The 121,896-nt window shown below is 43.5% G+C and overlaps 2 protein-coding genes across 2 annotated transcripts; both read left to right on the top strand.

The window, feature by feature from the left end:
- Positions 1-2,385: 2,385 nt before the first annotated feature.
- On the top strand, positions 2,386-108,714 carry Poc1b (POC1 centriolar protein B). Its single transcript, XM_059245649.1, has 12 exons — positions 2,386-2,439; positions 3,058-3,142; positions 22,516-22,687; positions 27,134-27,313; positions 53,677-53,784; positions 53,912-54,027; positions 62,425-62,558; positions 65,630-65,698; positions 66,570-66,722; positions 74,740-74,820; positions 104,735-104,950; positions 108,563-108,714. Exons 1-12 carry the CDS (start codon positions 2,425-2,427, stop codon positions 108,665-108,667), a joined length of 1,434 nt encoding a protein of 477 aa, XP_059101632.1. The 5' UTR covers positions 2,386-2,424; the 3' UTR covers positions 108,668-108,714.
- Galnt4 (polypeptide N-acetylgalactosaminyltransferase 4) lies at positions 3,575-7,352 on the top strand. Its single transcript, XM_059245648.1, has one exon. It carries the CDS (start codon positions 3,758-3,760, stop codon positions 5,492-5,494), a length of 1,737 nt encoding a protein of 578 aa, XP_059101631.1. The 5' UTR covers positions 3,575-3,757; the 3' UTR covers positions 5,495-7,352.
- Positions 108,715-121,896: the final 13,182 nt, after the last annotated feature.

Genomic DNA, 121,896 nt, shown 5'->3' with positions numbered 1-121,896 from the left:
CCCAAATTAGACATAGCTATGTGAGTTCCTGAAGCCTTAATTTCTCCTGTTTCTGACATTATTTCACTATGATCAAATATATCAGAAATAAGCATCTGCTTATTCTGCTATTTAATGCAAATTTAATCACACAACATGATTTTATTTATGTCTGGCTTATTCACTTGCTTGCATCTAGAAGCATGTATCAAATTTCATTTGTTTTTATGGCCACATAATATTCCTTTTATGTATAAATATTTACCTATTAATCTGTTGGATACTTAGTTGTTTCTAGGTTGAGGCTACTTTGTATAATTCTGCTATAAATGCTGGTGAATATAGATGTTTGGTCCATGCTTTGCTGGATCATAAGTAAATTGTTTAATTTCTGAGTAATTGCCAGACTATTTTTCACAATGCTATGTACCATTTTTACATTTTCATCAGCATCCAACATTAAACATTTTAAAAAGGTGAACCATAGAATGGCAAAGTAGCAGGTTGCCAGTACCAGTTCTCATACAATTCTTATCTTATTCTTTCTCTCTCTCTCTCTCTCTCTCTCTCTCTCTCTCTCTCTCTCTCTCTCCCCTCCCTCCATCCATCCCTTCTTCACCTCTCCCTCCCTCCTCTCCCTCTGTTACACACATGGGGTAGGGTAGGAACTGATTCTGTGTGTTTAAGTGTTGAGGATCAAATCCATGTCCTTATGCCTGTTAGCCAGATGAACTGCACCACTGCCTTCCATCACAGCAAAACTCTGAACACATCATTTCCTCTATTAGAGCAACATTTTTCATGTACACAGTCAAGACTCCCATAGCAATCTCCCAAGGAGTTTGTTATATAGGTAGGGCTCTAGGTCCTGCCCCATAAATGTTGGATCAGCATCTCTGGCAACAGATCTCCTCCCCCCAACCAGCATTAAAATATTAAAATATGAGACTCCTGGAGTTAGAATACTGAGGCCTCCTTGTTGCTGTTTGCTTTTAGTATTGGTTAACAGAGTCAATGTATCCCAGGTTGGCACAAAACTCACATTGTAGCCAAGGATGACCCTGGACTTCTGATCCTCCTGCCTCTAACTCACCAATGCCTGGTTGGGTTGGTGTGGTGCTGGGGGTAGGTAGATACAAGAGACACAAGGGTTTAGTTCATGCTAGGCAAGCACTCTCCAACTGAGCTACAGCCCAGCCCAAGAATGGCAAGTTCTTGAGGGCAGGGAAAATATTGGCCCCCCACCCATGTGTTGTTTTTTTTGTTTGTTTGTTTTAGCCCTTGGGGTCAAACATACAAAAGACATTTAACAACCACCCACCAGTATGTCAAACTAATATTGTATTGCAGTCATTCTGGACCTACTTAATTGCTACATAGTGGTTAAGACTAAATGTAATCACAATACAGCCAGTTGGAGAACCTGTAATTAAGACATCTTTCATTTACATGGAACATGTTTCTTACCAGTTATCATGACATTTTGTTGCCAAGAATTTTTGTTTCATATATAATTTTCAGATGAGTCCTTTACGCCTCAGGGCAGGGTTTGTTATCGTTTGGTGTCAAGGGCTTTGAAGAACCATCTAGATGTGGCCTCTCTTTTATAAATGGCCATCGACATTTTGTAGCTTTACCAACCTCATGCTGCCCAAGCACAAGTGATAGACACTATGTGTAAGAAAGCCGAGAGTGGAAACCGTTATAGTAACCATGTGGTCTAGTAACTTTAAAGCATATGTCTCCAAACCTTCTGACGACTTCAAAATATGTGTGAGTTTCACAAAGCGTATGTAAACACGCAGATGAGAACACAACATACAGCAAATAACGGGGTGAACATTTAAATACAATGTTCATCCATCCTGTGCTGCCAGCATTTGTATCTCTACCACGTGCAAAAACTGTCACTAAACAAAACCAAGTCTTCCGCCAGGAACCTAAGCTCCTCTGAATTCACTGTTACACGTAACTAACTAGCTTGCCTGAACATCAAAGTTCCCTCTCCGGTGTCCCGGCATCAGCTGGAGCGCTTTGGGCGGCGGTCTCTTTAAGGTGTAACAGAACTCTGATCTCATCGATCACCGGCTCACCTCCGCCCCGCCCCGCCGCCGCATCCCATTGCTCCCCGGGTTTACTCCCCGCTTCCCCGCAGCAACCCCCGGGGGGGTCCGCTACCTCGGCTGCACGCGGGCTTGGCTGTGTGCGAGCGCGGGAGCCCCCGCGGCGCGCTCCCGCCGGGCCGTCGGCCGTCAGCCGTCTGCAAGCGCGAGCGGGCGGGCGGCGTCTCGGGGCTCGTCTGGCCACGCCTGGAGCGCGGGCTTTGATTGGCCCGCCGTTGTTGTAGTGACCGGGAGGCGCCGGCGCTCGGGGCGGACGGTTCCGGGCGCCGTACGGTCCCCCCTCCCTGGCTCCCGCCGGCCCCGGGAGCTGCCCGCTCCCCGCATGGCCTCCGCCCCGGTAAGGTCCCCGCCGCTGTCTGAGCCGATCTCACGGCGGCGGGGCCAGGTTAGGGGACCACAGCGGCTGTGGGCAGCCCCGGCCCGGGAGCTCGGCCGAACGAACGAATAATTCGTTCGCTCGGCGCCTTTGCCTGGCAGCGAGCGGGAGCGCCGTGCCCCAAGCGGGGCGGTGAGCTCTGCTCCGGGGATCCCGGGGATCCCGGCTCTCGGATCCTCCCCTGCGCCTCCCCGGCCGGTCTCCGCGCCACGCCTGCGTCAGAATCACCTGGGAGGTTTAAAGGGCGCGGGAGTCAGCGGCGTGCACCGGCGGCTCCCCGGCGCGGTGGGCGGGCCGGGGCGGCACCCCCGGCTGCGAGCCTGGGGCTGATGTCGGGGGGCCGGGGAGGGGGGTCCTCCGGTTGGAAGGGGGTGGCAGGGGCAGTTCCTGAGCCTGTCACCCCGGAGGTGATGCCCTCGCCTCCCTCGCTGCCCACCGATGAGCCGGGGGTCCTCTCCGGTCTCGGGGGCGGAGGGGGAGGAGGGGGGCGAGGAAATGACAAGCAACGTTGACCTCTGATGCCCGAAGAGAGTTCCGAATTCTGCACCTGCTTTCAGACTTGACAACTTTCCATCCTAGGAGGACCCGATTCTGGAACGTTATTTTAAAGGTCACAAAGCTGCGATCACCTCCGTGGGCTTCAGCCCCAACTGCAAACAACTTGGTAAGTTTTTGTTGGTTTTTTTTTTTTTTTTTTTTTTTGTTGTTGTTGTTGTTCTGGGTTTTTTTTTTTTGTCTTGTTTGGTTCTTTTCTTTTTGTGACGGTAACCAAAGCTCACTTGGTTGAAAGAAAACCTTTCTTTCCTTCTCCTTCGTCCCTGTCCGAGGGAGCCAGGCGCGATGGGGCGCCCCGGGCCCCACTCTTGGTCCCTCTGCTCAGTACCGACGTCGCCGGTCTGGGCCTGACAGACAACTTTCGTGAACTAACCACCAGGAGGAGTGAGTGGGAAGGGGAGGGGTTTGCGATCGGCCCGGGGAGGGTGGAGTATTGGCCGGAGAGTTTGTGAAAAGTTCTGAGGCGAGCAGGAGGAAGTGGGGACCGAGCAGTTGAGCTGCACCAGAGGGAGGCCGAGGAGCGAGGTGTGTGTGTGGGGGGGGTCTCAAGTGACCCCTGGGAAACTCCGGTGTCCGGGACGGAGCCGAGCGCCTACATGAAAGGAGGGACCTGGGTGGAAGTCCGCCCCTACCTGAGCCGGGAACTCCAGCTGCAGGCTCCGCAGCCCTTCCCCAGCGTGCTGGCTGGCTTGGCCGCGTCTACGCACGACCCGCGAGGATCCGGATGGCCGTGAGGTGGACCTGGGCAGGCAAGAGCTGCCTGCTGCTGGCGCTTTTAACACTGGCTTACATCCTGGTGGAGCTCTCAGTCTCCACTTTGTATGCCTCCCCAGGAGCCGGCCAGGCCAGGGAGCTGGGGCCAAGGCGGCTCTCAGACCTTGAGACCAGGGAAGAGGATTTGTCTCAGCCTCTTTACTTAAAGCCCCCTGCAGATTCCCATGCTCTTGGGGAATGGGGGAGAGCAAGCAAACTCCAGCTCAGCGAGGGTGAACTGAAGCAGCAAGAGGAACTCATTGAGAGATATGCCATCAATATTTACGTCAGTGACAAGATCTCCCTGCACCGCCACATAGAGGATAAAAGAATGCCTGAGTGTAAAGCCAAGAAGTTCCACTACAGGTCGCTTCCCACCACCTCCGTTGTCATCGCCTTCTATAATGAAGCCTGGTCCACTCTGCTTCGAACCATTCACAGCGTTTTAGAAACGTCTCCTGCGGTGCTTTTGAAGGAGATCATCTTGGTCGATGACTTGAGTGATAGAGTTTATTTGAAGGGACAGCTTGAAACTTACATCAGCAATCTCGAGAGAGTTCGCTTGATTAGAACCAATAAGAGAGAGGGGCTGGTCCGAGCCCGCCTCATTGGGGCCACTTTCGCTACCGGGGATGTCCTCACGTTCCTGGACTGCCACTGTGAGTGTAACACTGGCTGGTTGGAACCCCTTTTAGAAAGGATTAGTACAGATGAAACGGCAATTGTATGCCCTGTTATTGATACAATCGATTGGAATACTTTCGAATTCTACATGCAGACTGGGGAGCCCATGATTGGTGGGTTTGATTGGCGGTTAACATTCCAGTGGCATTCTGTCCCCAAACATGAAAGGGACAGGCGGACATCAAGAATTGACCCCATCCGGTCACCCACCATGGCAGGGGGACTGTTTGCTGTCAGCAAGAAGTATTTTCAGTACCTGGGAACATACGACACCGGGATGGAAGTCTGGGGAGGGGAAAACCTTGAGCTGTCTTTCAGGGTTTGGCAATGTGGTGGCAAACTGGAGATCCACCCATGTTCTCACGTGGGCCATGTGTTCCCCAAGCGGGCGCCATACGCGCGCCCCAATTTCCTACAGAATACTGCCAGGGCAGCCGAAGTCTGGATGGATGAATACAAAGAACACTTCTATAACCGGAACCCTCCAGCTCGGAAAGAGGCCTACGGTGATATTTCTGAAAGAAAGTTACTGAGGGAGCGGTTGAAATGCAAGAGCTTCGACTGGTATTTGAAAAACGTGTTTTCTAACTTACACGTCCCTGAGGATAGACCTGGCTGGCACGGGGCTATTCGCAGTATGGGCATCTCTTCCGAGTGCTTAGATTATAATGCGCCTGACAACAACCCCACGGGTGCTAACCTTTCCTTGTTTGGCTGCCACGGTCAAGGAGGCAATCAGTTTTTTGAGTACACTTCCAACAAAGAAATCAGATTTAATTCTGTGACCGAGTTATGTGCGGAGGTCCCCGAACAAAAGAATCACGTAGGGATGCAGAACTGTCCCAAAGATGGTCTCCCCACTCCAGTAAACATCATCTGGCATTTTAAAGAAGACGGAACTATTTTTCACCCTCACACAGGACTGTGTCTTAGTGCTTTCCGGACAGCTGAAGGCCGACCCAGTGTACAGATGAAAACTTGTAATGCCCTTGATAAAAATCAGCTCTGGAGTTTTGAGAGATAGATGAGCAGGACGGCATCTTCTTTGGGGGAGCTGACAGTAGCTTCTGGAAAGTCAAAAGTGCCCAGTGATGATTGCATTTTTCCCAGAAGTCACCCAGCAGCTTGGCCGAGAGAACACTGGAAAGCCACGGTTCTTCTGGGGATATCACTCTGAAACTGGTGCACTGCTCAGTATCTTAAAGTGCCTTCTTTCTTCGCGGGCTGTTTTATTTAAAAGCTTTGTCCATGTGGTCCCCTCCTTCTTTTTAAAGAAGCTGCTGTGAATTGAGATGCACAAAACCCTTAAGTGTGGGCTGTGGGTGTAGCTCAGCAGCATAGGCAAGACCCTGTGTCTGATCCACAGCACCACGAAATACACACTTAAGTTCAAGACTTAATACTAAAGAATGTAAAAGTCCAAGCAAAATGGGGTATGATCATGCTAATTGGTAAATTCACTGCCTGTCCTTTTCTTTTTATCAAAACTTGTGAATGTGTAACTAGAACTATTACTATTTTGATTTTGTAGGATTTGAATTTCTTTTAGGCAGCACATTAAATTTGAGGTTTTTAAAAACTAATTTGTCTTTGATCAAGTAGAAGTTGGGCGAATTTGATCTTGAGGAAAAGGCCTGGTGTCGATATATGTTTTTCATTGGCAGAGGGTATTAGTCTGCATGCAAGTTTGGAATGCAAGTCTGCTCAGAAACCTTGACTCAGGCCAAAATGAAATGGTGAGACATTGACATTCCGTTCTTTGTACACGTGAGCTATTGGACTGAACTGACCTATATATCAATACCTCACATCACTCTGACTCTGTAAGCTGTCCTCTCCGTGAACTTGTTTGTGAGTATAGGGCATTTTCTGATTGCACTTCCTTAAGGTTTGAATGTACTAGAACGGGACTCAGAATACTGCGCCTCCCTTTGTTAAATGCCTAATCATTTCAAGTAAACACCATTGAGACCTCTGAAGCTAACCCCCAGTGTGTTTACTGAAATGTGTGAACCTGAAAGTGGGCCCAGTTCTGCAAAGAGTGTTCAGCTCCTCATGAGTTCTTGCCCACCTGGAAATTTGGACGATGTATCTTAAGACTGCGAGGGGGGAAAGCCTGCACTGGTAGGTGGTGATGGCTGCCTTCAAGCTCATTGCCAACACCTGGCAGCCTGGGAGCTCTCACGGTGGGTGAACAACTGGCTCAGCGGAAGGATGACCTCGGCTGAGTGCCTTATCTTGCTTGGGCCTCAGTTTCCCCATGGATTGGTTCTTGAGGATCCCTTTCGATCTGAAAGATCAGTTGTACATCCTCCTGTCCCCTGCGCATCCACTGTCACTTCTAGGGACTCTTTTGTGTCCTTACTTTGAACATAGGTAGTGCTGAGCAGCTGAGGAATGTTCAGTGCTGAAGACAGAGAAGCCAGTTTTAAACTTCCGGGAGCTGAACTCACCTGAAGTGGTGTGTCTCTCCGTGGATGTTATTATAGTCAGTTGTATAGTCATTTTATTTTGACAGTTGTTGAACTGATTGTGTCTTTTAAAAGTTTTAAACTTTCAAAGTAATTCTTTGACTAAGCGTATAAATATTTCCCAAACTAAATTATTTCAGAAGTAAAAACATTTTAAGACATTTACTGGTTCCCTACTAACATTTTATTCAGAAATCACAGGGTAAATTTGGGAGTGAGTCTCAGCTTCTTGACTGTGGTATGAAAAATGTGTTGCTCTGCAGAGAACCAGTCCTCAGGAATTCACAAGAAAATTGTTTTCACTGTTCACTTGACAGCTTGGATGGAGAGAGGGAACTTTGTAAACCCTGAATTTAAGTAACTTGTTTCGGGTGACCATTTCAAAACATTAAAGCTTGTGTGTACGTGTGACCGTTTCGTTCTCATTGACTCTTGGAATGAAAATCTGTTACTGCTGTTCTATAAGTTATCCGGCAACCTTTAAAGTTTGTGGAAGATTTGTCTAGATTCTGTGGGCAGTACCTGACCCTGGGTTTTATTAGAGGAAAATATATAAAAGTATCCATTCAGAGAGAAGTTCTCCTAAATGCACTCTGGCCTTGCCCATGTCCTCTTGAGAACAATTTTTTTTTTTTTTTACTTTTTTGCAGAATTTTTCTTTTTGCCTTTTTGTTCTTGTCAGCCCCCTATCATATGAGAGAATGAAAATGGATATATTCCGGAAGTGACTATTGAAATTACTTTTATTTAGTACCTTGATACCCCTATCAAAAAAGGAAAAAGCCTTTAAGACTAGAGTGTTTAATTCTGAGTGTTTTCTTTTTTCTCTATATTGGTGGTTATGACTTGTTAGGCTGGTGGCTTATTTATATCCATAATTCATAACAAAGGAAACTAGAGTTGTGTTTTTATATGTGGGCGTATTCCAATTTCATTACAAAAGTACACCATAATGAAACATGCAAAATATTCTTTCACTTCTTATTTTCAATTTATTGTTACCTGCCCAAGTTCTCTATTTTGCTGTAGATAGTTGGGGGTTGATCTTTTAAGCGAATTTACATGCTTAAATTAAATGTTATGAAAGTATTTGATAGGCAAGGAGTTTCCATTTTGTCATTTACTGGCCAGTCCTGTGAATAGATTATCTACATAAGCAGCTTAGCAGTTGTTTTCTTATTAAAAAATGATAATATGAAGGTCATTAGAAGGCTTTCTATAACTTTAAATATTTCGTTTGTAAGGGAAAATGTGTTTACTCAGCCAATAGTAGGCACTTTCGTGTACGTTGATGTTAGCAGATTAAAACATTCTAGGCAAGAGTTTAAGTTGTTTACTCTTAGTTGTTTTAGTATCTTGGTTTTAATGAGTAAAATTTAGATTTGACTTGTCTTTTTGAATTGCTATTTTAATAATATTTTTTGAATGAGCACAAAGCTGAGGTTCAGATTTATGTATTTTGAGCAGTGACTCTTTTTGTTGGTGGTATTTGTACTGTTGATTAAGACATGCAATAAAATGTATGCCTAATTATTTTTGCAAACGGATTCTGATGATTTTAGTCCATAGAATTAATATTCCTATGTGCACATTCCTATGTGATAGTTACATAAACATGATTCTTTTCCTTACTGGACAGTTCAGATAGGGTATTTAGAAAGTCAGGTTTCCTGCTTGACTGTGTAAGATGTGTTAACCAGAAAGGATTCAGAAGTGGTGTCAGCACTATTGTGCATTAACTGCATATGAACAAACTGGAAAAGATAAGGCTCCCGGGGACCCATCCTGTCTGCTGTACAAGGACACAAGCGGTTCCCTGGACACATGGACACTCCTCCTTTTAAAATCTTGAGCTGAAAAGAAAACGCTTGTCTCCTAAATTGCAGCCTCACACTTTTCCCTGTCCATAAGTCCTGTTCCTTTACACCAGAAGCATGAGTGATTTTTTTTTTTTTTCCTTTTGAGACAGGGTCCCATGAATCCCAGACTCTCCTCAGACTTGCTATGTAGCCAAGGATGACCTTGAACTTCTGATCCTCCTGCCTTGCCTCTTTCCGGTGAGCTGATGTATTGGCCACATTTAAGGGCACATACTAGATACATTAAGCGTTTTTTCTTTGTTTTGTTTTTTTTATTTTTCAAGACAGGGTTTCTCTGTAACAGTCCTGGCTGGCCTGAAACTCACTGTGTAGACCAGGCTGGCCTTCAACTCATAGAGACACCTGCCTCTGCCTTCTCTGAGGGCTGGAATTAAAGGCATGCGCCACCTCCCCACCACGGCCACCTCCCCACCCCCACCCTCCACCCTCCACCCCCACCCCCGGCTCTTTTTGCTTTTACATACAAAAAGTTTCTATAAATGCAGGTGCTTGTTCCCTAAGCAACTCTTTGTAAATCATGTTGTATCTCTGTGTTTCAGTTTTATGAATGTAAAAACAACTGGACAACTATGTGCAGTATATTCGTGGCTACCAGGGCTCTGGAGAGGGAGGAGTTGTTCATGGAGGGAAGGGTAATGTGATGAGAATATTCTGGGATGGGTGACAGTGATTCCACTTGGTGAGAACCACTGAATCCTGTAGCAAAGGGTGGGGTTTGTGGTTTGCGAATTATATTTCAATTGAAAAATGACTTATGGAGAAGAAGAGAGGCTGGGAAACTCCAGGCGTCCCAAGGAAGAGATTTTTCATAATACTTACATTAATCTTCCAGTTCAGTATTAGGTCGAAGGTGAAAGTCTTCATCAGTTTCTCCTAGCAATTCTGAGAAACTACAGGCCGTCCTTTGGCTAGGAGGTGGAGAGTACAAAATGGGGAATGAATACCTTCCTCATCCAGCTGTGCCCGTGGCAGAATGGATGGCCATTATAATTTGCTAATAATAATCAGATATGCTTTTTTTCCGTTTGCTTCCCTGGCTAGGCGGGGCTCAGTAAGTCTTCAGTAGGTGAGAGGTGTTCTGTGCTGTCTGCTCCGGATTCTGAGCCCTTTATTTGCAGTTCTCTGACCTGTTCAAAAGGGGGAAGGGAGGGACTGTTGACTTAATACTCCTTTAGTTCATGCTATCATGCGCTCTAAATATACATGCACAGGAACAAAGCCGATGCGTTTCCTAAAATGATATAAAGGTTCATAGTCCAGTGGGAAAGACAAACAGGCACAAGGAAACCCACAGATCCTGTGTAACTAACTAATTAACTCTGCCTGATAGAACAAAGGAACAGTCAGAGCTGAGGAAAAGCAACCGCGTGTTTGGGGGTGACCATCGAAATGGAGTAAGAGGTAAAGGAATAATTGTGCGCAGAATATTTAACTGAAGCACTGAAGAGTCAGCTAGGTAGACAGCAGAGAAGGAGCCGTGTAGGAAAAGGCTAAGGGTGGGAATGACCTTGTCTTAGAGAAGCAGGAAAATACCATAAGGGTAGAGTCTGGGACTCAGGGAGACAGGGAGAGGTGAGCTTGAGGATGGGCAACCAGAGCTTAGGTGGGACTTGGACTGTAATGCCAGGCAAATGGCGGCTGGTGGGCCTAGAGAGGATCTGCCTCAGTTTTTAGTCCCTGGAACCTATGATGTGTCTTTATTTGGGCAAAAAGATTTTTACAATCATAATTTATGGTCTTGAGGTGAGATCATCTGAGTGGTAAGTTCTGTGACAAACGCCCTTAGAAGAAAAACACACAGTAGCCCATACCTGTCCTGCAGCCCTGGAAAGGCAGAGGAAGGACTACTTTGTGAGTGAGGCTGGTCTGGGATACAGAGGGAGACACAGGCTCAAACGGAAAACACAGAGCAGTCAGGCAGGCGTGGTGGCACACGCCTGGAAGCCCGAGCATTAGCAAAGCCGAGGCAGGATTATTGAGAGTTTAGATTAGCCTGGGCTACATAGAGAGACCCAATCCCCCAAACCAAACAAACCAGTAGAAAACAGATAAGGGGCGGCCATAGGAAGCCAGAGGCCAGACGGCAGACGGCAGTGAGGGAGGCAGAGAGGGAAAGGGAATGGAACTCCCAGGGCCTCTGGAGGGACTGTTTTTCTGGCAGCACCTCCAGACCTGTGACAATAAACCTGTGTTGTTTTAACTTTCTAAGTTGACGGTGATTTTGTTACGGCTGCCACAGGAAACAGAAGCATATTCAGGGACCCAGTCTACGGGTTTAGGATCTGATTTATGCTTTGACCTTATCATCATGGCTACTGTGTGGAAACAAAGTAAACCAGATAGTATAGTAAAGAAGTCCTCAAGAGCTGTTCCAGAAGTTCCACCAGAAAAGCATTGGGGCGTGTGAGGGCGGTAATCCTCAAGCTAGAGTGAGGCTTTGCTGGGAGACGTTAGGGAGTGTAAGAGATAAAGGACATCTAAGGTCACAGGAAGGGATCTGGTCACAGGGAAGAAGCTGAAGAATGAGCAAATGGCCTGTGCCTGAGCCCATCCTAGCTCTGAGCTTTAGATTCGAAGAGATAGGCAACGGATCGGAAAGGCTGGACGAGTGCCATTGTATGGGATAACAGAAGGCCAGGTCTGTGGTGGAGTAAAATACTGAAGGAGGGGTCAGCAGGGCGAACAGGCGGTGACAGAGAGTGAAAAAGGGGAGCCTTTTCAGATGTCTCCACGCCTCTCCAGCAGCTCCATCTGTGGTCACACGCTGGACCTTGTCAGTAGCAGACCCTGATCGTCTGCCTCCTAAATCCATGTTCTAAACCTAACAGGAGGTTTTCCGTCCCGTGACTTTCTCAGCAGCTTCAGCTCGAGACTCCTTTGCCTGCCCATGTGTTTCACCGAGGCCCCTCACAAATGCGTCTCACCATGCAGCTTCCAACACACCATTCCCACCTTTACATGCTCCAGGCAAAAATCCAATCAGTCTGGAATGTCTGAGATAGTATTGGAGCCAGTGGCAATTCCCAGACACACCCCCACACTGTAAACCCGAGATCACCCACTTCACACACACCTTCTCTGTAGTTGTTAGCCACCCGCCTCGACACACTGGCAGTGATTTTACAAATGTCCTTAAAGGGACTGGATCCAGAGGGTGATGAGAGGGGGAAGACCTGGAAGGAACAGCAAGAGGGGAAACTAATCAGGATATAGCGTATGAGAAAGGAATCTTCTATTTATTTATTTATTTTGGTTTTTTGAGACCGGGTTTCTCTGTGTAGCCCTGGCTGTCCTGGAGCTCTTCTCTGTAGACCAGGCTAGCCTCGACAGAGATCTGCCTGCCTCTGCCTGCTGAGTGCTGGAATTAAATGTGTACCTAGCCAAGATTCTATATTCTTTCTTTCTTTCTCTTTCTTCCTTCCTTCCTTCTTTCCTTCCTTTCTTTCTTTTTTTAATTTTTCGAGACATGGTTTCTCTGTGTAACAGTCCTAGCTGTCCTGGAATGCACTTTGTAGACCAGGCTGGCCTTGAACTCACGCAGATCTGTCTGCCTCTGCCTGCCGAGTGCTGGAATTAAAGGTGTACCTAGTAGCCAAGATTCTATTTTCAATAAAAGGGAAAAAATATTTTTTAAAATTACATTTTGCCTACGTGCATGCGATGTCTTTGCCCGATTCTCCACTTGGACGCCTCACTTAGAGATCTGCCCTGTTTTAACACCGGCACAGCCCCGCCCCCTCCCACTCCACCTCACCTGTTTAGGTCAGATACTATTCGGGTGGGCGGGGGCACGCATATGCACACCAGAGGCCAGCCTCAGGTATCATTCCTCAGGTACCACTTGTGCCTTGTATGGTTTTGTCCATGTGGTGTGCATTGTGTGTGTGTGGTGTATGCACTTCCTAGTTCCGTTGTGTGTAGGTGCATGTGTGCGCGTGATTGCGGGAGACCAGAGGTTGATGTCAGGCATCTTTTCTTTTTCCACCTTTAATGTTTTGACACAGGCTCTTTCACTGAACCTGAAGTTTATTGATTGGCCTGGCTGGCTTATTGATTGGCCTGGCTGGCTAATACCTGTCCCCAGCCCAGGGATTACAGGCGTGTGTCATTATGCCTGGTTTTTTTATATGGCTTCTGGGGGTTGAACTTAGGCTCTCCTGTTTGCGAGGTAAGCACACTTTCCCAACCATGCCAACTCACCAGCCCGAGGCAGTGCTCCTGAGTAAACTAATTATGACAGGAGTCGGGGAGGCAGCCATGACCTGAAGGGGGTGAACTGTGAGAGACAAAGGATTTAAAGGATTTCAGAGGACTTGGTGTCCCCAAACAGTCAGCTCAAGACTGAAGTGGTGGAGGAGGTTTCTGCCTCTAAGAGAGATCATGTAGCCATGCTTCTCAGGCCCACCCAGCACATTTGGGAAGAAGATCAAGCATAGTACTGGGCTTTTAGCTAAGGGATATGCAAAGCTCTATGAAAATGTAAGTTTACATCATAACTGACGAACTTAGAGATTTAAGGCGTAACTTCCGGTCATACCTGGAGGAAGGCCAGCATGGAGCGTGGTGGAATACATACATTCATACCCCCCTTTCTCCCATACTTGCCCCCCCCCACACATTATCTTTAGGGGAAGCTTATTTTTAAGGCACCCAGGTTATCTTTAGTGGAACTTTATTTTTTAAAGCACCCATGGTTCTGTTAGAAGATTTTTTTTTTTTCTCATCCAGGGCAGAGAAATTTTAAACTAGGGCCATCACTTAACTAAACTGTGGTTCAGTGTTTGGATAGTAAAAACAGATTCTGAGACTCTTAAGCTGTTTACATTTTGTAGTTCCAGTTAGAATACTGTGAGTTTATTGTGCAACCCTCTTCCATTTGGGTTTATAAATGTGTATACTTAAGGATTACATCTTAATTTTTTTAATGATTGCTAGAGAATGCCTTATTATTAATTTCTCTAGATTTCCTTGTTTATTCTTCCCTAAGGAAAGCAGTCCATTGCTTTCTTTTACGGTGAGGCTGGAAATGCAGGAGCAGGTACGGAGTGTGGACCTGCAAACTGGTAGTAGACAGGAGCGGAGAGCATAGGACTTCCCCAGGAACTGCAAAAGTCAAGGAAGGCTTCAGCTAGGAAGGTGATTTGAATCCCAGGCTCCTCTTGATATACAATGAAAAGACCTGAGAGAACATGTAATTCAACTGTCTAAAAACAGATGTGGGGCTGGCGAGATGACTTGGCAAGCAGAGGTGCTTCTCCTGTAAGCTTGGCAACCCGAGTTCGAGTCCCATGACCCACATAAAGGTAGAAGGAGCTAACTGACTCCACAACGTTGTTCTCTGACCTCCATACTTGCACTGTGACACATGCCCACACATATACATCGTACACACACACACACACACACACACAATTTTTTTTTTTTTTTTGAGACAGGGTTTCTCTGTGTAGTTTTGGTGCCTGTCCTGGATCTCGCTCTGTAGACCAGGCTGGCCTCGAACTCACAGAGATCAGCCTGGCTCTGCCTCCCAAGTACTGGGATTAAAGGCGTGCACCACTTCTGCCCAGAGACACACAGATGTTTTTAAAGATAAATATAGATGTGGACCTTTTTAGCAGATTCTAGTATTTGTCTTCTGACTTAGACCGAGCAGTAGTTGTTCTACAGACTTATCAGAATGATATGTTTATATGATAGTCATGCCATTTACATAGCAGTGTCGTATAAAAAAGCAACAAGATTACAACCAACCTAAATAGGGTAGTTTCATTAAATAATTTGAAAGATAGCTTACACAATAGGATGGTATATAGATTTCCCCCTTCAGTTATAACAGTAACTGGAATCTGAAAATAACCGTAAAACAAGATTCAATACGCAATGTACCTTTTTCAGGCACTGAGCCAGAGTGCCAACCCTGGCCTTTGTAGGAGAACAGCACACAATGTGAACCCTACATCTTGCCTTCTTCCTAGCCACACTCACCCTAGAGGATAACAGAAAAGTAGAACAGAACCAGCATGTCCCATGGCCAAGCTGTTCCGCAGATGGACTGGAGAGGCTGGGTTCTTGAGACATTTTTCTGCACAGCCTCAGAAGCATGTCTGTCTATGGGCTCTTGTCCTAAAGCTTTGGTTGAAGGCCAAGAAACACATGGACAGAGCAGGTTACTCCATTTGGAGGGCAGGATCCACAGGACTCCTTCTCAAAGCCCCGCCACCTGTGAACACTGTCACCTTGGGACCAAACTGCAACATGAGTTTCCGTAGGGACAAAGCACTTAGTAGTATGTTGTGGTGATATATTGTGAACCCCCAATATACTGTGTACCGTGATAAACTTATCTGGGGATCAGAGGACAGAGCCAGCCACTAGATTAGACATAGAAGCAAGACAGTGGTGGCACATACCCTTAATCATATCACTCGGGAGACAGAGATCCTCTGGATCTCTGTGAGTTCAAGGCCACACCAGGTGTGGTGGCACACACCTTTAATCCCAGCACTAGGAAGGAAGATGGCAGGGCACAGAAAGGTATATAGGTATGAGTAAACAGGAAGTCTGGCTGTGGAGGCTGAGGAGTTGGTGAGGCAAGGTTGGCTGTGGCTTGTTCTGTTTCTCTAATCTTTCAGATTTCATCCCAATATCTGGCTCCGGGTTTTTTATTAATGAGACCTTTTAAGATTCGTGTTACATCAAGTGACTTTAAGTTCTAGCTTTATTACAAGTGATTAAGAAACAATACATATTTAAAGGTATTTCTATATATAGAGAAAAATGATAGGGTCAACAGATTACATGTAGATATGATAAAATCTCCAGTAGGAAGAAGGCAAGGGGGGGGGGTCTCTCGTACTGTCTTGTAATTTTTCTTTAGGCTTGGAATTATGAAAATTAAAGTGTACCAAGACCAGAAAAGGGAACACAGGGTAAGATAGTTGTGTGTATTAACAAAACATAAGCTCCAGCATACACTGAGTAGAAGGGGAAGGGAAAGGTAGGGTACAGAGGAGGAGATGACTACTGTCCCCTCATATACAGAATACGTGGGAATGGACACCCCAATGTCTGTGAGCACATAGGATTCCCAGTGGTCATGCTGCAGGAAAGGAACCCTGTGGCCAAGGAGCAGAAGGAAGTCCGTTACGTACCCTTTCATAGTATTCGAGTTCTGGAACAGTATTGATTTTACCCACTGAAAGGAGACGTGGGATGATGTTTAAACCCCACAAAACTGAAGCAAATGTCACTTAGTTTTAGAAAATAGCATTTTGTTTTGTTTCAGTTTTGGCTTTCTGAGACAGGATCTCATGGTGTAGCTCTGGCTGGCCTTGAATTCATGACCCCCCTGCCTCGGCCCCCATGTACTTAAAGATGTACGCCACCACACCCAGCTCTAGAAAACTGTACTCTGACAGATGAACCTGTAAGTAACCTCAAGCAAGCTTTTGTCACATTAGTGAGGAAGAGTACTAGGTTGTCTACAGAATGACGCTGTTCCTTAAAGTGACAGACACCAAAAGTGCATGCTGACCCTCCAGTCAGTGTGAAGAAAAGCACTTGAAGTTAGTGTTCTGTGAGCTCGCCTCAAGGGACAGAGCAGAGCTGGGGGACAGCAGAGTGTGCTTGTTTTTTGTCAGCTGGGCACACACCAGAGTCGCCTGGCAAGAGAGAACCTCAGATGAAGAATTGCCTCCATCAGGCTGGCACCTCTGTGGGGCGTTTTCGTGATGATTGTTGACTGATATGGAGGATGAGCAGTCAGTGCCGCTCGTGGGCAGGTGGTCCTGGGCACAGTAAGAAATCAGGCTGAGCAGCCAGTGAGCAGCGTTCCTCCACGGTTCGGCCTCCAGGGTCCTGCTTGAGCTCCTCCTGACTTCCCGCAGTGATGGGCTGGAACCTGGGAGATGTGAGAGGAAATAAACCCTTCCTCCCCTAAGCTGGTTTTGGTTAGTGTTTTAGATTGCAGCCACAGAGAAACTGAACCACGACAGCAGACTTTGTTCTTCTATGGCCTAACAAGGATGTCCTCAGACAATGGATTGCGATTTTGATCATGTATTTTATAGATATGTGAATATGAGTAACATATATAATATATACTCATACATATAATATATGCTCACTGGTAGATTTACTAGCTAATATTTTTCTTAACATCCTCCCTTTGGGATTTTATCTTAAAATAGAGCAGTAGAATGATGAATACTGTAAGCGTTGACATTTTAAGTGGTGTGGTAATGTTTACGTAGGGTGTGGTTCCATAGAAATGTGTGAAAGCAAATTCTACATCCACACATCCGTAATCTCAATACTTTAGAGCAGCAGGGATGCAGGAGGATCTGGAACTCAAGGTCATCATTGGCTCATGGCAAGTTTGTGTCCAGTTTGGGCTACTTGAGACCATGCCTCAAAAAAAAAAAGAGAGAGAGAATAAAAATAACAAAGGAGGAAGGGAATGTGGGTGACAGATCCGATGCTGGTTTACATATTAGTATGAATATTTTTACTTTGTTGTTGTTGTTCTTTTTTGTTTCTTCAAGACAAGATTTCTCTGTGTAACAGCCCTGACTGACCTGGAACTTGTTATGTAGACCAGGCTGGCCTCGAACTCACAGAGATCTGCCTACCTCTGCCTCCCGGGTGCTGGAGAAAAGGCTGCACCACCATGCCCTGTTTGCTTGCTTGCTTTTTTTATGGTTTATTATTTATTTTTATTTTATGTGCGGTGGTGTTTTGCCTGCATGTATGTATGTGTGAAGGCATCAGATTCTCTGAAGCTGGAGTTACAGACAGTTGTGAGCTGCCATGTGGGTGCTGGGAATTGAACCCAGGTCCTCATTAAGAGCAGTCAGTGCTCTTGATGGCTGAACCATCTCTCCAGCCCCATTTAAAAATAATACATTAGTAGTTTTTCTGTTTTCCTGAAATGTAAGGGAAAAGATAAAGTATACCAAGCTACACCTGTAACTGGGGCATCTCTATTTCTGGTGTGTTATATATAATTGGTAGACCTCACTTAATTCTGATTCCACAGCTTGCAGTTTTTTAGCCATCATACTGAAGTTAAACATCTCTCTGGGCTCCAGGCAGGTATATACTCCCTACCTGATGTTCACACAGGTCTCATTAGCATCTCTGAACAAACACTTGATTTTCACCTTATCCTGCCTCTAGACCAGTGGTTCTCAACCTGTGGGTCGAGACCCCTTTGGCAAACCTCTGTGTCCAAAAATATTTACCTTATGATTTATAATGGTAGCAAAGTTACAGTTATAAAGAAGCAATGAAAGGAACTGTGTTAAAGGGTCGCAGCATCAACAAGGTTGAGAACCACTGCTCTAGAGCTCCTTTTATACCGGTCTTTCCCATCTCATTAAATGACCTTTGGATTTTCCTGGGTGCCTGGCAGTCAGGACCCTTCTGCTTCTCTTCATTAAATCCATCAATAGACCCCACAGTTTCTACCCCTCCAATTCCCACAGCCTCAGGCTGAGTAAGATCACCATCCCCTCCAAAGTGCATTATTGTAATACTGGAGTTGATTTCTTTCTTCTGCTTCCTCTCTCTGTTTTCTGTGTGATGTGCTTGTTAAATCAACCCCAGAGCAAAATGCGCCACCCACCACCAGTAAGCCCTTAGTCAGCTCAAAATACTATGACAAATACTTAAGATTAGCAGTTCACGGCTTCCAGTTGGAGGTTTCAGTTGGCAGCCAAGTTACTTCTGTCACTTTTGGGCCTATGGTAAGGAAGTATGTCACAGCAGAAGCACGTGATAGGGGAAGCCGCTCCCCTCTTGGTGACTGGGACCAGACAGAAAGGCCTGGTGTCCTAATACCCTTTCAAGGTCCTTCCCCATAAACTCACCTCTCCCACTAGGCCCCACCTCTTAAAATCCACCACCTCCTAATAATACCATGAAGGGGTGACCAAGCCTCAACCACATGGGCCTGGCTGAAGTCCCTTACAATGTCATTCAAGTCGTTCTCTTTATGATGGGTAATTCTAATGTCTTATTTAAGCAGATTTTGCCGTGTTCTCTTTTAAAAGCTCCCTGTCCTCTGTATAATGTTTTCATTAGTTCACAATTCATTTGCTCCAGTCAGACAGGAGGACTACAACATGGCTAGCTCAGTCAGTAGAGCATGAGACTCTTAATCTAAGGGTCATGGGTTCGTGCCCCACATTGGGCGCCAGATAATGGGATAATTCCGCAGAGTCTATTTGATGGTCAAAGGAATTTATTCGGGGTTTAACTCACAACATAAAGGAGTTGGTCGAGGAATCCTGGAGGGGTGGGGCACGGTCCAACACGGTTCTCAAGAGAGCTCTGCCTTGATCCACAGCACCAGCATTCAAGACCACGAGGTAGCGAGGAGAGAGGAGGGCATGTACGTGCATCCCAGGTCTTAGGAGTCGCCGTCCTGGCCATGCCCAAGGGGCCGGTATCTAGCAGCTACCTGCTGCCTCACTAGGGGCGGTACTTCAGGGCCTGGCACAGACAACCCCCCACTACAGTAGCTTTGAACAGTACTGCTACAAATGCTGACATGCCTTCTGTGAAATGTCTGTTTGGTTATATAGGTTGGAGTGTAGCTGCTGACTCAGATGATAAGTGTGTGTTCCACTTCAGATAGATACAGTCAGACACTTTCCAAAGTGATGATACCAACCAGCATGAGGGAAGAGTCCTGGTCAGTCCATGCCCTCTGAGATTCAGTCTGTTTCATTGTAAACATTTGGAGGAGGGTGTGGTGACACTGTGGTTTCCAGATGACTAACAGAATTGAGCACTTTTTCTTATTTACTGGCTTGTGGTTTATAAAAGAGCCATCTGTTTAACTTTTGCCTATTTTTTTTTACTGATTGATATGATACGTGTAAGTTCTAAGCACACTTTATTAACTATTGGAGTGTTCATTCATACATGCATACATGCAATCTTCTCCCAGTATGTTTTTTCACTTGGTTAGTTCTCTCTCTCTCTCTCTCTCTCTCTCTCTCTCTCTCTCTCTCTCTCTCTCTGTGTGTGTGTGTGTGTGTGTGTGTGTGTGTGTGTATGTATGTGTGTGTGCGCGCGCTCTAAGATAGGATATCTCCATGTAGCTCAGTCTGACCTGGAATTTACTGTAGGAATTTACTAGGCTGACTTCTAACTCGTACATACACTTTCTGCTTCTATCTCCTGAGCTCAACAAAGTGGTAATTATAGGTGTATTCCACCATGCTCAACAAAGTGGTGTTCTTTTTTTTCTTCTTTCTTTCTTTCTTTCTTTCTTTCTTTCTTTCTTTCTTTCTTTCTTTCTTTCTTTCTTCATTTCTTCCTTCCTTCCTTCCTTCCTTCCTTCCTTCCTTTCTTTCTTTCTTTCTTTCTTTCCTTTTTTTATGTTTTTTAAGACACAGGTCTCATTATGCAGCCCTGGCTGGCCTGAAACTCACTTTGTAGGCCACACTGGCCTTGAACTCACAGAGACCTGCCTGCTTCTTCCTCCATGCACTGGGATTAAAGGCGTGTGCTGCCACACTCTGCTTACAATGATTTTTTTTTCAAGGAAGGAAAATGTTTTCATTTTACTATAACACCAAATGTCATTCTTTCTTTATGATTAGCACTTTATGTGTCTTGTTCAAGCAGACTTGGCTTACCTCAAGCTCATAAAGCTATTCTATATTCTCTAAAAGCTTAATGTTTAATGACATTTTAATCCATAGCACATACAGAATCTACTCATTTGAAAACAAATTCTCTTCTCCAGTGACAGCGACTGTTTTCCCACCCAGAGCATGGAATAACCTCTTTTCAAAACCCAGTGACTTCCTACTGCCCTTGGAGTAAACTCTGCCTCTCCCCATGCCTCCTTGACCTAAGTCTGTGCCTTGGGATGCCACTTACCTTCTTGCCTGTCCTCTGTTTTCCTAGTACAGTTTCGGGCTTTGCACATGAGTTTCCTTCTGCTGGGCACAGTGGAGCATGCCTGTATTCCCAGTCCTTTGAAAGCCGAGGTGGGAAGATGGCGTGTTTGAGGCCAGTCTGGGTTATAAAATAAAACCCTTCTGAAAATGACAACAAAAGTTGCTCCTAGGCCTTTTGGCTAAGATGAAGGGGCGTTCCTTCTACTCAGAGTGCTCTTCCTACCATCTTAGTGAGATCATTTCATCCACCTTCCCCAGAACAGACCCCCTCATCACAGTGTCTAGCATGAGTAAATGACATACATGTTAAGATGCTCCCGCCATGTGTGATGGTGCTAATGATGTCTCACTACCGTATGTGACCTTTCTTAGAGGGAACAGGTTATGTCTTTCTTGCTGTTGTACATTGTGTTTGTAGCATAAGACACAGAACAAAAATAGGGTCCTAAGTGTAGTGCTTGTGTAACCAATTGTATTCCCTAGTTGTCAACACTGATCCCCAGTAAACAGACCCCAATGCAGATGGTTTAGAGTTTGGATGAACTGTAGCAGAGTATCAGCTTCTTGCACTCTTCCTTTCCTCCTTTTTTTTTTTTTTTTAAAGGAAAGACATTGAACAAAATTATGGCTTGAAACCTAGAAACCCACTAGCCTGTAAGTGTGGAGCTAACGCATAAGCTAGAGAACTTAGGAGAGACTGCCATAGTTTTGTAAAGCCGGGCCCCGTTTCTGCCTGTCAGTGATGCTCACTGTACTTCGGGTTTACAGAGTTGCTGTTTTCCCCTCTCATTCTCTAGAGACATAGTGATTCCCAGTGACCTGATTCCTGTTGTTGGGGCTCCTCTGGGATGTGTGTATAATAGAACTTGTTCTGTGGGCATGAGTTAAATCCACTTTCCTAAGGGTTACTAGTTCATTCTTTGTCAAGGAATTGATTTTCCACCGTTGATCACATTCATTTTTCCTTCACTTAAAGATTTTTAAGCTAATGTCTGACTTGCAGTTCTTTTTATTAATCAGGACATGTCATAAACTTACAGAGCAGAAACAGATTTTTTAAGGTCATCTCACCCAGCTTTAAAAGCATTTCTGGATGAGTTGATGAGGTTAGAATGCCTTTGGTGGGTGGGTGATTAATTTCTCAAGCTTACCTGCACTGTGGGTATGTGAGAGAATAACCATATTCCTAGGGAAAGCACATGGAAATGTTTAGCAATAAAGATATGTGATTTATACAGTGCATTTCACATGGTTCAGGAGAGTGTATCTGCATACACACGTGTTCGTATACAAAGTGAAGCACCAAGGACATACAGACAATATTAACAGGTAGGATTAGGCAAAGAGTGTGTTAGCGCTATTTATGCTATTATGACCTCTGTGTGAACTCACTTCAACATAGTTTTTGAAAGTAGCTCTCACCTGTCCCTCTGAAGAGATTGATTACCCCAACACTGAGGTTGAGTAACTTCCAGTCACCCAGGCAGACAGAATGACTCAGCCTAATGTACTCTTCTCCAGCCCGCTTCCTTCTTGTAGCGAGTAGTTCCTGCATTCTCCTTGCATCTTGGGCCTAGTCCCCCTGCTGGGAAGCATACCAAATTTTAATATTCGTAATAAAATAAGAATAGTTTTCAATAGTAAAATACTTTTGCCAGTGCCTGGTCAGCCCTACAACCCCCAGCTTCTCTGTTACTCACAGGCTGTTGTTATTGGTGGTGCACGCATGTGACCCTGTCTTAACCCTGGCTTGTTTGTTCTTCCCTTTTTTCCTGACAGCCACTGCCTCTTGGGACACCTTCCTCATGCTATGGAGTTTGAAGCCACACACCAGAGCTTACAGATACGTCGGCCACAAGGACGTCGTGACCAGCGTACAGTTTTCTCCACAAGGAAACTTACTGGCATCGGCTTCACGAGACAGAACTGTTAGACTCTGGGTTCCTGATAGGTAAGAGGAGCAAACACTCGAATAAGCTTCCGACCGGGACTGTGAGAGGCTCCTGAGGCCTGGCTGCTCCTAATGTGCTTCCTGGGGATGCCTCAGCTCATTAATGGCCTGTGCTCATTGGGGTCACGGAAATACCGCCCTGGTTTTAAACTCAAACTGTTTCATTCAACTCAAAATTAAGTCCTCCTTTTGAAAAACCATTTCTAACCTGGAGATCCATACAATATGTCTGAATTTTTGGGGGGACATGGCTTGCCATCTCTGTAAATCTGAAAGAAACACAGTGGCATATATCAGGAGTTTAATTTATTAGGCTCCTTGTGCCCATTCATCAGTTTTTCGGGGCCCTGGGAACCTTGTCAACACCCCTGTGCTTAGACTGTCCTTTGATTGTTATTCATTTTGGAGCTCTAGAATTTTCTTGTTTAAAAACTTTCTGACACTGGGCGGTGGTAGGGCACGCCTTTAATCCCAGCACTCGGGAGGCAGAGCCAGGCGGATCTCTGTGAGTTCAAGACCCATCTGGGCTACAGAGTGAGTTCCAGGAAAGGCGCAAAGCTACACAGAGAAACCCTGTCTCGAAAAACCAAAAAGAAAGAAAGAAAGAAATACTTTTTGACAAAAATGTAAATCATTGCCTGGCAGTGGTAGCACATGCCTTTAATCCCAAGCACTCGGGTGGCAGAGGCAGGCGGATCTCTGAATTTGAGGCCAGCATGGTGTACAGAGCAAAGACCAGGACAGCCAGGGCTACACAGAGAAACCCTGTCTTGAAAAGCCAATATATATCATTGCATTTGCTGAAGTCACATTCTCTGATTACAGATCTTCTGTGAGGCACTGTTGAGACGTGAACTGACACCCTGTCTATTATAAAAGGCTTTATAGTTAGGATACTTTTTTAAGTTTTCAATTTTAAGTATATAAAATTTCGAACACCCATAAAAAAACGCATCGCACAATTTCCCCCACCATACCCGCCAACATCCAGCCTTCCTTGTATCATGTATCTACCCCTCCTCTTCCTAGAAGACTTTTGGAACGACTCGTGTATGTACTGTCATTTCCCTCTGTGTGTGGCAGAGGATGGACTGTCAGCATTTCCCTCGACTCTGTGGTGGCAGGATCTGATTTCCAGTCTGTACACTAAATGGGCTCCGGAGTGATTGCCTGCCACTAAGTGCTGTATTCTGCCACCACCCAAGGGGAGTTCTGTTCTGAAAAATCCGAATACTATGCTGACAGAAACAAAAGCTCTTAAAGAGAATTGACATGAAAATGTACATGGACTGTAGGGAAACTCGGAGGTGAAAGCGGTAAGTTTGGGGTTCAGGAGGAAGCGTGCTCTTTAAAAGCCTTAGCTTTGGACATTTAGGACTCGTCCATTGTTGAAGGAGTTGCAGCCTGTTTTCTATTGCTGATTTGAGAACAAAGCATTCGGGGTGGGTGCACTAAAACCGCACTGACCCATTAGCTTGGTGTAGAAATCTCCATGGTGATTGTATTTCTGTATGCCGGTTTCTCTTTCTAAATACTGTCGCAGTGGGGCCAGGGCAATGGTGAATCGTGGCAATGGGGAATTTATATGTCAGTGATTAGTTATTCATCACTGCTTAAAATCCCCGAGACTGAGTAGCTTAACTCAAGTTACTCATCACTGCTTAAAATCCCCCATACTGAGTAGCTTAATTCGAAAACTACCTCCTCTCTTCATGTTGTGGGTGGCGGGGATGTTTTTCTCCCAGTTTGGTGTTGGCTAAGGTTACCACACAGCCTCATGAGCTGGTGGCTGAGCTGACGGTGTGTGCCTCAGTCACAAGTCCGGGGCCTTGGTGAGCCTTCTCATCCAGCAGAATAGCCTAGGCTTTCCCACAGCGTGACAGCTGAGCTCCAGGATTGTAAATCAAAAGCTTTTACAATCTTAAGGACCAGGCCCTCACCTGCACAGTGTCTTATGTGCTGGACAGAATAAGTCACAAAATCAGACCAGATTTGAAAGAAGAGGTCAGTGAGGCCGTAGCCCAGTAAACAGCACATGAACTCTGTTGCCTTGCTGTCTGCTGAGCTTCCTGTGTGTGGGGCCCAGGGCAGGCCAGCCCAGCTCGCCCAGCTTAGAGGAGGCCCAGAAAGATACCCGAGTAGTAGCACAAACTGCTGGGTGGGGTGCAGACTGAAGTTCAGGGACTATTTTAATGATATTGACTGACTGACTGACTGACTGACTGACTGACTGTGGCTTCCTGGTCACTGGAGATCCCAAGTCTTTCCTTTCTTGTCTCGTGATTTGTTTTCACAAGAGTTCCCCTTGAAAACTGAAGTCAGTAGTCCCCGAGGACTGTCTCCTGGATGTTTACTACTAATATCAATTATTACATATGTAGTATTCTATGCCTGCTGATGGAAATTAATGATAAAGTCACATTTGCCCCCGTAGGCCACTGGCTGGGCAAGCCAGACTAAGTCTAGGAAGCTTTAAAGTATTGGTTCTTCCCAGTGAAATTCAGTGGGGAGTCATTGAACTCTTTCTATGTACCTGACATATGTCAACTGGTGATCTTACAAAGGCGAGTAAGGTCATTCCTCTCCTCAGAACACTTACGGATTAATAGGCAAGAAACGAGTTTAGTTCTCAAAAGTCAGGAACACTGCAGTGATTCAAATCCTTGTAGCAGATCGGGGCAGTGTGGTTGGGTCGGGGGTCTGCAGATGGACAGCAGTCTTCCTAAGAGCACCAATGCAGAGGCACAGGTGTGTGTGAAGCACCCTGACTGCTCCGGGTACAGAGTTCAGCTCGGTGGCAGGATATCCTGCCAGTGAGCTTAGGGCGTTGTATTTTAGGTTGCGAGAGCCAGGAATATGTTTACACTGGGATTTATGTGCTTGCCATTACCTTTTCAACAAGTGATAAGCACAGTGTGTAGGTGGCGGGGATGGGAGGTAGGGTGGGGGTGGGGAATAAAGGATTAGAACAGGGAGACTACTAAGAGGCTTTTGCACTAATCTAGGTGAAGGGTGCTAGGGATTTAAGTGTCTGAAGGCAAGCAGCGCTGGGGTAGGAAGAAGAGGATATTCAGAGGACACGTAGGAAGTGGTAGCCATGGGGTTAGGAGTGTTGTGCGTGGAGGAGAAGTTGCATATGACTTCTCTGCTCTTCCCTCATAGAGACACACTGCTGTTGCTCCACTCCCATGGGAGCAAATACGGGGTGAGTTACAGTCATGTGAGCATCTAAGATTTGAGAATCTAAGATAGATGTCCCTGGCTGAATTCTGGTGCGTTATTTTCTTCAAGCATTGTGGCCATCTTTACTATAGGAAACGATTTTCTTTTTGGTTTTTTCGAGACAAGGTTTCTCTGTGTTGTTTTGGTGCCTGTCCTGGATCTCGCTCTGTAGACCAGGCTGGCCTCAAACTCACAGAGATCCGCCTGCCTCTGCCTCCTGAGTACTGGGATTAAAGGCATGAGCCACCAATGCCCGGCCAGGAAATGATTTTCTAAGAGCAAAAAATGACTAAGTCCTGGTTATAGTGCAAAGTGACCATGCCTTGCGGACTTAACACTGGCACAGAATTTCCCAGCATTCACCTTGGCACTCAGCACCACTTGACCTACTGATTCTTCTTCTTCTTTTAAATGAAGAGGAGCTGAGTTTTTAGCAAGTTTTTAACTTAGCACGTGTTCATAGGAGAGCTACTTGGGAAAAGAATAGTGTCCACTCAGTTGGGTGAGGGCTTCTCCAGAGAGTTACCCGTCCTCATCTATTTTTCAAAGGTTTTCCTCACCTCCAACACCTCACACTGTATTCTCCATTGCTCTATTATCTTTTCTCCTTCCCTCAGTTAAGAAAAGATGTATATGTGAAATTTCAAAGCACTTTGGTTGTTAATGAGCATAAGATGGAGGCCGTGAGGTCAGCAAGGCAGTTGATACACACTGGAGCCTTGGTAGTTGATTCTGGTTGGTCTAGACCCAGGGAGTAGGGGAAAGGAGGCGTGTAGCACAGAAGACACCTTCCTCTCCTGGGCCACACTATTAGCTCACAGAACTCCATGTGGCATGGGTTCAAAACTTTGCCTGGGGGCTATCAGCTTTAGTCAGCCTTAGCTCTTCAAGGCTGAAACTTCTTTAAACTACAGATGGCTGTTTCTACAGTAATGGAAAGTGTCGTGTGGAGACAGGTTCAAACAGTAGTCCCAGTTTCCCATTAAGACAGAAGCAGCAGCGCGTTTCAGGGGCGGGGATAAGCAGCCTCCCTCCTGTCAAGTGTGAGCTGTGGCTTCCATGAGCCGAGCCAGTGCCCAACAGGACCAGAGAAGGACACAGCACATGGCCTGCACACAGTTCTGTAAGGTTGCGTGAATACTGAGCTACTCATAAGTTTCCAACTCTGTGTGGTGGGTAGATAGTAAAATTAAGTCATTTATCATTATTGAACTTTGTTTACAGGACAGGAAAGTCCTCTGAATTTAAAGCGCACACGGCGCCGGTTCGAAGTGTGGACTTTTCAGCCGATGGCCAGCTTCTGGTTACAGCTTCGGAAGACAAATCTATTAAAATATGGAACATGTACCGCCAGCGCTTCCTCTACTCTCTGTACCGACACACGCACTGGGTACGCTGTGCCAAGTAAGTGCAGATGCTTCTTCCGACAGGACGTTTCCTGCTCTAGACGGTATTGGATCCCCCAACCTCCAGGAAAGGGATTGGGGTCATATTCAGTCATTCACTCAAATATTCTGTGACTGCTGTAGTGCTGGGCTCACTTATTAACAAAGCAGTCAAAATCCTTTGTTTTCATGGAGCTTACAGTCTAGAATCAGGCAATTTAAAAATAGATAGATAGATAGATAGATAGATAGATAGATAGATAGATATACATAGATACATAGATAGATACATAGATACATAGATATATAGATAGATGTATAGATACATAGATAGGTAGATACATAGACATATATATTATAGATAGATAGATAGATAGATAGACAGACAGACAGACAGACATATATACATTATATAGATATGACAGTAAGTCTGTATGTGCAGTTATGAATGGTGTTCAGGTGCTGCCTTACAGAGAAGTCTGTCTTTAAGTAGAGACCTAAGGGAGGAAAAGGAGGAAAGAGCATGGCTTGAGGAGATTGGTCAAAGGAGGTGAGAGCCTGTGGTTGTTTGAGAAAAGCAAGGAGCAGATAGTAGAAGTAAAAGAAGTCAGAAAGAAAACACCAGTAGAGCATGCCCCTTCCTCCAGCTCACTTAGTACTGGGGTAGCCGTGTGCTGTGTGGTGCAAAATAGAGCACGCCCCTTCCTCCAGCTCACTTAGTACTGGGGTAGCTGTGGGCTGTGTGGTGCACAGTAGAGCATGCTCCTTCCTGCAGCTCACTTAGTACTGGGGTAGCCGTGTGCTGTGTGGTGCAAAGTAGAACATGCTCCTTCCTGCAGCTCACTTAGTACTGGGGTAGCTGTGTGTGTGAGGATAGCCATTATCGGCTTGAAAGGTCTAGAATCATCTAAGAAACAGACCTCTGGGACTCACTATGAAAGCGTTTCTAGATCATGTTTACTGAGGTGAGAAAACTTGCTCTAACCATAGGCATCACCGTTCTGTGGGCACTTGATAGAAAGGGGGGATGCTAGCTGAGCACCAGCATTCATATCTCTCAGCTTCTTAAATATGGATGCCGTGTGACCTGCTGTTTCCTGCTCCTACACTGTGACCTTCCTGCCGTGATGGACTGTGTCCTTTAACTGTGGGCCTAAAGAAACCCTTCCTTCCCTAACTTGCTTGTCAAAGTGATGAAGAAAAGCAACATAGAAACTGGTAGCCAGAAGTGGGTGGTTGCTGTGATCATTCTGACCATGTGGTTCTTAAGCCTTTGTAACTGATTTGTGCAGGAATGTGGAAGAGTTTGAAACTTTGTCCTAGAACAGCCCTATAAGCAGATCTTAATGGGCCCTTCTTGTGGGAGAGACCAGGATGAATGTGAGGGGTTCAGAGGTGGGACAGGTATCTATTGAAGAGAACAGTGCTACAGACCATTTGAATTACAGACAAATCTGGCAGCATTCTGCCCATGTCCTGAGAACTTGAATGAAAGTGAACTCGAAAGTAATAGGCTAGTTTGTTTGTGACAGAAATGTCAAGACAGTATAGAATTCAGGGTGTGATGGCCACTGCTCTCTGCTCTTACTCAGATCTACAGTAAGAGAGAGCCACAAGGTAGGGAAAGTGTGAAGGTTGATGAGGAAAGGCACGTGTAGGCAGAGTTTTCCTGTCCCATCCAAATAACTGATTCAGAGACTTAATATAAATTATAAATGCTCGGTCAATAGCTCAGACTTGTTACTACCTAACTCTTACATTTAAATTAACCCATATTTCTTATCTATGCTTTACCATGTGGCTCATGGCTTGTTACCTCATTTTCTACACTTCCTGCTTCCTCAGCTGCTGGCTCGTGTCTCCCTGACTCCACCCTTCTTCCCATCATTCTCCTAGTTTGGTTTTCCCAACTAACTTTATCCTGTTTAGCTATAGGCCAGTCAGCTTGTTTATTAAACCAATCATAGCAACATATATTCACACAGTGTGTAGAAGGATTATTCCACAGCATTTCCCTAATAAATTTTTTTGTTTAATAAAAAAGGAAGGTTTTAACTTTAACATAGTAAAATTATATACAACAAAAACAGTTATTATAGTTAGAATATCCAGTCTATTTGTATTTGGCAAAATTAGAGAAAATACTCTATTATTTATTTTATCTTGGTGAGTCTCAAGTTATATACTTAATTTGCTTTCTATCATAACTAAGGAAAACTATTATTTAGTCTATAATTCCATCAAAGATCCCAAAAGGATGAAATGTTGCCTAATGACAGGTACATCAGGCTACCTGGACAGTCACCCAAAGTTCCTCTGCAACGTTGGGGCATCCAACTCTGGCCTACAGACCTAGCATATCTGACAGACTTTCCTGTGAAGCAGAGAATTTTGAAGGACTGTCCTATCTTGTCTTGGCAAAGTTTGGCACTCTCCTTTCTTGTGCCCTGCTGGTCCAGTTTGAACATTAACTGTCCCCAATTGAGGAAGGGCAGTTTCTTTGCCCACGTGGCTAGCTTTTTCATAAAGAACACAAACTCCATACAGAGTTTCTTCAGTGCCCATCATCTTCTCTGAAGTAGATTGGTGCTGCCAGGAGCAGACATGTCTCACTGTCATGAAAAGCCTTGGGTTATTAAATGTATTAAATGCCATATTCTGTAAGTCTTCGAGTGTTTGAAGACTATCTATTTATCCAATGTTCTGAAGGTCTTTGAGTGTTTGAAGACCATCTATTTATCTAAATGTATCTGTTTATGACCTTGAAAACATAGCTAACAAGACTAAGTTTGACTATTATAGATGCCTAATAATCTGTATTTTTTAATTATACACTAAATTTTTAAATGAGTTGCATAAGCACAATAACCCACACAGAGCAGAAACATGCATACAGTATAACAAAATTAACTTTAAATTTGTATCAATATACAAAAATCCATACCAATGTAAAATATTTAAGACTAGTAGTTGCTTGTTTGGTTTAAAAGTAGATTCAATAATCTACCCTTTTATCCTATCATTTTTATATCCACCCCCCCTTTTTCTTTGCAGAAAGAGATCCTTGAATCTAATCTCCTTTGTTCAGCTTTTTTTCCTGACCATGACCAATAACAACTTGTAACCAATCCCTCCTTAAATGATAACAAATATCCATAACCAATATTTTGGGTATGTGGATATTGTTTTCTCTAGACTGCTTCCTTTTGTCTGGGTGCACTGGTAATCTTTGAGAGAACCTTGAGAAAATCAGGATAATTGTTAAGTCTTGGCTGGAGTATTCTGTGAGGCTGTATCATCTCAGTCAGCAGCCTTGAAGCTGTTTTGGATCCTGGATCACTTGGTCCATCTGTTTTTATTAGTGTTTGGTCCCCTTGTACTGAGAATATATAAACTTTTAAAGGTAACATACATATCTGTACCAAATATAGACTGTGCATTGTATACAAGTTAGCCAAAGATGATTTTTTTGTTAATGTGTTTGAGCAGGTAAAATATACATCATGTGTCTTGTAGTTCTTTTTTTTTTTTTTTTTTTTCTTTTTTTTTTTTTTTTGGTTTTTCGAGACAGGGTTTCTCTGTGTAGCTTTGCGCCTTTCCTGGGACTCACTTGGTAGCCCAGGCTGGCCTCGAACTCACAGAGATCCGCCTGGCTCTGTCTCCCGAGTGCTGGGATTAAAGGCGTGCGCCACCACCGCCCGGCTTGTCTTGTAGTTCTTTTAGGATTATTTCTTTACGTCTGTAGTCAGGAATTCAAGGTGTTTTCCTCACTCAAACCTGGTTTTCTTTAACCCAGAATGAATCCACAACCTTTCATTTCCTGTGGAAATAAAAGCATCTTTCTCCCCCAAAGTAACACATCTTTTAGCTTAAAGTTTGAATTCAAGATATTTTTAAAATATATAGATTGGTTGAATCTAGCAGTTTTTATAATCCAGTGTCTCTTAGCAGCCAAAAAATTCAAAGATAATACAGTAACATACAGGATCCAGACTCTGTGTATTTTCCATTTTTACATGGCTTATTATATTTTTTTATTGCTCTATTCCTTTTTTAAGGACTTTCTCTACCCTTTTTCTTTTCTCTCCCAAGCCTGTGTATATTTTTAAACACACTGTAACCCATTTAGAGGGTTTTTTTTCCATCTGAATCTGTCTTTACTGCATACCTGTAACCTTTTCTGTCTGCATGAGCAAAAACCCCAAACCCACCATGCAGTGTACTGGTGGAGCTTTCTCTGCTAGTTTAAGCCCACAGGTAGCAGCTGGGAGACACCTCTCTGTACCACAGCCTGTGTGTATGCCATGGTGTGCTGGCGGTTGCTGGGAGATGCAGCAACTCTGTACAAAAGCAGGTGTGAGAGACACAAGACTAGGAAGTTGAGTCTAGCTCCCTTTCTATGTGTTTAGAACCTTTTTTTTTTTTAAAGCTTTCTCAGGCTTTATGTGGATGTATGTAGCTCTGGACATTAGGTGCCATTTTTAGGCAGAGTTTTCCTGTCCCATCTGCCTGCTCGCAAATAACTGGCAGCCACTTCATAAATAACTGACTTAATATAAATTATAAAAGTTTGGCTGATAGCTCAGGCTTGTTACTACCTAACTCTTATAAGTATCGGAGCAAGTTTAAAGTTGCAGATGAGAACAGCATAGAGAGATCATCTATAATTGAGAGAAGGATGCACACCATTAAAGAGAAAACTCATTCTTGTCCAGGGGAAAATATGGAAGGTGCCCTAAAGGCACAAGTCTACCCATTGAAGGCTGCAGCTTGTAAAAATGAACATTCATTTGAGTAGAGAACCTGAACTGAGAAAGTTGGTTGAAGAGGTTCCCTGCTGGAAAGCAACCACCTCAACAAACCGGCCACTACAGCTTTGGCTCAGGGGGCCACACTACATCTCCAGCTGGCAACCACATTGCCAGTGTTGTCAGCTTGCTACCAAAATGAAAGATGCCAGAGTGAAGGGCTCGTGGAGGCTTTCCCGAGGTTCCAGAATTCTGCTGAGGCCAAGCAATGTGAGGCAGAATTGGATTTGCGGCCTAGACAGGAAGGCGTGTTTGCTTTCCCATTAGGCAGATGAGGAAAATAAATTCCAGAGAGTTGAAGCTCAGACTCACTTACTAGACAATGTCAGAAACCCAGCTCCATTGGCTTTTCTTCCCTACAGGGGTTAATTACCTGGTGTGCTTAATAACCTTACACAACCAGATAGGCACAACCAGAACCAGGAATGATTCTGGGCCTCTGCATGCTTGCTTTGCTTTTTCAAACACACTGGTACTGAGGCTCCAGGCTTAAATCCTCACAGCTTTGAGGGTGCCCAGGAAAAGCCTCTTCCCTCTATTTCTGTTAGAAAAAGGCTAGAAATGACTTAGACCCGAGTAGAGTCCTATGGCCATCCCTCATCTAGTGGTGAGAAATGGTGGTTCCCTCAGGCCAAGTCAAGTACCTGGTAGAAATGGCTGCTTTGGCCAGGAGTACCCCATATTCTAGCGCGGGGACAGAGGAGCCATGTCACAGGAATGATGTGGCATAGGTATGTTCACTGGCAAACTGTGGCCCCTGTGGTCCCGGGCAGGTTAGAGTGGAGTGGGAGTTTGAGTCTAGACAGCTCTGTGACCTAACAGCTCACCTCTTCATGGTTGCTATGGTCTCAATGGGTGCTATTACTCAGGAGGTGCTGATTATGATCTATGGTAACGAGCCCAGCAGGAATCGACAGAGCTGAAGTTACACTTTTAGTGAATCGTGTTTTCTTCCAAAGAGCTCGGTTACTTCTTGGCTGCAGGCATTTCAGTGTCGTTTCTCTCTACACACATGTATGGTTAAGAACACACAGTCTGGACCCAAACAATGCATGGGTTGAAACTGCACACCTGCCATTCTTCAACCGTGTGGTCTTTAGGGAGTTGCTTTGCTTCTCACTCTCTCTATTTTCTTACTTGTAATGTGTAGCTGGAAGTTTTCCTGTGTCCCGGCCTGCCGGCGGTCAGGACAACTCTCTTTCACTCGTGTCCCCCAAGTAAACACACAGAGGCTTATATTATGTTATGACTGCTCGGCCATTAGCTCAGGCTTATTATTAACTAGCTCTTACACTTAAATTAACCCATAATTCTTACCTATGTTTAACCACGTGGCTTGGTACCTTTTCTCAGTTCTGCCTTCACATTTTGCTTCCTCAGTGTCTGGCTGGCGACTCCTGACTCTCCCTTCCTCTTCCTAGCCTTCTTCTCATCTGCTTGCCCCACCTATACTTCCTGTCTGGCTACTGGCCAATCAGCATTTTATTTATCAACCAGTCAGAGCAACACATATTCACAGCGTACAGAAAGACACCCCACAGCAGTAATGGGATGATGGTAAGAGTGGGCTAGGATATTTCAATACATAAATATGGGGGTAGCATTTGGAATAGTGCTGCCTGCACAGGAGTCACTACATAAGTCTTTGCCTTCATCCTCACCATCACTCAACATGGTGCGAATTGATTTCTATGTAAAGCAATGTGTGTGACATTCAAATCCCTCCCCTCATAGCTCAGGGAACCCCACAGAAGAGGAGGCAAGGGAGACAGAGAGGATGGAGGACCCCAGGAGAACAAGGCCCTCTGAAACAGCTGGGCAGAGCTCCTGTGAACTTACACACTGAAGCAGTGTTCACAGGGCCTACACAGGTCTGCACCAGGCCCTCTGCATGTAGCCCATAGCTTTCAGTTTCGTACTTTTATGGGACTAATGCATGAAAAAGTGGGTCTCTGACTCTTGTGCCTCCCCTTGGGTTCTTTTAGTTTTCTGTTGGCTTGGTTGTCCAACTTTGATATGATGGTTTTTGTTTTGTCTTACTATATTTTATTTTGTCGTGTTTGGTTGTTATCTCTTAGAAGCCTGTTCTTTTCTAAGGAGAGACAGAAAGGGAGTGGGATGAGGATGGGAGAAGATGTGGGAAGGAACTGAAGGAGTAGAGGGAGGGGGAAATGGATTCAGATTATATTGTATGAGAAAGGAGCCTATATTTAATAAAAGGAACAAAATTAAAATATATATAAAATATATACATATATAAACACACACATAAATATATACATGTATGTGTGTGTGTATATATATATACACATTTGTTGTTTTTTGGGGGGGTTTTCAAGACAGGGTTTCACTGTGTAGCCCTGGCTGGTCTGGACTTCACTGTAGACCAGACTGGCCTTGAACTTACAGAGATTTTCCTGCCTCCACCTCCCCTTCCAAGTGCTGAGATTAAATGCTGGAGTCACCACTGCCCAACTGAAGTTATGTTTTATTTTATGTCTGTGAGTGTTTTGTTTACACGTGTATAAGTGCATCTCTTATAGGCGGTGCCTGTGGAGGCTGAAGAGGGCGTTGGATCCCCTGGAGCTGGAGTTACATGAGCTGCCATGTGGGTGCTCGGACAATAGATTCTGATCACAGTTTCCCCTCCCTCATCTCCTCCCAGATCCTCCCTATCTCCCCACCCATCCAATTCCGAGCCTTCTTTCTCTTCCTTAAGAAAACAAGCAGGCAAGTAAAACGAACAAACAAGAATTAAACAGGGGTTGGGGATTTAGCTCAGTGGTAGAGCACTTGCCTAGCAAGCGCAAGGCCCTGTGTTCGGTCCTCAGCTCCAAATAAATAAATAAATAAAACAAAACAAGCCAAGTGTGGTGGCACACACCTTTAATCCCAGCACTCAGAGGCAGTGGCAAGTGGCTCTCTGTGAGTTTGAGGCCAGCCTGGAGAGAGTTCCAGGACAGTCAGGACTACACAGAGAAACCCTGTCTCAAAATTCTGAAAACAAAAAAAAAAAAAAAAAAAAGGGAAGGGGGGAATAAAACAAAACAAAGAAAAAGCATAAGAAACATACCCCAAACCTATCAAAACACAAAACCAAAACTATGCAAGCAAAAGACCAGTAAGGTTTAAAAAATGTCCAAACAAAGCAATATAAGACAAAAAAAAATCTTCAAAAATACCTTTGAGTTCAAGAAACTGAGTTATTATGAAATGTTGCGACTGACAGGAAAATGATAAATGAAAGAATGAGGGAGTGTGTGACTGAGGTAATGAACTAGGCTTATGTGATGAAAAGTCAAGAGAAAGTCAGGAGAGACAGTCTGGGTCCAGAGCTGAGGGACAGGAAGGGGAAGAGGGCAGAGGAAACCAGGAGAAAAGCATTCTGGCCTGAGGGACCTAGTGTACCTGCAGGAGCATTATTACCCGATGTGGTTAGAACAGCGGTAGTGTGGTGCGACAAGACGTCCAAATTTATATGCCTCCTTGTACCACGCTGTTGCCCTGCTCTCTGCCACACCAATGACACTCCTTTATAGACTATTGTAAGCATGAGAAATGGACGTTCATGGCGTTTGGGATTGAGCTTTGCCACTGGACCGGCTTTCTCCAGCTGGGCACTGTCACTTATGGAAAGACTCAGCAGAGGCCTGTGAAAGTGCTGTCCCCCTTTTGAGTGGGAAGAAGACCGTGGTGAAAGGCCAAGCTTCCCCCTGTCTGTGTGGCAGTGCTGAGCCTCCCTCACCTCTCTGTGTGCTGTGGGGACACAGCATCTCCTGTCATGCCGCATTGGCCTGCCCTCCGCCTTTTTAGGTTAAAGTATGTAGTTTCTGAGAGATACTGCTGTTTTAAAAAATGAGAAGCCGCGCTGGTTACTGGGCGGAAAGGTCATGAGGCACGAGCCACGCACGACAAAACCCAGTATCAGAGCTTTATTGGGGGGTGGGACAAAAGAACCAGGCCTGGAGAAGAAGCATATGCAGAGAGAGAGAGAGAGAGAGAGAGAGAGAGAGAGAGAGAGAGAGAGAGAGAGAGAGAGAGAGGAGAGAGAGAGAGAAAGAGGAGAGAGAGGGAGGGAGGGAGGGAGAGGGAGGGAGAGGGAGGGAGGGAGGGAGGGAGGGAGGAGAGAATAGAGAAGAAAAGGAGGAGTCTGTGTCCGGCTTTTTAAGGGTTCCCATGAACATGCACAAGTGGGTTTACGGAGCTACACCACGCATACACTGATTGTGTGACCATGCCACGCACACGTAATCGCCAGCATGCACTGATGATGTAAGACGCAAGACCCCTTGCTTAGCTGCTGAACTGCGCATGTGTGGCCATGCAGCTGGAGTGGCAGCGGAATCCTAACAGATACCGTGGACAGAGAACTGACTTAAAAATAATACTGATTTGGAGGAGAGCAGACCGTGAGGTGCAGAAAGGTGACATGCTCTCTAATCATGTGCTCGGCTCTCTGCATACAGCCATTGCTGAAAGAAAGGGAGAGAAGGAGAAAAAGGGAGAGGAGAGTCCCTGGGATGCTCCCTTTGCTTTTCTTCTTGTGCAGCCGAGATGCTTCTGTACAAGACAACACTGAAACAGAACCAGTTTCTAGTCAGAGTACCTGTTCTGCCTCTGTACCCAATCTAGCTGCCTTAGTTGAGTATCATTGGTCCTTGTGGAAACTTTCAAGGTCATCTTTTTTTTCTTTTTTCGAGACAGGGTTTCTCTGTGTAGCCTTGATTGTTCTGGAACTCACTCAGTAGACCAGGCTGCCTCTGCCTCCCCAGTGCTGGGATTAAAGGTGTGCACCACCACACTGGGCTTTTAAGTATAGGCGGAAGTTTTCCTGTATCCCGCAGCCTCTTGGTCGCAAGTAAACCCACAGAGGCTTATATTAATTACGAACTGTTTGGCCTACGGCTGAGGCTTATCATTAACTAACTCTTACAACTTAACACTCAACCTATTTCTATTAATCTGTGTTTTGCCACGTGGCTTCATGGTGTTACCTGTGTTCCATTACATCATCTCCCCCCACCCCCAGCCCCCAGGGAGTGCTCAGCGCCTCGTCTTTATTAACCAATGGTAGCACCACATATTCACAATGTACAGGAAGACCATCCCACAGCATTTAAGGTCATCTTGTAAAAGGTCTCCTTGCTACAGAGTCTTCTGTATCACATACACACACACACACACACACACACACACACACACACACACACACACACACACACGCTCTACACCTGTTACTGCTTTCTGTAAAAGGCAGATTTGACCATGCTGTTTTCCCCCCTTGGACCTCTGAGTGACTCTTTCCTGAGGCACGGGTACTTTTCCTTCTGTGACAACCTGTCCCTCTTTGTCCCTTTCACTGTTCACTTGCCTTCCCACAGCTGTGCACGGCCCTTCCGGAGCACAGCTGCGCACGGCCCTTCCGGAGCACAGCTGTGTGTCCTGAGTTTCTGCACCGTCTGCTTTTCAGGCAAGGCTTGAAGCTTTGCTCTCGGACCCTGCTCTGCGTCACTTCCTCCAACAGGGTTCCTCACTGTCCCAGCCCGAGCCTAGGGATGTCACAGTGTCTAGGAGGTCTGTTAGTATGGGCTCCTTCCCAGGTAGACTTTGAATTATTAGATGCCATTCATGCTCTGCTCTCTCCCCGGGCCCTGCTCTGAATTCTGTGGATATGAGAGAAACAGAAACAAGCAAGTCCCCCCTGTGCTGGTAGAGCCCCTTCTGCCAAGGGGAGACAAGACAAACAACAACTATATTAATATTCATACACACACAGGTTGGAGAAGTCACATTTGCTAGTGTGGCATTGGAGCTAAGACCCGACAGAGCAGAGGGAGCTAGTGATGCAGGTACCTAGAAAGTGGACATTTGAGACAGTCCCGTGCATTATGAGAACCTCTGTCTCTAGGGGCTAAGGAGAGCTCCGAATAATTACCCAGAGATGAGATAGGATGGATCAGATAACTTTGATGGAGTATCCAGGGGTTTCTCTGGGGCTGAGTCATTTTTGTGAGCCTTTAATGCCAACTCGGGAATATTATATATGCATGCTAATCATGCATTTACGCAGCCCCACCTGTTCCTTGTACCTTTGGTTGAGTCTTGTTCACACTGACAGGGTGTTCACTCACATACCCGACTGTGATGGAATACCTTTGTCTTGCTGGGACCTGCGGTTCTGGGGGACTGTTTAAAGATCGCTTGCTTCTGTGCTATTACAGTGACTCATCAAATTGCAGAGCCCTCCCCGCCCCCAGGAGTATTCCTTGATAAATACTTTGGTGACAGTTAATGCATTTCACTTCTTGGCAACTTTCCACATATATGCTCTCCAGCACTCTTAGAGATTCTTTTCATATCTGTATTTTAATCTTGGCTCATCTTCTGCAGTTAGGACAAAAAGGGTACGAGGAATGTCTAGGTGGCCACTCAGTTGCAGACTGCTCAGTACGTCTTCGAGAGGTTGTCCTGAAGCAGGACTGAGAAGGTCTGCAGCGTGTAAAGTCCTCTTTTCGGTTTCAGCCAAGGGGTGAGAGCGCATCGGGAACTGAGTCATGCTTAAACAGTTAGCAGAATCTGGAACAGAAGCCAGCGTTCCGATGTATGATGATACCGCCAGCTGCCAGAAGGCCTAGACCTCTCGTGCCTCAGTGAGAGCCTTCTTAACTTGGACAACGAAGTCCAAATACTGTACAGAAGGATGCTTATAAAACCTGGGCTAGCCGGGCGGTGGTGGTACACGCCTTTAATCCCAGCACTCGGGAGGCAGAGCCAGGCCGATCTCTGTAAGTTTGAGGCCAGCCTGGTCTACAGAGTGAGTTCCAGGAAAGGCACAAAGCTACACAGAGAAACCCTGTCTCGAAAAACCATAAAATTAAAAAAAACAAAAACAAACAAACAAAAAAAACCTAGGCTAAAACAAGAGGGTTCATTGGGACCTCCAGGAGTAGTTGTCTCATTCTGACAGTGAGTCTCATACCCATCCACGCCGAGGACACAGCTGCTGCTCAGGTAGCCCTGTAGCCAAGGTGCAGACATGCTGGCTGCTGTGGCTCTTGGCCTCTTGCTGGGCACCTTCTGTCTGTTGAAGTAGAATCCCGCCCACCCTCAGTGGCTGGTCGGACAGAGAAACAACACAGAGGAATTACAAGAACGGGCTCACTAGTAAGCATGTGATCCTGGGCACATCGCTTAACCTTTCTGGGCCTCAATCACTGTCCCATAAAATGAGTACAATTGAGGTACTTTCCTCATATAGTGGGGTGTCAATAAATATCAACCATCAGATGCTCTTGTGTTCCATCTCTTCATCCTGGGGTTGTGCTGGGGTCACATTTATGTGAGGCTCAAAAGTCATTATGCATATTTACATATAATTTGGGAGAATGCTCTTAAGGTAGTGAGTATCATCTATTTAATGTACTTAATGTATTTGAGCATCACAGGTAATTTTATTTCTCAGTAGTTATACCTGTGATTTTTATGTTGTTTTTGTTTGTCTGTTTTATTTTGTTTGGTTTTGAGACAGGCTCTCACTATCTAGCTAGACTGGCCTTAAATGCGCGCTCGTCCTGCCTCAGCCTACTGGAATCCCTACTCTTTAGCTGCAGTTCACAGTCCAGATCCGTCGGTGTGGGCGGTCTTGTGACTGACCCAGTGTCTTGCTGTGTTGTTATCCCACTTATTTCCTGCTGGCCTTTTCAGTTGTACATTGGTCCCATTTTTTCCTCCTTTACTGACTTTTTCAGTCTACTCTTTGTCATTTCTCTGCTCACTGGTAACATCTGGAAGGTGATTATGCATCCTTAACACAATCTATAACGTTTTAGACAAAATGTCAGAACTTACAGAAGTATATCCCTATTACCCACTTCTACACGTGATAAAAGCCCAGATTGTTAAGCCACCAGTTTTATCTGAAACAAAATGAAAAAAGTTACTTTTGCATTTTGTGTCCATGTTTTCCAGTTTCAGCATAATTTACTCATTGTACAGATCCAGGTTTCCATTTGCTGTCGTTTCTCGAGCTTGAAAAAAGTCATCACATCCTAGGTTGCCATTTTCCTGGCCATACCTCCCCTAGCTTTTTGTTTCACATTTGTAAAGGATGTTTTTGCAGAGATATATAATCACAGTTTATGAAGCGTCAGTTGCTATGGTCTTTATATTAAGGTTCTCTAGACAAACAAAACCAATGGAATATGTATTGATACATGAAAGGAGATCTATTAGGAAGGTGGCTTATGTGAGTGTAGCAGCTGAGACGCCCCACAACCAGTAGTCTGAAGGCTGAAGCCGCTGAGATGCTGGTAACATGACTCAGTCCAAGTGCAATCAGGAAAGACAATGATGTAACTTTTTGTTCCGGGACCGACACTTGCGAACCTTGAGGCGGCCTCTGGAATAGGTCCCGAAAGCCAACATCTGCAGAGCCTGGACTTCTCCTGTCTAAGACAAGAAATGAGTGTGTTCCCATTCTTCGGAGTGGGTGGTGACTGCTGATTTTAGTTGTCAGCTTGGGTGGACTTTATAACAAATGTCTAGGCCATTTGTGACACGTGCCTTGGAGTATGTATGTATCCGAGGGCTTTTGCAGAGAGAACTAGTTAAGGGAGAAGATCCATCCTGACCATGGTGTCATCCTATGGTCTGTGGTCTTGAGCTGAATAAAAAAGGGAAAGGGATGAGTAAAAGGGGGGAAAGGAAAAAGCCAGCTGAGTGAAACCCTGACTTTGAAAAAAAAAATTTGTAATAATTATTTTACAGACCTTGTCCACTAATTTCAACATTTGTATAATACCTTGGTGAAATTTTCTTTATTGTATGTTCTTTGATTTTTTTATACTCTCAAAGATAGCTTAAAGTTTCATCTTATGGATTATGCTATCACATAGAGCAGTGGTTGTTTAATTTAAAATACTAATGTTTCTTAATTTTAAAAATATTAGTGTTTCTTAATTTAAAATATTAATGAAGATATAATTTGAAACATAGGTAAGAAATACTAACTCTTGAAAGGGAATATTTTCAAGGCTTAATTATAGCCTTCTATTTTCTTACTTGATACATATTCCAAAATAACCTAGAATTCCTTATGGTATCCACAGGAAAAGAAAAAGAAAACAGAGGTTAAGAGTGAGAAAAGTTTCCAGCATTAGTTTTAGCAGTGAAAGAATCTGCCTTTAATTTTTAGTTGTTCTTGCAATTCTGAGTACTCTTTTGAGCTCATGGGTTACAAAAAAAGGTATGTCTCTGTGTGTATGGTGTGTACATGTATTCGTGTTCCTGTGTGTAGTCAGATTTTTTTTTTTCTGTCCCTCCTACCAGCTCCCAAATAACCACATGAGACATTATTAATTATGAAAAGCTCGGCCTATAGCTTAAGCTTGTTTCTAACCAGCTCTTATAACTAAAATTAACCCATTTCTGTTCATTTACTTCCTGCCTTGTGGCTTTATTACCTTCACTCTGTTACCGCCCACGCGTCATTCCTGCTCCCTCCGTATCTGGCCGGCAGCTCACCTTCTTCTTCCCAGCATCCTCTCTGCCCCCAAAATTCTGCCTACGTATAGGCTGTTGTGCTTTTTCTTAAATCAATCCGAGTGACAAGTCTTCACAGTGCACAAAAAGATTATTCCACAACACCTGTGTGCACGTATATGCGCCTGTGTGCCTGTGTACATGTTCCTGTGTGCCTGTGTCCGTGTGCCTGTGTCTGTGTGTCCTGTGTATGTGTGCCTATGTCCATGCGCCTGTGTTCCTGTGTGTGCCTGAGGTTGATGTCAGCTCTCTTCCTCTATTGCACTCTACTTACTTTTTCTGAGACAGCGTCTCTCACTGAGCCTGGAACTTCCTGAGTCAGCAAGACGAGCTGGCCAGTGAGCTCTTGGGACCTTCCATCTCTGCTTCTCCATCTCCAGGATTATAGGCGTGTGCCACCACACTGGGCCTTTTTACATGGGTGCTGGGATGAGCAGTCCTCAATGCTTAGGCAGCGAGCAGACACTTTATCAAATGAGCCATCTCCCCAGTCCCAGATTTTGTGTGTGTATGTGTACAGTAAACTATTTAGATGCTTCTTAACTTTTGATAGGGTTGTATCATTATAATCCCACCATAAGTTGGAAGTATTAAGTTGAAAGAACATGCAGTATATATAGTCTGCTGGACACCTGATTGGGCAGCACACTATGTTAGGGTGTCACTTGTCTCCTCTAGTGGTCGCCTGGCTGGCTGGAGCTGCTGCTCCTGGCTCTGCCCAGCACCAACATGGATTGTGTCTTGTGCCACAAGCCTGGGATGAGGTGGGAAATTTTACCAACCACATAACGCTTCTCCAGTCTTTAGTTGGAAAAATCACTGAGTCCAACCATCTTTATAAAATTTATCATTTCCACTATTTTTCATGTATACAGTTGCATAGCATTGAGTACATGTAACATTTTTGTGCAATGAATTGAGAATATTTTAAACAGGTATATAATGTTGAATTTGTCTCAATTCTTTCTATTTTGTTTTCCTAGGTACTCCCTGGGGAGTATACAGTGAAGCATTGTGTGGGGTTAGAAGAATAAGTGGGTAGATTTCTCTCTTATGTCTTATTTTATGTTAAGCAGACATAAAACTCTCACTGGGAGGTGCAGTGTGATTGTGAATATGTGCCATTGTAAGATTATGTCTGGGAAGTTAAACAGTCTGGGTGCAGTGTGATTGTGAATATGTGCCATTGTAAGATTGTGTCTGGGAAGTTAAACAGTCTGGGTGCAGTGTGATTGTGAATATGTGCCATTGTAAGATTGTGTCTGGGAAGTTAAACAGTCTGGGGAGTGTTGAGGAGGTAGCAAGTAAGTAGGTAGTCTGAAGGATATTTAAGGTCCGTCTTTGCATGTCTTTTTTTCTTTTAATAGATTTTTTTCTTCATACAATACATGCTAATGATGTTTCCCCTCCCTCTACTCCTCCCAGTTCCTTCCCATCAGATCCACACCCTATCTCTGTTAGAAAACACACAAACAGGCATCTAAGGAATTACAATAAAATAAATAAAAACAAATTGGAATACGACCAAACAACCAAACAAGAAAATGAGCCAAAGAAAATGCAGAGACACACTCAGGAATCCCCTAAAAAAACAAAACTGGAAGCCATAATGAGTGTGCGAAGGACCTGTGAAGGTGGGAGAGGGGAAAAAGAGAAAAAGAACAGTCTGACTTAACATTGTGATTGAAGACTCTCTAACAGTGCCGTTGAGTTCACTTTGTGTTGACCACCTACCGCTGGGCATGCAGTTTACCCTTAAGGGTGGTTTGTTTCCCCAGTGAGACTCCATTGGAGAAAGCTTAAGTTCTCATTTGCAAGTGGCTATCAATTGGAAATAGCTTTTGGGTTAGGGCTTGGGGCATGTGTCCACTTCTTTCAGCTCCAGGACCCCATCTGATGCAGACCCTTACAGGCCCTGTGCATGCCGCCTCAGTCTCTGTGAGTTCAAGTTCATATATTTGCTAGCCTTGTTGTGTCCAAAAGGCCTTGATTCCTGGTGTCCTCCATCCCCTCTAGTTCTTACACTCTCTCTACCTCCTTTTCCTCAGAGTGCTCTGCACTCTGGGCTGGGGGGACAGTTGATGAAGACATCCCTTCCAGGGCTGAGTGTTCCAAGGTCTCTCACTCTCTCCTTGTTGTCTGGCTGTGGGTCTCTGCATTTGTTCCCCTCTGCTACAGGCTGACATTTCTCTGGTAATGGATGAATAAGTCACATAGAACAGATCCATGAATATAATAGAATGTCCTTAGGAGTTAATCTCTGGCTGTGTTCCTGTAGCAGAACAGTAGTATTTGGCTTTCCCGTAGGGCCCTGGCCTGTCTAATCTCAGGTTCTTGGCTGCCCAAGCAACATTGGGTGTGGGTTCTATCTTACGGAGTAGGTGTTAACTCACATCGAATATTGTTTGGTCACTCCCACAAGCTGTGTGCCACTGTTACACTAGCATACTTTGCAGACAGGTCACTCTTGTAGACTGAAGGGTTTGTAGCTGGGTTGGTGTTTACCAACACCAACTTTCTCCTATGGTACCATGCAGAGTACCTAACAGTGTCATGAATACTAGTCCATAGGGGAAGGCTCTAGGTGTTGAGTTGTGTAGGTGTTGTCTTCAGCGATTTGGGGCCTTACAGTCAGTTTGTGGAGAGCCAACAATAGCCTTGGCAATAGCCTGGGGTGTTTGTGGGTTCTGATGGGTATCATTTTGTACTTAGAATTTGCCTTGGGCCGCCAACCAGCTCCTAAATAGAGACACTGAGGCTTATTACTAATTATGAATGCTCAGCCTTAGCTTAGGCTTATCCCACTAGCTCTTTTAACTTAATTTAACCTGTTTCTGTTCATCTACGTTTTGCCTTGGCTTTTTACCTCTCTTTCATTCTGTATGTCCTACTTTCCTGCTTCCTTTGTGTCTGGCTGGCTGGCCCCCTGGTGTTTCTCTGGCATCTCTTTTTCTGCCCCAACTCCAGCCTAAATTCCTCCTCCTACTTACTCTTCCTGCCCGAAGTCCCACCTGTACCTCTTCCCCCACTATTGGACATTCAGCTTTTTATTAGACCAATCAAGTGCCTTAGGCAGGCAAGGTAAAACAGCAACACATCTTTACATAATTAAACAAATGCAACACATCTTTACCTAGTTAAACAAATATTCCACAACATAAACAAGTGCAACACATCTTTATATCGTTAAATAAATGCAACACATCTTTGCATAGTTAAGCAAATGTTCTGCAACTCCATTTGGCCAAGAACTCAATTAGATGTAACTCATTCCGGGTACTGGAAGCTTCATTTGATGACAAGAGACAGCCAGTGTGGGTCTGTCTCCTCCATTATTTGGTGATTTCATTTAGACTAACTTCATATATGTATATATTATAGGAAGCTTCTACTGTAGTAAGTTTCCATATAACCCCCAATGGCCCCTAGTTTTAGCTGTCCCTCCCTGTATTCCCTCTCTCTTCTCTCCCCCTCTCTGATCCTGCCATTGCAATCCTACCTTGCCTTGTCCATCCATAACTCTCTATTCTCTTTTCTCTTCCTAGGGAGATCCAGCCCTTCGCCTTAGTCCCTTATCTCTACCTAACCTCTGTGGTTATACAGATTGTAGCTTGCTTATCAACGACTTAACAGCTAACATCTACATATAAGCAAGTGCATACCTTATTGGTCTTTTTGGATCTTAGTTACCTCATTTTTCCAGTGCCATCTATTTACCTACAGATTTCATAACTTCATTTTTTTTAACAGCTGAATAATAATCCATTGTGTAAATGTCCCACATCTTCTCTATCCATTCAGCCATTTATGGACATCCAGGTTGTTTCCTATTTCTGGCTGTTACGAACATGGTGGAGCAAGTGTCTCTGTAGTTGATGAAGTGTCCTTTAGGTATATGCCCAAGAGTGGTACAGCTGGATCTTGAAGTCAATTAATTCCCATCTTTCTGAGGAACCACCACACTGGTTTCCATACTGGCTGTACAAGTTTGCTAGGAATAGTAGTCTGGGTCAGCATCTGTGATCCTTAGAGTTTGTAGAACATCATCTGTCCAGGCCCTTCTGGCTTTTAGAATCTCCACTGGAAAGTCAGGTGTTATTCTAATAGGTCTGCCTTTATATGTAAGTTAGCCTTTTCCCCTTACATCTTTTAATATTCTTTTTTTTCTATACATTTAATGTTTTGTTATTATGTGCTGAGGGGACTTCATTTTCTGGTCCAGCCTATTTGGTATTCTGTATGCTTCTTTTACCTTGATAGGCCTCTTCTCTAGAGAAATTTTCTTCTATGATTTTGTTGAAAATCTTTTCTGGGCCTTTGACCTGGATTTCTTCTTCTTCCTTTATTCCTATTATTTGTAGATTTGGTCCTTTCATAGTGTCCCAGATTTCCTGAATATTTTGTTAGTGAGGCTTATCTCTGAGCTTCCTGTTCAAGTTTCTAAATTTTTCATTTCCTGTTTTCCCTCAGTTTGAGTTTTCTTTAGTGATTCTATTTCCACTTGCAAGTCTTCAATTGTTTTTATTTCACTCTTTGTTTGTATTCTCATAGATTTCTTTAATGGATTTATTCATTTCCTGTTCATGACCTCTAACATATTCATAATGGCTATTTTAAGGTCTTTTTTTTTTTATGCCTCAGCTATATTGCATATTTTAGTAGTAGACTTGCTGGGGTTAGTGGAGACATTTTCCTGCCTATTATTGTGTTTTTACATTGGTTTCTAGGTGTCTGGGTTTGGGATGATTGTAATTCTAGGTGCTGGTATCTGGTCTTCTCTTTATTGGGTACGTGTTCAGTCCCTTGGTTTCTGTTGTTCTTCCTGGTTCTTAGGAGAGGGTGGTGGCTGTGGGTTGCCTGGAATGGAATGCTTCTGAGATCCTGTCAGGTGTGGTCATTGGTGGTGCTGAGTAGAATGTATTTCCTGGTGGTGGGAGCTGACACTTAGGGATGGACATGGGCTAGAAGGGAGGGTCTGGGGGAGTTCCACTGGAGGGAGAAAAGCAAGGGGTGCCACCAGGATCTGCTTAGTCCCCTGGGAATGGGGGCTGAGAGGGAGGTGAGGCCACAGCCAGTAGTCTGCTACAGAGCTGGGGTTGAGACTGAGGGATTGGATTTGGAGGAGAGGAAGGAGAGTGAAGATCTGAAGCTTGCCTACCTGCTTTGTTGACCTACCTGCTCTTCTGGTTGGGATGGTGGCCAGCTGTCCCATGGGTTCTCGTGGAGAGTCTGCAGAAGTTGGAGAGGGCATGGCGAGGGAGCCATAAGAGATCTGAGTGATCTGCTGGAGATGGAGGCAGAGAGGAGGGGGAGGTCACAGCAAGTGTTCTGCTCCATATCTGGGGATGAAACTGGGGCATTAGATGAGGAGGAGCAGAGGGAGAGTGGGGGTCTGAAGACCACCTCCCTGGTTCCCTGGCTCCATTTGCTGTTTTCTTTTTTTTTTTTTTTTGGTTTTTCGAGACAGGGTTTCTCTGTGTAGTTTTGGTGCCTGTCCTGGATCTCGCTCTGTAGACCAGGCTGGCCTCGAACTCACAGAGATCCGCCTGGCTCTGCCTCCCAAGTGCTGGGATTAAAGGCGTGCGCCACCACCGCCCGGCCATTTGCTGTTTTCAGTGAGGTAAAAAGTTAGGAGTAGCATCAGGGCAGCTTGTGAGGAAGAGCAAGGCCCTGAGAAGAGATGGGTACAGTGCCAAGAAGAGCCCAGGATGCAGATGAGGAGATAGGCTGGTCCTGGAGGGCCTCCCGTCAGCAGGCTTGACTCAGACTTTTGTCCACAGCTGGTGTAAAGCCACACAGCATTTGATTGAAGATTTCGAGTTCACTTCTGTTGCTGTGGACTACGAGCGAGCAAAGTGCCAGTTGCAGATGGAGGAGACCATGGTGATGGAGGGAAAGTTGAAGATGTGGAAGAGAACTAGAAATCAGCCATGAGTGTGTAGTTTCTGGATAGAGAAACTATTTCCTGAGAAGAAGACAGATAACTAGGAGAGGAAATGATGCACAGAGATGGGTCCAGTGTTGGAGGCATCTTCAGGGTGCTCTAGAGGGGACGCCCTGAAGGCAACTGTATTTTTATAAGTAAAGGTCCCAAGAGAGACATCAGGCACGTAAGTGGTAAATGACCTAAAAATTAATGACTGTTCGGTGCCACACTCACTCCTCTTTTACCATTTCCACTTGACTTTCATTTCTCAATAGTTGCAGGGATGAATTCTACAAATATAGTCAACATGGCTTCTCTTCTTACCATTTAAATAGATACAAATGTTTTCTTCATTGCCTTACCTTCACCCTCAGGATGGAAGCACAGATCCGATCAGAGAAGAGTCTGCTAGTTTACAAGGCATGTATGAGAGTTTGAAATCTGCCTGTAGTCTAGACTCTCACTACACCAAGAGAAAACCACATCCGTGTGGTAGTGAATTTCACAGGGTTACATGGCCGGGGGAGGAAGGGTGAGAGTGGAATGGCCCTGGACCCAGGCCTGTACTGGGCATTTCATTATTTTGAGTGGCTTCCTCCTCCTCTTCCTGCTAAGGGCATAGTGCTTACCAAACAAGACACGGTACACCCACACGGTTTGATCTTAGAGCTCTGAATGCTGAGAATGTGTTTTTGTAGAAAATACATTGACTGATCAGAAACCATCGAAGGAGGGTTATGGCTGTAAGCAGGGGATCAAGCACCTGCCTAGCACTGATTCTCCATCCCCGCGTAAATAAGGAAAGAAAAGAGTCCAGGAGGAACAGTTCCTCAAGTATGAGTGTGGACACACAACTTTCTATAGTTTCCAAGTTAAAGAGTTCCTGCTGTTTAATTTGGGCTACTCTTAAAGACCTGGAAACCAGTTTTTCTTGAAAAAAAGTTGGAAAATGTCTTCATTCTTTTGGTGTGCCAATGATCATTAAGGGATTCACAGTCATTTTGGGTGGACTTGTCAAGTGCTCTTCAGAGAACCCATTAGTCACCACTGACTAATTCCTGGAGTCTTAAAAGGTGCCTGAGTGGAACTGAATTGAGATTGAAAATCTATTCATTGTCAGTATAAACCTTAGGTCCTTCTAACATTTTAAAAACTAACAGTCCTGCTAGATGGCGTTGGAACCTTGACAATTAAAGTCTAACTTGTGCTCATGAAAGGCAGGACAAATAGAAACCTGTCTTTTGGATGTTAACTTATTTGTGAAGTCTCTAATTAAAAATCAAAGGAGGAGGAGGAGGAGGAGGAGGAGGAGGAGGAGGAGGAGGAGGAGGAGGAGGAGGAGGAGGAGAAACAACACGCCCACTTTGGACCTCTCAGAGGAGAAGCATGTAGGAATTAAAGTGACTGGGGAGAGAAAGGCCTGACCTCTTAGGCTTTGCACTGCCTCGCCCCGCCCCACCCCCAGCACCTGCTCCCCAGCCTCCTCCTGCCCTTTCTGCTGACCTGGGGTGCACAGCCCCTTCCATACCTTTGGTCCCAGGAAGTTATTCCCAGCCCTGAATCTCCTGCTGAGGGAGAGTTTTCCATACTGAAGAGAACCTGCTTTTTCTCACTGACACATTTCAGTGTCTTCCCTGGAGCTTCTGGAGGACAGGTTTTTGTTGTTGTTGTTGTTGTTGTTGTTGTTGTTTGTTTTGTTAAAAATATCCCGATACCAACATCTCTAATTATATCGTTTGTGAAAACACCATGAGAGAGAAATCTTACCTCACTTCTAACTACCTTCCTCCTGTCCAGGGCAGCCCTGTGCTGGGAGCTGGCAGGTACTCTGTTCATCTTTGAGTGACTGCCCTCCTCAGGAACCGTCACAAGGAGAGAGACCATGCTTGTTTTACTTAATCGCTAATAGCAACCAATAGCAGTGTGTGTACTTTTTCTCTTATTCGTTTTTATTGTTTGAGGTTTCCTATGGGCATATAACGTGTTTTGATCAAGTCTAAACTGAATCCCCTCCCTTCCACTTCGCCTCCTACCCACCCCCAACCCCCTCCCTTCCACTTCGCCTCCTACCCACCCCCAACAGACATTTAGAAGAAGGGTCATCTGTGTCTCAGCATTGCCTCGTGCTTTCCTTCCATTGGAAAACTTCCGGGCGGGGCTGGGAAGATTGCTCACTGTGGGAAATGCTTGATGTACAAGCATCGGGACCTGAATTTGATTCCCAGCACCGTGCAAAAGCCGCATGCGCATTTGTAATCGTCCTTGGACAGGAAGAGCCGGGGATCCCTGGGGCTCATTAGCAGCTAGCCTGCCTAGTCAGGGAGCCCCATCCCAGTAGGAGACCTTTCTGGAGTAAACCTATGGTGCATGTGTACATGCGCTGGCTGTCTCTCTCTCTCTCTCTCTCTCTCTCTCTCTCTCTCTCTCTCTCTCTCTCTCTCTCTCTCCTTCCTTTTCTCTCTCTCCTATTTCTCTTTCTGTAATACTAACACACACACACACACACACACACACACACACACACACACACACACACACGATAGGGATCACATAGAAGCTATCCAAAACTTTCAGTGCTTTTGCCGTTAGAAAACACTTCCCTTTTGTCCGAGAGTTGCACGCCGGGAAACCAACAGCCTGATTCACTTCTGGACCCTTTCCTTACTCCTGTATTAGTTATTCCTCTGTTGCTGTGAAAAAACAATGAGACCAAGGCAACTCACGGGTTTACAGATGCAGAACATCTGAGTCTGTTGTAGCAGAGACAGCAAGGTATCTGGAGCAGCAAGCCGAGAGCTCACATCCTGAAGAAGCACAAAGTAGAGAGAACCAACTGGAAATAGCACAAGCCTTGAAACTCTGAAAGCTTGCCTCCAACAAGGCCCCAGCTCCTAAACATCCCCTAAACAGCACTACCAACTAGGGACCCATTCAAATACATAAGCCCACTGGGAAATTCACATTTCAGCCGCCACATTCTACTCCCTGGTGCCTGTAGGCTGGGGGCCATATCATAATGCAAAATGCAATTTCTTGATTGTAACCTCTTGTAAAATCAAAAAGCAAATTGTATATTTCCAACATATGCTGGCACAGAATATATATTGCCGTTCCAAAAAGGAGAAATGGGACACAGTGAGGAAATACTGGGTGGGGTCTTGCCCTGAGGTCAGCCTTCCCTTTATTAAAATGCAGATCAGGCCCCTACTTCCTGGTGCCTATCTCCTTATCTCTTTCAGAACAAGTCTTAACTGTAACTATAGTTCCCTGGTGCTCTTTTTCTCTTTACATTGTACATTTTGTATTTCTTTCTCCCCTGCTTGCTATTTTTCATTGTAGACCTGCAAAACAGTCATTAATAATAGCCATGCCACAGAGAGCAATATTATGCTGCTTCCACCAAAGAAAGCAGTCCATTTCTTTCTGATTTAGCCTCAGACAAATTCTTAGGACAACAGCAGGAAGAAGCCACATTCTCTGACAAAATATTGCAGGAACAGTCTCTGGGCCCGTTGTTAATATTGTTCTTCTCTGAAACCTCTTGAGCTGGGCCCCTACACTCTGCATTGGTGTCAGTACTACTGTCGTCAAAGCTCCCACTAGGATGGCCCATTAAGCTCTGCTTACCAATTCCAACACATTTCTAGTCCGAAGTTCCGGAATCTTTTAGTATTCCTCCAAAAAACAATATGGTCAAGTTGTGAACGATGACACCCCACTCCTGGTACCAAATTCTCTATTAGTTACTTTTCTGTTGCTGTGATAAAACACTGTGACCAAGGCCACTTACAGAAGGAAGAGTTTGTTTGGTCTTACAGAGTGTGAAGAGTACATGATGTCAGGGAGGTCATGGTAGCACGCAGTAGGTACAGCAAGCTGAAAGCTCACATCTTGAACAAGCCAAAGCAGAGAGATCCAATGGGAAAGGGCATGAGTCTTTAAAGCCAGTCTCAAAACCTACCTCCATTGATATACTTCCTCCAACAAGGCCACACCTACTAAACACCCCTAACCAGCATAACCAGCCGGGGACCAAGTGATAAAATACATGAGGCTGTGTATCTGATTTTTGAAATTTGAAAGACGGAAATTCTCATTCAAAACATCAGTAATGCCATCGAGATATAGCTCAGTGGAAGAGTGCCTGCTTACTATACACAAGACTCAGATTTTGATGCCCAGCACCACAATTAAAACAATAACAACAGCAACAATAATAATTGTAATAGGATGATTTGTGTTGCATCATTCCAGTTGATTAAATCTTTTAGCATTACTTCCTCATCTTCGTCTCTTTTCTTACTATTTTCACATTAAGTAATTTTTCTAAAAGAAGGCTGATTAAGAAATACGATTGCTGGGTGTGGTGGCATACACCATTAATCCCAGCATTCTGGACACAGAGATAGGTGGATCCCTGTGAGTTCAAGGCCAGCCTGATTTACATAGAGTTCCAGGACAGCCAGGATACAGTGAGATCTTGTCTCACAGGAGGAGGAGAAAAAGGCAATTTGAATTGATTCCTGCATAGTTTATATTTACTGTGAAAAATAGTTTATATTTAAAAATTATATGAAAAATTTAGTTCCATGAAGGTAATGAGTCAGTTGTTTTTTCTACGTCCATGTCAGATAAGGTTTTCTATTTGAAATATTTCTATAATATTGTTTCCCATATTTGCGTATTTCTCGTGTATTTTCTGGAGGAAAAGATTAGTAAAATATTACTTGTCGTTTTAAAGTCATAGAAAACTACTAAGAGTGGAAGATTTTCTTCCTTGGAGGATTATTTTCATACATTTCAAGAGCTTGCTTCACATAGAGCTTAATAATATGTCTGTATGATTTTCTTTTTTACATGATGAGTTCAGAAGTGTGGGGTTCAAAGTTTCAGTTGTGAAGAATTATTTCTAGCTCTCTGTTAAGAATAAGTTAGGGGGCTGGAGAGATGGCTCAGTGGTTAAGAGCACTGGCCTCTCCCGGGTTCAATTCCCAGCACCCACAAGGCAGCTCACACCTGTCTGTAACTCCAGTGCCAGCGCTTCTGAAACCCTCACACAGACATACATGTAGGCAAAACACCAATGAACATTCAATAAAAATAAATTACATATAAATTTTATGTATATGTAAGAGAGAGTGTGTGTGTATGTGTGTGTTAGGAGTGCAGAGAAATAAACATAAAGCCTTTAATTATATTCCACACCTAAACTGAAAATTCAACAGAAATCTGGACTTTGGGCTGGAGTTAAACTACACATAAATGTGCTCATCATCACTGGTCTGTGAGCTGATTTTGTCCTTCCTGAGCTTTGCAGCTGCGGAAATTCGGCTGGTCAAGAAGCTGCTTGTAGTTCTCCTTCTAAACTTCTCTTTGTTTTCTGTTTGGTTTCTGATCGTTCTGACTTTAAAAGGCAATTGTTGTTACAAATAAGGAATAAATATGGAAAATAGTGTAGGAGCAGTAGACAGGGTGTCTGCAATCAATCTCTCTCTCTCTCTCTCTCTCTCTCTCTCTCTCTCTCTCTCTGGCACTCGGGTGTAAGCTGGAGCAGGACAGAGCTGCTCACTGAGTGACTTGTCAGGAAGCCACTGACCTTAGGAATCAGGTTGATGTCATTTCACTTTGATTCTCAATCCAACAGCCAACAAAAGCTTCACTACCAGCTTGATGGGATGAGTAGGAAAAAAAAAACTCTTGAATAGATAATGGTAGAAAATAAAAAATTGAAAACTAAAAACAAACAGGAAATGAAGGACTTTTAAACACACAAGGTATTTGGCTTGAAAGGAGTGCCGAGTTGAATCACAAACCTCCAGGAGAGCCACAAAACTGAATTAATTAATTATTTAATAGAAACAGAAACAGAAAAAAAAAGGAACATGGTTAGTCTATGTGACATGTTTGGTATTTCAAGGGTCTCCAGTGTTTGTCATGGTGATACGTTGTTGCAAAGATATCAGTTACAAAATGTAACTTTGCTGTGTGGTCAGTGTAGTGTGGTGACGGTGGCCTCTGCTGTCTGTCTAGCTTGACTTGTGTGTGGTATGGAGCTATGTGGTGGTAATTCGCCAGAATTGCTCACGTGTAAAACCTTCTGCTTTCTAGATTCTCGCCCGATGGAAGATTAATCGTGTCGTGTAGTGAGGATAAAACTATCAAAATTTGGGATACTTCAAGTAAGCAGTGTGTGAATAACTTCTCAGATTCCGTAGGGTAAGTTCATTCTCTGTACATGTATTTGGATCTGCTTGCTAAGGAGATCGTGTATTATAAGCAGCTCAGACTTTAAAATGAAGGTAAAGAAACTGAAATGTCAAGCCCTCATATTCTTTCTTCCTAGATTTGCAAATTTTGTGGACTTTAACCCTAATGGTACATGCATAGCCTCAGCAGGTTCTGATCACACTGTGAAAATCTGGGATATCAGAGTGAATAAATTACTCCAGCACTATCAAGGTAACAGTTCCCCCAACCAGAGAGAAGTTTCACTGCCAAATGACTGGGAAAAGGAAAGGCTGGGAAAGGCTTGTGGCTGGGTTTAGATCTCTTCCTGGGGTCAGAGGCTGGTCTTAGCTGGCTAGAGAACACAGTAGTAGACTCCCACCACCAGAAGAAACGAGAGGAGAAAGAAAGATACAAAAGATGTTCATTTTATGTTTTAGTGAAAAGCAGAGACAGAAAATGTATTCAGTGTGGCCGTGTTGGGGGGTGAAACACATAAAGGGCCCCTTGATCAGCACGTCAGTCTTGAGGAGCTTAGGAAGAACGGAGGCAGGATGCAAGGAGGTATTCGTATTGAAGCAGTCCTGGCCAAGGCTTCCTTGTCTGAGTCTGTAAAGGAGGCAGGGACAGTCCCTTTAATTCCTCTGCTGAGGGGATGACTCTCCTTCCTACACTCATTTCGTTTCTGTCCCATGATGAGGCTCACCTTCGTGGATCATTATCTTCCTCTGGGAGATTGGTCTGTTCTGAGAGGTTTTGTTTTTCCAGGGGTCCAAGGTGACTACAGGTTTAGGACATGCATGTGTTTATGTGCGTATTTTTAGCCATAGCTAAGGAGACAGAGAGACACAAAATGAGGGCAAAGATCCCAGGCTGTCAGTTTCTTGTGGCCCAAAGAAAGAGCCGACATTTTAGCAAAAGCACCTTCTAAGCGCCCATTTCCGTTTTTCCCTGTGTTTAGATATTGCTCAATAATAAATGAGTGCTTGAGAAGAGAACAGGCAGTGATAACCGGGCATCCATGTGAAATGAGCCAGATGTTTAAGTCTAAAAGTGGAAATCCCAATACAAAATTGGATACTAGCATCCAAAGCAAAAAAAAAAAAAAAAAAAAAAAATCCAATGAAATAAAATCTATAGGGAGTCATCTTCCTGGCTAATTGCTCTGAGTATGGACTACTAGGAATGAATGGACGCTGGAGGAAGGAGGTGTCAGGCAGCCATACTGCCATACTGAAGAACCATTTCTCTATAATCCCTTGGCTGCAGTTACATTTGGAAGGGCTCACATAAGTAACTGTTTTAGTTGTTCACTTTGAGAGAGGGTCTTCCTATATAGACTAGGCTGGTCCCAGTCATGACCCTCCTAAGTGATGGGACTGTAGGTATGTACCACCATGTCTAGCATGACTTTATTTTGACTCTGAAGACATCCCCCATTCGCTAGGAACAGTTTTCTCTGAAGGCATGGCCGATTAATCATCTAGTGATTATCATAACTGTCCTTAGTCACTAGGCTGAGAGCTGTCCCCGTTGGTCTGATCTGGTCCTGTGTCAGGTAGGGGAGGGGAGATGAGCTATGACAAGGAGCCAGTGTCACGAAGGCTCCCTAAATGCCATCCTTCCCCTTTGGAGCCAAATTCAAGTAAATAAGAAGTATAGAAGGCCCTTAGGCTGGAATTCATTCTTAACTTAATTCTATCTGTCCTATGGGTGATAACCTGGCATCTTGATAATCCTTAGGTCATTTTGTTAGAAGATGTATTTATACAGAGTATTAGCAGACAACAGAAAAAACTTTATAAAGAAAATAGAAATCACTACCAACACGAGCAAATATTTAAAGACATATGGGATTGAAAAATAAATATGTAGTAGGGTCATTTTTTGCTGAGTTTGATTCTAAGTGCTTTAGACAAGAATCAAAACTGTGGGAACCAAAAGTCTTAGAACACTCATATTTAGAATTCTGCAGGAAGTTGAAAAACTGAGACTGGGGCCATGGGTCAGTGGTTAAGAGCGCTTGCTGATCTTGTAGAAGACCTGGGTTCAGTTCCCAACACCCCCATGGCAGCTCACAGCTGTCCACAACTCCAGTTGCAGGGGATCTGGTGACCTCTTCTGGCCTCTGTGGGCACCAGGCACACACACAGTACACTTAACGTACATGCAAGCTTAACATTTTACACATAAAATTGTAAAGTAAATAAATGTTTTTATAAAAAAGGAAGTCGAAAAATTGACAAATGGCCTTGGTAATTTCATTACATTCAATGTTACGATTGACAACATTATGACCATCAAGCTGTCCTAATTCTCTTCTTAGAAATATATTTAAATTTGCATCCATTGAAAGAATAGTATAATTTATCAATAACAGGATACTTATATATATATATATATATATATATATATATATATATATATATATATATATATATAAGTTCGGCTTAATTTTGTCTTTTTTATAATTTTTTTATTTTTGAGATTATAACAAAATTATATTATTCCCCCCTTCCCTTTCCTACCACCAAACCCAAACTTTAATGACATCTCCACCCCTCCCCCATTTTCTTTCAAATTGTCGCCTCTTTTTCTTTAATTGTTGCAGTGTGTGTGTGTGTGTGTGTGTGTGTGTGTTCCTAAAATCATAAATACAACCTGCTCAGTCTGTGTAATGTTACTTGTATTCGTACAACACAACTTCTCCTCCTAAGGCTCAGGGATCATTGCAGAAAGATTGTTGTAAGAGCCAGAGGAACAGGGAGTTTGCCGTGAGATTTTGTCTCCTAAATATGTGAGAAGCTGCACCCATGAAGCCTCACCAATATGGCAGCCTGAACATGAGCTGAACAAGGAGGACCCCAATAGACATGCTGACATGGAAAGACAGAAAGCTAAGAGGCCTCCAACCTAGATAAGGAACTTCAGGCAACTAAGGAATGTGAGAGTAAAGAAATAGTCTTCCCCAGGGAGGAGCACACCAATTGATTATTTGATACTGGATGGCCCTGAAAAATATGTACATTGGAGTCATTTTTGTCTTCTAAGCATAAACAAAGGTTTTCTAAATAAAGTAGATGGACTTGTTTGGAGATATCCTCTGTAGGTAGAGTTTTTCTGTGTCCCAGCAGTGGCTCCCAAATAACCACAAGAGACTTAATATTAATTATAAATGCTTGGCCAGTAGCTCAGGCTTATTTTTAGCTAGCTCTAATAACTTAAATTAACCCATTTCTATTCATCTATGTGCTGCCCCAAGGCTTGTTTACCTCATGTACGTGCTTCCCATCTTGCTTGCTCTGCATCTCGTGGCATCTCCCAAGACTCTGTTCTTCTCAGCATCCTCTTAGTCTGGCTTTCCTGCCCAGTCTCTTCCTGTCCAGCTATAGGCCAGTCAGTTCTTTAGTTACCAATGGGAGTAATATGTATTGACAGTGTACAAAGATTGTTCCACAGCGGTCCCTGTTGTCTGTGCTTTTAAAGACTAGGGAAGCACACTTGGAGGATATAATGAGAAACATTCTAGTTAACTCTGCTTAGAAATGATAGTCAAGATAGGGGAATACAAGCCTGGTAAAGGATTAGTACCACTAACAATTCTAGAGGGAGTAGGGGAGATGGCGTAGTGGGTAAAGTGTTTGCTGTGCAAGCCTTGAAGGCCCGAGTTCAGATCCCCAGGTCTCATAGAAGCCCAGTGCAGCAACACAAACATAACCCCAGTTCTGCGTGGGCAGAGATAAGAAGTCTCGCTGATGTGGAGATAAAGGAAGACTGGCCATATGACATCAACCTCTGGCCTGGCCCACTCACCCAGAGAACACACACATACACACAGTTCTAGTTTGGACGATGGCAACTAAGTAAAGTGTTCTCAAGATTTCCCTTCTAAAAAGCTTATCCATGCGGGGCAGCAGTGGCGCACGCCTTTAATCCCAGCACTCGAGAGGCAAAGCCAGGCAGATCTCTGTGAGTTTGAGGCCAGCCTGGGCTACCAAGTGAGTTCCAGGACAGGCACCAAAACTACACAGAGAAACCCTGTCTCGAAAAACAAAAAACAAAACAAAAAAACAAAACAAAAAAAACAACAACAACAACAACAAAAAGTTTATCCGTTGGAGGAACATAAATACATTCAACCTACCAAGGAGCCTATAACCACTAGCATCAGAGCTACACATTTCATCAATAGAAGTTTGTCTCCTACTTCTGAAGCAAAAATTTGGACTTCCTGACTTAGTAAGATAATAGATCTATAGGCAAAAAGTAAAATTGTAGATTTCTCACAAATTTAGGTCCCAGTGCTAGTGTCATAGACAGACTTATCTTCTGATGTACATGTGCATCTTATAATCAAAAATCAAAATGCTTATTCACCCAAGCCAAACAGATTATTACTTAAAGGAACATTTATTGGTCACTTTGAATGTATTAGCATGGTTTTTAAGTCTGCATTTTTCACATACTATGTAGATGAAATTCTGACATACATTCTATGTCCAGACATAGACATATATGGTAGTAAATGTAATAGAATTTCTTTTAAATATTATTTCTTTTTTTTTTTTTTTTTTTTTTTTTGGTTTTTCGAGACAGGGTTTCTCTGTGTAGCTTTGCGCCTCCCTGGAACTCACTTGGTAGCCCAGGCTGGCCTCGAACTCACAGAGATCCGCCTGGCTCTGCCTCCCGAGTGCTGGGATTAAAGGCGTGCGCCACCACTAAATATTATTTCTAAAATGGTCGCTTTGAAGGCTTTAACTCAACAGATACTTGAGCAGACCTTGACTTTGTTAAGACTGGGTCAGAAACCCTTACCATCAACAAAGAGGCACCTTTGTCCTTAATGCGGATTCTTCTTTGTAAGGGTTACTAAGAGCAGAACAATAGCTTTTTAAAGTCTTACTGCCTTAGATATAAAGAATTAGGTTCAAGCCTTACAACGGTGCATTAACTTTTGGCCTTAGAAAACCCTCTAGACAAATTTATATTTTGAAACACCTTTCCCAAAAGCTTTTTGAAGTTAGGCAATTGTTTTTTCTTTTTGTTTGTTTGGTTTTTTTTAAAACTTTTATTGATTCTTTGTGGGTGTCATATCATGCATTCTGATCCCACCTTATCCCCTCACATCCACCCTTTGCCCTTGCAACTTTCTCCCCCCAAATCCAAACCGAATTTAAAAGATAAACCAAAAGCCAAACAATACAAAGCAGAAACAAACAAACAAACAAAAACCACAAAAAATAAATGAGAAGAATCTTGTCATGGAAGCTGCAGTGTGGACCATTGAGTCATAGTTTACCCATTAGTCCATTCATCTTTACTTGCAAGTATTCATAGGCAATTGGTTTATTGTTTTGTTTTTTTTTCCCTAGGACTCAGAATTAAACTGAGGGCCTTGTAATTCTACTACATCTCCAGTCCAAAAATTATTTCTTGATAAAATAAAAAACCTTAGCCGGGCGCTGGTGGCACACGCCTTTAATCCCAGCACTCGGGAGGCAGAGCCAAGCGATCTCTGTGAGTTTGAGGCCAGCCTGGGCTACCAAGTGAGTTCCAGGAAAGGCACAAAGATACACAGAGAAACCCTGTCTCGAAAAAAAACCAAAAAAATAAATAAATAAAATTAAATTAAATTAAAAAACTTTATGCCTTTTCATAGGTTTTTCATCTATATGGCTTAAATTCTTTTATATTTCCTAGACATAAAATTTCATGTGTTAATTACAAATTTAACTCTAGATAATCTTTCAGCAAAGAAGCAAAGCTTCCAGAAAAAAGGAATCTGTTTGTTTGTTTGTTTGTTTTTTGAGACAAAGTTTCTCTCTGTTGTTTTGGTGCCTGTCCTGGAACTCACTCTGTAGCCCAGGTTGGCCTCGAACTCACAGAGATCCTCCTGGCTCCTGCCTCCCGAGTGCTGGGATTAAAGGAGTGTGCCACCACCACCCAGCAAAGAAAGCAGTCTTAATCTATTTCTCTATAACTGGCAATGTATAAAAACACAGTTGTTAATAGTTCAATTGTACTACAAATGAGAGATGGCTTCAAATTGGGTTTATGAGAGAATGAAGCAAATTAAGATTACCTGCTTACAAAACTAAATGAAAAATGTGTCCTTCAAGCCTTATCTAAGCAGGGATCAACAGCTTGGTTTTAAAATCTTTCCCCCTCTTCCTTCAATTCCACCATCTACATTGAATTCTTAAATGCTTTGCATGTCAGGCCTTGCTAAAAAAGATCTTGAAAAACTATTTTTTTCCCTTTTAAAATAACAAAACAAAATGGCAGCAGCAAAGTAGAGAAGTGGGGGGGGGGGCAGGGAGTAGGGCGGCAGACAGACCAGGCAGCAACTGCTAGACATATGTAGTCTGAAAATCATCACAAAACACTCTTTTCTATGCATTTCAAAGTAGACCTGCCAAGAACGGCAGTTTACGTGTGTGGCCTTTTTTTTTTTTTTGTCCCCGTTTTCTTAGTCTCTTGACTAGAGGCTCATCTTGGAAGCCAAAGCAAATACACAGATACTCAACAAGTATTGCACCAGTAAGATGTAATATTTAATATTATTATGATTCCTTCTTAGAGTGTCACCCTGGACATGTCTCAGGAAGCCCCAACACGAAGGAGTTCAGTGTGGGCACCTCTTGGTTGAACTGTTGGGGTCCTTCCAAGCCACGAATGCACTTTGTGGTTCCCCATGAGACCTCAGCACAGCCCATGGCCTGACACCTCAAGACTCCAGTCCCCCAGAGCAGGCCAGAGGGAACATTTGTCTCTTCTACTCAATTCGATTCTAACTGGACTGTTGCTATAGCCAAGTAGTTTTCAGTGTCCGTTAAGCCAGTCATCATAGACTCTAATGGAGTGAAAATGATATGGCACACAAAAAGAGTTTACGTGATTCACAGTGCAATCTTAGATAAGCCACCAGAAGCTACAAAGGACAAGTGAGAATACTCCCTAAGGGTTCCATGACAGGACAAAGTTCATATTCCATGGTGATACAAACTACACTAAGATATCCCAAACACTGCTATGTCTTGGTATACCTTATATCCACTCTCTACTAGTTACCAACACAGAATTCCGGAACTCGGCCATCCCTATCATACCGGAAAATCCCCAAAAGGTTTAAAGACTCCACAGTGGCTCAGAAGATAAGGGACCGCAGAAATTCAAACTAGTTCAGTCAGAAGGAACCCAGACAGCTCCAAAGAGCCTCCGAACTGACAGGGGAAAGAAAGGGCGGGGCCTCAGGTGCACTGATTGGGAGAGCTTCAAGGGCCTGAAGGGCCAACCACTCCTCTCTCCACCTCGCCAAATCCAAGCAGAAAGCAGCTGAACCCAGCCACAGTGGAGAGATCAGAAAAGTTCCCGGAATAAAAGTGATTCAGCAGCTGTGGGGACCACCAGTCTCTCCCCTCCATCCAGGCTTGATGGGCTTGAGGGGATGATGCGAAAAAGGTGTCATTGATCCTGATTCAGCTCGACAAAGTTGTACCCAGAGATTTTAGGGCAGAAGTGTTGGCCCTGGCAACTCCTAAAAGCTCACCTTGGCCACACACCCCCAGTATGCCAATTAAAGAGAGGAAGAATACTGAAAAGCACAGTGAGGTATAGTCAATGTGGCCACATTGGGAAGAGGAATAGATGAAGCGGTCTGGTGTCATGCCCCCCACCCCATCCATCTCTTTAAAGGGACTTTAAAACTGACGTGGGAACGGTAAAAACAAAGTTACTATGGTAGTTCTCAAGCTCTGGTTGCCTGCTCAGTGGGAGAATCAGTAGTTGATGTAATCCCAAATGAATGGGAATAGCTAACTTGGAGGAAACTAGCTTCCTTCTGTGTGGGTGTACTAAAGCTGAAAGAGAAAGAAATGGTTTTCTAGGTTTATATTAGCTCTATATTAAATCTACATTGTTGTGCATGAAGATCATCTCTACCACTTACTCCATGATTTCTATGTAGCAGATAAACAAGTCAAGCCTTACACAGTTCCTAATAGGCATCATGACTTCTTTTAGTTTTAAGGGTAAGAAAACTGATGGAGTAAACTTAAGCCTGTGGAACATCATGTATAGAAACCATACTTTTTGATCACTATGTTGTACTGCCTCCTATTGGAAGGACGGTGTCCAGAAGTGAATTCTCCTTCACATACGCCTCCACACTCACCGCTCAGTAATCCCAAGTACCCAGTTGCTCTTTAAATTTAATGTGAGGCTGAATTACAGAGCTTATACGAACTGATAATAATCAGCTATTAATTATTTTGGTACTATAGCCGAAGACTTTATAGCTGTGTGCCCAATAATATTCTCTTTGTGACATACTCTCATTTCCGACGTGATTCGGTCTCTAGCTGGAAGCTTCGTGCCACATGATGTTCGAACATTTAAACGCTTTGGGGAGCTCTGGCTTGGCTGTGACAGAGAGGCTGCCTTGATCCTGTCTTCACAGCAATGCTGATACCAAAGCAAAGGAAATGCTTCGAACTTAAGCATCCTTCTCTGCCAACAATGAACAGGGTCATAAAGAAGGCCAGTTATATCAAATTACAGTTATGATGTTAAAGACATCGTAAAGAAACCATTGTTTCCTGAATTCCTTGTGTTTTTTCCCCCACAAATTAGTTCACAGCTGCGGTGTGAACTGTCTGTCATTCCACCCTTTGGGTAACAGCCTGGTCACTGCCTCTTCTGATGGAACACTTAAGATTCTGGATCTCCTGGAGGGAAGACTCATATACACACTTCAAGGACATACGGTATCAACACTAAGATTTCTGTTTTGTAATAAGATACTCTTTAAAGTTTGGTCCCGTTTGTTATATGCCTTTATTAGTTTTGGTTTTTTTTAGGAGTAATGTACATTTGCTGCTACTCCTAGAATTTGATTTTTTACTTTTAAGTTTTAGGGTTTTTGTTGTTGTTGTTGTTGTTGTTTGTTTGTTTGTTTGTTTGTTGAGACAGGGTTTCTCTATATAGTTCTGGCTATCCTGGAACTCTCTCTGTAGACCAGGCTGGGCTTGAATTCACAGAGATCCACCTGCCTCTGCCACCTGAGTGCTGGGATTAAAGGCGTACACCGCCGCCGCCCAGCACACTTCTAAGGTTTTAGTCTCTAGAAGCAACTCTTAAAAGTAATGTTTATTGCAACTATTCAAAAACAATGACTTTAGCCATTGTACTGTTCTGACCGTGGGTAGCCCAGGCTATAGCTTCGATGGAGTATAATATGTATATATTTCCCTCGAGGATGCTGGCTCACTCCCTCTGACACCCAGCCCCTCCCTCCTCTCCCCATCCCTCCTTTCCTAATCTGATTGGTGAGTTTAGGGAAATTCAGCAATCGGAACCTAACACCTGCTCCCCTACCCTTGCCCGGGAGCCTGCTCTTGCCCAGAAGCTGGCCCTTACTGTTTTCCTCTGATAATTCTTGTGCAAAGACTTGTCCACACTCAGTGTGGCCTGTCACTGGGCCATCACACCTGGCTCCTTCTGGATATTGTTTCTAGAACACCCACTTGCCTCCCAGATAAGCAATATTCTCCTTTTAACAAACTTACTGGAGAGAACTTTATATTGGCTCTGGTATTCCTTATTCTTTTGTCTTATTTCTCAATTGGTTTAGGAAAATATTGATATTTTTTAAGTCTATAAACTTCTCTTATAGGTAAATATTCAAACTTGTAAACTTTTTAAAATAAATTCTTTGTTTTCTGCCTTATGCACTGGGTATTTTCTTTTAGGTGAATATAAGCTGTTCATGGCTCAAAATAGAATGGCTTTGTGGTCTAGAAAGAGAAAGGTTCTTTCTGCCCCATCTGTCCTGCCCGACTTCCTCCTCTGCTCATTTCTTCTACAACAGGGTTAGGGCAAAGAGAACCAGCTCAGTCACATGCAGACATGTGCGTGTTGCACGAATCATAATTGGTCTTATTAATAAAAACCTGGAGCCAGATATCAGGGTAAATGTTGAAAGATCAGAGAAGGAGAGCAGCTAGTGTTCTTACTTCTACCGAATCCTCAGACTGAATGCCTCTGAATCCTCAGCCAAAATAGCGCCCAACTCCTGTCTCCTCCTGCCTTATATTCTTTTCTCTGCCCAGCCCTATCACTTTCTGTCTCAACCTTCCTAGTCCTGGGATTAAAGATGTGTGATCTCCAAATACTGGGATTAAAGGTGTGTGCCACCACTGCCTGGCTCTGTTTCTCTTTTAGGCTTGATTAATCTCATATAGTCCGGGGTGGCTTTGTACTCACAGAGATCCAGATGGATCTCTGCCTCCCAAGTGCTAGAATTAAAGGTATGTGCCACCACTGCCTGGCCTCTATGTTTAATCTAGTGGCTGGCTCTGTCCTCTGATCTTCAGGCCAATTTTATTTATTACAGTACAAACAAAATGTCACCACATGTGCATTTAGGGAAAATAAAGACAGTCAATAACAATGGCTAAGGGTTGACACATCTGTAAAGTACTACATAATTAGGGAAACAGTAGCACAGCATTTAGGAGAAAAACGTTGCACACAGATGACATTTCCATCTAGAAGTAAAGGTGTGTATGAGCTACAGCCTAAGTCTGTAACAGGGCGTCCTGGTTACTTTCCTGTTGCTGATAAGAAACCCTGGCAAGCAGCTGAAGGGAGAAACTCCATTACAGTTTCAGGAGGGGTGGTCTACAGTGGTGGCTTCATCATGGCAACAGGGACATGAAGTCAGCCTGTCATACTGCGCTGCTAGTCTGGAAGCAGAGACAGAGACTATGAAGTGGAACCAGGCTATAAAACTACGAGGCACACCTGTAGTGATGCGCTTTCACCTCCTGAAGACTCCATACCTTCCCAGACAGCACTACCAGCTGGGAGTTAAGTGTTCAAGCATAGAAACCTGTGGGGGCATTTCCCATTCAATGCATAACACAGGTGTATGTGAGTAAAGCAAGAGGTTCTCTCCAAACCTTTGTATATTAGTTTAAGTGTGTGTTAAAAAAAATAAACAAACTTGCCGGGCGGTGGTGGCGCACGCCTTTAGTCCCAGCACTGGGGAGACAGAGGCAGGCAGATCCCTTCCATCTCCAGGAAAGGCCAAAACTACACAGAGAAACCCTGTCTTGAAAAACCCAAAAGTAAATAAATAAAAATAAAATAAACAAACGTTAACATTTAAAGATGAGGAATAATTCCTCCAATCTTGATGGACTGAAAGGTTATGCATCTTGATCTCATGCAAAGTGAAGATGTCCAACTTCAGGGGAATTGTTGAATTTTAAGTGCTTATTATCTCTCAGATGATAAGTTCCCCACCGACCTCCAGCTGTTCCCAGCTGCTCATTGCCATGGTTGTACTGCTGACTTTTCCTACTTGAAGCTCTCCTCCTGTGTCCCGTTCTTAAACTTTTAGTGGCTCCCTGTAGCCTGCTTCAGAAGAGAACACCCAGTGGGGCTTGATATGGTCAGGAAATGACCTGTATTCATGTTCCCTCAATGTCATTGCTTCACATTTATTGTTTAGTTTTTATTAGCAATTGGTTAAATACAAACCAGAACGCTAGAAAAGGTTTGACAGAAATTCTTAACAGCTTATACATGTGCAAATTCTTCTTAAGAGGAGAAAATGGCCGTTCCTTCTTTTGTTTGGTAACACTGTGTTCTGCCATACTTGGGTTGGTTCTGTGTCTGCACTCGGCCACCATTCATTGTTAGCCACTGGATGCGCCCATCGGACACTAGTCACTGGGTGACAAATTAGAACGCAGAAGTGGCACTCAGTCCTGTTGGCCTTGAGAAAAGAGCTCTCTCAACACTCTTCCCTTTCCTCCCCTTTGTCTCTTAGGGACCTGTCTTTACTGTTACGTTCTCAAAGGATGGAGAGCTGTTTACGTCAGGAGGTGCGGATGCGCAGGTCTGTACACCTTTGGGATCCGAGGACCTGATTTACATCTTTAGGACCCTCATCACTAGCTAGCCTGTGCATGTTGAGATGATTACCAGTGGGTTTTTATGTTAATGTCCTGTTTGCTATCACATAGCTGAAATAGTTCCAGTTGAATAGTTTTAAAAATTCCGCGGGTATTTTCTCTTGCTCTATTTTAAACTTAACAATACATTTAGTTGACACTGAATGCCCAGTTTCAGTGCCCTTTTACCCCAATTATTGCCTAAGATTTTGTCTGTACTTCCTATTTCTTCAAATGTTGAGCTGTCTGAGGGTTATAAATCAAAATCATTCATGAGGCAACTCTACATTTATATGAGATGACCAAAAATCATTCATAGCCAGGTTATTGAATAAAATGAATGATCAAGTCAAAAGCATGGTGTGGGGCTTTTAGTGAGGGGCAGAGAGAAATGTTCTAAGTTTATAAAATACCACCTAAGTAAAAATGTGGTTTGGTTTGGTGTAGTTTTTAGTTTGGGTCTGGCGGGTATTTTTGAGACAGGGTCTGTCTCACTGTGTATCACTGGCCTGGAACTCACTAACTAGGCCAGGCTGGCTTCAAACCTACGAAGTTCCCCCCAGCTCTGCCTCTCAAGTACGTGTCCTGCACACCCAGCTCAGAGTAGACGTTTTAAGTTGGCCATGAAGGCAATTCAGAATGCTACGTCTCCTCCCTGGCCATGCCTAAAATATTGAAGAACAGTGACGGACATGTATGTCTCAACGCACAGACGTTCTGACTGCTCAGAACAGTTTTTGATGTTTGGCTTTTTAAAATCAGCTCTGTGGTTTCAGATGCTGGCCAATAACTACCGACACCTTTGACTCTTTGTAGGTCTTGTTGTGGAGGGCTAACTTTAGTCATTTGCGCTGTAAAGATCCTAATAAAAGAAACCTCAAAAGACTGCATTTTGATTCCTCACCACACCTTCTCGACATCTACCCGCGATCACCACATCCCCATGGAGAGAAAAAGGAGACTGTTGAAGTGAGTATGTTGTACACATTTGTCCTACGTTTTATGATCACTGTAAGGCTATTATTGAATCTGGTGCTTAAAATTCTACTGATTTATATAAAACCTGGTCCTGCCCCCCACCCCACAACAAAGCTTTGAGAAAGTCTGTTGTTTTTACTACTAAAATAAAACCATAGGTGAACAGTAGTATGTATAGTATGAATAGCTCTCAAATTCGCTTCTTGACAGCTCAGAAATAAAGCTAAACATTGTGTTGGCAGGAATAGAAATGAGAAATCAAGTCTAAGGCTGCAGAGTCTGAACTTGCTTCCTAACCAGTCACTTGGGGAGAGAGGTGGTTTGATAAACATCATAAGAATAGGCAAGCATTTTTATACCAACTAATGAAACAGGTTTCCAGAAACCTTTTATAGCCAAACAAACTAACAAATCTACCTATAAACATTTAAAGAAAATATTTAGCATTAAATAGAGTAATTGAGACCATATTAATGATTGAGACCATTTTGTTGTTGCTTGTACACACACACATGCACATACACACACTCACGTATGTGTGTATGTATGTATGTATGAATATATTTGCCTTTACAGTCCTGCAAGATGGCTCAGTGGTAAAGACACTTGCCACACTAAGCCTGACGTGATCTAAGTTCAATCCCCAGATCCCACATGGTGGAAAGAGAGAACTGATTACCACAAGTTGTCCTCTGGCTTTATTTAACACACACAACCATACTTCCTAAGTGAATTCATTTTTGTAATAGTTTACCTTTCCAGGAGTGGTTTGTTGGATTCTTGCTTTAAATACCATCCTGGTCTTGAACTCAACAATAATCCTCCTGTCTCAGTTTCCCAAGTGCCAGGATTACAGGCATGAGCCACTATCCGAGTCTTCTTATCATTTGTTGAATGGAAGGCATTTGTTGATGTAGTCTCTTATTTTCTCCCATCAAAGAAAAATCCATTCTGGCTGAATCCTCAGCCCATGTTAGGCTTCTTAGTTCATCTTTTACAGTTCTTTCCAGTCCATTTCTGTTCCAACAGCAGATATCAGAAATCACGATTTCCCTGCTCATTTGAGTTTGGTTTTATGTTGTTACAGCGCTTTGACTTTTGAGTAGTTATTTTGCTTTCTTATATTTTCTTGTTGCTTTGGTTGTTGAGACGAGGTCTCCTGTAGCTTAGACTGGCCTTGAACTTACTTTGTAGTGGAGGATGACTTTTGAACTCCTAATCTGTCTGCCACTGTTTCCCAAGCGCTGATCCCGGGCTGCTGAGCACGGAGACTTTATCTGAATGCAGTAGCCCATGTGACGCCCCCGGTCACCTCCTCCGTGCCCACCTCAGTCCTTCTTGGGGCTGGTTTTACCACTCTTGGTCATTGTCAGGCCTCTCCACTCCTCTCGCTTGAAGCATCCACACCTCATGCTCTGGGTGTTCTCGCTGTCCTTGCTTGTTTTGAAACAGGGCTCTCGATGCTCGCTCACACTGACTCGGAACTCCTTATCCCCAAGTGCTGGGCCTTCCACGTGTTCACCATCACACCTAGGTTCCTTCTTAAATTTTGTCTAATCCAGCTGAATTGGGGGATTTCATATCTTGTCATCGTTATGCATGTGTGCGTGCATGCGTGCACTTGTGTGTGTTTGATGCTGGGGACCAGGTCAAGGCCTCTTATATGCTACAAGGGATCCACCTCAGAACTAAATTCCCAGCCTTCATTTCTCCTTTCATTCTTTGAACAAAGAATATAATTTTTTAGAAGAATTATTTATTCTTATTTCATGTGTATGAGTGTTTTGCCTGCATGTATGTGTGCACCATGTGCATGCAGTGCCCTTAGAAGCCAGAAGAGGGTGTCAGATCCCCTAGAACTGGAGTTGCAGATGGTTGAGAGATGCCATGTGGGCGCTTGGCATCGAACCCAGGTCCCCCGGAAGAGCAGCCAGTGCTCCTAACCACTGAGCCATCTCTCCAGCCGAAGAATGTAATCTTTTATCTTTTTCCTCAGTTGTCACAGTTGTTAAGTTGGCCTTCTGTGGTCAGATAGAACACAGAATAAATGTGGAGATATACACATTTTCCTTGAGTGTCCCTTTCTTGTGTTACCAAAGTTAGTTTGTTGGCCCTTGGTGGCTTTTTCTTTAGCATTTCTATGGCTTAGCTGGGCTGGATCAGGATAAAGAAACCCCTGGCCATGTCATTTACATGGCACTCACCCAAGTGACTTGTGTGGTAGAGCTACGGCTGAGTGATATTTACCAGGCCCGGACAAAAAAACAAACCATTTACTCCGGTTTACTGTTAGCTCGGGTCCATTTAACAGAGCTAGACTTTAAAATGTCAAGAGGGTGACTGAGTAGCTTGTTCTGACTCTTTAGTCGAGAGCCCTGAAGCCACCCAGACTCCTTTATGTGATCCGGTCAGGATGACCCAGACTGCACAAAGACACTCCCGACTACTTTTCACACGGGCACTTACATTTCTATTAAAAGCTGCCTTTTCATTATGGAACTAGAGGCCAGTGACACAGCACAGAGTGCAGAGAACGTGCCTGAACATTTCGTGTGGCCCGGAGGAAGTTGGCCTTAGGTACCCAGTTTAAATCACCTCTAGGCATCATCTGTTTGAGTTAACCGTCTAGTATGACTGACTTTTGTAAAACACTTTCCAATGCTGTGCCAAAGAAGTAAAAGGATCCTGCAAATAAACAGCCAGTCATCTCGTTTTTTAAGATAAGCTCACGGGGCTGGAGAGATGGCTCAGAGGTTAAGAGCACTGACTGCTCTTCCAAAGGTCCTGAGTTCAATTCCCAGCAACCACATGGTGGCTCACAACCATCTGTAATGACATCTGGTGCCCTCTTCTGGCCTGCAGTCATACATGCTGTATACGTAATAAATAAATCTTTAAAAAAAAAAAAAAAAAAAAAAAAAAGATAAGCTCACAATAAAGCAAAATATAATGCTTTTTTGTAGAAAGCGTTTTTTCAGTGTTATAAAAAAAATAATAACTGGGTATCAAGGTTTTGAGGGTTTTTTTGTTTGTTTTGGTTTGGTTTTTGGTTTTTCAAGACAGGGTTTCTCAGTGTAACTAACAGCCATAGCCATCCTGGATTTCCCTTTGTAGACCAGGCCCGCCTCTGCCTCCCAAGTGCTGGGATTAAAGATGTGCACCACCATGCCCAGTTATCAAGAAAGTCTTCAAATTAATGAATATAGATCCTTCACAGAAAGAAAAATACTGTTTAATTTAAAACTAAAACTTCATGTAGATGTAGTATAGATCAGGAGAAAATTACTATGCTCACTTTAAATTATGTTTTAAAATACTTGATTCTGTGGGTTACAATTTCTTTCAAAGTTTTAGGGAGGTGCACTTACATTACTTCAGAAATACTTTAAAACTGAAAATATTCTGAGTGTTCAGAATTTAAAGAAAATTAAAAACTATTTTTAACAAAAAGTATTGTAGTAATTTCTCTTCTTGTAGTAGCCAAGATTGTTTAATTTTTGAGTTTGGAGCAATATCGGCGCCCTATGATTTATATTTTTATTATGTTTTCTTAACCTTTTACATGAAGTTGTTTGGCCTTTGCAAAGCCCATTAGCTTGCCAGCTTGTTTTGTTTTTTTGAGACAGGGTTTCTCTGTGTAGCTTTGGAGCCTTTCCTGGAATTCACTCTGTAGCCCAGGCTGGCCTCGAACTCACAGAGATCTGCTGGGATTAAAGGCGTGTGCCACCACAGCCCGGCCTTAGTTTGCCAGCTTTAACTGCCCCATTTGTATGAAGGTAGGGAACCCTGCAGAGTGTCAGGTGTGGAAATTACTAATCCTTACACAAATAAAGCGGTGACAGCCAAACTGCTCTGAGAATACACCAGAGGAGGAAGGCGTGGCTCGTAGAAACCTTGTGGTGTGCAGCCCCCTCCTCTGGTCTACAGACAGACGTGGTGCTGAAGCAGTCCATCCTAATTAAAATGAAGCCCAGAACAGCGTCTTTCCATGATGTTGGGAAAGCGCCATGTATCCAGGGGTCTTCACCTAGTTCATATACGTTAGGAATAGTAGTTCATGTCAGCCTCACCAGCTGCCACAAGAGAGAACTGCATTGTACCACTCCAGGAAAAGAACAAAACAAAACAACTTTGCTTTCACAGGGTGGTCCTGATTTGCATAACATTTGCATAACGCTGTCCTTTCTAATCTTGTCCCTTTCTGCATATTTAATGGAAAAAAACAGAAGCATTCGAAGGGATAGATCCATGTGAAACCAGGGGATCAGATAGTTATTCTAGGCCTGGCAGAATGTTAGAAGGCACAGTACTTAAGTCAAAATTATTAATAAAATAATTATCTTGATTGCTTTCAATTTCAAAGTGGCCACTTGAATATCACCACTCTCTATAAATTGCATATGGAACTCAACATGTTATTTAGCAGGACAGGACACATCCTTTTAGTTAACTAATTATTTTTTTGATAACATGACCATGTTCATTGTTGAAAATTCTGTTGTGATCAATGTAAAGCTTGCTTATGCTGTTTTGACCTCAGTAAATATCCTGAGGCGCACATGATAATAATAGTAATAAGAATACCTAATGCTTGTGCAATACTTTCCCATGTCTTTACATAAATTATTTCATATTACTACAAATACAAATACTTTCAAGTCAGTAATGTATTTATCCACATGAGAATTGGAGCGAGTATTAGCTGACCATGCTGGAGTTGCAGCCCTGGCCCTATGGCTCACTGGGCATCTTTACCCATCTATTGCGATACTTCACTTTAATGAAAGTTAAAATCTGGCCCTGTCAGCGGACACTGCTGGGGGTCCTAGCTTTGGGACTCTGTCCTTGCCCATCAGGAATGTCTAGTCTAGGGAAACATTACAGACTGCATTAGTACAGGGGCTGATGTTCTTGGACTCCTCGGTGTAGACTCTCAGAGCAGAGCGTGGAGGGACCTTCAAGGTTCTCCACAACCTTCTCCTCGTTTATAAATCTCAGTTGTACCCTGCTGTTCAGCCGATGAGAACCCAGCCTCTCAATCCCACCCATTTCAAGGCAATCTGATTTTATGTGGCAGCAGTTTTGGCTAACATGCAGTAAAACACTTGTAGTTACATACATTTCAAACTTACAGAAAGTCAAAGGTTTTTTTGTTTTTCTTTTTAAACAAGAGGTGTCTCCTCTCTCCTTGTAACTTAACTTTCTGAGCATTTTCTATTTCAGAGGAGGGAACTAATGTTGACCATTTCTCTGTGGACACTAGGTGGCAGTAGAGAAAAGAGTAAAATGTCTCTGGCTAGTTCGCCTAAGATTAAAGAGCATGAAGTCAGCCAGGTGTCTCTTCCCAGAGATGGGTGAGCAGCTGTTTGTTTTCTGCTGTCAACAGCTCGAAGGAGGAAGAGCTGTTGGGCGACTGAGCCAGTCTCCCTCCATCCTCCATCCTTCTCACACTCAGATATCTCCCTGCTGTACTGTGCCTTCCACTTGTGCCCCCTCCGCTGTGTTTTTATTTTATTTTATTTTATTTTTTTGATTTTTCAAGACAGGGTTTCTCTGTGTAGCTTTCCCGGAACTCACTCTGCAGACCAGGCTGGCCTCGAACTCACAGAGATCCGCCTGGCTCTGCCTCCTGAGTACTGGGATTAAAGGCGAGCGCCACCACCGCCCGGTGCCCCTCCGCTCTAACACAGGGGGCTGCATAATTATAAGATGTCTTTAACATTCCTAAAACTACAGCTAGAGGACTGATTATAGGCACATGTAACAGCACTCGGGAGACACGGGAGTTTGAGACCAGCTTGTGGTACATAGCCGTGGAGAGATCAGTCCCCAGAACAAAACCAGGCCAGCAAGCTGGCTCAGCAGGTAAAAGCACTCGCAGCCCAGCCGGACAACCCGTCACTGGGATCCGCATGGTGGAAGCAAAGAACCAATCTCACAAATTCTCTTCAAGCCTCTTACACACGTCCCATGGTGCAATCACGTGTGTAGGTGTGCATGCGCTTGCACGCGCACACACACAGAGAAATAAAATGTAATCATTATAACTACAGCTGTGCCCACCAAGCCTGAGTATTTTAAAATGAATTCTGCTCTTCTTGCCAGGGGCTCAGCCTACCGTTAGGAGTCGTGTCTGATGTGTCTCTCTCTCTCCCAGATGGGTCTCTCGAAAGCACTTTAGACCCCGCCTCATGGTTTTCGCTGATTTCTTCACTCTTTGTAATTTGGCCTCTGTCAGCCTCAGTCTCCGTCTTTTTCCTGTCCCTGTGCTTTGGCTCATCTGTACCATGCCCGCCCTCTGCCACGGTACCGGGAGACTCTTTATCTCACCCTGCCTCTGACTTGTTTTCTAAAGTTGGGTTTGTTTTTTATTTTTTGTGTGGAGAAGTTGTGCTGAGCTGTATGTCCTTCCTGAATGTCCTCTGTCACTGAGCAGTCAGCTGGCATTTTCTTCTGGCCCCTAAGTGCACGGAGTGCTGGTACCATTGTTTGCTATAAAGCCCTGCCATCTGTATTGTCCTTGGTTCACGTCTTGGCATTGAGGGTGACTGGATTTTATTTGGCACATTTGGGGGCCTTTGAATTTAGAAACAACTTCCCTCAGAGGTAGTCATCAATCCAGAAAATCATCCCCTTTCCTCTGTAATTTTAATACATACATATTTTCAAATCTGTAGTTAAATATTGTTGCTGCTTTGAATGGTCAGGAACTTGTGGATAAGTTGGATTGAATTGAGTGTATTTTCCGTAACTTGTCTTTTTATTTCATATAAAAAAAACCTTGAGATGTGTCTATAACATAAACTGACACATGTGTATGTGCTCTGCTTATATTTCACCGCTGTGTGTATTGTAGTGACTGCATTATAGGCATTCCCCACGGTGTAGTCCACGGTCCGCGCTGACACACCGAGCACTCTAGTTCTTCCAGTGGTGTTATTTTCATTTTCACTTTTCTCAAGAATAATGCTGCTCAGCCCCTCTTGAGATGCTCACTAGCCCTCAGGTGTTTCATTCCTGGAGATTTTATATTCATTATGATCTCCACATCAGGTGTGATCACAGACATGTCGTGTGTGTGTGTGTGTGTGTGTGTGTGTGTGTGTGTGTGTGTGTGTCCCGGCCTTACAGTTTACTTTTGCAGTTTTTCAGATGCCCTTCTCTACCTCTGGCTATAATAAAGATCTTACTTGTTTGTTCTGGCTTATCTACAGCTTGAACATCACATTTGGGTTCTACTTAACCCCTGCCTACCCTTCCCAGCAGGGATCCATGTACCTAGTCAGTCTTCAGACCTGTGGATCCCCTTGTCCGTTAACAAAGGTAGCCATTGTGTCTCACTATGTTTATCTCCCATAATGCACCTTGCTTCTGAACTGTCTAGTACACTTTATGTTTACTTGAGACTTCTTCAGTGTTAACAGAAGTATTCGGCTTCCCGTGAATTCCCGGTGAATTCTCTTCAGTTTTATAGTATTTGATGGGTCCATATTTTAACTTCGTGTTGAAATCCTTTTGGATTTGTGTGTTGGTTGGGGCTAGTAGTGCCTGCCCTTCAGGTCTCTCAGTGGGGCTGAGGTCTCAGCAGTAGATTCTGATTATTTCTCCAGGGGTAATTGCCCATTTTTGAATGAAAGTTTATTCCTTCCCTCTGATTCTTACATCTTAACGTTTTATTTCTTTTTCTCATTTTAATGTACTGGCTAGGATTTTTTTCTGCATCTCTTGAGGTGGGTCTTTCTACTTTAATATTCCTATGTAAGTAAATTACATTGCTTTTATAGTGTGAAAATAACTATTTCTGGCTTATGTTCAACATAGTCAATATCGTGTACATTAGTAGATGTAGTGAATTCATATTTTGCCAATATTTGTGCGCTTGTCAGTGAATATATGCTTTACTTCTAGACTATATTGAGAATGCTAGTTGGTTTTTTTTTTTTACCAATAGTATTTCGTTTCTTGTGATAGAAGGTGTTACATTAACTTACTTTGTGTATGCACACAGATTAATCCCAAACTTGAGGTGATGGATCTGCAGAGTTGTTCTCCCCCTGTCGTGGACGTCCTTTCTTTTGATTCTACCACAGTAAGTTCCTTTTTAACTTAAGCAGTGCTCAATTAGTTATCACAGCCTATTTCCTTAAATAGTGTGTGAGACGGGGATAAAACGTGGGCTGAGTAACCAACCTCACATTTCAGCCTAGCAAGGCTTGGCACAAGTCATTTTAAAGTTTCTAAACAACCACCAGAGGGAGCAGCCACCGTTTCCGAGCATCTCTTCCTTTGAGGCCCCTGAACTCCGTCTAACTCACCCTCCCGCTCCTGCCCCGGGGATATTACACAGTTGTTGTGGCGTAGACTGCCTGCTTTGTCATCTTTTGGAGTCGCTTGCCTTCTAGATTTGCCTTTCGAAGCTCTAAGGACGTCAGTTCCTTCCCTTTGTTTTTGTTACTCTTGATGGATTATCCAGAAAGAAGGTCTCCCTAATACTTGCAATTTTGTTTATAAAAAGTATCTGATATTCTGCATACTGGGTGTCTGAAGGCTTCGGAATCAGAGCCTGAGTCTGAGCTTTTTACCTTCTGCATCTGCTCGTCCTGGTACACAAATCACAGGTCCCCCTCCCTGCTCATTGCACACGCCTTCCTATGGGAACAGGAAGTGAGTGCAGTGTTGTCCTCGACAGCACTATTGCTAAGCTGTCCGTTTAGTTCCATATTGTAGGTGAAATTTTAAAGAAACACGGCCTGACATAGAGTAGATATGTCAGGAATATTGCCCAGAATAGTATCGACTGCAGCAGAGTTCTGCCGGTACCGGGAAGTACTCCAGTTATGAAGTCTTCTCAGCATTAATGCTCAGCAGAGGACATTCTTCCCATGGGACATTGTGGTGACAAGAACCACATGGTGGCAACCAGGAGCTCCTTGCCAGAGGGAAAGCCGGACTCAGCTGGTGAAGCTGGTCTGTGCACCCAAAGCGCTCATGTACACCAGCATTTCTGCATGAATGAATGGCTTGTCAAATTAAGCACTAACTAGCTACCTGAAATTTGCCACTGTGCTCTCCCTACAGTAAGTCTTCAATGAATTTGTCACAGCATATGCCATTGACATTATACATTCCAGCGAGTTGAGTGTTTTGTCCTGTAGATAGGTAGGTTGTGACATGGACTCCCTCCTTGTGACATGTCCAGCAGACTAAAATTTAGTGTTCCTGACCTAGAAACTATCTCAGATCGTTAAACATTTTTGTTCTACTTATTGAGACACGGGCTTCCTGCCAGTAACCTTTAACCTTTGCAAAGACTCCTGGCTTGAGATCTCTCAGCAGTCTCAAGAGTTTGCTGTGAAGGATGGGCCTGTTACCAGCTAGGGCAAAGGGTGTCTGTCCCTTGGAGGTAACCCCGGAGATACCAGAGGGGCAACTAGTTTCCAAGGCATCCATGAGACTTTGAAAAAGAGTTCTGGGTAACAGACATGGCAAGTTTGACAGTTATTATAAAACACAAGTAAGATTGAATTCTACATTATCCACAAGAAGGAAACATTAGCCTGGATTATGTAAAACTGCCTTTTAAAAAAAACAAAGCCAGTCTAACATCAATGACTTGCTTTACAAGAAACATTTCAGAGAATTGATTTTAAAAGTCCTGATGCCAAACCCTATGGCACTTGTCTCTAATCTTAGAATTTGGGAGTCAGAGGCAGGAGGATTTTGAGTTTCAGACCACCACGAGTTATATAGTAAGACTCTATGCCCGAAGACAAGGGCTGGAGATGTGTCAGCAGGAACTTGCCTAGCACATGGAAGGCACACTAACGTGAGACTTAGCTATCCTCCAATAGAGAAGAAATTAAGGCATGCGGTATCTTTGTGGTTTATACTTCTGTCTCTAATGTCTGGTGGAAATTTTGACATAATATTTGGGGGATCAAAATAAGCTGAGAGATCTCAAAAGCTTGATTATACCAAAAAAAAAAAAAATGTTTCTCTGCAAAAGATTGGTCCTGGATATCATATAGGCCTGGTTTTAAAATGTTGATCTTCTCAAATGCCTTAAATCTTTATTTTGATTATATCAAGTCTCTTATTATATAGTTTTCTGGCTTTTTAAAGAATCTTTTCTTCAGGATTCTGGTTTGAATCTTAGTATTTTCATAAACCTAGACCAGGATTCTGACATCAAACTTTGAATTAGGGGTGGCTGGGATATGGCTCAGGAGTTGAGATTTGGCTAGCATGTTTGAACTCGTGATTCCATCCCTAACCTGGGACAAGACTGTACTAAGAAAAAAAAAAAGTCTGGGCATTGGTGAGGCACTCTCGAGGCAGAGGCAGGTGGATCTCTGAGTTCAAGGCCAGCCTGGTCTAAAGATCGAGTTTCAGACCGGCACCAAAACTACACAGAGAAACCCTGTCTCGAAAAAAAAAAGAAAAAAAAGATTGTCCTTAGGCATTTAGCGTTAGCCACCGATGATGTAGATACACAGAGTGTCCCAGATCCTCTTCACCACTCTCGTTAAATAGAATTAACATTGAAGGTGTTTGTTGGGACTAAAGAGAGGACACTGTCTGTATAGTGCAGGATATGTAAGCAGGAGGCCTGTATTCCCAAACCCGTGCATCAGCTGGGCGTGGTGGTGAGAGCCAGTGATCCCGGGCAGAGGGGAGGCTGGATGTGCGGATCCTCTGAGCTCAGGTAAATCACAGTCTGAAGTTTTAACATATTAGCTTTATTACTTGTCCTACAGGTAGATGAACAAAGTGCAGTTAGCACTCTTACAGTTGTTCTGAAGAACAAGAATCCAAACACAGGCTTCTCCTCAAAGAGCTGAGAAATGTCTTTACCTTTATCCCAGCCACGATGTGTGCGTAAATGTAATGCATATGCCTTTTTTTTTTTTTTTTTTTTTTTTTTTGGTTTTTCGAGACAGGGTTTCTCTGTGTAGTTTTGGTGCCTGTCCTGGAACTCACTCTGTAGCCCAGGCTGGCCTCGAACTCACAGACATCTGCCTGGCTCTGCCTCCCGAGTGCTGGGATTAAAGGTGTGCGTCACCACCGCCCAGTGCGTATGCCTTTCTTTAGAGCTAGGGACAGCATTGCAGGTCACATTAGTTATTTATAATAAAGACAGGCTTCCTAGAGAAGCATTTGCAAGGTGCTACCTTGAGGTAGTGCAGTAGCACTCACCCTTGGCTGATGAGAACAAGGTCATGGTGGAGGGAACGAATGGTCAGCTTCAGCGTTCTTGATGTCAAGGACAGGTTGGTAAGGGCGGTGTTCCAGAAGAGGTTCTTAGTCACCTGGAGACGAGAATAGAGGACTTTTCCAGGAGAAATGAGCCCTTAGCCTGAGCAGAGATGGATAGGATTTTTTTTTTTTTACTAGAATATTTCAGGTAAGCAAAGCAAAGTTTAGTATATTCCTTTAAAGTGTTTGAAGATGTGCACCATGATAATAAAATGCACAGTAATCTACTTCTGGATATCTCTTTTTCTCCTTCATTCATAACACACACACACACACACACAACACACACACACCACTTTCTTTCCTCCCTTCCTGAGGTGTGGCTTTGTAGTTCTGGGTGACCTTAAACTTGTGACCGACCGCCTTCCCTCGCTTGGCCCTTTCCCTCTGCACCTGGCTAGTTTGGGTTCTTTGCATTGCCTTACCCAACAGATGGCAGATGGGACTGAATCCTGGAAGGATGCCCACTCATATACATCCATGCCTCTCAGTAAATATTTATCAAGGAGCTAATGTTCCGTATTGCTCCCCATTCTTGGTTTGAAAGAAATGAGAAGAAAACAGTCAATTAAAACCTGTCCAGAAAAGCTCCATTTTACATCCTAATCAGGGAAACAGGCAAGTCTCAGATTAAACAGATAAAGTTTTTAGGATAGTGGATCCAAAAAAAACCCACAAAAGTGAAGAAAAACAGAGAAGGCTTTGGACAGTAGCTAAAGCTGCAGGAGTGTAGTCAAGACACCTGCCACGCCGGGTGTGGTGGTGCACGCCTTTAGTCCCAGCTCTTGGGAGGCAAGGCAGGTGGATCTTTGTGAGTTCGAGGCCAGCCTGGTCTCCAGAGCAAAGTCCAGGACAGCCAGGACTGTTACACAGAGAAACCCTGGAGAGAGAGAGAGAGAGAGAGAGAGAGAGAGAGAGAGAGAGAGAGAGAGAGAGAGATCCCATGGCAGGCAGGTGCCATCCGGGGAAGGAAGTCCTGCAGGGGCAGTGGGAACAGGGCAGTAACTAGAAAAGTAAGGAACCCACCTCAGGCAGTGGTGTCTTGACTCAGACAGGCTGCGGGAGGTGGTGATGGATGGCAGGGCTCTGAAGACATTTTGAAGGTTGAGCCAAGAGGATTTCCTGACAGATTGAATGTCTGCTGTGGGATTCCCTATCTCCTCTCCTAGGGGACAGTGAGGTGTAGCCCTGAATAGTCTCAGGGCAGCTGGGAATATCTTCTGACTCAGCCTCATCTTGACAAAGAGCCATGAAGAGAAAAATAATTTTGGTGTTCTTGTCTTGGGCCCTAGAATCGGGGAAAGGAGATTCTCTGCTGTCTCTGTGACTTTGGGAAGTCACTACTGCATGTCATTTAGAGTCACATTTCTCAGCAAAGTGTATTGGCTTCTCTTTTGCCAAGATTTTGACCTCAGCCTTTTAGAGGGAAGACAAAGTTTGCCCACTTTCATGGACCATATGGTACATACTACCTACCAAACAATGTTGTATTGACACATATGTGGACACAGGGAGAGTAGACTTGCAGACAGAATTATTTCCACGGGTGTTGTGGCAACAGTACATCCTGGTTACCAGACAACATTGTGTAACTAGTTCAGAGTTATTTCAGTTCCTAACTGCTTATGTAAGCAAAGATTGGGAAGGACTTATTTGAAAGAACACAGTGTCTGCAAATTTAAATGTCTCTACACTAAAATGTATATCTTTGACAGCTTAAAATGCACGTGCAGGCTGGAGAGATGGCCCAGTGGTAAAGAGCATTGGCTCTTCCAGAGTACCCAGGTTCAAATCCCAGCACCCACATGGCAGCTAACAACCGTCTATAACTCCAGTTCCAGGGCATCCAACACTGTCTTCCTTACAGATATACATGCAGACTAAACATCCGCACAGATAAAAACAAATAAATTAATCTTTAAAAAAATGCAGGTGCCCCTGTAACCCATGATGTTCTGGCCTCCTGCCTCCTCTCCTCTCCCAGTGCTAACATTTTTGAGTTTAACCCACAAGCATCTCCTCAATTTGGAGTAGGTCAGGTTCTTTTTATAAGGCTGCATTTGATTTATAAGTTTAGTAAATATGGTTTCTAAAGCCAGATATGTTAGTGGCTCATAGTAAGCAGGCGGGTGGGGGGGGTTGTGGGGTTTTTTTTTTGGGGGGGGGGGTCGAGACAGGGTTTCCCTGTGTAGCTTTGTGCCTTTCCTGGAACTCACTTGGTAGCCCAGGCTGGCCTTGAACTCACAGAGACCCACCTGGCTCTGCCTCCCGAGTGCTGGGATTAATAGGGTTTGTGTGTTTCAAAGCACTGTCTCAGTGGCCCTCCAGTGTCTGTGTCCCGCTCCTTCACAGGGGGTTTGGAAGGAAATGCTCAGGTGACTGTAGGACCCAGGCTGGACTCTTCACTGGTGCCTCCCTTGATGTGACTTTCTTTCATTAAAGGCTCTTTTGTCTTTATGTCATCCGATAGTAAATGCATTAAGTTACACAATGATGTTGACTGTTAGATTCTAGGGTGCTTGGTAGGAATAAAAGAGGAATTTTTAAAAGATCTAAGAAATATCTTAAAAGTAGTCCTCTTTATAAAATTGAAATCTGTGAAATAATTAAATTGTCAAAGGCGTTGAAGAAATACAAAGTGCGTACTTAACAAAAGTACATGAGGAAAAAAAATGCATCTTCCCAAGTCTCCTGTCAGAAGTAAAAATGCGTCTTGAGTTTCTCAGATGCAGTCTTTAAAATGGAAGAAACAGAGATGGGGAAACTTTCCAGAGCAGTTAGACCCTTGCTCTTAAAGCACTCATAGCCACATGTTATGGAAACTATTAAAGTTTTAAAGGCAAAACAGGTCTTTCCCTGGGAAGGCTGGGAGACTGATTTTAAAGCACCAACGGCAGAAATGTTTGTGTGTCAAAGGAACATGGCATCTTGGTTTCTGAACAGAGCAGTCAATACCTTAGTCTTCAGTTCATCTCCCTGTGAAGGGAATAGTGTAGGCCGAGATTGTCCTTTTCCATCTACATTAATCTGCTCTTCAGGAAAAATCGTGACAGTAAGTCCAGGTTATTTTATTCAGGTAAAACCTCTCTCACCCACCCCCAAAAAATTGCTGATTTGAGCTTCTTTATGTTTCAGAGTCATGGAGAAAGAAAATGTAATGAATTTACCAAAAAATGTGGACAAATCAAATTTGTATGAACTGTCCTGGTTAGATAGTACTTTTGTTCTGTTTCTTTACTCCTGATGACAGAAGAGGTTTCCTTTTCTATGTTAAGTGTATTCTTTAAAATAGGAAACCGTTTAAAGAAGGATTCTTTATAATGTGCCATTGGCCGCCTAACATGGTAAATAATCCTTGTAGATCCCTTTAGAAAATGAGCACATTTCTGGGACTGGAGGTATTGAAGCTGCAGATCTCATTTCTGCCCCTGACTTCCTGAGGTACTGAGTTTCTGCACCGTGACAGCCCCAGTGACACCCCAGGCTCCCCTCTGCCTGGGAATCCAAGATGCATCCCCAGTTCCCACAGCTGAGGCGAAGGCATGCGGAAAATGCCAGCAGCCCTCAGCCCACACATCCAGCCAACTGGTTCCTTCCTCTTCCTGGGGAAGAGCAACATCCTCTGAGATGACAAGCCGTGCATGCACCCTGAGGAATGCAGGAGCAGCAGTGAGCTTTCACACAGGAAGTTAATGTCTTGGGGCAGCGCTGTGCAAATGCTTTGCTCCTGGCTGTCAGCTTGAAGAACTTCCTGCCCACCCAGAGGAATGCGAGGCCATCTGTGGGGCTGTGGAATAAAGTGACCTTACTTTCAGCCCTTCTCTGCCTCGTGCCCATCGGAGTTTGAGTTACTGGGTGCTGTTTAGATAGTGAAATGTCGGCCCTGATCCTTCCTAGCCGCGGAGTTATATGGTGGAAGTAGTGACTACTGAAGTACGCTGTTCAGTCAGTCCTTGATGCCTTACAGGCTCTGAAATCGTGGGGCTTCCCAAAGATTCACAACCTCATCAGTTTGACTGTTCAGGCCAGCGCTCGTCCTCCCTTGGTTCTGTCTCTTGCCAGTCCCCTTCCCCTCTTAAGTCAGAAATCATAGAAGATATCACACCTGGAATGTAATCCTGCATCCTCAGGCACAGATAACAAACCATATTGCTGAATCAACCAGCCAGTCCCGGTACTTAAACTTCAGGCCGACCTGTTTAGACTTTTACATTTAACATATTTCAGGGTCATTTGGTTTCATTTTTCCTAATTCTACAGTATTTTGTTTTTCTTCACTTGAGATAATGATAAGACTCCAGTTTTACAGGCCCTTTTAAACTTTTTTTTTTTTTTCCCAAATCACTGCAAATTTTTCGTGGGTTTCTGTGTTTATAGTGGCACAATTCTTTACTGTTTGTTTTAAGTTGTAGAGAGATGGAAAAGGAATGTCAGGCATTTCCTCTCCTCTCCAAAGTGTCTCTTTAATGAACGTTCCTTCTCCGTCCTTAGGAACAAAGTGTATTAGTTCACAAGGGCCCTCTGAGTGTCTAGGATGGGACAATCCAGGCTCTTTCTTTGTTCCTCAGCCTTGAAAAGGTCATTGATAGTGTGTTTACCATCCCATCTTACCTCCCAGATCTCTCTAGTCTTTACAAAACTTCCAAACTTCTGTAAGGAGTTCCTTGTGGGGATTTTTTTTGCTGTTAAAATAATTGTTTCAACTTATGCTGTTCAGCTAGACCCTATATGATACATAGTAAGTCACTCTAAAGAATGGATAAGATATAAATACAAAGATCTTTGTAAAAGAATGCTTACCCCATCATTGTTTATAACAGCAGCAAGAAAAGAATATAAAACAGACGTCCTTTAAAAGATACTAGATAGGTGTCCGCTGGTGGAATATTATGTGGCAGTTCTGTGTCTAATCACAACTAAATGCAATGTAATGGGATTCTCTATTTGATCCTGGTTGGGGGAGAAAAAAAAAAATCTATCGACGGAACACTGCTCCAGCATCTGGCTGACGGTGGCCTGTCTTACTTGAGAACCAAGGGGTAGAAATTGACAAAAAATTCAATGTAGACTAAATTTTAGATGAGAACACCAGTGTTCAAGTTTTCTGGTTTTCATAACAGTGCCATGGTTGTGTTACAGAATGGTCTTTTCTTCAGAACTTACAGTGTCATAATGCAGGTCAAGGGGCACAGTACCGCCACTAACTCATCAGGAGATTTGCAGGAAAAAGTCACCAGTGCAGATAGATAGCTAGATGACGGTTGTGACAAAATGAGAGAATCTACATTGTTATTATTATCGTTGTTGCTCATCTGTTATCTTTATAGCAACAGTTCTCTAATTTGAAACTGGTTCAGAATTAACAAAACTTATATTTTTCTATGTCACAAGTGAAAATCCTCCAGACGTCATATGAAAACAGTTTGTAAAAAAAAAAAAAAAATGTGATTTTAATTTTGTAACAGGGAAGAGTGTGGTGATCCCTTCAACAAAATTCCTTCTCCATGCCTTCTATAGATCGTGTTCTAACCTCATCCATGGAATTTGCCCGTCCATCTGATCAGCAAATAATGAAGCTGGATTTTTACCTCTGCTTGGTTTTAGAATGTGTGCTTTTAATCACTGTGTGGCATATGCTTCTACCAACAGCAGCTTTTGTATTCTAGGAAGAATACAAAGAATACAAGATTAAAAACTAACAAATGATAGTTGAAAAATGAGAGGGCATATGTGTCCCCTCACACAACAAATAGATGCTGTACCTTGCAAGGCACAGACATTGTTCACCCATTGATGTAGAGTCCTCCAGGTTATTAGAATCCAGAAGCTTGAAGAAGAGGCCTTGTCCTCCAGGCTTGGGAGCTAGGGGACAGACCAACTGGTACTGAGTTATTCAGGATCATTAAGAACTGGGGCTAGGAAGAGGTTGACAGGACCAGCAGGCAGGGAAGAGCAAGGCTCTACTTCACTGACGCGGGGTCTCAATTTCTTGGTTTCCATTATCAAAGCCTAAGGGAATCTGCTGTCTGGGATGCTGTGGTTTGCAGAAGTGCCAGACTGCCTGACAGAACAGTTCCAAGGATGGATATGGTACCAAGAAATACACTATATTTTATGAGGATCTGTTGAACCAGAGGCTAGGAATTCTTACAAAGAGCTTCAGAGCATTAAGTTCACTCTAAAATATGTCTACAAGTATTTCCTCTCAGTAGTAATATATAGAATTTTCTGGAAACTGGAGAGATGGCTCAGCAGTTAAGAGAAAACCTGATATCTCCCAGAACCCACATCCTCTCTCCAAGCCCTCCCACATACCCCTCTTTTACTAATTATTATCACATGCAAATATGTATGTACATATACATGTATGTACATATACATTCCTAAATGTTACCTGCTCAGTCTATATAATGTTACTTTTATGCATGTTTTCAGGGCTGAACTTTCGGTGCTGGACACCCAATTGGTGTACTCTTCCCTACAGAAGACCACCTCTCCCATTCCCAGCATTCCTCAGTTGCCAGTAGTTCTTTGTGTGGGGTTGAGGCCTTGGGAACTTTCCCCTGTCCAGTTTGACGTGTCCATTGGTGTTGTCCTTGTCTAGGTCATTTGGGCAGTGAGACTTTATGGGCGCAGCTTCTGACATTCCTAGGAGACACAGTCTCACAGCGAACTCCCTTATGTTTATGGGAGGGCAGAACATGCTTGCGTGTACACAGAGTCAAAGGATAAGCGTGGAAGAGTGTTCTTTTTTCCCACCCCATGCCTTCTGGGGCTCACATAAAAACTCAGGTTGTCAGGCTGGGTGGCAAGTGCCTTTACCTGCTGAGCCATCTTTCTAGCCTTGTTTATTTCCGATTATTCTGATAAACAGGAAGTATTACCAAGTTAATTTCATTTGTACAGATTTGTGTAGCTTTCACTTGCTGTTCATCTATGCCTCTCAGCCTGCCTTTTTATAGATTTGCCTCATTTTTCTATTGTTTTGTTCATTTAAAAATTGATGGCTAAATCATTTTAACTCAAAAGATTGACCTTTTGCTGGAAGCTACAAGCACGCTTTCCTCATTTGTCACTTTTGTCTTGACTTTTGATAGCTGTACTGACATTTGAGAAATGATTGTTTTATTGTAAGGATTTGTTTCAATTATCTACAAAAATCCCTCTCAAACTCCAAAATATATCTCCAGCTATTCTTTTTAAAGTTTTATTTTTAACAATATATTTTTTAATTTTAAATATAGTCATTTACAGGTAATGCCTGGGGGGCACTCACCAACCTAAGACAGAGTGCCTGTGTGGCTTGGATAGGCGTCTCCATGGCGGGTAAGGTGACCTGCTGATGTCCCATGCAACCTAAGTCAGAAGCTCATTTTTTAGTAAAAAGGGGACCTGTAGGGTCCTGGTCCCCGTTTTGGGTAACTGTTGCCTTGCTTGCTGACCTTGACCTTGATATCCTCCCTATGCTAATTCCCTGCCGGGTTCCACCCTCCTGAATGCTTAAGGGAAGTTCCTTGTCTGTGTATCCTGCATAATGGGCATTAACAGCTTAGATGCAAGATTGTAAAACATCAGTAGCGAACTTCTGCTATCTGGGGTTCTCCCATTGTGCTGTAAGCCTGTATTTAAGACCTCTTCCCTCCATAAATAAACAGCATTTGGCATTAAAATAGATAGATAGATAGATAGATAGATAGATAGATAGATAGATAGATAGATAGATAGATAGTCATTTAGTTATCAGATGCAGTTGATAATTTAAAACGTCACGGTCCACATTGTTTCTTTGCTTATTTGAATTACATGCACTGGCCGTATTTTTTCCTTAATACCCTTCTGTTTTGTCTTATTTTCCTGTTTGATCTTCTCCAACGCCTTAATTGTTGCAGCTTTAAAATACCCTTTACCCCCCTCACCTATATAAACTTAAGGATTAGTCTGCCCGTTCCCAGAAAACACCCTAGTAGAGAGAGCTCTTACTTGACTTAGCGTTTGGCCTCTAAAATAATTTGAGAATAATTGCCAACTTTAATAGCCTGTGTCACTCATCCGGGAATGTAATATTATAGACGAGTATTTAACAGCTTTACTGCGTCAGACTCAGAAGTACCCTCAGCACATTCCTGTGGTCCCCATAAAAATAGCCACCATTTTTCATGAACTGCTTAGCCTTTTACCTCCTTCCTTAAGCATCCAGATAGATTCTCGCGTTGCACAGATCAGTCTTAAAGAGGCTAGGCAGTTTGCCCAGAGTCCCGCAGCTAGGGGATGTAGAAGGCATGCAAGGCCTGGGCTGGACTGAGTCCTAACTCTGCCCCGTACTCCCCACACAGTTAAGACCTCGGCCACCTACCTTGTCACTTAGAATGCTAGTTTTAGTGTCCCTCCTCACGTGGTTCGAGTGTGTGCTGCTTCTCTGTAGTGTATAGTAACTCTGCTTAGTAAATGTCACCTAACATCAGGCGTTTGCTCATGTTGACTAAATGATACTCTAAATTTGGAAATATGCATTGGGGGATAATTTATAAAATTGTGAGGTCATACATAATTAAAATAACTCCTTATTTTAGCAAAACTGTGACTTCATCATTAAGATAAAACAAAGACAGTTGTTTGCTTTGGAATATCAGCTGAAGAATTTGTCTGAAAAATATAGTCTTCCAGATTTGTGCTTTCAGAAAAAAAAAACTATGTTTGTACAGTTCATAACATACTGATACTAATTCTGTGTTAATTTTTTACGTGTGTGTGTGTGTGTGTGTGTGTGTGTGTGTGTGTGTGTGTGTTGGAGTGAACACAAACCACAGTGCCCATGCATGGAGGCCAGAGAACAATTTGTAGGAGTCTGTTAGTTCTCTCCTTCACCTTCTGGATCTGGGACTCAAACTCAGCCCTTCAGGCTTGGCAGTAAGTCCCCTTACTGGACCATCTTGCTGGTCCCTGTTAATAGTGTTTTAAATTTTATTCTGTTTTTTACTTTTCTAGTAATTATTTATATCTGGTGTTGTGTCTTATACTGTGGGCACTTGATGTGGCAGGAGCATTCTCCCACCCTCATCCAGAGACAGACAATCTCACTGATACACAATTAAATAACATAAATTTGCTGGACAGTGGTGACGCATGCCCTTAATCCCAGCAGAGTCAGGCAGATCTCTGAGTTTGAGGCCAGCCTGGTTTACAGAGTGAGATCCAGGACAGCTGAGGCTACAGAGAAACCCTGTCTCCAAAAAAGAAAAAAAAAAAGTTCAGAAGGAAGAGAGATTGCTCAGTGGTTAAGAGCACTGATTGATGTTCCAGAGACCTGGGTTCAATTCCCAGGCCTTCAGGTGTCTGATCACGCCAGGATTTAAAAAAAAAAAAAAAAAAAAAAAAAGTTCAAGCATACAAGATTTTTGTCTAAAAATTTTTTAAGGTTTTTTTTTTTTTTTTAACATAAATGGCTGCCTCTGGAACTAGAGTTATGGATGGTTATGAACTACCGTGTGAGTGCTGGGAACTGAATCTGGGTCTTCTGGAAGAACAGCCAGTACCTGTCCAAATGTATTTTTAACTGAACATGTCAACAAATTTACCAAATTGTTAGATTGTAAGGAGTTGTTTTAGTTTTAGTTTTATTTCAAAGTAAACCACAACCCACGACAACGTGTCTAAAGCTTCTGATCTAGAGACCAATAGTGTTTTCTCAGATAATGCATTGATGTAGCTAAGTGTCAAGAGGTGTTCCTTTCTGATATTAAATGTGACGATTAGTTTTGCTCATTTATTAGTCAAAGGAAATGGCAGCTCTGGGTTTTACATCCACACTGTGCACATGTTTGGGAATCTGCTTGTTTATTTTTAGCTTTCGCTTTAGCACGTCTTTGCAGGCAGTTCTCTTGGCAACAGTGATATTACTTCTTCCTGTTGTGTGTTCTGTACACTTAAGCTCTTGTATTATATCCCCCCCATTGCAACTTATTTTATGCAAAAGCTCTAGTCTTTCTACGCAGCTCTTAACGTATAATTTTCCTACTGCATTTTAGCCCTTTCTCTAAATATAAGGAAAAGTGAATTTTGTGAGAGAATTTAAGCAATGATTTTTATTTAAATCAGTTTTTTTAATGTATATATGTTTGTTGTTGTTGTGTGAGGCAGAATCTCATTGTGTAGATTTGGCTGCCTGCACCTTGCTATGGTAAAACAGGCTGACCTTTAACTCAGAGAACCACCTGTCTGCCTTTTAAGTGCTGGGATTAAATGCATGCACCACCACACCTGACTTAGGCAATCGTTTTTTGTTTGTTTGTTTGTTTGTTTGTTTGTTTGTTTTAATGACAAAAAGTGAGGATGTACTCAATGTGTATTGTAGTTAGAGATTTTTTTAGTCTTGCCTGGCCCACAGTCAGGACAAATCTCTCTCACCCGCCCGTCCTGCAGCCTCTTAGACCCAACCGAGTAAACACACAGAGACTTATATTGCTTACAAACTGTATGGCCACAGCAGGTTTTTTGCTAGCTGTTCTTATATCTTAAATTAACCCATTTCTATTAGTCTATAAGTTGCCACGTGGCTCGCGGCTTACCGGTACATTACATCTTGCTTTTCATGGCAGCGGCTGGCAGCGTCTCTCTGCCTCAGCCTTCCCCTTCCCAGAATTCTCCTCTCTCCTTGTCCCGCCTATACTTTCTGTCTGGCTACTGGCCAATCAGTGTTTTATTTGTTAACCAATCAGAGCAACACATTTAACATACAGAACATCCCACAGCAGTGTATCTCTTCCTCCTGCCTCTGCCCTCCCTTGAGCCATCCTTCCCTCTAAGGTGTAGATTTGGAGCTGACAACAGTGACTGGCATTTGCTTTTTGTTGTTGTTGTTGTTTTGTTTGTTTTTTGTTTGCTTGTTTTTCTGCTTCTCCTGTGCCTGGTGCAGTAGAATGTGGAGTACTGGTAGACTGTACTAGTGCCAACTAGCCTGTGAGAGTAGAAAAAGTCAATATATAGCAAATCAGATGTCAATACATAGCAAATCATTGGTCATTGCTCTGTAAACCCCACACGGGTGAATTTCAGCAGAATCAGACAATACCTTGAGTGTTAACCAAAGATGAGCTGGATTTCTGTGGTGGTTGACTTTAAGGCGGTGAACTTGTGGGGTCAGCATCATGAAGGAAGGTGACTCAGTCTAAGTCAGGGACTGATTCAGTAGATGGTATTCATCTCACAAGAGACCAATAAGCCAGACACTAAGTCAGTGGAGGTGGGAGACTGGGTTACAGTGGTGAGCAAAAGCTACCATGGAATGTTTCATGAGCCAACAGGAAGATGAGTCTGGAGCGCGCTGAGCCATTGGCGTTTGTGAGGTGAGATCAGAGACAGCCCTCCTGGGAGACACTGAAGCAGAGAGCTCAAGCTTTTGTTCCTCCATACTGACCACTGGAGAGTTGACCTGAGTGTAATGTGGGATCGTGGCCATCTCAGGTCTCACCCAGATTTAACCAAATCAGATCACACCTTTTAATGGGAGCCCCCCCAGACTTGTGCAGATTAGAGTTTAAGAAATGCAGGCTGAAGCTTCAGTGGGAGCTGAAGGAAGTGAGAGAGGTGGAAACCAGGAGCTAATGCAGAGACCGTCTTGCTTGGTGCAATCTAAGAACCAAAACAGACTGGAGCCCGGAGATCGGGCAGGTTACCGTGTTATTATGAACCCAGTCTGGAGAGGACCGTGGGGACCAAACATGCATTTTGTCCTTTACAACAAGACAGTAATCTTCCTGGTGGCTGAAGGGGGTTACATTAAAGCCACTTAGGAGGGTAAGTCAGTAATCCAGGCAAAACTAGAAGATAACTGGGATAACTCATTGTAATGGCGATTGTGAGAGTGGAATTCATTTGATACGTGATACAGTTGCTAAGGTTTGGAATGGGTTGGAAGAAAGGAGAGTGGTTGTCAAGGGTCATTTCTGGAATCCCAATTTGTAAAATGATAAACTGATTTATCATGGAAACAAGGGATTTTCCAAGTTTTCATTTGGGCACCTTAAGTTTGATGTGTCTGAATCATTCAGTAGTAGTAATACATAGCAAGTATACAAGATTATACACATACATGCAATTTAAAGGGAAGGCTAGTATAGAATTAAGATTGTGGAAGTATTCTGCATGTGTGTGGTAATGAAACATCATGCTTAGAGAAGATTTCCCGAGAACAGAGTAAAAAAGGGGTTAGTGACACAAATGATATATGCCCAAGGTGACAGATACAGCTACCCTGATCTGATATGTTGTATACAAGTGTGACAATGCCACACTGTGCCCTCAAAATATGTGCAGGTACTGTGTTAACTAAAATGTGGGCAGTACTTTAACACTTTAAATATATAGCGGGTCTTGAGACATTTTAATAAACTAACTTGATGAACATGGGTCAACCTGCCAGGGAGGCAAGAAAAGGCCAGAGGGAAGCATGGAAACCAGAAATTGGTATCATGGCAACCTAGCAGGTAAGAACATTCCAAAAGAATGTTGTCAGTCAACACATTTGAAAACCCAGGGAAGGCGTCTCAGTCCAACTCAGCCGAGATTCCTAGTAACCATTTGAAGAGTTGTTTTTATGAGGTAATACAGAGAGGAACAAGTCTGAAGGGAGTTGCAGAGTGAATTGAGGGGGGTGTGAGAAGAACCAGCTCAGTTGTTGAATACCTATGATATACCAAGCAGTGGAAATAAATGTACAAAAGAAGGCTAATACTGGTGCAGGATGCCTGCCTGGATTGCTGTGAGTAGTTAAAGAGAATAGTGATGTGGATGGGTGTGAGGTGAGTGGGCGGGGGTGCACAGGCATGAACCCTGGAAAATGACAATTGTAGGTGGACTTTCTGTCCCGCCAGCCAGCTCCCAAATAACCACACAGAGACCTATTATTAATTATGAGTGCTCAGCCGATAGTTCAGTTTGCCACTAACCAGCTCTTATAACTTAAATTAGCCCATATTTCTTGTCTACACTCTGTCGTGTGGCTCTGTACCTTTTTCAGTAAAAGTTCATCTCCTGCTTCCTCTGCATCTCCTCCTCCTCCTCTTTGCCTCTCTTTTGTCTGCCAGTCCTGCCTAACCTCTACCTGTCCAGCCATTGCCCAATCAACCTCTTTATTAAGCCAATCACAGTGACATGTATTCACACAGTGTAACGGAATAGTCTAGGGTGGTGGAGAAATGGCTCAGAGGTTAAGAGCAGGGACTGCTCTTCTAGAGGTCCTGAGTTCAATTCCCAGCAACCACATGGTGGCTCACAACCACCTGTAATGAGATCTGGTGCCCTCTTCTGTCATGCCAGCAGAATACTACTGTATACATGATAAATAAATAAATTTTTTCAAAAAGGAATATTCTACAACAGATGATACTGATGATAGGTAATTTAATACAAACCATAGAATAGACCTAAATTTTTACAACAGCCATATAATTTATTCCAATATTATCATCATTTCCATTTCAGTTAGGGAACACGGAGACTTAAGGAGGCCAAGTGATTTGTCCTAGGACATTCTGAGATACACAGAAGATAAAAGGATTAAAATTAAGTTTGTGATTTTAATATATATTAAAATATATGTAGCATATATTTAAATTAAAATATTTTAATATATAATATGAAATATATTTTCTGTATATATAAAACCACCACATTATATGATGTCACACACAGTTAGGTGATACCACAATTAGCAGAAATACAAGCAAAAACTAATTGTCTTAAGAAAAATTGAATTACCATAGTGATGGAATACAGGCAGAGTATATCTGTTTTGGAAAGTGGGTAAAGACTTCATTGTTTTATAAATGCAAATTTAGTTGGAAGATATAACGTACAGGATATATACTGAGGCCGCATAGAATGTTTTCACTCTCTGGGTGACCTAATAACAATAAATAGACTGAAGGGTGGGTTTCAGGACCACACTCTGAATATATGTTACTGTTACCAGTCATCAAGGTAGTATGATAACTGGTATGTTCATATTGTGCCTGATGGTGGATAGAACAATAAATAAAATGTTTGTCCTATAAATGATGAGCCATACAGCATCCCAGGTTTTGAATGTGGCTTTGTTAAATGGCCTTAAAAGTTGCCTCTTCATATCATTTACACGGGTACAGTAATGACGATGACATTTTATTCAAATGAGCAAAGCATGGTTTAATTGCTTTGTGTGGCTTTTAAGAATTACCTCATGACTTAACATACAACAACTTGCCACAGTGCGTTTTACATTGCAGCATACAACCATTTCTGCTACTTTCGTCATGGGAAATTTTGAGAAACAAGCAAATAGTGTCTTGTAGGAATAACCAAGGAGTAATATTACTTTTCTCGGAGAACAAGCAAGCCTGGAAAATAATTTTTCAAAAATGCATTTTAAGTAAACTTTACAATTTGTAAGATGACGGCTTCTCTCTCTCTCTCTCTCTCTCTCTCTCTCTCTCTCTCTCTCTCTCTCTCTCTCAAAACATGCTTTGACCTCTTGGTTTTGCTGGCCCTTTTGTAATATACTAGCAGGATACACAATGGATGGTGGCATGCTCGCTTCTGCAGAACTCATTGAAATGATCCAGAGGCTACGAGGATGGCTACCTGTAGACAGGTTTTTCCCCATTTATATTAATCAATATTTTGCCATGTGACTTTTTATTTATTTATTTATTTTTTTGGGGGGTATTTCAAGACAGGGTTTCTCAGTGTAGCTTTGCACCTTTCCTGGACCTCACTTTGTAGCCCAGGCTGGCCTCGAACTCACAGAGATCCGCCTGCCTCTGCCTTCCAAGTGCGAGGATTAAAGGCATGCTCCACCACCACCGCCACCCTGCCCATTTTTTTTTTAAAGATTTATTTATTATGTATACAACATTCTGCCTCCAAGTATGCCTGCAGGCCAGAAGAGGGCACCAGATCTCATTACAGATGATTGTGAGTCACCATGTGGTTGCTGGGAATTGAACTCAGGACCTCTGGAAGAGCAGCCAATGCTCTTAACCTCTGAGCCATCTCTCCAGCTCCCACCCCACCCGTTTTAACCACAAACAATACCAAGACCAGATAGGTTAAAGACTTGAATATGAAAAGCAAACTGGCTTAAAAGCTCTAAAAGAAATCAGAAAAATAGGTTTATACATTCTGAGTAGCAAGGATTTTTTTTTTAAGAGCAAATCATGGACAAATAATAAAGGAAATGTTTGATAAATTTGGCCACATGAAAAACAAAAACTTAGTACCAGGCATGATTCCTGGAATCATAACACAGGCTCGTGGCAATCATTATAGGAGGATCATGATTTTGAAGCAAGTTAGTTCTTCAGGGAAAAAAAAAAATCTTAACAAAAAACGAACAGATAAACACCCCGAAAACAAACACTCATAAGATAAAAATGAAAACAAATGTAATAAGTGCATCATACATATAAAGAACAGAAGATCAGTACAGAGAGCTCTTACCTACATTGGAAAAGATAGAAATAAGCCAATTAAAGACTTGGCAATGAAATAATGTCTCTTTGCAACAGACAGAGACCATTATAGAAAACCACAGCCAATCAAAATACAGAGAGCAAATGACCGATCGAGTGATGCCAAGACCTAATTCATAAATCTACACCACAACTCCTGCCTTAAGGCTGAGGGGTCGGTCATAGCAGAAGAGGGGGTAGAAAGAGTGTAAGAGCCAGGGGAACAGGAAATTAACTGTGAGATTTCCCTTTCTAAAAATGCTGGAGAAGTTACACCAATGGAGCCTCCCCAACGTGGCTGCCTCAACATGGCCTGCACAAGGATGACACCAGTGGACATGTTACCATGGAAGGGGGAAATCTGATGAGTAACTAAGTAACTAAGGAAATGGTCTGCTCATGGCGGGGAGCCCCCTGTTGGCTGTCCCAGCACCGAGTGGTCAGCCTTGAGATCATATACATGCAAGTAACTTTACACAGGCTGAGCAAGTTGTATTTATAGATTTAGGGGTGTGTGTGTGTGTGTGTGTGTGTGTGTGTGTGTGTGTATGTGTGTGTAAAACAACAATTTAAAGACACAGAGGTATGCATTTGATGGCAAGGGGCAGGCAGGTACATGCGAAGAGTTAGAGGGGAGAAACAGAAACAGGATAGGAAAAACGATGTAATTGTATTTTCATTTCAAAAGACAAAAATAGTTTTTGAAACTTGGCAAAAGATTAAACTAGCACATTTATAGAATTTATTGACGTACGCGTTAAATATGCTCAACTTACCAGTAACCAAAGAAATACACAGTGATATAAAAGCCATGACATGGTTTCCTGCCTATATTAGGCAGAATTTTATACATGAAATAATTAAATGTCTTTGTAGATGAGAGACTGGAAGAACAAGCTGATTCTACCACGTTGAACAGCATTTGCTAAGACTGACACCTGTTCTACTCTAGAGACATCTCATCTCCACACAGGAGACATGTACAAGAACACCCACCCTAGCATTTGTTATTGGTTAATAATTATTAGAAGGGAAACACTATGCGCTTGCCTTAGTCACTGGAATACTGTTGGGCAGGTGGTAATATGAATGGGAATGGCCCCCATAGGCTCATGTGTTTGAAAACTTGGTCCCCAGTTGGTAGAACTGTTTGGGAAGGATCAGGGGGTGTGGCTTTGCTGGAGGAGGTATGTCAGTGGGGGCAGGCTTTGAGATTTCCAAAGATTCGCCCCACTCGCAGTGTGCCCTCTGTCTTTGGCTTGTGGATCCCATTTGTAGATTTCGATGTGAGTTCTCAGCTGCCTGCTGTAGTGCTTCCTGCCATGATAGTGATGAACCCTTGGCCCTCTGGAACTGTAAGTCCCAAAGAAACCTTCCTTCTGTAAGTTGCCTTGGTCATTTTGTCACAGCAATAAAACCGTAACTAAGACAGACGGTGATAGAGTTGTATTCATTGCTGTGGACAGTCTAACAGTGCTAACTAATAGAAAGTATCAAAAGTAATAGAAATCCCTATATTATAGGATACCATGGGAAGTTCTTATAGGAATGTCTTCATGAGTGACGAAAATAAGGGACTAAGTTAGATGGATAGACAGGAAGATGTAGGCATTCAGGGGAGAAGGATACTGAGCAGAGAAGGGGCGCATTGTTTCCTGAGTGTTGTTTGTTAGACCTTGTGATTTTCATCAGGTTTTTTAAAGCATTGTTGGAACTTGGAAAAGAAATCAGCTGTTACCTTTTACAAAACAGCAAAGAGCTGTGTTGCCTAGAGGGATGTTTGTGCTACTGCTCGTTCTCTTGAATCCATTTCACTTGATTGCTGTCTGCTTAAATTCTCAAGGGTGAACAGATCAGTTTTTCTGAGACGTGATAGGAGTGAAATTAAACCAGCTGTGGCCTTCCAAGCCCCGCCCCATCCCTGGCCCCCCACCACCGGTTTTTTTTTCTAATATATAACTTAGTTTAAGATAAACTAGCTTTGTAAAAATAATTGAGTATGTATATGTGTGTGCAGGTGCCAGCAAACGACAAAAGAGGGCATCATGTCCCCTGGAGCTGGCGTTACAGGTGGCTTGGGGCCTTGACTTGGGTGGGGGGACCTGAACTCAGATCTTCTGGAAGAACAGCAAGCATTGCTTTTTTATCTGATTTTTTTGCAGTGGTAGGGATCAAACAAACCTAAACTTGAGTCATTCTAGGCAAGCAAGTACTCCACCACTGTGTGTGTGTGTGTGTGTGTGTGTGTGTGTGTGTGTGTGTGTGTGTAGGCAAGAAAGCATACCCATCACTGCATATGCACTCCACCACTGTGCATATATATATATATATATATACATATATATATATATATATACAGTGAAAGATAATTACAGATTTTTGTCCTACACATTAGCATACTATATGTATATGAATGATTCTTGTGAAATTCTATGTAAAAAAGAGATTAAGTATGACTTTCTTACTCTGAGTGCCCTTTGAAGTTTTTTGTTGTTGTTGTTGGTTTTTGTTGTTGTTGTTTTGGTTTGGGTTTGGTTTTTGTTTTTGTTTTTGACTTTTTTGGTTTTTCAAGACAGGGATTCTCTGTGTAGTTTTGGTGCCTGTCCTGGATCTCGCTTTGTAGACCAGGCTGACCTCGAACTCACAGAGATCTGCCTGGCTCTGCCTCCTGAGTGCTGGGATTAAAGGTGTGCGCCACCACCGCCCAGCTGAAGTTTAACAATAACAAAAAGTAGCAGTCATCTATTTTCCCTGTTGAACTGGCAGAAGCTTTATTGGTGTCAAGTTTGCCTGGAATATTGAGAAAGCATCCATCTGCAGCCCTTAGAGTCCAGTGTTAGTTCAGAAGAGAGAACACTGATTCTGTTTCACTCACTGCCTCTCTCCCAACCCCCAGATGTTGTAGTCAGTGCTTAAATCACTCATTAAGGATTATCTGCTGTGGCACAAGTTTCCAAGTCAGGGTGGGGCGTTAGAAAACAGATCTTCCCTTAAGGAACTGCTAACAGAGTCTGTGTTTTCTTAATCATATAGTGATAAGTGAAAGTACAGGGACATTTTATGTAAATCTCATGTGTACTAGTAGTCCACCCATTCATGCCTTCAAAGTAGATTAGTTTCCATAGTAATGAAAACAGTGATTAGAAACAAGGGTGATACTGGATTTGTGTCCCCAGCTGTTTCCAAAGAACCAAAATCATTCAGATATCCTAGCTGACAATTCCATAAAGGGCGTTGTTTTTCAAATCCTCCATAAAACTTTATACCTAAAGCTTTTGTGTTTTTCTGTTTTTGTGGATGTGTTTATTTGGCTGGCTGGCTGGCTGGCTGGGTGGCTGGTTGGTCAGTCAATTGGTTGGTCAGTTGGTTGGTTAGTTGGGTTTTTTTGTTTGTTTGTTTGTTTGTTTTTCAAGACAGAGTTTCTCTGTAGCTTTGGAGCCTGTCCTGGACTTGCTCTGTAGACCAGGCTGGCCTCGAACTCACAGAGATCCACCTGCCTCTGCCTCCCGAGCGCTGGGATTACAGGTGTGTGCCACCACCGCCTGGCTGGTTAGTTGGTTCTGTTGGTATATTTTATTAGTTAACTTGTTTTGTTGTTGCAACAAAATGCCTGCCAAAAGCAACTTAAGGAAAGAGGAGTTTATTTTGGCTTTGAATTTGAGAGTGTAGTCTATCGTGCTAGGGCAGTCATGGTGGAAGGCGTGGGATGCCTGGTCATATTGCATGGGATATTGAGGAAGCCAATATCTGCAGCTCCTGGAGTTCAGTGTTGATTCAGAAGAGGGAGCGCCCAAGTAGTAAACTCGGAATACTTGTGATCAACTCACTTTCTCTTTTATCCAGTCCAGGACTGCAGCCCATGGAATGCTGCCACCCACAGTGGATGGGTCCTCTCACCTCAATTAGCGTAATCTAGATTATCCTTTACAGTCTTGCCCAGAGGCTCACCTCGAGGTGATTCTGTGCTGTTGACATTCAGAATTATCCATCATGGTTGAGTGTGGTTGTTTTGTCTTTTGGTTACATGATTTGTTAGAGAGGGGGCGGGGGGGGGGGGGGATAAAACTTTCTGAACTTAGTAAACAGTTTTTGAGGGGAAAAATTCACATAATATTTTCTAAATTTTTATCCTAGAAATACACTGAAGTTGATCAGACTTGGGGGTTGTTTTTACAAGATTATGCAATATACTGTATAGATATAAAACATATAAATCATGCGATTTCTTGTTCAAAGTAAACAGTTCAGGGTTTTGAGAATTTTAGAGCTTGAGTATGAATCCTTTGTGGTAGCCCTGTGACAGATTCTTCCGGAGAGGCTCCTGCTCGTTTTCTCATTTCCCATCCGCGCCTGTCAACATGGCTTTGATCTGAAGAAAAGCACCAAATATAGAGCAATACTCAGTCCCTTCAAAGGACGGCCATCCTGCCTTTGTCGGGGGTTCTCAGAGGAACTCAATGACAGGCCGAATCCTTTGTGCTCACGGTAAGCGCTGCACAAGTGCCTCCCACCCGGCCACAACTTCTGTTCCTCCCACTTATGATTCATAACCACCCCCACACCACCCCCAAAGAGAATCTAGCCACTAGGCTTCCTGCCTTTTCATTACTGGACCCCTGTGTCCGCATCTCTGCCTTTGGGCAGCTTAGATTGCTTGGTCCCTTTACATCCATGCTCTTGATCCTTTGTTTCTCTGTGTGCTTACCCACAAAGACTCCAGCTGGGTTCATTGTCTCCCTGCCTCCTCTTCCAACCCCAAAGTGTCTATCTAAATTTGCTTGACTAGATAGTTTGTTGGCTGGTCTCACTCACTTAACTAATGTTACTTCCTCAAAGCCCCAGGAGGTCTGCTGATGCCTACCTTGCCTGTTTAATGGATTGGTATACCCTTACCTTCATGGTAAGCGCTTCCCAGCTCCCATCAAGGCAGGGGAGGTGGCCCCAGGGTTAAAACATTTGCTGTGTAATCAAGGAGACCAGAGTTTGGATCCCCAGAACCCACTTGAATGCCAGGTGGGTGTGATGGCCCACCTCTGTAATTCCGGCACTTAGAACACAGAGACAGGTGATCCCAGAACAAGCTGGCTGATCAGAACTGCTCTAACAGACAACTCTGGGTTCAGATGAGAGTCCCCACCTCAGAGTGTAAGGTAAAGACTGATGAGGATGAGGAAGACTCCTGATGCCCACTTCAGGACAATTAAAATTTATATATATATATATATATATATATATATATATATATATATATATATATATGGGCTGGAGAGATGACTCAACAGTTAGGAATGCTTACTGCTAATGCAGAGGACCCAGATTCACAACCATCTGTTATTCCAGTTCTGAGGGATCTGAAGTCCTCTTCCGGCCTCCGTAGGCTTCCACACACACAGCACACATAAATCCACACAAGTAACCACAAATACACATAAATAAAATGTTTAAAAATGAAATTTTTTAAAAAATGTTTATCCTCTAATGTAAATGATAATACCTTATCCGTAAAAGTGAACCATGACATTTAGAGAATTGGCTGGACACTTGTCTATAGACCGTGACCTTCTGAGTTGTTTCTATCAAGCAGCTTTGTTCTTTTACTCTAGTTTTTGTTAAGTGAAAATGGGACCTTTTCACCCACAGGCAGGGATCTCTGAGCTCCTCTGGTTTGCTCTGGGCCTGGTCTAGGCTGCCTTGTTTCCCCAGTTTTTTACAGGGATGGAGAACTTGGAATGGAGGCTGCTCTGGTGTCTTCTTAGGTAAAGTGGTCCAACTGTAGACATCACCAAGGAAGTATCGTCTACGACATGCTCCTTGCTGCAGCCCAGGATGCACACTGCAGGAAGGTCTTGTTTGCTGGATCAACAAATGCATCCCTGGTCCCCACTGTTGAGGGTCAGCAGTAGAGGCGACGTGGTGTGCCGTCGTCCTTGTGAAACCTCCCACTGGTGCTCTTCTTTTTTTAGTGCTAAGGTCCTCTGTCTCCTATGTTTTCAGCTCACGTGGCTCCAGCCATATCAGGAGTGCTCCCAGCACAACAGAGAGTCCTGGAGAGCAAGTAACTGTCACGGGCGTGTTTGTCACTGGAGATGCTTGGTAGGATGTAGAGCCCTGTAAGCATCCACACCAAACATTCACAGTAACATTCGGGGAAAAGAAGGGACTGGAGACGCAGGCGGTGAAATTTTGTCAGCACAGCATCCTAAACATGGTTTCTTTTCCATTTTATGATAACATTATTTTTAATTTATGATGTGTGCATCTCATTTTTCTCCTCTTCAGACAGGAAGCAAAGGCAGATTGTTTGATAGGAACTAAACAGCTAATATGTAGGTTCTAGTTCCTTTGATGGAAAAGACAGACATCAGTTGGCTGATGTTTGGTGTGTGATTGGTTGTTTGTTTGTTTTTTTTCTTCCGGCCTGCATACTTGCTTTTCTTATCACGCCCATATGTTCTGTGATGGTAATCTGTTTGTTTTCTTTCTCCAAACAAGAAAATTACTATTAAGACTCTATTGGAGTTCCTTTATTGCTTTGACTTGCTATGTTCCGAAGTCATTTACCCCTCTGTTTTCCTCTTAATAGCCAGCCTGATAGTATAGCCCAAGTTCATTGATTGAACTGCTGTGGTAATCAAGTTGGGACCTTAGTGTACACAGAGCCCTCGACCTCTCCTTAGCTGATAGTAATAGTGGGTTTTTTATTTATTTTCATTAATTTTGACAAACAGCGAATTGTAGTGTTGCTATGAGAGGAAAATTTGGAAGTTTCACCTTCCTACAGAATGGTAGAGGGTATCATGGAAAGCAGGGCCTTGTCCCAAAGTTCTGCATGTGGAGAGCTTCAGCCTAGACTTAACCTTGGTTCTTTGCTACATGTAGTCCTTGGCCAGGCTGTTTAGCTGCTCAATGTCTGTTTCCTTTTTTGAAAACCGAGAGTACACTTTGGAGGTCAAAAAGGACTCAGCCTTGCTACGGCAGCAGAGGAGGCCATGGAAGCCAGAAGAGTCTGCCTGTGGGGTCATTGAGAGAGTGGAATCAGCTAGTGTGTGGAAAGCTTCCAGTGAGTTCCACACATTGCCTTGTCATCAGAAACACCTGGAGAAACCTCTGCCAGGAATCCCTGACCCCTAGCAATAACCAGGAATTTAAGAGTGGGGGAAAAAAACAACACAGCTCTGAGGCTGTATTTTATTTGAGTTCTATTTTCATAATAACTTGAATGAGGGAATTTATATACTATAAAATTGACTCTTTTGACATGTGCACTTCACTGGTATTTAATAAATTCACAAAGTTGTGCTACTATGACTCATTTTTTTATTATTTATTGTGATGCCTGTGGGCATTTTGTAAGAAGGTGCACCACATGCACACAGTTTCCATAGGGACAGGAGTTACATGGTTGTGAGCCGCCATGTGGGTGCTAGGAATGGAACTCTGGGTCCTGGAGCAGTCAGTGCTCTTAACTAATGCTGAGCCAGCTCTTAAGCCTCTACTATGACTAATTTTTGTTTGTTTGGTTGGTTTTGTTTTGTTTTGTTTTGTTTTGTTTTTCAAGACAGGATTTCTCTGTGTAGCTTTGCGCCTTTCCTGGACCTCACTCTGTAGCCCAGGCTGGCCTTGAACTCACAGAGATCCACCTGGCTCTGCCTCCCGAGTGCTGGGATTAAAGGCGTGCGCCACCACCGCTTGGCTACTATGACTAATTGTAAAATACTTTGTCACTGCTAAGGGACTTTAAGAATATTTTTATTACTACTATGTACATTAGTATATATTCATATTCTCTCATTTTTGACTCTTTTATATAAAGAGCATTATATAAAAGCTAGCCTTTGGTGTCCAGCTTCTTTAATGTAACTCAATGCTTTGAAGGTTCATGTGAGTTATGAAATTAATCAGCAGCCCATTTTTATGAACAAATAATCATAGTAAAGATATGCTGTATTTGTTTATTATCACAGCATTGGACGTTATGATCAATGCTGCCTTGCACATTTTCACACAAGCTTGTATGGATATGTTTTCACTGTCTTGGGTTTATGTCTAAGGTTTTTTGTTTTTTTTTTTTCTTTTTTTTTGGTTTTTCGAGACAGGGTTTCTCTGTGTAGCTTTGCACCTTTCCTGGAACTCACTTGGTAGCCCAGGCTGGCCTCGAACTCACAGAGATCCTCCTGGCTCTGCCTCCCAAGTGCTGGGATTAAAGGCGTGCGCCACCACCGCCCGGCCTATGTCTAAGGTTTATGGTAATTCTGTGCTTCAATTTAATGTCTCTCAGTGTCTACATTCTACAGTCCTATCAACAGTGTCTGCGGGCTCCAGGTTCTCAGCATCCCCCCTAACACTTGGTACTGTCCGTTATTTATTTCAGCCTTCTTGGTGTATGTGAAGCAGATGTCCTTGTAGTTTGATTTGGTATTGCTGGTGATGTTCAACATAAGCTTGTGAGCTCATTGGCTGTTTATGTATCATTAGATGAGTGCTGTTCAAAGCTTTGTCCATTTTTAATTGGGTTATATATCTTTAATCCTTGAATTGCAAGTCTTTGTGTCTGTGTACAAGTCGTTGTTTATCAAGTATTTGCTCCAAAGATACTTTCTTCCGTTTGTCTTTGCTGTCTTGATGGTATCTTAATCATACAAATGGTGAAGTCCAGTGTATGTATTACTTTGTCACCTTGATTTTGGTGTTGTACATAAGGAAATTCTGTCTGGTTCAGGAATACTTAACCCACACCATATACATCCCAGGATAGCCATGAATGTGACCAAATACAATCGTCATATAGCCGTGGAACAGGTTGGACACTCGTGGGTCCAGATCAAGAAAATTTAGTCCTATTTCCTTCTAAAAATTTTATAGTTTTAGCTCTTCTATTTAATTCTTTAACCTTTGTTGAGCTGATATTATATATGGCATGAAGCCAAGGTACAAATTTATTCTTTTAAGTGTATCTCGTTTTCCCAATCTTTTGTTAAAAAGATTATGTTTTCCAAAATAAATTTTCTTGGCAGTTGTCTGACATCCGTTGGCCCTGTGTTAACATATGGGCTTGTTTCCGACCTGTCAAATCTGTAGTGTTGATCTGTACGTCTTTTGAAGGTACTAGGGATCAAACATAGGGCCAGATACATACCGGTCATGGACCTAACCATTGGCTACCTCCTGAGTTCCACACCACATTGGGCACTGTAATTTGCTGGGAACTTTTGTAGTTTGGAGTATGTTGTCTAGTTTTTTAACTCATGTTATTTTAGCTGTGTGGGTTCTTTGCACTTCTGTGTGAATTTTAACGTCACCTTAAACTTTATGTAAAAGAAAGCGGCTGGAAGTTTGATGAGGATTGCTCTGAGCACCTTCGTCAGCGTTGGGGGGGGGGTACTACTGCCATCTTTTTTACAATAGAGTCTCAGTATATAGATAGTCCAGTGTAGTGGAACTCATGATCCTCCTGCCTCAGCCATCCAGGGGCTGGGATTACAGACATTTGCCACCACACCTGGCAAATGTTGCCATCTTAACAATGTGCATTTTCAGATCCCTGAGCATAGCATATGAAGTATCTTTCCATTTGGTTGGAGTTTTAATTCCATTTAGTGGTGGCTTATAGTTCCCAATGTACAAGTCTAACACATAGTTTGTTAAATTTATTCCTAAATACTTTAATTTTTGATGCTATTCTAAATGGAATTATTTTCTTAAGTTTATATTCTAGCAGTTTGCTCCTATTTAATTGGATTTTTTTATTGTAGTAAAATATATGAAACAAAGAAGTTACCTTTTTAATCACTTTAAGTATACAATTTACTAGCAGGAGATTTATTCACAAAACTCACAACGTTCTGTTACCACTGTTTATTTCACAACTTTTTGGCATTCCAAATAGAAACTTTTTTACCCATTGAGGAATAAATATCATTACCCTTCCTCCCAGACACTAGTAACTTTTACCCCAACTCTACCTATTTAAAATTCTACATGTAAGTGGGCCACTGAATGTCTAGTTTCTTCAGTTAGGGTAATATTTCCAGGTTTTCCCCATGATAGTATTATTGGAATTCCATTTTGTAGCTGAATACTGAAAGGTTTTTTGTGCCCCCAATAGGCCTCTCCACCAACACAGCAATCCAAATCAGACCGAATCAGACCTAATTAGAAAAAGCCCCGGTTTAATGGGTAAAACGTTCCCAGGTGATTCTCTAGCCCCCCCAGAGAGGAGACAGGGATGAGAGACTGGAAGAACCACATGTCTGTTTTCTGGGGTGCAGCTTAAATACCCTGTGGGAGTGGTCTTGAGCCTCTGGGGGAAGAGCGTGTTTGGCGGGTTTGGGGAAAGAGATGAGGGAGGGGAGTTGAGGTGGATCTTCCATCAGAACATTCCAAATTCTTTGGGTATATGGATGCCAGGGTGCCAGGGGCTGAGGTGGAGCTCCAACCCAAACAAATACAATTTCACTAGAGGTTTATACCACATTCTGTCTGCACACTTTTCCGCTGGTGGGTCAGGTTCTTTTTAAACTCTTGTGAGGGAGGCCACTGTGGATATTGGTGTTCTGTACTCTTTTGCATCTGCTCCAGTTCCTCTGGATGTGCGCTAAGGAGTGGGGCTGGACAATATGGCAATTCAGTGGTTAATTTTCTGAGGATTTACCAGACTTCCCAGAGCAGCTTCGGCGTTTCATGGTGATTTAAATTTTCTACATCTTCACTTGCACTTGTTATTTTCCTTTGGGGGCACTAAGAGTCACCTTAGTGGAAACAGATGTTTTGTTTTTAATTGAAAACGAAACTTCATTCAGCAATGTTTTTAAATGGCAAAACTCGTGATCAGACAGGCATATAGGAAGTATGTCACAGAAGATGAAGAAACATGGTGAATTTTTTCTCTACTATTAATTTTGTTTCTTCATTATAATTGTAACTTAGGAATTTTGTTATATAAAAAAGAAGATAAATGAGCCGGGCGGTGGTGGCGCACACCTTTAATCCCAGCACTCGGGAGGCAGAGCCAGGTGGATCTTTGTGAGTTCAAGGCCAGCCTGGGCTACCGAGTGAGTTCCAGGAGAGGCGCAAAGCTACATAGAGAGACTCTGTTTCAAAAAACTTAAAAAAAAAAAAAAAAAAAGAAGATAAATGATTCACTGTAATCTGGAACTGTTAGATATATATTTGTGTGTGTGTGTGTCTGTGTGTCTGTGTCTGTGTGTGTGTGTATGAAGTTTGGAAACTCTAATTGTTCCTGTCTTTTCCATGGCATTAAAGACAACGGATTCCACTGGCCGAGCTGTACCAGAGAAGGGTGGAGACATTTGTGGGTATTTCTTGAACCCTTCCTTAATACCAGAATGCTCATCAACAACTGTGAAAAAGAAAACAGAAGATTTAAGTGACCTCCCCTCGGAAAGCCAAAGAAGTGTGCCACTGGCTGTGACTGATGCTCTGGAGCATATCATGGAACAGCTCAACGTTTTAACACAGGTGGGTTGACCTTCTGCCTCAGGGTGAGATGTCGAGAGCAGGACTGGGTATAGCAGGCTGTGAGGCCAGGGAGTTTTTCCTGGCAAGGCAAACCCAAATAGACACTTAGGGCTAAGCCATTCCAAGCAAATTTGTTCGGAGTATCTCAGAAGAGCTAGCTCGCCCTCTCTCTCTCTCTCTCTCTCTCTCTCTCTCTCTCTCTCTCTCTCTCTCTCTCTCTCTCTCGTGTGTGTGTGTGTGTGTGTGTGTGTGTGTGTGTACACAGCACCCTGTGCTCTCTGGCATCCTGTATCATTTGTGCAAATGGCAGTGGTACTCTGTGCTCTAAATGCTATTTGGTTTTAAGCAGCAATGTTTTATCCTTTGAATTTATGATGTAGTTATATTTATATTAGTCACTTATAAAGAAATATTTAATAGCATAAGAAAAATTTATTGTAAGTAAATACTCCTTTGTAGTACAAAATATTACCAAAGTTTATGGTTTTTCCCTGAAAATCCTCTGCCTGCCAAGTAGGTAATGTCTCTCTCCAGAGTTTCTTCCTGAGGAGATGGCTTGTCTTCCCATCTTAGAATCTTAGCCAGTGTCTTAAGGCCATTTACCACGGCAAAGGAGAAGTATGATGGATCTTAAATACTGTTCTAAAACTCTTCCAGACCCAATACGAGGGAAGCCTTGTGTTGAAGAGGAAACAGCCATAGTTTCTGTCCCCATCTGCTGATTGTGTCCCTTGGAGACATCTGTTGACCTCCTTTGTGTACACTTAATCTTTGCTGTGTACAGTATTGGTCAGTGCACACATTACCTCAGCTTATACAGAGCAAGGGGTAAATGTATGAGATAGAGCAACGTCAGTCTCTTGCCCAGAACACGTATTTCAATCTCCAACACCTCCTGCATAGAAATCCCCTCCGTTCTTGACACTGCCTGTACATCTACCACTGGGATGCTAGAATCATGCAATGTCCGGGTCTCACTTCCGCAAGGGACCTTTTCCCTTGTCGGTCTCAGGTAAAACATCAGGAGCGGAGGAAGACTCCGTGGCTCTCCCAGTGCTTAGAAGCAGTAATTAAGGACTTACTTTGTCCCGCACATTCCATCTCAGGGCCTTTGAAGTTAAGCGGCCATGTCTGTAGGTTTGGAGTTCTGACATAGTGTGAGAAAGAGCCTTGGGAGACTTTGGAGTCACATTTGTTCACTAAAAATCACATTCAACTCACCCATTTTCACTTTGAAATTTTGTGCTACAGGTGACCTTCCTTGTGTTTACCGAACATGTCTCTCCTTTAAAAACCACTGACCTGGCCGGGAGGTGGTGGCGCACGCCTTTAATCCCAGCACTCGGGAGGCAGAGCCAGGCGGATCTCTGTGAGTTCGAGGCCAGCCTGGGCTACCAAGTGAGTTCCAGGAAAGGCACAAAGCTACACAGAGAAACCCTGTCTCAAAAAACCAAAAAAAAAAAAAAAAAAAAAAAACCACTGACCTCTCAGGTCCCACCTTCAGTTTCAGTGGACAGGACTTTCTTCCCTAACTGTCACCTGTCAGTCAGGCCCTCCTTAGGACTCTCCAGATGAGTCTCTTCCCTGCTCCCGCACACCTTCCCCGGCTCCTTCCTCCTTTTTACCTGATGCCCAGATAATGGGTCACTTTATGTCCTCCTGCATTCCACGATGGTTGTGTTATTGTTGACTTTAAAGGGTTCATTTCCTTCATACATTAAAGAGCTGAAAGCAGGCGGAGCAGGCTTGCAGAAGAGGAACAGTGAGTCTGGGCAAGTTGCAAGCAAAGTAAACATGTTCTGAGCCGTCACCTAAGATGGAGGATTTAGAACTGTTACAGAAACGGGTTGGGGAGGGGGGAAGATCAAGCGGACTCAGAAGCAGATAAAGGAATTAGTATTAAAGATACTGATAACACACACAACTTCAACATGTGTAACTAATTATGTGTGTATTATGTATGTATATAATAGACATTTAAGAAAATGCACGATCATGATGATTTTTATTTAACGATGAACTGTTCTATGGAATATGAAAGCAAAAGCTTTGAAGTGATTGTTGTTACCTTCAGAGAAGGATGGACAGTCTCTTCCCTGTCTTCCTTTATCTTGTTTGCCTTCCCTGTATGAACTCTATGACTGGATAACTAAGTAGTCAGTCAATGAGGGAATGCTTGCACACTCCCTCCTCTCCATCTCCCTCCCTCCTCCTAGGAACTCTTATTTATAAAGTGTACCAATTAAGAAAAACAAGGTTAATGATAAGTTATTTCCATTTCCCCGGTGACTAGTCGCTGAACCATCACTGAAGGAGAAACACCCGGTATTACCAATGTGCCCTCTCATGAGAAAATAGATCACCAGCGGCTCCGGTCAGGCTAAGGTTTAGGACCCTGCTTCCTCTTCCTAGGATCTGCAGAAGCTAGTAGACTGAACTGGATCCTACTGTGTAGTCCCGAAGTATAGATTATTATAAATGGCACAGACAAATGGCCTGGGCCTGCTAAGGGTTGACTGTCCAGAAGAGAAAGGCAGAGGTGTGAACTTGTAGGTTAAAAGGAACACGCCAAGACTTGAAAATGGGAATGTGAAGTTGTGGTTCCTGGGAGTTCACTTTGGGGAATTAAAGCCATACGGAAATGTACGAAAGTGTTTATAAAGGTCAGCATAAAGAAAGACAGGATGGAAAGGTAAGGATGAAATGGTGAAAGCCACATGGAGAGTTCTGGATAGTGACTGAAAGTGACCACTGGTCTCTTATCGGAACTTACTAAGTAACACATAAGTTTTGTGTGGCTTCTTGGTCTGTGTTTTAGTTTATAATAGAAAGGGGTTTTTGTTTTTTGTTTTTAAGAAAAGCTATAAAAGACTGGACAGTATCACAATTGTTTTTCCCAAATTTAACATCTCCCTATGACTGTATTATTATGAGAACATGTAATTATGCTGAAGGACTTAAGAAAGCTAGACTCCACCAAGTCCTTTGTGCCCAGCAGCCGCATAGCTTAGACACTTCGGTCCTCCCACCAAGCCGCCCATCTCCTTACCTGGACGAGGAACTGCAGGCCATCACGGCGTTTTTATAGTCGCCTCAGTCCCATCTGTCTGTAGTGTGGTCGGGATGGTTCCCTACAGGATGGACTGTGACAGAGGGGCCAGTGGTGGGTGACATGGCTGTAGCACCTGAGCCAGGAATCTGTAGCTTCATGCGCACTGTTTAGAATGCTGTGGATGACCTCATCCCTGCCTGTGAAGACTTCCTGAGCTCCTGGAAGATGGGAGCCCAGATGGAAGAACATTCCCCAGAGGCCTGATCTTCCATCTCCTGTTCTTCATAAGCAATGATTGTTTTGTTTGGGGTTTTGTTTGGGTTGGAGGCAGGTCTTTTAACATCTTCAATACTTGATAGTGCTTTGCTCTGCAGGTGGAATCAGTGGCACAATGAGTTGGGAGCCCCTTTTTTAGCCAATTTGGGGGCAGGTGATTGATATTCAAGTCCTAAATGATCTCCCTTGGATCTGTACTGTCGCTCTAGGCATGAGGTTACCAGCACTGAGGCTTTCATGCCTTTTTTTTTTTTTTTTTTTCTTTTCTTTCTTTGTTTTTGCAGACCGTTTCAATTCTGGAGCAGCGACTGACTTTGACAGAAGATAAGTTGAAAGGCTGCCTTGAGAATCAGCAAAAGCTTTTCAGTGTCATCCAACAGAGAAGTTGACCAAGAAAGTGTGTGCGCACAGGCCAATAAATGATGACACGTTCGCATGCTCAGGCAGGTAGCAAAGGCGGTCCACCCCCACCATGCACTAATTAGCACAGCTTCTTCAGAGGGCGAGCGACAGAACCAAAGGTTGAAGCCATTTTTCAGAACCAACTTAAACACATAAATCAATGTCAAGGATCAGTTTAAGCTCCTCCCAGTTATAATTGCAGTAATAAAATTATAAGCATTTAAATCACCCCATTCCCCCCCCACGCACACACTCACACCCATATTATTTGAAATGTCAGCTTTTATTTAAAGTGCAAATCTCCACCAGGAAAGTAACCAGACCTCTAGATTTCATTGTTAAATTATTTCGATTGACCATGTTCAGGCAATTAATTACCTGAAGATAATTAATGTATTTCTTAGGTGAACACACCCTTGGTGTGAAATAATTCTCTTCCTTTTGAATAGCATCTGAAATGTAGAAAATACGTTATTGAGCTGGCTCATATTTCTTTCAGGTCAGAAAAACTACACTCTTACTAATGCCTTGAAAAGATGCTCCCAGAGAGTTTCCACAGCTAGAATAAGCTTATTTTGATTAGCAATGGTGCAGAGCAGGAGTTTTCCTTGTTTGCTGGGAGTGAGAACCATGTGGGGCATGAATTACAGTGGACACTCTGAGTGGTCTGGGTCATACTGAACTTCATGATCCAAGTCCACAGAGATTATGTTTGTGTGATTTCAGTGTGCTAAAAAGGCAAAAGGATGAACAATACATACTCAAGTAGATACACATGAATCACGTATTTATTGTTTAGGGTGACGCTCGTGGCTGAATAAGTATATTTTTATCTAGAAAGAAATTCCATCTTTTATTTGATTTTTTTAATGAATTGTGATTTGAAATGAAAACAAGTCAGGCATTCTAAAAGATCTTGGTTACAAGTTAAGAATATGTCTTTCTCTTTAAACAAATAGGCAATCAGAGTAGAAAAGAGGCAAATTCAAGGCAGCTAGCTTTGGGCATGGAGAACAAAGGCCAGACACATCTGTGTATCGGGCAGATGCGATCTGTGGAGAGAAAACGAAGCCCTAGCAGTGTGGGAACAGAGAAATCTTTCTCCAGGTAGTTTCAATTGTGTACCTATGAACTGGCTTTATCTTCTCTCTCACTGTATGTTGCAAATGCCTTTTCTGTCCTGTAAGTGTGATTGTCTAGACATTCTTACAAGCTCACAAAACTAAGTGGCCCTGTATTTTTATACCTTTATTGAGAAGACTACATCAATAATGAAATGTAATACCAACTTTTGTTTACTCTTTTTTTATGCTTCAAATAATAAAGACATTTTTAAAAATAATAATTTTTTTTTGATGTTTAAAACCTAGCAATGCAGCCAGGCGGTAGTGGTGCACGCCTTTAATCCCAGCACTAGGGAGGCAGAGGCAGGCAGATCTCTGAGTTCGAGGCCATCCTGGTCTTCAGAACGAGTTCCAGGACAGGCACCAAAACTACACAGAGAAACCTTGTCACGAAAAAACCAAAACCAAAAGAACACCTAGCAGTGCTATTATTACACTCATCTAGACCGCAATATGTGTAGCAATCCTGGAGAGCTCCCAGCTTGCCCAGCCTTAGCTGTAGATCTCCTGACTCCCCAGCTTCAGAAGGGTCCCTGTGCCCTGTGTCTGTAACAAGCGTAAGGTGATTTGGGTGTCGGTGGCCTGTGGGCCCCTTTAGGGACCACCCATCCAGCTTCAGCTGCTTCTGACCACCTGAGGTGGCCACAGATCTGGCTCATCATCACAGAACCCTGATAAAAGGTAATGATAAGGCCGAGCGGTGGTGGTGCACCCCTTTAATCCCAGCACTAGGGAGGCAGAGCCAGGTGGATCTCTGTGAGTTCGAGGCCAGCCTGGTCTACAGAGTGAACTCCAGGACAGGCAACAAAACTCCACAGAGAAACCTTGTCTCGAAGAAAAAAAAAATGGTAATGATAAGAACAAAAATAGCCCTGAAACCATTTCAGAGTGTTATTTTATGATCCCCCACCCCTTTTTTCTAGCTCTTGAGGAATCTCCTTGGCCTTCATCAGCACCAGCACCCTCTCTTTGCTCCTCTTAGAGTTCTAACATGCATTTGGTTTAACAGTTTTTTGTTTTTTGGTTTTTGTTTTGTTTTAAGGAGAAAGCCATGGTATTAAACAGTGTGACAAGTTGGTTCCTTTGGTATTTTTCCTTGATCCTAGATATCCCAAGGACTCGGGGTCTCTCACCTAGTCACTTAAAATTGAGATTCTTACAATGGGCTGCTCAGGCCTTCTGCTCAGGAGCCATTGCATGGGCAGAAGAGGAAGCTGTTTCCCAACTTCACAAAATGCCTGCGGTGTGCGGCCTCAGTACAATCCGGGCATTGTTCTCAGCTCCCGAGTTCTGTCTGGAATGGCAGGCAGAATTCCTGCCTGGAAGACGAGTATGCAGCAGAGATAGGTGGGTCAGATGACTGGAAGTGTCCTGGAGGAAGCCCTGTCTGGGGGATGGGAAGTACAGGCAGGCTACCTATTTCTGGGTGGGAGTCCTGCCGGTGAACAGAGCTTCATGCTTGGAGAACTCCCTCAAGGCAGACAGTTCCAGTCAAGGGAGGGAAGGAGGCCCTGCAGCCAGAGGGGAGTTAAAGGAGATGACCCAGAGGAAGGAAATCATAGGGTTGGGGTTGGGCAGATAATGTGCAGTTAAGATTTGGGCCTTTACTGTTGATGAGATGGGACCGTGCTCCGTTGCAATTGCTTTTTAGACAGCCTCTCCGTAACCCAGCTGGCAGGCTCCTGCCTCAGCCTGGTGAACTCTCAGATGCCAGGTCTAGGCCACCATGTCAGGATGAGACACAGGCTTTGCTGACCCAGGCTTTTGTTTGTTTGTTTGTTTGTTTGTTTGTTTGTTTGTTTGTTTGTTTTTCAAGACAGGGTTTCTCTGTGTATCTTTGGCTGTCCTGGAACTCACCCTGTAGACCAGGCTGGCCTCAAACTCACAGAGATCGGCCTGCCTCTGCCTCCCAAATGCTGGGACTAAAGGCATGCGCCACCACACCCAGCAACCCAGGCTTTTTTAGAACCACTCTAGCTAGCTGTGCAAGGATGAGGTGGGAGACAAGTGACCTTGGCAAGAGGTGACAGCAGCTTGGATTATTCAGGAGGTGGTGGCAAGTGGTTGGGTGTTTCGTGTACTCTAAAAAGACTTGGTGAAGAGATTAACAATGTGTGTGAGACAGAGGAGCGAGGATGACTCCCAAGTGCTGGATCTCAGCAAAGGAAGGAAATTATTGAGATGGAACTCCTAGGGATGTAGAGATTGGGGGTGACATCTGGTGATGCCTGTCAAGAGTTGTTTTGTTGGGCATGGTGGTTCCTGCCTGTAATCTCAGTCCTTGGGAGGCAGAGGCAGGTAGATAGATATCTGAGTTTGAGTCATGCTTGGTCTATGTAGCAAGTTCCAGGCCAACCAGGGCTCCATGATTGAGATCCTGTCTCCACAAAAAAGGTTTTGTTTTGTGACAGGGTCTCATGTAGCCCAGGCTAGCCTTGAAGTCCTAATTCTCCTGCCTCCACGTCTCCAGTATATATCACACATAGTCTCCATACTCCCCTGCCCTGCTGTTAATTGTTTGGGTGAATAGTAGCTCAAGAATCAGGGCTTGGCAAACGATACAACACTTGAGTTTCACCACGCAGCACAAGGGAAAACGTTTGCAAGGTGTTATCACCGCTAAAGGTGGTTTCTGATTGGCTAAACCTCAGGAGTAGGACAGTGCTCTGAGTGTGCGGGAGCCATTAGACTGAGGCAGTGTAGCCCAATGGCCTCTCAGTCATTTTAGCATGCCAAAGATGAGTTTGCACCTCATTTCTAAATGTCCAATATTAATTTTGACATCCAGTCTTTGTTCTTTTCTCAAACTGTACAGAAGGAAATTGTTTAGATAATGCATGCCAGCAATCCCAGCACCCAGGAGGCGGAGACAGGAAAGTTGCAGTTTTGGCACTACCTTGGACTGCATTGGGAAGTGCTATCTCAAAACACAGAGCCAAACAAGAAAAGATTAAGGAGTTGGGTTAGTAAACTTGGTGTGATCTGTGAAACACACTTCCTGGTAAAATTTGATTTTTGTGCTGGGAGAAGAGGTTCCTCTAATGGGATAGACATCTCTACTTTCTGTTGTCTACACACACACACACACACACACACACACACACACACATATGCACACGCACACTTACTTGACACACTCCTCTCACACTCTCACATGCATACACACACGTACTTACTCAACACACTCCTCTCTCTCTCTCTCTCTCTCTCTCTCTCTCTCTCTCTCTCTCTCTCACACACACACACACACACACACACACACACACACACACACATACACACACACACACTCTGCAGTTTTTTGCCCAGTATTCCACTGGTACCCATCCTTTATCTTTCTGCAATTAACGGTTTGCCTCTTCCTCCACATCCTCCACCTCTTGCTCCATGCCCTGCATCTTATCCTTAGCCTTGCCTAACTTTTTTTTTTTCTTTTGGTTTGTCAAGACAGGGTTTTTCTGTGTAGTTTTGGTACCTGTCCTGGATCTCACTCTGTAGCCTAGGCTGACCTCGAACTCACAGAGATCCGCCTGGCTCTGCCTCCCAAGTGCTGGGATTAAAGGCGTGCGCCACCACCGCCTGCCCGACTCTGCCTGACTTTTCACTGCTTGTTCTCACCCCCACTTAGGCTGAGCCCCGCTGTCACCCACCTAACTCTTCTTTGTCTGGAAACCCTTGGCTTGCCTTTAAAAACAAAAACAAAAAACAAAAGAACAGCTCACAGGGGAGTTAGAAGCTGGCTCTGCAGTGAAGCGCTTCCTGCTCTCCAAAGGACCTTGTTGCACGAACCCTAATTGGTCTTAATAATAACCCGGAGCCAGATATTGGGGTAAATGCTGAAAGATCAGAGAGACAAAGGAACAAGCCACAGCTAACCTCACCTCACCAACTCCTCAGCCAAAAGGACTGAGCTCCCGTTTCCTCCCACCTTATATTCCTGTCTCCGCCCAGCCCTGTCACTTCCTGTCTTAAACTCCCAAGTACTGGGATTAAAAGCTTGAGACCCCAAGTGTTGGGATTAAAGGTGTGCGCCACCACGGCCTGGCCTCTATGGCTAACTGGTGGCTAGCTTTGCCCTCTGAGCTTTAGGCAAGCTTGGTTTGTCAGAGCATAAACAAAATATCACCACAGGGCCTGAGTTTGGTTCCCCGCACCCATGTCACGTAGCTCTCAACTTCCTGTAACTCAAGTTCCAGAAAATCGGACAGCCTCTCCAGGCACCTGTGTACCCGCAGAAACCTTTAAGTGGCTTGTATTTCACAGGACTCCTTTTCTCTTGGATTCTCTGCATGTCCGCCTGTGGTGATATTTTATTTGTGCACCCCAATAAAGTTTATCTGAAGATCAGAAGAAAAAGCCAGCCACTATATCAAACATAGAAGTCAGGCCGTGGTAGCCCATGCCTTTAATCCTAGCATTCGGGAGGCAGAGATCCATATGGATCTCTGTGAGTTCAAGGCCACACTGGGAATAGAGCCAGGCATGTTGGCACACGCCTTTAATCCCAGCACTGAGTATGGAGGTCTGGAGGTCTGGACAGACAGGAAGTGATGTAGCTGGGCGGAGAGAGGAAGTAAGAGGGCAGGGACAGAAAGGCATATAGGCGTGGGTATACAGGAAGTAGCTCTCTCTTTGGCTGAGGATTTCTAGTAAGAATATGGCTGGCTTCTTTCTGCTTCCCTGATCTCTCAATTTTTACCCAATAACTGGCTCCGGGTTTTTTTTATTATTATTATTATTATTATTATTATTATTATTATTATTATTATTAAGACCGTTTAGCAATTTGTATTACATCGGCCCTCTGACACAGGCTGCAGCATGGCTCACAGCTCTGCCTTCTCCGCTCTGATTTGACTTTCTCCAAAGACAGACGTTTTCATCTTTCACTTGGCCACTTGGTTCCTAGGAGAGGCTCCACAAAGGGTCATTGGATAAAGGAGTGTCTTCACTTCCGGTCTTTTCAAAACACTGGTCTCCTCTGAGAGCCAAAAGCGGTTCAAAGGAGAGTGAGTGAACAGGAACAGACAGCCCCTGTTCAAAATGTTTAAATGTGGGCCTGGAGAAATGGCTGAGAGGTTAAGAACACTAGCTGCTCTTGCAGAGGGCCCGGGTTCAATTCCCAGCACCCACGTGGCAGCTCACAGCTGTCTGTAACTCCAGTTCCAGGGGATCTGACACCCTCATGCAGGCAAAACACCAATGCACATAAAAAAAGATTTTTTTTCTTAATGTATATGTATTTGAGAATAAGTGGGCATTATCATGCCCTGTTGTTTGTTCATGCTCAGGAGTCACCTGGGTCGTTCTCTGCTAGTGTGACCTGCAGGGAAATAGCTGTTATTATTGCCATTTACCCATCAGGTCACTGGACTCCTGTTACAAGTAATATGATTTCCATTGTCGCTGGAAGGGACACAGACTAATATTAAGGAGGTGGGGGATGAAAGTGTGAAATTTAATACTATATTAATGTTTCATTTTTAAAATTCAACAAGAAGAATACATACATAAAAGAAATTAGCATTTCATACAAAAAGAACCTAAGGGTGCTGGCCAAATGCTGGCCATTGAATAACTCCAGAGGAACTCAGCCTGAGAATACTAATGCTGTGATTATCCTAACTAAAAGCCTGGTGAGTCCCGGAAGTGGAGGAGGGAGCTGGAATGTGAATCAAGTAAGTGTCAGTGAGAAGAAGGTTTGCCTGGAACCCTTCTTCCCGGCCCTTTGGCTATTTGCAAAACAAATAGTATTTGCTCCTTGCTTTTTCTGTGAAGATAAACCAGCCCAGATACTCACCTCACATTTCTGCCCTGGGTGGGAGGAATTTCACACATGCAAGGGGACTGGAAGATAAACCATCTATCTGTCTCTAGATAGAAGTATCTAAAGGAAAAGGTGATTCATGCATTTGGAGGTTTTGAACAAATAGTCATAATTAACCCACGAACAAATTTAATAATAAAACAAAAACTAGATGAATCTACCGGATATTTTAAAGTGACATTTATACCACCAGCCCATGTTCTGGGTTTTTGTTTTTTTTTTCCCAAATGGCTTCTACTTTGTTAGCAAGTCTAAATAAAAGAAAACTTCACACACCAACGGGTTTATGAAACGGACACTGAACGTTGAACTCTAGGAACACAGTGTGATTGCCTGGTTGTCCTCCAGCTATGACTCAGCCACGTTAACAGTTGCAGCCTGGGCTGACTAGGAAAATAGGTCAATGGCTGGCCGAGAGGCAGAGGTGAACTCAGGGATAAGGGGAAGGGGGGGTGGCGTGTGTGCATATGACTTTATATTATAAAGGTGGATCATTTATATTTTCCTTGGGGTCAAATGTCAAACATGTTCCTATTTTCAAAAGACACCCTAGTTTGTGTGGTAGCCCACACCTTTAATACCAGCACTCAGGCAGAAGAAACAGGCTGAAGGCAAGAATCTCTGAGCTAGAGGCCAACTAAGGCTGTGTAGTGAGCCCTGTTTCAAAAATCAAATCCTGATTTGAGGGGTTTTTTTGTTTTGTTTTTGTTTTTGTTTTTGTTTTTTTGGTTTTTCGAGACAGGGTTTCTCTGTGTAGCTTTGCACCTTTCCTGGAACTCACTTTGGAGACCAGGCTGGCCTCGAACTCACAGAGATCCACTTGGCTCTGCCTCCCAGTGCTGGGATTAAAGGCGTGCGCTACCACTGCCCGGCTCTGATTTGAGATTTTTTACAAAATAAAATGCATTCCATAGCCAGGCAGTAAGATAAATTAATCATTGAAAAACTTTAAGCTTCAAAAGCAAAAGTACATGAATCAAAAATAGAAATATAATTTATAGCATAATTAGGACTACCAATATCTTTAGAGTTTAGTTGATATACATGATATGAAATTATACAAAGCCATTTCTGTGTAAAGTAATTTTCCTTTTTACCTAAGGAAACAAAAATTGGCCACTTGTGTTCTGAACCATATGATATAAAGTTTTAGTCAATATTCTATGTGTCATATACTCTAAGAGTAAATAATCAAGTTTTAAAAACAAAATGTTTAATAATACAGGAAATGTGAAAAGGAAAACGTAAGTTGTAGTAAATCATATTTAGTAATATTTAAGCCCCCAAATGCACTAAAGAGTAAATGAAAATTGGAATGTTATGGATCAAATTAGATGGGATGTCTGTCACCAGAACAACCAAAATCGGAACCAAACACCTCTTTAAAATGTGTTGTAGACATAAGTGAGGAAGGAGCCAAAGAGCACTGAAGAAAAGCAGAATAATAATTGACTTTTTGCAAAGTGTAACAGTCATCATCGATCAGCCGAGAAAACACCTGTCTCACCTCAGGAGGAATTTACAACGTGGTTACCTGGAGGCCTGCCATTCCGGTTATCATTGAAGATGTTCAAGTGCATGGTGACAAATTGGACTGTAAAATGTGAGAAGCAGGCCACCAGAAATGTACTTTATGTCACCGTTTCAGGAACTGGTAGTGGCTTTGCATGGTGGCTAAATGTGTGCCTTTCATGTAGTCTTAGGCTGGCAGGAGATGGATGAGGCGGGCTGCCATCACACACACACACACACACACACACACACACACACACACACACACACACAGCCCTCCCTTGAAACCAAGGACTGAACCCAGGGCTTCCTGCTTGCTAGGCGAGCATTCCACCACGGAGCTAAACCCTCATCCCTCTTTGGTACAAACTCTTATCCTTTATTGTTCCGCTTAATCCTCCAGCAGACTTGAGGCTTTCACTAAAACCTAAGTGGAGCAGACCTGAAGAGCAGCACTCCCCGGCAGCTTGAGAAGCCAGAAGCCTCTGCAAACTGCCTCTCACTCTCCCGTCTTCCTAGCTTCCATCTATGAGCTGTCACTGAAAATTCATCAGGAACCGGGACTGAGGAGGGACAGAAGAAGGGAAGGACGCAGACAGGCAGGGGAAAAAAATGGTCTCCTCCCTCTGTCTCTTTACTTTAAAGCAAAACATACGAAAAGTCATCTACTGCTTTTAAAATTATTTCAAAAATAATTTAGTGTCCATAAAATGGTACGTGTTAAAAGTTTTGGGGGGAAAATACAAAGGAAAAAAAAAATCGTGTTTTCTGGTAAGATACTCTTCTGCTTCAGTCTTTTGCCCAGGGTCGCCCTGCTGGGATCCTGAGAGACCTCAGCAGAGCATGTTTGTGCCACTCGATGCTGGATTTTGGGGAGCAGTCCAAAGTTGGGGGGGAAGGACTCTTTTGCTGAGATGGTTTCAGGATACTTTTGCCTGCATTAGTTCTAATGAAACACTATCCTACCTCAGGTTGTTTCCTCTACTTAATCCCTGGAGGAAATCCCTTTGCTTTTCAGAGATAAAAAGTGAGCTGAACAAAGAGAAAGTCGGGGAAGTGCCCGGGCTTTTGCTATAGAATTTCACTGAAGCTTTTCCAAGCCCCGGGATAGAGCCTGAGGGCTCTAGTGTTTATTCCTACACCTGGATTGAATATCAAGGTCTCTGAGATGAATCATTTAGAAACGTAGTCTTGCAGGGGGCTTTGCTTCTTTGGAACGCTCTAATAATGACTGTGTCAAAGGCAGGAATCACACGGAAAGTTCAAAGTTATTAAATCCCCCCTCTGCACCACTTTCATTGAGCGGGAGTCGGCGGAGTCTTGTTTTTGGTGTGAAGAGGGGAGATTGATGAGGACAGACAGTGTCAGCCGCTCCCAGGTGGCATTCTCGGACAAGGCGGCACCTGTCTGAGACTTTCATCATTTTCATTTTCAGCTTAAACCGTGATTAAGGCAAAAGACACCGGATTTGATGTGGATCCAGATGTGAGCAAGGAAAATACATTTGAAAGGAGCAGGGGAGGGCCCGCCTGTTGTTTCTGGTGCCAGCCACTTTTCGGAGCATTATCCAAGCTCAGCTCACCCCCAAAGGGCCCTGTGGACCCAGCCAGGGGAGGAGTCACTCTGCCAAAGTAAACTATGAATGTGAAACCCCTGAGCTATAGGTATTGACCATTAACAGAAGCATTAGGCATCTTCCCATGGTGATGGTACAGCAGTTAATATAGCAAGGAGTCTCAGAAGCGACCTTCTTAACCCCACTTCCCTATGTCCCTTACCAAGCTTGACCAACCTAGCCCTTGGCTGGACTTACAAACTCAGTAGATGAAAGATAGATAGATAGATAGATAGATAGATAGATAGATAGATAGATAGATAGATAGATAGATGAGTAGGTAGGAAAGGACATGACTACTCCTAGGTACAGTGGAGGAGAAAGTTTATTGTAGATATATGGGAGAGCATAGTCAGAGGCAGGGACATCTGGAAGAGTCTAGAGCCGGCATGACCAGGCTGAGCTGAGCCATGTGGGCGAGAGAGAGGGGAGGAGTGAATGGAGTGAGGGGAACCAGGTGCAGCAGCCAGGAGACCAAAGGTACAAGAGGTGGCAGGCAACCAAAATGTCTGGATTATATGGGGAAGAGCCTCTGGAAGAAGGGCAGGCCAGCCCTTGGGCTGCAGAGTTCAGGGTGGAGGGTGGGGTATGTTGAATCCATACCCTGTAACAGGTAGGAACTAAGGGAGAACCTGGTAGCCAGGTCCACTTTGGACATAGGGAAGTGGGGTTAAGAAGGTCTCTTCTGAGACTCCTTGCTATATTAACTGCTGCACCATCACCATGGGAAGATGCCTAATGCTTCTGTTAATGGTTAAGTAGGCATCTCAGCCATTCTTCCCTGGTTTGAAATTTAATAATGGACACATTTGATTTGGCCCCTAGTGGTGCATTTTGTTTTGTTTTGTTTTTTCTAACTTTGGTGCTAATACTTCAAAAAAAAAAAAAAATTTTTTTTTTTTACATTGAAAGCTAAATCCCTGGCTTCTGCTGAGAATTGAGAGGCCTGGTGCTATGCATCACATTTTGCACAGGGCATTGTTAATATTAGGTAGTCAGTGTCACAGGCAGGGACTTCCAACTCACCCTGCCTTTGTGACCACGCCTGCAGTTCTGGTTGTGAATCCGGACAATGTGACTTGTGTGCTCTGAGGCTCATTTCGCTGTCTCCCAGACTTGAGAATGAAGAACCAGTGAGGCTTGTCTCTTTGTTTGAAGGAGATGGAAACTCGTGATGGATAAGTACCAGTACCCAAGCCAAAAGCACAGTCTCCCATTCTCAGACCACTGTTCCCTAGCTCTGTCCACTGTTCTATGCTGCCATCTGTAGCTTGTATTTAACTTTTCAAAACACTAAACAGATTTCAAAAATCGTTGAGTCTTAAGTAATCATATGTTAAGTAGAAAGGAAGAAAGAAAACCACCTCTTACATTCAATGCGATTAGAACAGTTAAAATGATGTATTGAGAAGCGTCTTGGGGTACCAATGGGAGAGAAAGTTTTTCTTATATTTTTTCCTAAGCTTAATAATTTCATATTAAACTGATATGGTGGTGCATGCCTGTAATATCAGTACTCAGGAGGCTGAAGTAGAAGGCTGGCTAGATCCTGCCCCTTCTCTCCAAAAAAAGTTTTGTTTTGTTTTGTTTTTCCAGACAGGGTTTCTCTGTGTTGCCCTGGCTGTCCTGGAACTCACTCTGTAGATCAGACTGGCTTCGAACTCAGAGATCTGCCTGCCTCTGCCTCCAGAGTTGGAGGGTGTGGAAGTTAAAGGCCTGCACCACCGCCAACGCCCCCCCCCCAACAGTTTTTTATTCATTCTAATGATAAAACTGTATGAGTGAAAAATTCTGAACACAGTGAAACCGTTACTTGGCCCAGTCATGACAATCTACGGCCAATTGCCCGAGACTCCCTTCCCTACCTCCCCTGAGGCTCAGATTGCCCATGTGCCCTTGTGCTGGCTAATGAGGCATAAGGGGGCATCTCCTAGTGGTTCAAGATTTTCAAGGTCCTCAGGTTTCAACATAGTTGTATCATGCTAAGCAGTGTCACCTATAAAGCTGAGCTACATGATGCAGAGCTGAAGAACAGGGCGACTGGGACAACCATTAGACTCTAGTGGCTGAAGGATTAAGGATGCATTTGGCTTATTTGCAAGAGCTCAATTATGTCAACCCAGGAAAATGGTGGAAGCCGGTTCTAAAAGCAATGCATTATGGTCCAGGCTGAACTACCTGAACCTAAAACCAAGATCAAGTGTGGAGACTCAGAATTGTTGCCAGTCATCAAATATTCAGGTAACCGGGTCTGAAAACCTTTGCCAAGCTTTGGCCAGAGATGAGCTTTAAGGGACCACTGGTCCGCACGCAAAGGTGACCTCGAAAGTTTCAAATCTAGTTCACGTGTAGGTTGGTATGAGTACCAGTTATCCGTAATGTTTCAAATTTGGATGTTGATAATCTTACGTTTCAAAGGTGTGCGTAAGTGGGGAGGGGATGTGGGAGATGGCTCACTCAATAACATGCTTGAGCCCGGTGGTGGTGGTGGTGGTGGTGGTGGTGGTGGCGGTGGCGGCGGCGGCGGCGGCGGCGGCGGCGGCGGCGGCGGCGGCAGCAGCAGCAGCAGCAGCAGCAGCAGCAGCAGCAGCAGCAGCAGCGGCGCACGCCTTTAATCCCAGCACTTGGGAGGCAGAGCCAGGCGGATCTCTGTGAGTTCAAGGCCGGCCTGGGCTACCGAGTGAGTTCCAGGAAAGGCGCAAAGCTACACAGAGAAACTCTGTCTAAAGAAAAATAAAAAAATAAAAAAATAACATGCTTGATGTATAAGCATGAGGGCCCAATTTCAACCGCCAGAATCCATATTTTAAAAAACAAAACAGAGAAAAACAACTGGACGTGGTGGCAAGCAATGAGGAGGGAGGTAGAGACAGAGGTTCCGAGATGTTTGCTGGCCAACCAGGCCAGTCTACCGGATAATCTGCAGGCTAGTGATTGACCCTATGTCCACAAACAAGGTACATGGTGAGATGGCTCCTTAGGAATAATATCTGAAATGAGTTCACTTTTGGCCTCCACAGGCTCCGGCACACTTGAGCACACACACACACACACACACACACACACACACACACACACACAGAGAGAGAGCGGGAGAGGCAGGGGAGGATTTGACATACAATTAGACAACTCTTCCCA

This window comes from Peromyscus eremicus, chromosome 18 (assembly GCF_949786415.1).
Source record: "Peromyscus eremicus chromosome 18, PerEre_H2_v1, whole genome shotgun sequence".
NCBI classification, from domain to species: domain Eukaryota; kingdom Metazoa; phylum Chordata; class Mammalia; order Rodentia; family Cricetidae; genus Peromyscus; species Peromyscus eremicus.
The sequence above is the reverse complement of the archived record's forward strand: the minus strand, read 5'-3'. Positions and strand labels throughout refer to the sequence as shown.

Coding starts and splice junctions, on each gene's coding strand:
- Galnt4 (XM_059245648.1), top strand. CDS start 3,758: ATGGCCGTGAGGTGGACCTGGGCAGGCAAGAGCTGCCTGCTGCTGGCG.
- Poc1b (XM_059245649.1), top strand. Junction 22,688..27,133: donor AGACTCTGGGTTCCTGATAG/GTAAGAGGAGCA, acceptor CTTTGTTTACAG/GACAGGAAAGTCCTCTGAAT. Junction 53,785..53,911: donor AACTTCTCAGATTCCGTAGG/GTAAGTTCATTC, acceptor CTTTCTTCCTAG/ATTTGCAAATTTTGTGGACT.